We start from the raw sequence: 144,179 nt of genomic DNA, 5'->3' as shown, positions 1-144,179 counted from the left end.
CGCCCTACAACTGTAACGTGTGCACCCAACCTTAACCTTTACAGTTAGATTTATGGGCAACTTCAGCTATAAACTCCTTTAATGTCTTAGAAGTGTTGAAAGCTACTGGTGTAAACGTTACAATTATAAGACGGTTGGCATACACCCAGAGCCTTCTGTGTGGCAGGGCACAAGTAATAAACGTTGTGCCAGTGCTATAGTCATAAGTACATCCTTAGTAGACAGGAAAAACAAAGGAAATGACCCGGCACCTGCAGGACTAGGGCACTCAATTCCCAGGGTGCGGAGGGACGTAACAGGATCGCCCGATACGTGGTTGATGCCGGTGGTGCAATGTCCACAAAGAAGTAACGTAACTGTTTGGAGACAGAAGACAGGACAGCACTCACCATCCAACATAACTTTATTCAAGCTTCCCGAAGGTGGAGACAGGGGACCGGACCGAGACAGACTGTTTCACGCTCTCTAGTGCTTCCTCAAGCAGATGTACACCAGCTTGAGGAAGAGCTAAAGAGCGTGAAACAGTCTGTCCCTTTCCTGTCCCCTGCCTCCACCGTTCCATCTGCCTGTCACCTTTGGGATGCTTCAATAAAGTTATGTTGGATGGTGAGTGCTGTCTTGTCTTCTGTCTCCATCCAGTTTCATCATTAGTAGATTCTGAAATAAACTGCTCTGTAGATGTTGTATTTCTACAAAAAATAGTATTAAAGACCATGAAATTCGAGTTTCCACCCTAATATGGGTATTGTATGATATGATGTGCCTACATTTACCGGCTGTTCTATGATGGTGAACTATGAGGGCTGCATCTAAACCAGAATATTGATATGGAAGGGGTTAATGGTATAGAAGTAGACATCAGAGGAAAGGTGGGGTGAAGCCATGCGGTGGTGGGGGGGAGGGATTTTATGTGTGCGCTGTATGTGCATGTGGAGACCTGCTGCTTGTGAGCAGGGGGGGGGGGGGGGTGAATAATACCAGAAGGGGTCATGAACTAGCAGGCAGAGCGCTCAATGTGTTGTGTGTGTGTGAGAGGGTAGTGAGTGCACGTTCTAATGAAAGTAAGACCGCAACCGCTTGTGAGAGGGGAGAAAGTCGGCTGGGATGGGACAGTGGTGAACACCCCTAGGCCAAGTCCACACACAGCAGAAGTTTTGATGCAAACGTACGGACTTTGCTGCACAGTTCACCCCGAAGCGGGGAAATCCGCGATGAATATCTACGACTAATATGCAACAGGAAAAGCATGCGGCTGATATTACAGTAGATGAGATCTGGCATTTCTGACAAGTGTGAGTTTAGGTGGAAATTGTTTCCTGATAACCACTCACTAAATCTTCTTAAAGGGGTACTCCGCCCCTAGACATCTTATCCCCTATCCAAAGGATAGGGGATAAGGTGTCTGATTGTGGGGGACCCCCGCGATCTCTGTGCTGCCCCTGGAATTCGTTTAGAATGCTGGGTGCGGGGGGGGGGTCGTGATGTCACGGCCATGCCCCCTTGTGGCGTCACACCATGTCCCCTCAATGCAAGTCTATGGGAGGGGGCGTGGCGGCCGCCACGCCCCCTCCCATAGACTTGCATTGAGGGGGGCATGATGTGACGCCACTAGGGGGCGGGGCACTGACTTCACAACCCCCGTTCACAACCTCTATAAGTCTACTTATAGAATGGTCTCCAAACACTGATTCTGATGCTACGGTGGTCTCATCTGGGTGGTCCCCAATGGCTTTTGCCAACCTCGATTGATAAGTATATCCATCAGGGACCACCCATGCCATGGACAGTGTGTAAGCCATGGCGTTCGGAACATTTTGTTTCGAACGCTTGGGGTGGGCGACGGGGGTCGTGAAGTCACTGCCACGTCCCCTAGTGGCGTCACATCATGCCCCCTCAATGCAAGTCTATGGGAGGGGGCGTGGCGGCCGCCACGCCCCCTCCCATAGACTTGCATTGAGGGGACATGGTGTGACGCCACAAGGGGCGTCCCTTTAAGGACCACTCTTCTCTGGAGGCCAATCTACAGGTAGCTATACATCTTCAATCCTGTCGATCCCTCCATACACTTGAGACACAAGGGATGAACTGTCTCTCTGAAAACAATAGTTTCGGGCAATTGATATCCAACATGGCCAACCCTTAGGAGAGTTGAAAGGCCATCATACACATTAGTCAGTTGGCTGGTTCTGCTAAAGTTGGAGGGTTTGGCCATAGTTTTACTAAAGTGTATTGGGACCTTAAAGGGGTACTCCACTGGAAAACTTTTTTTTTTTTTTTAATGAACTGGTGCCAGAAATTTAAACAGATTTGTAAATGACTTCTATTAAAAAATCTTAATCTTAAGTACTTATCAGCTGTTTTATGTTCCAGAGGAAGTTCTTTTCTTTTTGAATTTCCTTTCTGGAAACTTAACCTTATATATATTACTTATCCAATTATTTTTCTTTAATCCTCACTTTTTCCTATTTTTGGATGACATTTTGTTGGCTTCAGAACCTATTACCACGTTTCTATACAGTTATGGTCTCAACATACAATGGTTTCATCATACAATGGTCGTCCTGGAACCAATTAAAGGGGTACTCCGGCGCTTAGACATCTTATCCCCTATCCAAAGGATAATGGATAAGATGCCTGATCGCGGGGGTCCCGCCGCTGGGGACCCACGTGATCTTACACGCCGCACCCCGTTAAAATCAGTCCCCGGAGCTTGTTCACTCTGGGTCTGATTACTGTCGATCACGGGGGCCGGAGCATTGTCACATCACGGCTCCGCCCCGTGTGACGTCATGCTCCGCCTCCTCAATGCAAGCCTATGGGAGGGGGCGTGGCAGCATTGTGACATCACGGCTCCACCCCTGTGTGACGTCATGCTCCGCCCCCCTCAATGTAAGCCTTTGGGAGGGGGCGTGACAGCATTGTGACATCACGGCTCCACCCCCGTGTGACGTCATGCTCCGCCCCCTCAATGCAAGCCTATGGGAGGGGACGTGACAGCATTGTGACATCACGGCTCCACCCCCGTGTGACGTCATTCTCCGCCTCCTCAATGCAAGCCTATGGGAGGGGGGCGTGACAGCTGTCACGCCCCCTCCCATAGGCTTGCATTGAGGGGGCGGAGCCGTGACATCACAATGCTCCGGCCCCGTGATAGTAATCGGACCTGGAGCGAACATGTTTCGGGGACTGATGGGGTGCTGCGTGCAAGATCGCGGGTATCCCCAGTGGCGGGACCCCCGCGATCAGGCATCTTATGCCCTATCCTTTGGTAAGGGGATAAGATGTCTAAGCGCCGGAGTACCCCTTTAATATTGTAACTTGAGGGACCTCTGTAGTTGCTGAGCTAGCTTTAGTTATGCCTGGTTTCTAAGAGGTCAGTCTAGTCTTTCAAAACGTCGAGGCCTGGTTTGCAGGCCTGGAGATACATTGCTCTGGAAAAATCTAGCACCTACTTACCTTCAGCATGTATGTGAGCGTGTAATACTGCTGTAGGGAATTGATTTGGATAAGATTCTTGTACTTTACAGGCCTGCAGATACATGGTTCTGGAACAATCTAGCACAGTGGTCTTCAACCTGCGGACCTCCAGATGTTGCAAAACTACAACTCCCAGTATGCCCGGACAGCCAACGGCTGTCCGGGCATGCTGGGAGTTGTAGTTTTGCAACATCTGGAGGTCCGCAGGCTGGAGCCCACTGATCTAGCATCTACACACCTTCTGGTACTTACGTACATGAGCATATAATACTGCTGAAGAAACTTGGTTTGGATATAATTCGCGTGCACTTGTTGGACAGGTTTCTGAATCTGTTAAAGGGGTACTCCCCTGGAAAAACTTTTTTTTTTAAATCACCTGGTACCAGAAAGTTAAACAGATTTGTAAATTACTTCTATTAAAAAATCTTAATCCTTTCAGTATTTATCAGCTGCTGTATGCTCCACAGGAAATTATTTTCTTTTTGAATTTCTTTTCTGTCTGACCACAGTGCTCTCTGCTGCCACCTCTGTCCATGTCAGGAACTGTCCAGAGTAGGAGCAAATCCCCATAGCAACATGCTTCATCTCTTTTGTTCTAGTTTCTAGTTAAAGGGGTACTCCGTGGAAAACTTTTTTTTTTATTTAAATTTTTTTTTTTTAAATCAACTGGTGCCAGAAAGTTAAACAGATTTGTAAATGACTTCTATTTAAAAAAAAATCTTAATACTTCCAGTACTTTATTAGCTGCTGAATACTACAGAGGAAATTCTTTTATTTTTGGAACACAGAGCTCTCTGCTGACCTCTGCTGTCCATTTTAGGAACTGTCCAGAGCAGCAGATGTTTGCTATGGGGATTTTCTCCTACCTCTGGACAGTTCTTAAAATGAACAGAGATGTCAGCAGAGAGCACTGTGCTCGTGATTCAGCAGAGAGCTCTGTGTTCCAAAAAGAAAAGAATTTCCTCTATAGTATTCAGCAGCTAATAAGTACTGGAAGGATTAAGATTTTTTTTTTAATAGAAGTAATTTACAAATCTGTTTAACTTTCTGGCACCAGTTGATTTAAAGTACCCCTTTAAAGAACTCACTCTCTCTTTTTCTGCATTTTTAGAAGCCAACGTTTCTCTATATTTAGAACCCCAATTTATAATCCCCACCCCCACCCCCCAACCTACATCGTTTTCAGAGAGACCCAGAAATTTGATCCGTAAAAGTGTTCATCACTAAAGTAGACGAGTGCGTGAAGAGGTGTGTACAGTGCAATTACGCTAAATGCTTCTTTCCTATAATCCCTTGGGGTCATGTGCCTGGATCCCCCCCCACTCCTGCAGATGTATTCACTCCCAGTACAGATAACATTGTCGTCTCCTTTGTTCCACGTACTGATACAGCTCTGTGTACGTTTCTTAGTACTGTGTCCTTACACATGCCACTAAGTGCTCAGTGCTTCTACATTTCTCCAAGAGAGCCAAATCCTACAGACATCAATGTTTTTGTTATGGCGGAGGCGAGTAATTCTATAACCGGAGTGATTCCTATTCGGAATTCTCTTACTTGGTGGGAAGAAGGAGGGGGTGGTAATTTAAAAATGAGCAACTATAAAAGGGGTACTCTGCTGGAAAAAAAACATATTTTTTTTAATCAACTGGTGCCAGAAAGTTAAAGGGGTACACCAGTGCTTAGACATCTTATCCCCTATCCAAAAGGATAGGGGATAAGATGCCTGATCGCGGGAGTCCCGCTGTTGGGGACCCCCGTGATCTTGCACACGGCACCCCGTTTGTAATCAGTCCCCGGAGCGTGTTCGCTCCGGGTCTGATTACCTGCGACCACAGGGACGACGGCGTGTGACGTCACGCTCCGCCCCTCAATGCAAGCCTACGGGAGGGGGCGTGACAGCAATGACTCCCCCTCCCATAGGCTTGCATTGAGGGGCGGAGATGGATAGGGGATAAGATGTCTAAGCACCGGAGTACCCCTTTAAACAGATTTGTAAATTACTTCTATTAAAAAATCTTAATCCTTCCAGTAATTATCAGCTGCTGTATGCTCCATAGGAAGTTTTTTTCTTTTTGAATTTCCTTTCTGTCTGACCACAGTGCTCTCTGCTGACTATTAAAAAATCTTAATCCTTCCAGTAATTATCAGCTGCTGTATGCTCCATAGGAAGTTTTTTTCTTTTTGAATTTCCTTTCTGTCTGACCACAGTGCTCTCTGCTGAGACCTCGGTCCATTTTAGGAACTGTCCAGAGAAGGAGCAATTCCCCATAGTAAACCTCTCCTGCTCTGGACAGTCCCTGACATAGACAGAGGTGTCAGCAGAGAGCATTGTGGTCAGACAGAAAGGAAATTCAAAAAGAAAAGAACTTCCTGTGGCGTATACAGCAGCTGATAAGTACTGGGAGGGTTAAGATTTTAAAATAGAAGTCATTAACAAATCTGTTTAACTTTCTGGCACCAGTTGATTTAAAAAAAAAAAAAAAAAATGTTTTCCAGCGGAGTACCCCTAACAGTTGCTGAATGATCTTCCGGTAAGCGAATGTTTTGCTGAACCCTCCACATGCATTTTAGGCAGAATTCACACCTCGCTTTTACGTTATGGGTGCCGGATCCGGCTGGGGGAGGGGCAAACCGGGATCTCCTGTACCCCAGCCGGACCAGCGCTGAAATCCATTTACTTTAATGAGCCGACCGGAGTCAAACGGTGACTCCAATTGAATCATTTTTGACCCGTATGCAATTTCCTGACTGGTATACTACGGTTTTAGGTCCGGTCAAAAAACAGGATTCGGGTAAAAAATGAGCCGACTGGAGTCACGTTTGACTCCTGTTGGCTCATTAAAGTAAATGGATTTCAGCGCTGGTCCGGCTGGGGTACGGGAGAGCCGGGCACCCGTAACGTAAAAACAATGTGTGAATACAGCCTTAGTCCTCATTGGCTGCTGTGGTTTAGACTGGCCATACATAAAGGGGTATGCCGGTGGAAAGCAAATGTTTTTAAATAAACTAGTTCCATGAAGTTAAACAGATTTGTAAATTACTTCCAATAAAAAATCTTAAAAGAGTACTCCGGATATAAAAACATAAGTGTCAGATCCCGGGGGTCCGACTGCTGGGATTTATAGATTATCCTTTGTTATCTAACTTTTATACCACTTTACACTATCTGATAGTTGAATTAGGGTTAGGGTGCAATTATCGCCGCTATTAAGTGATACTAATCCTATTGCCAGACACAAGGATCAGGACTTCTCACCCATCAGGATTTCTTAGACATTTTTAGGTTGGGTATATACGCTCTATTTTAGATTTTTTTTTGGTATATGGTTAACATGTATCTTTCTGTCTCTTTTGCTTGTTTGTTGGTTTATCCCTCACCTTATTTTAGGTAAGGGAACGTCATCGTGGTTGAGGCCACCCTGTTAACGAGGTGGGTCCCTCTAAAGGCACAGCAGGGAGGAAGGTGTCATATCATCCCTTCTTCCTCTCATTGCATCAGCCTAAAGGGGTACTCCACTGGAAAACATTTTTTTAATCAGCTGGTGCCAGAAAGTTAAACATATTTGTAAATTACTTCTATTAAAAAAATCTTAATCCTTCCAGTACTTATCAGCCACTGCATGTTCCAGAGGAAGTTCTTTTCTTTTTTGAATTTCTTTGCTCTCTGACCACAGTGCTCTCTGCTGACACCTCTGTCCATTTAAGGAACTGTCCAGAGTAAGAGCAAATTCCCCATAGCAAACCTATACTGCTCTGGACAGTTCCTGACATGGTCAGAGGTGTCAGCAGAGAGCACTGTTGTCAGAAATTCAAAAAGAAAATAACTTCTTGTGGAACCTACAGCAGCTGATAAGTACTAGAAGGATTAAGATTTTTAAATTGTAATTTACAAATCTGTTTAACGTTCTGGCACCTGTTGATAAAAAAAAAAATCACCAATTCTAGCACTCTATAAATGGTGTATAGGTTGTTGACCTGACACTCCTTGATCTAGCTATCTACTTATAAAAGTTACGTTTTGTTTGCCCTCTCAATTCTTTAGAACTGAGGTTGATTTTTCGGTGACTCTCTGTTGTTGGCACCCTCAGACATAAGCATCTGGGGAGTTAACAACCCTGTAGAGTGGACCCTCAAGTTACAATGTTAATCGGTTCCAGGACGACCATTGTATGTTGAAACCATTGTATGTTGAGACCATAACTCTATGGAAACCTGGTAATTGGTTCTGAAGCCCCCAAAATGTCATCAAAAATAGGAAAAAGTGAGGATTAAAGAAAAATAAATTGATAATTAATATAGATAATGCAAATCCTTACATATAAAAGTAATAAAGATCTGCTGGGAGCTGTAAATCACTGTCTATGTCAGTGTTTTCCAACCAGGGTGCCTCCAGCTGTTGCAAAACTACAACTCCCAGCATGCCCGGACAGCCTTCGGCTGTCCGGGCATGCTGGGAGTTGTAGTTTTGCAACACTGGGAAACACTGGTCTAGGTAGCGGACAGGAGCTTCTTCAGGGTCCTGTGCAGAACACGCAATGTCCTAAAAAAAAAAAAAGTAAAATGGAGCCGCCCTCACCTGGTGTCCAAAGGAGCAGCTAACCGTGGCACAGGTAAAGAGTACAGAACATGTAATACCTCCCTGTACTGTAGGGGGCGCTATCAGACACCAGTCAGTGCATACACTTCAGTAATACAGGTAAAGAGTACAGAACATGTAATACCTCCCTGTACTGTAGGGGGCGCTATCAGACACCAGTCAGTGCATACACTTCAGTAATACAGGTAAAGAGTACAGAACATGTAATACCTCCCTGTACTGTAGGGGGCGCTACCAGACACCAGTCAGTGCATACGCTTCAGTAATACAGGTAAAGAGAACAGAACATGTAATACCTCCCTGTACTGTAGGGGGCGCTACCAGACACCAGTCAGTGCATACACTTCAGTAATACAGGTAAAGAGTACAGAACATGTAATACCTCCCTGTACTGTAGGGGGCGCTACCAGACACCAGTCAGTGCCTACACTTCAGTAATACAGGTAAAGAGTACAGAACATGTAATACCTCCCTGTATTGTAGGGGGCGCTACCAGACACCAGTCAGTGCATACACTTCAGTAATACAGGTAAAGAGTACAGAACATGTAATACCTCCCTGTACTGTAGGGGGCGCTACCAGACACCAGTCAGTGCATACACTTCAGTAATATAGGTAAAGAGTACAGAACATGTAATACCTCCCTGTACTGTAGGGGGCGCTACCAGACACCAGTCAGTGCATGCTCTTCAGTAATACAGGTAAAGAGTACAGAACATGTAATACCTCCCTGTACTGTAGGGGGCGCTACCAGACACCAGTCAGTGCATACACTTCAGTAATACAGGTAAAGAGTACAGAACATGTAATACCTCCCTGTACTGTAGGGGGCGCTACCAGACACCAGTCAGTGCATACACTTCAGTAATACAGGTAAAGAGTACAGAACATGTAATACCTCCCTGTACTGTAGGGGGCGCTACCAGACACCAGTCAGTGCATACACTTCAGTAATACAGGTAAAGAGTACAGAACATGTAATACCTCCCTGTACTGTAGGGGGCGCTACCAGACACCAGTCAGTGCATACACTTCAGTAATACAGGTAAAGAGTACAGAACATGTAATACCTCCCTGTACTGTAGGGGGCGCTACCAGACACCAGTCAGTGCGTACACTTCATTAATACAGGGGTTTTACCAGTGAAATATCCATTCTGATTGGTCGGTTCTTCCAGCCATTGACACGTTTCGCAGATTCCATAACATATGTTGAATCTGTTTTCAAGTTACAATGGTCCAGAAAAGACCATTGTATGTTGAAACTATTGTATGTTGAGGCCATTGTAAGTTGAGAGGTCACTATAAAATAATTTTAGTTTTTGTATTATTTGAGTGTTCTTATTCCAGTGCTGCTTTTATCTTGTCACTACACCTACCTACCTCTTCCTAAAAAATCAGGTATTTCATATTTAGAACACTTTTTTCTGAATAGTCAGGCGGGCGTGAACTAGAACAATGTGTGTGAATGGTAGGCTCTGAAATTGGGGTGAATATGTGGCCAAGGGGGCGTAAAACAGGTGAGAATATAAAGAAAATGAATTTGATTTAAAGGGGTGGAAATAAAATTCAGGCTCCGCCTTTCCCCTCCCCTCGCTGTATGTTTGGAAATCTCCGCACAGTTGAGGGGAGGGGCCAACGCAAAATTGCATGGGGCGTAGTTTTGCACAGAATGCCGGGGGCTGCACCGAGATTGCGGGGGTTCCCAGAATAACCCTTTAATTTTATTCTGTCTTAGTCCAATAACTGTCGTCTTCCGGTCCTTATGCGCCACTAAGTCTCTTTTGAGATCTTAATTTAATAATACCTTTCTTAAAATTCACCCTGTGGTTTCCTCTAACTTCTCTGTCATCTGGGGAGATGATTTACATAGATTTTAAGTGAGATGCATAAAGTATAAACTGCCTTTCGGGTTCTCTCCTTCCTGTAGCGACAGATCAGTGCTATAGATCAACCACGTTATAAATACCTGCACACGTAGACCGCGGCTGATTTATGACCATTGCACAACTGTCACCTGTCTGAATACAAATGTTTAAAGGGTTTTCCTGGATTTTCAAAAAAATTGAGAGACAAAAAAAAAAAAAGTCCTCTGCTATTCCAGCATTGCAGTAGCGCCAGGATTGCTGTCATGATGTCATAGCGAATGGCGGCATCACAAGTATGATTTTTGTCTCCAGCCCAGTGGTTTCCAACCGGGGTGCCTCCAGCTGTTGCAAGAGTACAACTCCCATGTTGGATGCAACAGCTGGATGCACCTTGGTTGGGAAACACTGCTCCAGCCTCTAGTAAATATTTAGAATATCCTGGAAACTCAAATCTTAAAGGGTACCTCTCATCAAAAAAACTTTTGATATATTATAGATTAATGTATGCAGAATAACTTTACAATTGCTTGTTATTAAAAAATATGCTTCTTTCTATTTAATTTTCCACTTTGAAGAAATGACCACTAGGGGTCTCCCTACCAGTCCTGGCAGCAAGCATTTCAGACTCATGCTGGAGTCCTAAACACTACGAGCTGCTAGTCTGCTTTGTTCACAAAGGAGAACACTCAGAGCTGCCAGCCTGCTTTGTTCACAGCCTGTTAGGCTGTGAACAAAGCAGGCTGGCAGCTCTGAGTGTTTAGGACTCCAGCATGAGTCAGAAATGCTTGCTGACAGGACTGATCGGGAAAAATACAATAGAAAGAAGCATATTTTTCATTAACATGCTATTGGAAAGTTATTCAACATTCATTCATCTAAAATATATCAAAAAGTTTATTTGATGAGAGGTACCCTTTAAAACCTCTCTTCTAGGATACGGTAACTAAAAGACACCTTACAACTTTGGTGTGAGGTAATAGAGATTTTACCCGTTTGTTTGGTTTATTTTTACACAATTTCTCAAAATTTACCAAAATGGTTCACAGACTTGATCAGTTCTGCGCAATTGTGGAAACCGGCGAGCTGCAGAGATTGGTTTAAAGGGGTACTCCGGCGCTTAGACATCTTATCCCCTATCCAAAGGATAGGGGATAAGATGCCTGATCGCGGGGGTCCCGCATTCAGGCTGTCACGCCCCCTCCCATAGGATTGCATTGAGGGGGCGGAGTGTGACATCACACAGGGCGGAGCCTTGACGTCACAACGCTCCGTCCCCGTGATCGACAGTAATCAGACCGGAGCGAACACGCTTCGGGGACTGATTATAAATGGGGTGCCGTGTGCAAGATCACGGTGGTCCCCAGCAGCAGGACCCCAGCGATCAGGCATCTTATCCCCTATCCTTTGAATAGGGAATAAGATGTCTAAGTGCCAGAGTACCCCTTTAATCTATGTGCTCTGGCATATGACACATTTGTATGTGTCCTATTAGGTGGTGTAGGTTTGTGCAATAATACATTACCAGCTATACTGAATACTTAAAAAAAAAAAAAAGATTGGACTAAATTTCCAATGGAACGGGTTTAAAGGGGTACTCCGCTGGAAAAATTTCCTCTATAGTATTCAGCAGCTAAAAAGTACTGGAAGGATTAAGATTTTTAAATAGAAGTAATTTACAAATCTGTTTAACTTTCTGGCACCAGTTGAAAAAAAAAAAATGTTTTCCAGCAGAGTACCCCTTTAAGATTCACACACACACAGTAGCCACATTGTGAGGTTAGATCCTGTAGCAGTGTATAGAGCCGTAATACATCTAGATTTATTTATTTATTTATATAGCGCCTACAGATTCAGCAGCGCTTACAATTATGGGGTACAAACAACGACAAGTATCAGACATCAAATTACACAATAACTATTCAAACAAAAGGTGTGAGGATATGTTGGGGATATGTTGGGGATATGTTGGGGATATGTTGGGGATATCTTGAGGATATGTTGGGGATATCTTGAGGATATGTTGGGGATATGTTGGGGATATGTTGAGGATATGTTGGGGATATCTTGAGGATATGTTGAGGATATGTTGGGGATATCTTGAGGATATGTTGGGGATATGTTGGGGATATGTTGGGGATATGTTGAGGATATGTTGGGGATATGTTGGGGATATGTTGGGGATATGTTGGGGATATGTTGGGGATATGTTAGGGATATTTTGAGGATATGTTGGGGATATGTTGAGGATATGTTGAGGATATGTTGGGGATATGTTGGGGATATGTTGGGGATATATTGAAGATATGTTGAGGATATGTTGGGGATATGTTGGGGATATGTTGAGGATATGTTGGGGATATGTTGGGGATATGTTGGGGATATCTTGGGGATATCTTGGGGATATGTTGGGGATATGTTGGGGATATGTTGAGGATATGTTGGGGATATGTTGGGGAAATGTTGAGGATATGTTGAGGAAATGTTGAGGATATGTTGGGGATATGTTGGGGATATGTTGGGGATATGTTGGGGATATGTTGAGGATATGTTGAGGATATGTTGGGGATATGTTGGGGATATGTTGGGGATATGTTGAGGATATGTTGAGGATATGTTGGGGATATGTTGAGGATATCTTGGGGATATGTTGAGGATATCTTGGGGATATGTTGAGGATATCTTGGGGATATGTTGGGGATATGTTGAGGATATCTTGGGGATATGTTGGGGATATGTTGGGGATATGTTGGGGATATGTTGAGGCCAATTAGAGACTGTTATAGGCCTGTCTGAATCTAGATCACATAAGGCGGCTAAAGAACATGACCTTCAGGGCCGCATGGATACACTTTATATCTATGGTAAGGAGTTTGGATGAGCAGATCCTTACAGCATATTCTATACGGCTTATTTCCATGTATTCATCTGTGTGCAATGAGCATTAGCAACATTGTAAGGCTCAATATATGCCATGATAATGTACAGGCCGAGGCTAAGAGGTTCACCTATAGCGACACGTGCAGACAATGGGGGACATTTATCAATGTTTGCTTATATTTTCTTTTTTTTTTGTTCTTTTTTTCTTACTATGTTTTTGCTTATGTGCTGTTGATGGCTTTTTCTGCTCCATGTCTGAGCTGGAGTAAATTTTAGTAGTTTTTTTCATGCGATGCGACTTTTTTGCGACTTTCGCACTTGATAAATCTCTGACCACTGAAGGTCAAAAATCACTTTTTGCTTTGGTAAGCAAGTTTATTTATTTATTTTCTTAGGGCACTGCACAGTAAAAAAGTCGCACAAAAAATAGAGTAGTCGCGACTTTTTTGCGTAAATTTTAAGCAAAAAGAAACCTAATAAATGCTTTGATAAATGTCCCCCAATGTGATCGGCAGACATGATTCCATGGTTATCTGGTGTTTTTTCATCCTATGAGTTACTTTTTTGATGTATGTGAAGATATATATATATATATATATATATATATATATATTAGGTATCGCCCAATATCGATTTTTTAGAGCCGATACCGATAATCTATCACCTTTCAGGCCGATAACTTATACCGATATTCCAGTATAAGTTATCGGCTATTTCGACGCAACCACTCGCCCCTGCGCTGTCACTGTGCGCACTGACGGTGACGTTGCATTGGGGACGTCACTCGTCATTACGCAGAGCACAGCAACAGCGCAGGAGCCAGAAGGATCACGGACCCCGGGAACAGGTAATTATAACACCGGGGATGGGGGGAGGCGATGGGGCGGCGGCGGTATGTGGGCAGAGGATGGGGGGGGGGGAGGTAATGGGGTGGCGGCGGTATGTTGGCAGAGGATGGGGGGGCGATGGGGCGGCAGCATGTGGGCAGAGGATGGGGGGAGGCAATGGGGCAGCGGTGGCGGTATGTGGGCAGAGGATGAGGGGAGGCAATGGGGCAGCGGCGGCGGTATGTGGGCAGAGGATGGGGGGAGGCAATGGGGCAGCGGCGGCGGTATGTGGGCAGAGGATGGGGGGAGGCAATGGGGCAGCGGCGGCGGTATGTAGGCAGAGGATGAGGGGAGGCAATGGGGCAGCGGCGGCGGTATTTGGGCAGAGGATGAGGGGAGGCAATGCGGCGGCGGTATTTGGGCAGAGGATGAGGGGAGGCAATGGGGCAGCGGCGGCGGTATGTGGGCAGAGGATGGGGGGAGGCAATGGGGCAGCGGCGGCGGTATGTGGGCAGAGGATGGGGGAGGCAATGGGGCAGCGGCGGCGGTATGAGGGCAGAGGATGAGGGGAGGAAATGGGGCAGTGGCGGCGGTATGTGGGCAGAGGATGGGGGGAGGCAATGGGGCAGCGGCGGCGACGGTCGTCTCTGGCTGGGGGGTGGGGCATTATCGGCATATCGGCCAAACCGATAATCGGTCGATCCCTTATATATATATATATATGTCTAGACCAGTGTTTCCCAACTATCGTGTCTCCAACTGTTGCAAAACTACAACTCCCAGCATGGCCGGACAGCCGGAGGCTGTCCGGCCATGCTGGGAGTTGTAGTTTTGCAACAGCTGGAGGCATGCTGGATTAGGAAACACTGGTCTAGACCCATTCAGATTGCCGCTTGTGCCTTTGTTATGTTGTTGCCTTCAATCTGCGGATGTATTTTCCTCTTTAGGTCTTACAGCTATGATCTGTGGATTTGCATATACTTAGGCTATTTTTACGTACAATCCAACATAAGAGGTCTAAGAAGTATCGCGAAATGTTGTGAGTGGTTTATATATTTCACAGACTAGAAATAATTTCTTTGACCATTGTTTAGGTCATAAGTGCCTTATTGAGTCTTCTTTTATGGCTCATTGTTTTGTTGGATAAATCTAGATAAATACGTCAGGGTTCCTAGTCCTGTAAGGTTAAAGTTCACACTGCCATTGGGCTCCGCTAAAGGGTGGGGGGCTCCTTCGTTCAAGCTAAAGGGGGGGGGGCTCCTTCGTTCAAGCCGCAGAGAGGACAGGAATTGAGTGGAGAATAAAATACAGTACGTCCTCCGATATATTGTCTCTCCGTTCAACACCCCTAAAATAACGGTCACCCGACGGACCCCCTTCAGGTCAATGGGATCTGTAAGGAGCCTGCGGTGTCGGTTATCTAAAGGCTCCGTTCGGCTTCATTGTTTGGCCCCGGACAGTCCCTGATGAGGATTGGTGCTCTGCGTTGGTGTGCACGTAGCCTAAGGGTACGTTCAGACAAGTGGATTCACAGCGCATTTTACGCTGCGGATCCGCTCCACCGAAGGAACCCTACAGGGTGCCTTTAGATGTGCCTGCTCGGAGCGGCACTACGCTGCTATGAGCAGACACACTGCTGCAATGTGTGAGTCGCCGCGCAGGCGCGGTGTACTCGCGCACATTGCGGCTGCTCCCCCTGCTAGGCCGAGAGCAGCAGCGATGTGTGAGTATACTGCGCATGCCTGCGGCACCTCGCACCTCGCAGTGTGTCTGCTCGTAGTAGCCTATTGTCGCTCCGAGCAGGCACATCTAAAGGCACCCTGTAGCGGTCCTTCGTCGGCAGATCCACAGCGTAAAAAATGGTGTTGATCCGCTCGTCTGAACGTACCCTTATAGATCAGGACAGTGTAGAGTCCCCAAAAGTTGCTGAGCACATCTGCAGATGGTGCTGTTTTAGGGCAGGCTGTATGTATTCAGTAGAAGGAGCCGGCCAGACCCCCTGTGGTTACATGTTGTCTATAAGATGGCCGCCATTACAGACAACATAAGATGCTATTTCAAGGAATTCCCTACTTCCTGTTGGAGGGACGGGGAGTCTATGGCCTCGTTCACATTGCTGTCGGACTCCGCTATTCGGAGTTCCGTCGGCAATCCAGCCAGAAGGACGGGAGTTCAGCAGAGAAATAAATTGTAGCCGTTCGCATCCGACCCGTTTTAGGGTCCGATTGGATAAAATAAAAATGAGCTTATCAGATCCATAATGGGTCGGATGCGAACAGCAATATGGACAAGGCCTAAACAAGTAGATTACATACTTGTGCAACTACCTGGAGTTGTTTCTCACCAGAGTACCCCCTTAGGCATTTCCATGTCAAAGGGGTGTCCCCCTGCACAGCTTGGCACTGTTACCACTGATTGGACAGTATTGTACAGACATCTTGGCCACACCCAGTTGTCAATTCATTCATAAACTTAAGAGCAATAGCAGAGTTTCAGCACTATGAAGTGTTCTAAGAAAACATGTTCCAGAATTATTATGTCACAGGGAAGACAATTATTTTGGAAGACAGATCGAGGTGGTGACAGGTTCCCTAACAGTTGACCCCCAAATATTATGTATTATTTTTAGCTATTCTTTGGGAATATTGGGCCTCAATAGGCAACAAGGTCCAACCTCTGCTTCTTTTATGGTTGTGCCAGTAGTTGCACTGAATTCAGGTGTTATTGGTTGAACACATGAACATTGTGGATCCAGAACCCTTAAAGGGGTACTCCATTGGCTAGCGTTAGGAAGTAAATGTTCTGAAAGCTGTTTTCGTGCTGCGGGGGTCAGCCACGCCCCTCGTGATATCAAGGCCAGGCCTGCTCAATGCAAGTCTATGGGAGGGGGCATGACGGCCGTCATGCCCCCTTCCATAGACTTGCATTGAGGGGGCGAAGCTGTGATGTCACGAGGGGTGTGGCCGACCCCGCGGCTGTCAAGCCCCCTCCCATAGACTTGCATTGAGGGGGCGCGGCCGTGATGTCACAGGGGCTTAGTCAACCCCTGCAGCTGTCACACCACCTCCCATAGACTTGCATTGAGGGGGCATAACTGTGATGTCACAGGGGCTTGGCCAACCCCCACGTCTGCCACGCCCCCTCCCATAGGCTTTCATTGAGGGGGCGGAGCGTGACATCATACGGGGGCAGGGCCGTGACGTCACAATGCTCCGGCCCCTGTGATCACCAGTAATCAGACCCTGAGCGAACATGCTCCGGGTACTGATTGTAACGGGGTGCTGCGTGCAAGATCACGGGGCCCCAGCGGCGGGACCCCCGCGATCAGGCATCTTATCCCCTATCCATAAGATGTCTTAGCGCCGGAGTACCCCTTTAATACATCCATACCACCACCAAATACTTGTCTCTGTATATTCATAGATTCCTTGTTCTTTCTCTCCATGTTTCTATTCTTTCCCGTCTATCCTGGTTGACGTCTATTCTCTTTATAGCTCCTCCTCCAATACTTCTGTATGCGCATAGCCACCTCTTTTAGGCTTTTTATTCGGTTACCTCCATTTATACCAGTACTTCTTCTCCGACCTCAGCGTCTTATTTCCCGGATCTGGTCACCCTTGGCTTTCTATTGCTGTAAAGAATGGACATACACACTGTACCTCAGTGATGCCCCCACCTCTATCGGGATTGAGTTAGTAAGCAGATTAAGGATGTGGATTTGCATGTGATTGAAGTGAGACGCTGCAGTTCACTGATTCCCACGCTGAACCATGCAGCACGGGCAACCTCCCCGCATACCACTACTGCCCTTACACAACCCTGCAAATTCCAGGACAGCTGGCATGTATCTTAAAGGGGTACTCCACTGGAAAGCATTTTTTTTTTTTTTTTTAAATCAACTGTTGCCAGAAAGTTAAACAGATTTGTAAATTACTTCTATTAAAAAATCTTAATCCTTCCAGTACTTATTAGCTGCTGAATACTACAAAGGAAATTATTTTCTTTTTGGAACAGTGCTCTATGCTGACATGACGAGCACAGTGCTCTCTGCTGACATCTCTGTCCATTTTAGGAACTGTCCAGAGTACATGGAAATCCCCATAGAAAACCTATCCTGCTCTGGACAGTTCCTTACATGGACAGTGGTGTCAGCGGAGAGCACTGTGGTCAAAACGGAAAGGAAATTCAAAAAGACAAGAACTTCTTGTGCAGCATACAGCAGCTGATAAGTACTGGAAGGATTAAGATTTTTTTTTAATAGAAGTAATTTACAAATCTATTTAACTTTCTGGCACCAGTGTCAGCAGAGAGCCATGTGGTCAAGACAGAAAGGAAATTCAAAAAGACAAGAACTTCCTGTGGAGCATACAGCAGCTAATAAGTACTGGAAGGATTAAGATTTTTTAATAGAAGTAATTTACAAATCTATTTAACTTTCTGGCACCAGTGTCAGCAGATAGCCATGTAGTCAAGACAGAAAGGAAATTCAAAAAGACAAGAACTTCCTGTGGAGCATACAGCAGCTAATAAGTACTGGAAGGATTAAGATTTTTTTAATAGAAGTAATTTACAAATCTATTTAACTTTCTGGCACCAGTGTCAGCAGATAGCCATGTGGTCAAGACAGAAAGGAAATTCAAAAAGACAAAAACTTCCTGTGGAGCATACAGCAGCTAAGAAGTACTGGAAGGATTAAGATTTTTTAATAGAAGTCATTTACAAATCTATTTAACTTTCTGGCACCAGTGTCAGCAGATAGCCATGTGGTCAAGACAGAAAGGAAATTCAAAAAGACAAGAACTTCCTGTGGAGCATACAGCAGCTAATAAGTACTGGAAGGATTAAGATTTTTTAATAGAAGTAATTTACAAATCTGTTAAACTTTCTGGCCCCAGTTGATTTAAAAAATAAATAAATAATGTTTACCTCTGCTGTATGGAATTGCGCAGTAGACTACATTATTCCATTCAGAGGCGTCAAATATAGAGACCAATACCACACATTACAGCACAACATAAGAACCAATGGAAAATTGATGCCTATCCAGTGGCATGCATCTTAGGCAGCAGGCTCAAACTGTGGCCCTCCAGATGTTGCAAAACTTCAACTCCCAGCATGCCCGGACAGCCGTTGGCTGTCCGGGCATGCTGGGAGTTGAAGTTTTGCCACATCTGGAGGGCCACAGTTTGAGACCACTGAACTTAAAGGGGTTATATCAACTGGCTCCAGAAAGTAAAACAGATTTGTAAATTACTTCTATTAAAAAATCTTCATCCTTTCAGTACTTATGAGCTTCTGAAGTTGAGTTGTTCTTTTCTGTCTAAGTTCTCTCCGATGACAGTTTAGAAGCAAATCCCCATAGCAAACCTCTTCTACTCTGTGCAGTTCCCGAGACAAGCAGAGATGTCAGCAGAGAGCACTGTTGCCAGACAGGAAACAACAACTCAACTTCAGCAGCTGATAATTTTTGAAAGGATTAAGATTTTTTTAATAGAAGTAATTTACAAATCTGTTTAACTTTCTGGAGCCAGTTGATAAAAAAAAAAAATAAAATAAAATAAACATTTTTTTTCCCCTGGAATACCCCTTTAAGTATATGTTGGGAAATCCTTAGGGATATTTTGAGTCACCAAAATCCATCGGCGCTAGGACCGCGTGGACCTGCTCCGTCACCATTGACAGCAATGCAGTCCATCAATAATTCCAACGAAAGAATAAACGTGTTTGGCAGGTCTGGTATCCACTGTGTTAAAGGGGTACTCCGGTGGAAAACAATTTTTTTTATTAACTGGTGCCAGGAAGTTAAACAGATTTGTAAATGACTGCTATTAAAAAATCTTAATTCTTCCAGTACTTATCAGCTGCTGTATGCTGCAGAAGAAATTAAGTGGTCCCTTTTCAGTCTGACCACAGTACTCTCTGCTGACACCTCTGTCCTGGTCAGGAACTGTCCAGAACAGGAGAAAATCCCCATAGCAAACCTATTCTGCTCTGGACAGTTCCTGACATGGACAGAGGTGTCAGCAGAGAGCACTGTGGTCAGACTGAAAAGAACCACTCCATTTCTTCTGCATCATACAGAAGCTGATAAGTACTGGAAGGATTAAGATTTTTAAATAGAAGTAATTTACAAATCTGTTTAACTTTCTGGCACCAGTTGATTTAAAAATAATAATTCCAGCGGAGTACCCCTTTAATGGGTCAATGAAAGCCGATTGACACCAATACTAGGTCCATGCAGCGGAATCTTTCAGTGGAAATCTATAAGAATATTCCATAGAGCAGAAAAAGTTTTCTATTGTATAGTAGCATATTGTATTCCAGTGGTATTACCTATTGGAAGCATATGACCATTTAGGAAGCGATGGAACATATTGACATTATCTACCCAAAAATAGAGGTAATGGGTAGTTAAAATCCAATAGGACATGTGTAAGGTAGTTGACAATCAGCGGTATACATAGTGAAACCTCTTTAAAGGGGTACTCCGGTGGAAAACTTTTTTTTTAAATCAACTGGTGCCAGAAAGTTAAACAGATTTGTAAATTACTTCTATTAAAAAATCTTAATCCTTCCAGTACTTATTAGCTGCTGAATACTACAGAGGAAATTATTTTCTTTTTGGAACACAGAGTTCTCTGCTGAATCACGAGCACTGTGCTCTCTGCTGACATCTCTGTCCTTTTTAGGAACTGTCCAGAGCAGTATATGTTTGTTATGGGGATTTTCTCCTACTCTGAACAGTTCCTAAAATGGACAGAGATGTCAGCAGAGAACACTGTGCTCGTGATGTCAGCAGAGAGCTCTGTGTTCAAAAAAGAAAACAATTTCCTCTGTAGTATTCAGCAGCTAATAAGTACTGGAAGGATTAAGATTTTTTTAATATAAGTAATTTACAAATATGTTTAACTTTCTGGCACCAGTTGATTTAAAAAAAAAAAAGTTTTCCACCGGAGTACCCCTTGAAGATGACCACCAAGTGCACAAAAAAGGTAGTCGTCTCAAAGAAGATGGCCGGTATGCACAATATATGGTGGAAATAAAATATGGCAACAAAAAATCTGGGAAGCAGCAGAAGCTCTGTATGGCAGTATATCTGAAAAAAAACCTCATTCTACAGTAGAAGTAAGAAGGGTCCACATGCCAGCTGCCAGAAGTGGAAGGAGACGGATTCTGCTCACAGCCATCCCCCAACAGCAGCAGAACTATGAATGCATGAAAGCAAAAGTGATTTAAAAGGTGTTGGGTTTTTGTTTTGCTATTTTGGCTAAAAACATTATTAGCATACCTGTTGTATCTCACAAATCCTGATCATGTGCATATAATTTTAATGTGTCTTGCACCTATATTTCTCTCACAAATACCTTCTATCTGTGGCTCACTTGGTTTTTCCTCCTTTGCTCTGGAGGGGGCGTGTCCCCACTCTTCATGACTTCACTTCATCCCTGAGTCTTCTGTGCTGTGCTGGGTGTCTTCATCCAACCACTGCAGGCTGTTCTGTATCCCCTTCTCTCTGTTTTCATGCTGCAGTCTGACAGGACAGGAGTGAGCACAGAGGAGTGCCCCCACCTCCTGGACTTTGTCCATGTCTGTCCTTCAGCTGGGACAAAGCTGATGCTGCAGTCGGATAGGATTATGTTTTGGATGATATGGAGTGGTCTTTTTTTATAAGCAATGACTTTTTATACATAACATTTTCTTATAAAGTATATAAGAAAGGTTTATGTTTTGCCAAGATGTACAACATATAACAAGATTTTGAATCTGACGGTGCCCCCTTTAAAGTAGCTCTTACCAGCATTCATGACTTTTGGAATAAAATGGACTGGCTGGTTAATCCCTTTAAAGTGCCTCCTCATTTACATAAATGCTAATTTAGTTTAGGGAATGCGCAGCTATGTAGTGGCCCATCTGTTTTATGTTTAACCATTAGCTGGCCCCTTCATACTCCATCAGGTCCGTCCTTCACAAATTTGGTAGCTGTATAGTTTTCCACTCCTGAAGATTGGTGCCCCCCCCCCCTCCCATTTGTCTAAACCTGTTCAGAGGAAAAGTGGAGCCCATAGCGACCAGATCACTTCTTTTATTTTTCAGAGGCCTTTGTAAGGAAAATAAAAATCTATCTGGTTGCTATGGGTAACTGCTCCACTTTTCCACTGCACTTGTATTGATAAATCCCCCCCCCCCCCCATAGGTCTCTCGCCAGAGTGCAAGTCCCCCAACCAGCCATTGAGACTGATAGGATAGGATTCCAGAGACACCCAGATCAAGGTACTTGGCATTCATAGTATAAAGCTGGGTTCACATCGTGTGAAACAAATACAGAACAGGCAGTAAAATAGATAGAAAAAAAAAAAAACACTGTGCTTTTTTTTAAATCTAACTTTCTATTGAAGTCTATGGAGCCATCTATTTATCTTTTTACCTCTTTATCTCTCTCTTATCAGTTAAAGGAGTTTCTCAATGGAAAAATGCTGCTTCTTTTTTTTTTTTTTTTGCAAAAACAGCACCACTCCTGCCCACAGGTTGTGTATAGTACTGCAGCTCAGTCTCATTTGCTTCTGTAGAGCTGAGCTGCAATACCAGACACAACCTGTGGACAGAAGTAGTGTTTTTATCTATCGATCTATCTCTCATATTTATCTGTCTGTCTATTTATCTTTCTTTCTTTCTCATATTTCTTTCTCAGATCTATTATCTATCTATCTATCTCATATCATCTATCTCCTATCTATCTATTTATTTATCTATCTATCTAACATCTATCCATCCATCCATCCATCCATCTATCTATTTATCTATATCTATCTATCTATCTATCTAGATCAAGGAAGAAAGCAGCCCTCCCGGGTTGTGAATGGGTGCCTCCCAGCCAGGGTCCCGTTCCAGGATCCTCTGTAAGTACTTTAAGGAAAAGGCAGTGGCACTCCAGATTGTGAAAAAGTGAGATTATTTATTCATCTCTATGTGCAGCGACGTTTCGATGGTCTCACACCATCTTTCTCAAGCTTGAGAGAAAAGGTGCGAGACCATCGAAACGTCACTGCACATAGAGATGAATAAATAATCTCACTTTTTCACAATCTGAAGTGCCACTGCCTTTTCCTTAAAGTATCTATCTATCTCATATCTATCTATCTATCTATCTCACATCTTTATCATATCCATCTATCTATCTCATATCTATCTATCTCATATCTATCCATCTCTCTATCCATCTCATATCTATCTTTCTATCCATCTATCTCATATCTATCCATCTCATATCTATCTCTCTCATATCTATCTCTCATATCTATCTATCTATCTATCTATCTCATATCTATCTATCTCATATCTATCTATCTATCTCTCATATCTATCCATCTCATATCTATCTATCCATCTCATATCTATCTTTCTATACATCTATCTCATATCTATCCATCTCATATCTATCTATCCATCTCATATCTATCTATCCATCTCATATCTATCTTTCTATCCATCTATCTCATATCCATCTATCTCATATCTATCTATCCATCTCATATCTATCCATCTCATATCTATCCATCTCATATCTATCTTTCTATCCATCTATCTCATATCTATCTTTCTATCCATCTATCTCATATCCATCTATCTCATATCTATCAATCCATCTCATATCTATCCATCTCATATCTATCCATCTCATATCTATCTTTCTATCCATCTATCTCTCATATCTATCTATCTATAATATCTATCCATCTCATATCTATCTATCTATCTATCTCATATCTATCTATCTATCTCATATCTATCTATCCATCTCATATCTATCCATCTCATATCTATCTTTCTATCCATCTATCTCATATCTATCTATCTATAATATCTACCCACCCATCTCATATCTATCTCTCATACACACTCAGCAGTTAGTCGCAGACTTGTCTCATTTTAATGCAGCAAACACAAAGCAGCTGTTGATTCCAAGAATTCTCCATAATGAACCACGTGGAGGCCGGGGCTGGAAGGTAAGGCTCCAGCTGTTAACCCGCTCCGATCCGCAGAATGTTGGCACATCTCTATCCGCCTTCTCCGCCCGTTCCCATGTACTGCGGCAGTGCCAGGGTTAACCCCCGCTCTGCCAGCTCTGCAGCTGCTTCATATCCCGCACATACTAATGTATTTATCAATAGTGCAGAAAGCAGGGGAGGGGAGGGGTCCGTCCTGCGGCTCTGTTACTGTGGGGGAGCAGGGAGGAGAGTAAGGGGAACACTGCCATATATCTTATCCTTTCTGGCTCGCGTTCACACTCCATCAATATGGATGTCTCTCTTTCTCCCATTATCTCTGGTACCATCACTCTTGTGCGCTAATCCAATCCTGTCACCCCTCTTTTTTTCCACATTTTTCTTTGTCTTCTCGCCACTTCCCTTTTTTTTTTCTCTTCCCAGCGGCTCCGTCTCTTCTCGGTAGTCCCATGCGCCTTTTTTCTTTCTTTCTTTTGCTCCTGTTCTACTCTTGTCATCTTACTGCTTCTTCCCTGATGTACTTGTCTTTGTTTCCTTCTTTTTACGATCTTCTCGCCCGCCTTGTTTCTCTCCCCTCTTGGCCTCGTCCTCTCTTCCTTCTCATGGTTGGGTCCATGCACATTCCCTCCCTGTTTGCCCCTTACGCCTCAGCTCCGTCTCCCTCACTTTTTGTGACCATTTCTCTTCTCTCTTTTTTTACTTTCCATCTCTGCCGCCCCTCGCTCTTCTCCTTCCCCACCATCCCTGGTGATACCCTGTACTATCTCACATCTCCATCCCTCCCTCCATCATGCTCTGCTATCCTGCACCTTCTGGGTTACATTATAGACAGACATTACTGTAAACCAGATTGACACTTGCAGGGTCTGTGGCTGTCCAGCTGTCTCATTCCTTCCCGTCTGTCTCTTTTATTTCCTCCTCCATTACATTCTCCCTTCATCATCTTTGGGTTAGTAAAGTTAATTCACGCGCCCTCCATTCTTCCCTCTCCGTGTTCTCCGGCCTTTCACGCCTCTTCTCTCTCCGGAGCTCCTCTCCTCTCTCCGGAGCTCCTCTCCTCCCCACTATCCTATCTCTTATTTTCCGTCTTCGACCATCTTTTCCAGCTCTTGCTATATTAGCGGTAGTTACACAGTCCGCGGTAATGTCTGTGTAAACACACACTGTGCAGCTGCCAGCCTCAAGCCTCAATATGCTTCCAGAGACGGAGTGTCACATTTCCAATATAAAACTAGTGCCAGCCTTACCCTCACATGCCGATACACCATTCAGAGCACAAACATTGGCGTCGCCAGCCACCTTATCTGTCCATCAGAGCCTCATAAGGTATGTGCCAACGTCCACCATTACCTTCGGACATACCCTATTGAACACTATGCTCCCACCATTACAAGATTTCACCTCCTTACCATCCATATGGCCCCGTAGAACCTATACAAGCCCCATTCTGTATAGAAGGAAGTCCGAAATCGTATACACACACTGTTACATGTATACATACTTTCAGATGGACCCCCGAAATATACAGCAACATTACATGTGATCATACTCTCCCAATATACAACATACTAAGGCAGTGTTTCCCAACCAGGGCGCCTCCAGCTGTTGCAAAACTACAACTCCCAGCATGCCCGGACAGCCTACGGCTGTCTGGGCATGCAGGGAGTTGTAGTTTTGCAACAGCTGGAGGCACCCTGGTTTGGAAACACTGTACTAAGGACTGGGGTGGGGACCACTGCAGTACACCATTGGGTATATTCATGGCACAGACTATGGTATGCCTACTAATAAATGTACAATACTGAGCAATAGCTTTAAAACGGATTATCCAGGATTAGAAAAAAATTGTTGTTTTCTTCTAAAAAATTACACTCGCCTGTCGTCAGGTTGTGTAGAACTGAGCTGCAATACCACACACAACCTGAGGACAGGGGTGGCACTGTTTCTGTAAGAATGCAACTTTGTTTTTCTAATCCTGGGTAATCCCTTTAAAAAGAAACTGTCAGGCTCCCCTAAAGGGGTACTCCCGTGGAAAACTTAAAAAAAAAAAATCAACTGATGCCAGAAAGTTAAACAGATTTGTAAATTACTTCTATTAAAAAATCTTAATCTTTCCAGTACTTTTTAAGGGTCTGTATACTACAGAGGAAATGGTTTTCTTTTTGGAACACAGAGCTCTCTGCTGACATCATGACCACAGTGCTCTCTGCTGACATCTCTGTCCAGAAGCTAAGAACTGTCCAGAGTAGGAGAAAATCCCCATAGCAAACATATGCTGCTCTGGACAGTTTCTAAAATGGACAGAGATGTCAGCAGAGAGCACTGTGGTCATGATGTCAGCAGAGAGCTCTGTGTTCCAAAAAGAAAACCATTTCCTGTGTAGTATACAGACCCTTAAAAGTACTGAAAGGATTAAGATTTTTTAATAGAAGTAATTTACAAATCTGTTTAACTTTCTGGCACCAGTTGAATAAAAAAAAAAAGTTTTCCACGGGAGTACCCCTTTAACTTCAAATCCTAGGGCGGTCCCTGAGGGCTTATTCCCATCCCACCATTCTCGATTGATAGATCTCACCCTGTTTGAGTATAGGAGGAGATCTACTAATCAAGGCTGGTGTTGGGGGGGGGGGGGAGAACTCGCTGGGGACCACACACACTGTGTCCAGGAAGGTGGAGGTGGAATTTTGCGGATGCTGGGGAGCGGAGTAACCCTTTAACTTTTCATTCCATTATGAATAAAGTTTCACTTGTTTGATTTTGAGTTTGAAAAAAACTGTGCAAAGTCACAAACCTGGTTTCTCACACAGCATTTTGGTTAGTATAGAAAACTATTCTGAAAAAAATCTGAATGTTTTCCTTTGTTTTGGACCCACTTCTGCTATTGGCTAAAAAGACTTATATGCTATGGGGGAGATTTATCAAAACTTGTGTAGAGGAAAAGCGGTGCAGTTGCCCATAGCAACCTGTCAGATCTCTTTCATTTTTCACAGGCCTCATTAAAAATGAAAGAAGCGATCTGATTGGTTGCTATGGACAACTGGTCAACTTTGTCACTACACAGGTTTTGATAAATCTCCCCTATATGTATATAAACCCAGCTTTATAAGTATTGTTAGCGGATGGAGGTGCGCCCTTTCCCCTTAGTTTACAACTACTTAAAGGGGTATTCCTATGTCAATTATTCTTTGGATAGGGATAACATGCTAATCGGTGGGTGATAACCTCTATTGCAAGAACGAAGGGTAAATTCACCCTGAAAAGAGTGGAGTGCACCACGCGGAGGGCTTCTGAACATTGTTGAGGCATTTTGTCACGCGGAGGGCTTCTGAACATTGCTGAGGCATTTTGTCACGCGGAGGGCTTCTGAACATTGCTGAGGCATTTTGCCACACGGAGGGCTTCTGAACATTGCTGAGGCATTTTGCCACGCGGAGGGCTTCTGAACATTGCTGAGGCATTTTGCCACGCGGAGGGCTTCTGAACATTGCTGAGGCATTTTGCCACGCGGAGGGCTTCTCAACATTGCTGAAGCATTTTGCCACGCGGAGGGCTTCTGAACATTGTTGAGGCATTTTGTCACGCGGAGGGCTTCTTAACATTGTTGAGGCATTTTGCCACGCGGAGGGCTTCTGAACATTGTTGAGACATTTTGACACGCGGAGGGCTTCTGAACATTGTTGAGGCATTTTGCCACGCTGAGGGCTTCTGAACATTGCTGAGGCATTTTGCCACACGGAGGGCTTCTGAACATTTCTGAGGCATTTTGCCACGCGGAGGGCTTCTGAACATTGCTGAGGCATTTTGCCACGCGGAGGGCTTCTGAACATTGTTGAGGTATTTTGCCACGCGGAGGGCTTCTGAACATTGCTGAGGCATTTTGCCACGCGGACGGCTTCTGAACATTGCTGAGACATTTTGCCACGCGGAGGGCTTCTGAACATTGTTGAGGCATTTTGCCACGCGGAGGGCTTCTGAACATTGTTGAGGCATTTTGTCACGCGGAGGGCTTCTTAACATTGTTGAGGCATTTTGCCACGCGGAGGGCTTCTGAACATTGTTGAGACATTTTGACACGCGGAGGGCTTCTGAACATTGTTGAGGCATTTTGCCACGCGGAGGGCTTCTGAACATTGCTGAGGCATTTTGCCACGCGGAGGGCTTCTGAACATTTCTGAGGCATTTTGCCGCGCGGAGGGCTTCTGAACATTGTTGAGGTATTTTGCCACGCGGAGGGCTTCTGAACATTGCTGAGGTATTTTGCCACGCGGAGGGCTTCTGAACATTGTTGAGGCATTTTGCCATGCAGAGGGCTTCTGAACATTGCTGAGGCATTTTGCCACGCGGAGGGCTTCTGAACATTGTTGAGGCATTTTGCCACGCGGAGGGCTTCTGAACATTGCTGAGGCATTTTGCCTTCTTTCTCCTCATAGGTGGGGGCTCCTGCACTCGGGCCCCAAATGTTCAGCATGTTGTCCCCTATCCTGTGGATTGAGGATAACTATTTGTAATGGTTATCAGAGGTATCGCCATCCTAACCTTCAGAACACTAAAGCACAGTAATATTCATTGTATGACATACCCTGCTATACCATCATAATATAAAGCAGTGTTTCCCAACAGAGTGCCTCCAGCTGTTGCAAAACTACAACTCCCAGCATGCCTGGACAGCCGTTGGCTGTCCAGGCATGCTGGGAGTTGTAGTTTTGCAACAGCTGGAGGCACCTTGGTTGGGAAACACTGATATAAAGAGTAGACGTGGACTGTCAAATGACTCGCACATCAAGTCTATGTAGCACGCAATGCTTATAGTCATGGATCAGACACATGTAGCGCTAGCCTCCCCCTCACACTCATATGTGTATTTATAGCTCGGAGAGAAGTGCTGTCTCCCATACCAGTCACTAATGCACCAGCGTGTGCTCACAGCTCCCGTAGGAGCCCTGCCAGCCGACATCTCACACCCCAATACACCCATTCTTGTGTTCACACTTGACACTGGCACAGTAAGTGTTATGGATACGTAGAGGCGTAACATACAGCTAGGCGCTGCCAGCCCTATACCGATACACATATTGCCATCTAAGACTATGGCGTTTATTTACATCCCAGACTGGCATTATGCGAGTCTCACCCTTATATTATCCGACATTTAGGCTAACTCTACATGTTGTGCATTACAACAAAGCCAGTTACATCCTAGACTTCCCCTTCATTAGTGTTCCTCAAGCAGTAGCTCTCCAGCTTGTAGATCTATATGGGAAAAAAAAGGTCAGCAGAGTTCCACATAGTGTAATATGTCTGAAAATCATCTCATAGATAATGCAGGTTAAAATCCGCTCACCTGTTGTTGCTGTGCAGCAAAGACACAACAACATAATGGAACGGTGTTGCCACCGGGTGACGGTTAGGATCTCAGGTCCACTGGAGTAGCAAAATATCAAACAGGAAAATTAAAGAGTACCTATCATAATCTAAACTCTCCCTAATCCTTTTCATTCAAAACTCTCTCTTTCTACCTAATTTATTGTCTTCTTGGCTGCTCATTCAGCAGTCCTAGTGTGAGGGAGGAAGGGGGCGCGGCCCGGCATAGAGGCTGTGAAAACAGCAGCTGGCAGCTCTGAATCTTCTCTCTGTTTACAACTGCATGTGCAGAGAGACCAAAGATCGGAGCTCAGATAGTAAAATGAATGAGGGCATGCAGTAAGGCAGAGTTAGGAGTATGCCCTGTTGTGCTATGAGCACAGTGCTTGCTCCTGCCTGTCTGATTGACAGGCAGGAAGCAGTGCTGAGCTTGTCTGTGTCCCGGCTGCAGTCTGAGATTTAGGACTCCAGCATGAGTCTGAAATCTATAAAAAGGGCTTGCGGCCAGGACTGGTAGGGAGAACCCTAGTGGAAAATCAAATAGAAAGGAGCATATTTTTTAATTACATACAATTGGAAAGTTTTTCTGCATACATTAATCTATAATATATAAAAAGTTTTTTTTTTTTATGAAAGGGGGTCCCGGTTTTCAGGTGTATGGCCATTCGAGTAAGAATATGGTGCTACTAGGATCTTCACACCAACTTGAATTTATAAGAATTAATAAAACTTGTAAGGCCACAAACATAACCCATTTCAGGGCATGCAGCACCCCTTGCTCAGATGTGCAAAGGGAGCATGGAGCTTGTCCACGTTTGGGAACCCTATAGAGAATGAATGGAGCAGTGGTCACCATGAGGTCTGGTGCTCCATTCATTCAGAGGTAATTTGTTCTCTGCTGTCAGTATCAGTAGGACGAACCCCAACCAATCTACTAGTTATCTCCTGTGGTTAAGGGAAAACGTCTGGTGATGTGAATACCCCTTTAATTCACCTACTTAGGATTTACCAACCGCATCGGCTGGAGGTTTGTTCCTAGCATCTAGCAAAATAATATTTTCTGACATTGCTTCTGATCATCTCCAGGTTTGATTGTACCTTAGATTGGAAGCGTTTCAGGGCATGCAGCGCCCCTTACTCAGATGTGCAAATGGCATACAGTAATACAGAACAGTTTATAACCTCTCTTATTGGTGCCAAAATTCTGTCATAGGGGGCTAACCAATAGTACAAATAGTAACAACTTTATACAGCTGGTTAGCCCCCTATGACATCATTTTGGCGCCAATAAGAGGGATTATAAACGGACTCTGTTTTCCGTGCTATTGTATGTAATTTGCACACCTGAGGAACGGGTGCTGCATGCCCTGAAATGTGTTATGTTTGTGGCCTTACAAGTTTTGTTAATCCTAATACATACAAGTTGGTGTGAAGATCCGAGCACAGCCTTTGGCTGTCTGGACATGATGGGAATTGTAGTTTTGCAAAAATCGGAGGGGCCATAGATTGGGGTACACAGATGTACAGATGTAGATAAATATAGGCCGAGGTTACCCCACTTTATGAAGCTTTTGCACTGCTAGAATCTAACCCACAGATAAGACTTCCCCCCCCCCCCCCACAGTCCCATAGTGAGGTATACAGAGAGGTAATCTTGTGATTAATGTCATGCCTGCAGGATTAGCGTGTTTTTCTTTCGAAGTAATGACAGTGCTATGCATTTGCTGTATTGCATGTTCTTATTCATGTATGTCCACCTATAAAAAGTGTTAAAATAGTGATTGCCTGCATGTCGTAGCCTGCGCTTTCCATGATAATGAGGAATTAGTGCAGGAAAGAGGATAGGGAGAGCAGCTGCAGTCCTAAATCCAGCTGACCCCTTCTTGTCCCGCAGGACATTACTGCTGCTGTTGTATTGTCCTTCCACATACTATCTCTACACTGCCGCCATCTTTATTGTAATTCTATTAAACTCAGGAAAGGCCAATAAATATAGACAATGGACTGAGTTGGACTGTTGTCAGACTACCTAGTCCATCTTGTCTACCCATATATCTCCTTTTTTTTTTACTTTTATCTTAGAATATATCTATGTTTACCCCAGACATGCATAAAGGTGTGTTCTCATCATGAAAAAGTTGGGGTCGGACCACTAGGACTGCCACCAATTCTTAGAACGGAGGACAAAATGTCCTCTGGATAAATGGAACATAGAGCTTGGCCATGTTTGGGAGCCCTATAGAGAATGAATGGAGCAGTGGTCACACATTAGGGCTGGATCTCCATTCATGCAGAGGTAGTTTTCCCTCTGCTGTTGGGATCAATGGGATGGACCCCCACCATTCTACTTGTTTTCTTTTGGTGTTAAGAATACCCCTTTAATTCACCTATTACAAGCCCCATATGCTGGAGGTTTGTTCCTAGCATCAAGCAAAATAATATTTTCAGACATTGCTCCTGATCACCTCTCGTTGTCAGGTTGGTTGTACCTTAGATATGACCTGAGTTGGCTGTGGAGGAACAACTATTATGCTGGGTTCATACTACGGAATTGCCACCCGGAAATATTACGGGCAGCCGGTGTGGGACCAAACAGACATAGACAGCAATGTATTTGGTGAAGTATTAATGTTCAGATTTACAGCAGTGAAAAGCTCTGCCACTGAAATTCTGTATTGTGCACTGTGCAGTGGAATCCCATTGATAGCATTTTAGAACTCATAACACTTTTCGCAAACTACTTTGGCTATAACTTTGCATATTTTACCCTTTCATTCTGTCCTATATGGTAGGTAAAGTGGTCTATGATGCCTGTTCTAGAGGGGTAAAAGAAGGAAAAGAAAAAGGGAATAGAAAATGGATATGGCCCCAAGAGTCCCAAAAGTTTTATGCATATATAGAATAATTTTCTTTCTATTTGATATGTAGGCCGAAACACAAACTACGTTTTCCCCGTTCTATTGGCCTTTTACATAGACAGTATACAGTGTTAAATGTCCTGGGCTCCTCCACCTTCTGCTCTTTGCTGGGTTAAGCTAGAGGGGCCTCCTTCCCTATTATCTGCTGATTTTCTTCCTCCCTTCCTCGTGGGACTCTCATTGATCCCTTAATGTCCTGCAGTTCAGACTGCGCAATGAGTTATAGGCTGTAATGCACTTCGCCTCTTCTGTCTGAACAGGGAGTTTTCATGGGCCTTAACCCTTACACTCCATTCAAAAATCCTCTCTGAACTTTAAGGATAAAGTAAAGCTTATGTTCATGACAATTGCTAAAAGCCTTTATAGACAAGCCATATATATGACATTTAACCAGGACGAATTTGCTTTGCGAATACTACCCAATAAGACTTTAGCTGGACCACATTAGGGCCACCTTTAAGTTGTCACAGGAGATCACACATAGACCTCTTTATATTTCCAGTTTTCTGCAGAGTCATATTACTGTTTTTTTTTTTTTTTTGGTACATTTTGTATTGATCCAAGAAAAAAATGAAGACTCTTCTTTTTATTATTTTCTATCATAGACAAGGTGCCCACAAAACAACCAAGTGTCAGGTGTTGGATTTCCACCTTTCACAGTAGAGATTTAGGGTACAACCTGACATTGCAGATTGTGGATGTGGAGAAAACCATACCCGCCAATTAAGCACCATTTTGCTGTTTGTGGGCATTGGCCATGGTTTTTTATGGATGCCCTAACTACACCATACCCTTACTGGGCACCAAGAACATTTAGCATTTTTCATTGACGTGTAGCTGAGAAATTTCAGTCTTGATGGTTCCGTCTTTCACCAATGAAAACTGCAAGAACTTCTTGTAGAGAACCCTGAAGAAAGAAGTCTGTTTGACCATCAGTAGCCCGATGGGTGAGATTTATAAAAAAAAAAAGGGGGTTGTCCGTATCTGGTAGTCAAGTTGCAGCTTATACCTTGCAATTGTTTTCTGTCAGCATTGTCTCGTTTTTTCCTTGATCCTAGATTTAGGAAGCTCCTCTATTTGGGGTTCCCACATCTTTGTGTTGCTCAGTGTTTGCCAACTGTGTTAATGTTGGGTTGTAGTATAAACCACTAGATGTAAATATTAGAACCATCATTATCTTGCCTTCACTCTTGTCTGATCACACTGCAATGGCTTCAATGGTGGCATCTACAAAGAAATTTAATGAAGACATCCATTATGGGGAAAGTGGTGCTTTCTTATGCCAAGTAGGGATCCTATTAGCTGTTGGTCTGATACATTTATCGCTCCTTGTAAGCCCAGCCTTTCTCTGTTAGCATGGCTCATTGTCTGTACGTAATTATACTGTTAATGTACGAGGAGAAAGCTGAATATTTCATCATTAGTTACTTTAATTTGCAGTTTTATTATTTTTTTGTGGAGGAATTGTGTTCAGCCATTGTTTCAGGGAAAGTGTCAGGTAGTATTTCAGAACATGACGGATATCTTTTACCCGAGCAATAGCTCCAATGACAGCTGTTCGAGCCGCCTTGTTGCACGGTGCTTGTCTCTTTTTCCTTTATGGTTACAAAATCACATGGGGCAGCGGGATAGAATAATTTCAGAAATAACTTTGGCACAGTAATCTTTACATAATGTGGTTTTGCGCACCACAGCTGTCTTCATATGTGGAGCAGATGCAGGCAGGACTTCGAGGACTGGGGCATCAACTTGGCTTGCTCGAGCTGATTTTCTGGAGGGGTTTTGTTACTGTTTAAGTCAAATAAATTGTTAAAGAATATTGGTTCACGTTCTTTATCATTTATAGCATGCCTTTTTTTTTTTTTTACTTTATTACATCAAATTCTTTGGTTTGGTTTGTGAATGCTAACAGACCCCATTATGGCTTTCTTTTGCATGCAAAATATTTGAAAGCACTAAAGGACCCTAGGGGGTTATGTTTCTCCTTGAGAGACTACCATGAAGGTATCTGGAGACTGGTCATTCATGTTACACTGAAAATTCTGGGAAGAAGAATATGCAAAGCATTTCTCCAGCCATGGTGGTCCTTACCAGAGGGGTTGACCATGAGGCTGCTATAGGGCCCTCAGAGGGAGATTTTGCAGAAATCTTCTCTCCAGAGAACTGCATTGTCAGCAAATTAATAAAGGGGATATTGACCAATGGGTAATGGAATACAAGGGAAAGAAACACCACAGCCTTTCTGTCCTGGTGGTCAACATCACATACCATAATAGGAAGCCAATTTTTCGATATTTGCTATGGAGCCCACTTTGTTCTATATACGCGACTGTCTCTAGCGCCACATTTTGATGCAAGAGAGCTGCTTTGTATATCCTTCTTCTAAAGCATTGGTCTCCAAACTGTGGCCCTCCAAATGTTGCAAAACTACAAATGCTAGCATGCTGTGACAGCTACTGACCCAGAAGTTCCCCATAGTCTGCAGCCAGAAAGACTGTACAGATTCAAATACTCCCTATTTGAGTAGAATCTTTCACACTCTTAAAGGAGATCTGCAGCGGTATATAACTTATCCCCTATTCGCAGAATAGGGGATAAGCTTTTGATTGCGAGGGGTCCAACTGCTAGGACCCCCCCCACGATCTCCTTTCCGGGGCCTCGGCTCTGCCGCGACTCCCTGTGCAGGAGGTGTGTCGGCCGCCCCCACCATGTGTCTCTATGGGAGGGGCTTAGATGCAGCGTTCCCTTGCTATTCTTATGTAACAAACTCAAATACCATGGGTCTTTATTTGGCTTAGAAGAAACAAATAAGGTCCAGCTATTGCGGGCATCACATGGACACTGGTAAATGACTGCCTTATGGAAAGCTGGGTTCACACTATCATAATATGGACACATATGTGCATCTTTATTTCAGCAATAAGTTATTGGCCATACTATCTAATTTACTATCTAAGAATGGCTACTGCTATGTTGTCCATAAAGCAGACATGCCTGTACTACATGGCTATCTGTTAACCCGTCTTCATACAGCTCTGTCTTTGCAGAACATATTTTGCCATCCATTTCTTTCTGCCTGCTCTCCGCTATCTTGTTTTCTGCATCTCTTGAGCATTACTAACACTTTTGATGCCGATGCCCTCTCTCGAATGCCTCGACTTGCGTCACAGCCTTTGATACAGCAAAAGGTTTCTATGCTCATTCCCCATTTCCGCCACTTATCACCTGTGTTCTGACTCACACTTACATGGCAAAACAAGGTAGTAACCATAGATACAGCCAGGAAAGCTCTGCAGAGGAATATAGAGGGACACATCTAGGGTTCAGGTGCTCTTATTTGTTTTGATGCGCCCTACCTGAAAATACCTGTTTCTTTTGCTAAACTCCATAGCTATATGCAAGTTGCCATTGAAGAGTCAACAGGACAGAGACAATATCAGAATAAGTCCAACTCCTCCCCCTCCTGGCTTGAACGACATCTTCAGCACCCTACATTGCTGCCAACCTTCTTCAAAGCTTGTGCATGCGCCTTGTACTCCCCAGGCATACGCAGCACTGTGAGGTGTGCTGGACCCGGCCTCATCACTGTACTGCGCATGCACTGGGACTGTGAGAGGAAGATATCCACATGCACAGTATAGTGATGAAGACAGACACGTTTGGCACTATGCATGCCCGGGAGCGAAAGTCAACCGCACAGGTGCAAGCTTTGGAGGAGACTGGTAGTGATATAGAACAGCCAAGGGATGTTGACCAAGCCTTGCAGGGTGGGGGTCCAGTCCGGCATGAGCGTATGTTAGGGTCCAAAAACAGGTTCCCTTTAATCAAAGTATAGGTTAGAAATGGAAAAAGAGAACAAAATACAAGCGCTCTATGTGCTGTTATTCTGGGTGTAAAATATATACCATTAGAATATATATGGTGTGTCACTCACCTGGTTGTGTCGTGCCCTGGGCACAACACCATGAATCGCGTTGACACAACTATTCTGGTGTGTTCTCAGTTTGCCCGGGTTCGCAGATCTCCGCAGATCCTTGGATAGGGTCCCATCCAGAAATACAATCGTGGTTTTTTCCAAAGGTATCACCTTCCGTAAAACCATCCTGTAAGGAAAAGGTAACAGGGTGGAGGAAATATAAAAATGATGCTGAAGTAGGAAAGGAGTTAAAAATAAAGGAGGGAAAGGAGTTAAAAATAAACTGTGTGAACAGACTGAGTAAAATAATAAAGGAGTTTTATCAGGATAAATATGGACTACGCGTTTCGAGTAAGGAAAGGAGTTAAAAATAAACCGTGGGAACGGACTGAGTAAAATAATAAAGGAGTTTATTTGGATAAATACGGACTACGCGTTTCAAGTGGTCACACTCTTCTTCGGGTCCTTAAGGAACTGGGGAAGAGTGTGACTACTCGAAACGCGTAGTCAATATTTATCTGGACAAACTCCTTTATTATTATCATGCTGAGATATCTTGTCCTCATACTCCAGCAACTGAATGTGGAAGAAAGTATGGTGGACTTATTGTATGATTCAGAGTTCTTCTGACCTTGGAGATGGATTCTGAAAAGGACAATGGGCTTTTTTATTGTCAGTCCTTCATGGTGAGGATATTCTTCTCAAACTATTCTTCGTGTTCATCTCCTTTCCTTGTCTTTTTCTGAAGATTCTTGCCTTGACCTTTCTCTTTGTGAGGAAACAGCCTGCTTCAATTCTTGCTCCTTGTACGTGGATATGCATACAGAATAAGCCACCTTATGTGTTTCTTCAAGCAAAGTGATTGGCAGGCTTCCTTAATCCATGTCCACTGCAGCCTTGTAATTCATTGTATACGTCTTACCCTTATCTTCCTTCTTTATACTGTACAATGAAGCCCAGATAATCCTTACTCCAGATCATGGTTTGTTTTATATTGGTGCCATTCAAATACCAATACTTGGCAGAACCACCTTTTTACTTCAGTTACAGCTGTCTTTTGGGGGATGTCTATACCATCTAGAGGTGGAAATGTTTGTTCATTCTTCTTGGTAAAAAGGCTGAAGCAAAGTCAGATTGGATGGAGATCAGGAGATCGTCTGTGATTCTCAAATGGATTCAGGTCTGGACTGTGACTGGGCCATTTTAAAGGGGTGCTCCGCCCCTAGACATCTTATCCCCTATCTAATAGGGGGATAAGATGTCTGATCGCGGGGGGCCCGCCACTGGAGACCCCCGCGATGTTTGCTGCGGTACCTCAGACATCCAGTGCACGGAGCGAACTTTGCTCCATGCCGGATGACTGGCGATGTGGGGCGGCGTTCGTTTAGAGTGACGGGTGCAGCGCCGGAGGCTCATGAGGTCACGGCCGTGCCCCGCTCATGACGTCACAACCATGCCCCCTCAATGCAAGTCTATTGGAGGGGGCGTGGTGCCTGTCACGCCCCCTCCCATAGACTTGCATTGAGGAGGCGTGGCTGTGACCTCATGTGCGAGGCATGGAGCCTCCGGAGCTGCACCCGACGCTCTAAAAGAATGCTGGGTTTAGCAGTGAGATCGCGGGGGTCCTTTGGATAGGGGATAAGATGTCTAGTGGCAGAGTACCCCTTTAAGACATTTACATGCTTTGATCTAAACCATTCCATTGTAGCTCTAGCTGTATGTTTAGGATCTTTGGGGTAATTCATCATTTATGGTCTATTCTCTGTGCAGGTTTAGGACACGTGTTGCGGTGATTTGCTTGCAACAAATTCGTCAAAAGTCACAAGGCAATTGATACATTTCTCGCACGGCCACTTCACTTCAGCATGCTACCAGTTTAGATGCTTTCTTTCGGATGGTGGGAGTTAGTCTAAATTACGTGTAAAAGAGGTCGTGTGTGACAAATTTGCGACTTTCTCCACAAAGTTGAACTTGATAAATCACTAACCACTGCAAAAATTCTTCTAAAACAGTCCACAATGTGGTTATATTTCTAAAATGCAGAAAAGTCGCATGGAGATCGGCTGCGACAATTAATGCTAACTACAAAAAAAAAACTAAACAATTTGATGAATTACTCCCACTGTCCTGCTAAAAATGAACCTCTGTCCCAGTCTCAAGTCTTTGGCAGACTGCATAAGATTTTCTTCAAGGATTTCCCCGTATTTGGCTCCATCTTCAGTTCTAACCAGTTTCCCTACCACTGCCATGCTTCCCTGTGTGGATGGTGTACTCAGGGTGATGGACAGTGTTGGCTTTCTGCCACCCGAGTTCAGTTTTGGTCTCATCTGACTAGGCCAGATTTGTGGAGTACATGACTAATAGTAATACTCTGGACAGATTCTTCCACCTCAGCTGTTTTCAGATTTTAGCAGCTCCACCAGTGTTACCATGGTCCTCTTAGTGGCTTCTTTGATTAATTTTCTCCTTGCCCGGCTTGTCAGTTTGGGTGGACAGCCTTGTCTTGGTAGGTTTACTGTTGTGCTATATTCATTCCATTCTCTAATGATGAAGTCTGCTTTGTACTACTAACTTTATCCCTGACCTGTTTGGTGAGCCCCTTGGTCTTCATGCTGCTGTTTGTTCAGTAATGCTCTCTAACAAACTCTGAGGCCTTTACAGAACAGGTGTATTTGTACTGAGGAATTTCACAGTAAAGCTTTCAACACCTTTCAGATTTGTATTTGTAAATAATTTTGAAATCCATGTAATATTCCGCTCACTTCCAAATAGTGGACTATTTTGTGTTGGACTCCTAAACATAAAATCGCAATATTTAAAATAAATGTGAATTTGTGGTTATAACATGACAAAATGTAGAAAAATCCTTTTTATTATATTAATACTTTATTTTTAGCACAACAACTGAATCATAGAACTGGCTTCATAAAGGGACAAGCTGAAAGGCCACACTTTGCACTAGGACTGTCTAGTGCCATGGCTTTTCTTTCTACCGCTACCACACAAGGGGGATTATTTTCTCAGACTCAGGGTTTATGGGCTGCTTTAGAAGAGACCTTTTCATTAAACAACTAATTGTCCTTCATTAAGAACTTGCATGTGTGCCAGCCGGGCATCCTTGGCACAAATGACAGTAAATTTGGCAGCAATAACAAAATTAATTCACGTTCACCTAGAAAGATGTTGTTGATACTTTTGAAAGCTAATTCAATGAGGGTAAAAATAGAAAAAAAACTAAGGCTACAAATTAGGTTGCTGCCATGTTCCATTGCCCACTCCTGATTCCCATTGGCAGGCTTGTTCAGACACCGAGAGCACATGGAGGGGGTGCGGGAGAACTGATGGGATCTGATTATTCTTTTTGTCTTCTTTCCTTTTAAAGAAAAGAAAGTTCTTCTCTGTGTTGATTCCACTTTTGATTTTGGCTAAAAATACTGAGTAAAATACTGTGTGATCCCAGCGTTAAAGAAAAACTATCACCCTGAGATTGCTGTCCAGTCAGCAGATATAATCTTTATAGAGTAGGAGGAGCTGTTTTGTGGGGAAAGATTCCTATAACTTGTATTTAATTCATTTACATCTGTGATCGTTATGGGCTTAGGAGTCCAGTGGGTGGTCCTGCTCAGTGATTGACAGCTTTCCCTGTGAGTGTATATACACTGATTGTTGTCCATTACTGATTAGCTGACACAGACCACTGGACACTGAAAGGGATACTCCACCACTAGACATCTTAGCCCCCTATTCAAAGGATAGGGGATAAGATGTCTGATCGCGGGGCTTCCAGCGGTGGGATATTCACGATCAGACATCTTATCCCCTATTCTTTGGACAGGGGATGAGATTCTAGGGGCAGAGTACCCATTTAAGCCCAAAATGAGCTGAGATGTGAATGAATAAAATACAAGTTATAAGAATACCCCCCCCCCCTCCCCCCCAAAAAAAATAATAATAATAAAGAAAAAATTATATATATATATATATATATATATATATATATATGTATATATTCATATGCTCAGCTTATTTTGTTCTAAGGTGTTCTGACCACAGACTGGACTGCATTTTCAACATGACACTAAGCCTACAAATAAGTGATAGAGAACCATCTTTGCCTATGGAGAATGTAGAAGATAGGGCTTAGCTAAATGATGTGTGACCTTACCAGGTTAGCTGACCATAGGCATGTAGTAGCTTCCTTTATTCCCCATTAAAAAAAAAAATTCAGCTCTAGATCATTTTTAGAGCTCAAGAGGGAAGGTGGTGGTGCCAAGCCACAACATGCATGCCTCCTCCCTCCCCTACCCTTCCCTGTCTTTACTGATTGACATACAGGGCTAAATGCTAAAAGCCAATCAGGGAGGGGTGGGGAAGGAGGAGACATCCTTGCTGTGAGTTGGCACAACCTCCTTGACCTGTGGGCCATCAGGAGCAAGGTCTGTAGTTCTGTGATACCGGCAGTGGCGCGGGAGAGAGCAAAGTAAGTGTATGTTTCTTTTTTCTTAATTTATCACCTCCCTGACCCTAATTATAAAAAATATTTATGCCCTGATTAACACTTTAAATATAGGGGATAAGTGGCTTTTAGTTACCTCAGGCAACACTTGCAGATGCAAAGCTACTGACCCTTATAGCAACCCTAAGTTAATAGAATTTTCATCACAAAGAAGACATCTTACGATAAATCTAGGACTCAAAGATGCAGGATATAATTGTGCTTGTTGTATTTATGGTCATGTAAATGGCGGCCTCACTTTTCACATAGAAGATGGCGTGGTATAGGGCAGCTCTTGCAGTCATTTGCTTTCCATCCTCACACTGTTCCATACAAAGCGTTGGCTCCAAGATCTTACAGACTGGAGTCTCTATGTGGGGTTCTGTGCCTTTCGTTCCTCTCCTCTATAATTCTGCAAATCCTCTATCCCACATGTGGGATTCCTACCCCCCTTTCCAATGTCTTTACAAAGAGGCCAGATTGTTCAGTAGCCCAGTGGGTCTGGCAGAGGGAAGCCGCTTGGCTCCTGCACTGTCTGTGCCTCCTCCTGCCCGTCTTTTAAATTTCACATGGGTTAATTCTATAAGTATTTGCCAAGTCTCTGAAGAGTTTAGTAAGACGTAATGCACAGGAGGGGAAATAAATACAGGGATTATTGGTGCATTCGCTTCGGTGTAATCTATATCTAGGTTAAAGAGAACCTCTCAGGGTTTGGTTATGAGCAGCATGGGGTGGAGGTATTCTGGGCATGCTACGGGCATTGTCTGGGGGCCTACTTGTTCCAATGAAGGTTACGGAAAAAATACTACACCGGTTCTATCAGAATTTATCTCATCTGTCCGTAATGCCAGATATAGCAAATCGATGTCAATGTCATTACGGAGATTTTTTCCTGCCAGGGCTTTCTCTTTCACAGTGGCAGCATTTGAGTTAACTTCATTATGTTTGTGGTTTCACAGGGCATGGAGGGCAGAGTGCCAGAGGTACAAAAAAGGTTCACAGAGACAGATCCCCCTGGTGGCGTCCAGGCTGCTTGGTTGCCAGGCAACATGAGTAGGCCCTGGCAGCTGTGTGACACGGCTATAGGACCAGAGCTCTTAATGATTGAAAGGGTCGAAGAGGGAATTTAAGATGCATTCTTATATCTGCGCTGTAAATCTTAACACCGTGAAGCCTCTTTCCCTCTCGATCCATCATTCTAGGTCTAGAGACAACCGATATTAGGGGAGATTTATCAAAACCTGTGCAGAGGAAAATTTGCCCTGTTGCCCATAGCAACCAATCAGCTTGTTTCTTTCATTTTTAACAAGACCTCTGCAAAATGAAAGAAGCGATCTGATTGGTTGCTATGGGCAACTGGGCAAATTTTCCTTTGCACAGGTTTGATAAATCTCCCCCATTGAGAGCAAATGCACCAGAAATGTGTCTAAACGAGTGTATGTAGACTATATGGGGGGAATTCATCAAGAGTGGAGTAGGTGTACATCTTTTTACCCCTTTAATTTGTGTGGTGGAAAACTGTGTACATGCCCCAAATTTGTTAAATGGTGCGGGGCTTGTGATAAATATGGTGTGGTACACATTTTTTACTCCCCTTTGTATGGCGCCTCCTCTACAAATTTCTATGCATCAAAATGTGCGAAAAAATGTGAGACTTTTTAAACGTGCTGCCAACAGTCAGTTTTCTAAGTCAGGTCTGGGCTGATGTAGATTTGCGTCAAATTGAGGGCTTTGTGACAAACCATGCGACAGTTGCACATGATAAATTCACGACCACCGCAAAAAGTTAACCAGACTATGGAATAGCTCCGCAATATTTAAAAAAGCTTCTAAAGCAAAAGTCGTAATGAAAAGTCTCTAAATGGCATCTGAGAAAAACTGCGACAAATTTACACCACAAAAACAGGGTAAAAACAATGATAATCCATTACACACATCCCGATTTGACCACAATTTCAGACCTGAACAAAAATCGTGTGAAATACGGATGCGTATCAAATCGGATGTGTGTAATGGATCCGATTTTTTAATGGAGGTCAATGGATCCGACTTTATATACGATTTCATATGATTTTATTAAGTTGTACAATCGTGTACTCAAGTCGGATGGAGAAATCGTGATGTGAACGCAGCCTTAGAAACCCAACTGTCCCATAAGTAAATACATCTGTCCCTTTTATTTCTTTGTCCAGCTAGGCTAAGCTCACATTGAAAACCATTATAAACTCTATTTGTCAGTTCATGTATATTATGTACCCTATATACTCGAGTATAAGCCGACCCGAATATAAGCCGAGGCCCCTAATTTCACCCCAAAAATCCAGGAAAAGTTATTGGCTAGACTATAAGCCTAGGATGGTAAATACATCATCCCCCCTGTCATCATCCAGACCCCCGTCATTAACACCCCCATCATCATCACCCGATCATCCCACCTTCATCATCACCACCTGTCATCATCCCCCCCTTCATCATTACCCTGTCATCACCCCCCCCCGCCTTCATCACCGCCTGTCATCAGTCCCTCCCCCCCCCACCCCCACCCCCACCCCCCTTCATCATCACCGCCTGTCATTTACAGTGGTCTTAAACCTGCCATTGGCTGTCCGGGCATGCTGGGAGTTGTAGTTTTGAAACATCTGGAGGTCTGCAGGTTGAAGACCACTGCGGCCTTTGTCATCATCCAGACACCCCCACCCCCTTTAGTTTTGTACTCACCTCCGATCGGCGGGAAGGCCACTTCTATGCGCTTCGGGCCCGGCCCCGTAATAGTGATGTTGCCTTGACGACGACGCACAGGGACGTTCATGCGTTCACGTCCCTGTGCGTCATCGTCAAGGCAACGTCACTATTCCGGGCACGAAGCGCGGAGAAGAGGCTCCCCCGGTGAAGATGGACAGCCCAGAATGACTATCCCTCCCCACCGGACGGTCCCTGCAGCACAGATGACCTGGACCAGCTCACCCTTCCTTCCCGCCGAGCGGATGTGAGTACAAAACTGAAGGGGGGGGCGGGTCTGAATTATGACGAAGGACGCAGTGGTCTTCAACCTGCGGACCTCCAGATGTTTCAAAACTACAGCTCCCAGCATGCCTGGACAGCCGATGGCTGTCCGGGCATGCTGGGAGTTGTAGTTTTGAAACATCTGGAGGTCCGCAGGTTGAAGACCACTGAGGGCGGAGAGATCACTAGAGTATAAGCCGAGAGGGGTGTTTTCAGCACGAAAAATCGTGCTGAAAAACTCTGCTTATACTCGAGTATATATGGTAATTGGTTTAATTTCTATCTAGAGGCAAGAAGTATTCTTGCAGATATACAAATATTACAAATGGGTACCTGTATTTCTTTTCTGTCTAAGTCCTCTCTGATGACACCTGTCTCGGGAACTGTCCAGAGTAGAAGCAAATCCCCATAGCAAACCTCTTCTACTCTGTGCAGTTCCCGAGACAAGCAGAGATGTCAGCAGAGAGCGCTGTTGCCAGACAGAAAAGAACAACTCAACTTCAGCAGCTTATAATTATTGGAAGGATTAATATTTTTTTTTAATAGAAGTCATTTACAAATCTGATTTAAAAAAAATAAATAAAGTTTTCCACCGGAGTACCCCTTTTAACTGGCTGCAGCCAGTCACTGAGGAACATCATCAGGGGAACAGGGAGAATGCATGATCAGTAAACATAAAGACTGTGGTGAACTAGGGCGGGCTGGAGCGCTGACTCTGGACTGTTTGAGCTGAGCATGCTTTATTATGTGATTGACAGCTTTACCTGTACGAGTGTGCATATAGAGATAGCTGTCAATCACTAAGTAGTCCTGCCCACTGGACTCCTAAGCCAGAATGAGCTGAATCTGAAGCGATACTGATATCATCTTAGCTCTTTTTGCTTTATAACCTGATACCTGCACATTGGACTCCAAGTGCACGTGACGGGTTTGCATTTACTGTATCAGTTTAATAGTACAGGAAAATGTATATGTGCAGGCAAAAGTTGGAACAATTTTTTTGTATTCCGATCATTGAAAACCTCTTTCGATGTTTGCCATCCCTACAGCTAAAAACATAGGAAAGCTGTTTAGTTCGGGGCTAATATCCCTGTCTAAGGCGCAACCTGTGATAAATGAGACATAGCCTACTGAAGCACCTAAGCTGCTGCCGCTTTGTTAAAACAGTTGTCTAGTTTAGACAACCACTTTTCTCTTGCCGGGTCCCACGACGAGTGGCTTTTCAGCTGTTATCGAGGATAGGGTTTACTGGCACAGCCGGTATTTTATAGGCACAGCCGGTATTTTGGTCACCTTGCCGGTATTTTTATATTAAAAATACAGTCAATGCAATGGCCGATATTTATCCAAGCAATCCTCCAACTCCCGGAATGTTGCACCATCACCTATACCAGTGTTTCCCAACCAGAGTGCCTCCAGCTGTTGCAAAACTACAACTACCAGCATGCCCGGACAGCCAACGGCTGTCCGGGCATGCTGGGAGTTGAAGTTTTGCAACAGCTGGAGGCACCCCTGGTTGGAAAACACTGACCTATACTATAGACTACTATATAATCCAACATACTGGGAGTTGAAGTTTTGCAACAGCTGGAGGCACCCCTGGTTGGAAAACACTGACCTATACTATAGACTACTATATAGTCCAACATGCTGGGAGTTGTAGTTTTGCAACAGCTGAAGGCACCCCTGGTTGGAAAACACTGACCTATACTATAGACTACTATATAATCCAACATACTGGGAGTTGAAGTTTTGCAACAGCTGGAGGCACCCCTGGTTGGAAAACACTGACCTATACTATATACTACTATATAGTCCAACATGCTGGGAGTTGAAGTTTTGCAACAGCTGGAGGCACCCCTGGTTGGAAAACACTGACCTATACTATAGACTACAATATAGTCCAACATACTGGGAGTTGAAGTTTTGCAACAGCTGGAGGCACCCCTGGTTGGAAAACACTGACCTATACTATAGACTACTATATAATCCAACATACTGGGAGTTGAAGTTTTGCAACAGCTGGAGGCACCCCTGGTTGGAAAACACTGACCTATACTATAGACTACTATATAGTCCAACATGCTGGGAGTTGTAGTTTTGCAACAGCTGAAGGCACCCCTGGTTGGAAAACACTGACCTATACTATAGACTACTATATAATCCAACATACTGGGAGTTGAAGTTTTGCAACAGCTGGAGGCACCCCTGGTTGGAAAACACTGACCTATACTATAGACTACTATATAATCCAACATACTGGGAGTTGAAGTTTTGCAACAGCTGGAGGCACCCCTGGTTGGAAAACACTGACCTATACTATAGACTACTATATAGTCCAACATGCTGGGAGTTGTAGTTTTGCAACAGCTGAAGGCACCCCTGGTTGGAAAACACTGACCTATACTATAGACTACTATATAATCCAACATACTGGGAGTTGAAGTTTTGCAACAGCTGGAGGCACCCCTGGTTGGAAAACACTGACCTATACTATAGACTACGATATAGTCCAACATACTGGGAGTTGAAGTTTTGCAACAGCTGGAGGCACCCCTGGTTGGAAAACATTGACCTATACTATATACTACTATATAGTCCAACATGCTGGGATTGGTAGTTTTGCAACAGCTGGAGGCACCCCTGGTTGGAAAACACTGACCTATACTATAGACTACTATATAATCCAACATACTGGGAGTTGAAGTTTTGCAACAGCTGGAGGCACCCCTGGTTGGAAAACACTGACCTATACTATATACTACTATATAGTCCAACATGCTGGGAGTTGTAGTTTTGCAACAGCTGGAGGCACCCCTGGTTGGAAAACATTGACCTATACTATATACTACTATATAGTCCAACATGCTGGGAGTTGTAGTTTTGCAACAGCTGGAGGCACCCCTGGTTGGGAAACATTGACCTATACTATATACTACTATATAGTCCAACATGCTGGGAGTTGTAGTTTTGCAACAGCTGGAGGCACCCCTGGTTGGAAAACACTGACCTATACTATAGACTACAATATAGTCCAACATACTGGGAGTTGAAGTTTTGCAACAGCTGGAGGCACCCCTGGTTGGAAAACACTGACCTATACTATATACTACTATATAGTCCAACATGCTGGGAGTTGAAGTTTTGCAACAGCTGGAGGCACCCCTGGTTGGAAAACACTGACCTATACTATATACTACTATATAGTCCAACATGCTGGGAGTTGTAGTTTTGCAACAGCTGGAGGCACCCCTGGTTGGAAAACATTGACCTATACTATAGACTACAATATAGTCCAACATACTGGGAGTTGAAGTTTTGCAACAGCTGGAGGCACCCCTGGTTGGAAAACACTGACCTATACTATATACTACTATATAGTCCAACATGCTGGGAGTTGTAGTTTTGCAACAGCTGGAGGCACCCCTGGTTGGAAAACATTGACCTATACTATATTCTACTATATAGTCCAATATGCTGGGAGTTGTAGTTTTGCAACAGCTGGAGGCACCCCTGGTTGGAAAACATTGACCTATACTATATTCTACTATATAGTCCAGCATGTCGGGAGTTGTAGTTTTCATTTGGGGCAGCTGCTGAGCCACAGGCTGTATCAGGGCATGCTGGGAGTTGTAGTTGAATAAAAAAAAAGCAATCAAATTGAATAAAAAAAAAAAAAACAATCAAAAAGTCACATCAAAACAAGGTGAAAGGTGCATAAGGTCAAATAAAAAAGTTATAGGAGTCAGAATAGGACTAAATTTCCCCCACATGTGTATCCTGTGATGTCACGCATATATAATTAAAGCGCAACTGTCATGAACTCCGGGCTATATAACCTACGCACAGCCTTTGTACTGTGTGCAGATGGTGTGTACAGCACCTTTTTTACCTTATTTTTGCCGGCTTTTATCACCCCCAAAAAATGCTTTTGATTGCAGCCAACACAGTCGGATAGGCGTGGCCCGAGGTACGCTATGCCCCGCCGCTGCCACCACGGCCACCCCTGTATGTCAGCACTGGGACCGCTGTGTGATTGACACACAGGTCCCAGCGCATGCGCCCCTCGGCTCAGCTAACGTGCGAGCCAAAAACAAGTTTATTCAGATATGCACCTTTTATAATTTATGTACTCTGTGCTGCTGTCCTCTTGCTTCTTCTTTCTTCTCTCCTGCAAACGCGCGCAGGACAGTCCCCGTTACTAGAGGCAAAGAGGACGTGCGTTCTCTGCCTCTAGCACTGCACAGGCGCACTGAGGAGGCAGGCGGCGGGAGTGAGCGCTGGCCTGGATACCATATGCCACGGCGCTTGTTAGCTGAGCTGAGGGGCGCATGCGCTGGGACCCGTGTGTCAATCACACAGCGGTCCCAGTGCTGACGTACAGGGGTGGGCGTGGTGGTGGCGGCGGGGCATAGTGTATCTCGCGCCACGCCTATCCGACTGTGTCTGGCTGCGATCAAAAGCATTTTTTGGGTGATAAAAGCAGAAATAAGGTAAAAACGGTGCTGTACACACCCTCTGCACACAGTACAAAGGCTGTGTGTAGGTTATATAGCCCGGAGTTCATGACAGTTGCACTTTAATTATGCAAATTAGCATGGCTGGTATTTTTTGGAAAGAAAGTCGACAACCCTATCGTGGGGGAACCTGGCTGGAGAAGCATGGATGCTAAAGGGGTATTCCAGGAAAAAACTTTTGTTTATATATCAACTGGCTCCAGAAAGTTAAGCAGATTTGTAAATTACTTCTATTAAAAAAATCTTAATCCTTCCAATAATTATCAGCTGCTGAAGTTGAGTTGTTGTTTTCTGTCTGGCAACAGTACTCTCTGCTGACATCTCTGCTTGTCCTGGGAACTGCATAGAGTAGAAGAGGTTTGCTATGGGGATTTGCTTCTATTTTGGACAGTTCCCGAGACAGGTGTCATCAGAGAGCACTTAGACAGAAAAGAACAACTCAACTTCAGCAGCTCATAAGTACTGAAAGGATTAAGATTTTTTAATAGAAGTAATTTACAAATCTGTAAGTAAAAAGTAACTTTCTGGAGCCAGTTGAGATATATATATATATATATATATATATATATATATATATATATAAAAAGTTTTTTCCTGGATAACCCCTTTAATGGTTTTTCCCAACCTAGAAGGGGGAGGGGGGGGGGATTCTTCCCCCTTTCTGCCTTGACAAGGCTTTTTGTGCAGTGTGTGTGGAGCGGAGAACCCCTTTAAGAGATGCTGCGGTCTTGTACGTTTTGTGACCTCTCCCTGAGTGCTGAGGGCAATGCATTACATATTTCTCTGGCTACAGCAGAGTCTCTATACTGAAAGCAGGCGCTGCGGTTAGTCCAGACACAACCCCCCAAGTGCTCACATCTTGGACGAGGGGGGAGTCGGTGGGATATGGCCTGCAGAAAATAATACAGGGGGGCAGTCACTGAAGCATCTAGTAGACATTACGGGGAGATTTATGTCGTACTATAAAGAGCCACCATTAAACTCACTTGTGGACAAAGGATGGTAGTGAGGACTGTTCGGTCTGGAAACTGTAAGAGGCCAGAAATAGCGGTGGAGATATTTTAAAGGAAACACGTTCCTTATAGCTCATCTTGCCTCCCCCACTATACTGCTGCTTTATAAGCGCATGTTCTCACATGCAGGTTTTTTTCATGCAGTTTTTCAATCCAAAGCCTGAAATGGAATGAAAAGGTTAAAGCATCTTAGTCTTCCCTTTATACTTGCCCTCCATGATGTCCTCCCCGATGATCCATTCTTGGCTTTGATTTCAAAAACTGCATCAAAAACCGCAAAGTGGGAAGACACCCTACGGATTAAAGAGTTGACCTCATTGCTTCGTCTCTTTATCTAGTTATGAGAATATTGATACTGATATGGAAGTCCTATGTTGTTCTGATGCATTGGTCTTCTCTTATTTCTGGTATCCATTGAGATAAACATGAACCATACAGTGAAAATAGAATTTTTATATTTTATTTTTGTGCCATTGTGTGCCCTGTGATTTTTTTGCACCATTGCTTGCACTGGTTTTTTTTTTCATTGATTGCACTGTAATTTTTCCCTTTTGTTTGCATTGTGATTTTTTCCCCATTGATTGCACTGTAATTTTTTTTGCCATTACTTGCACTGTAAGTTTTTTCCCAGTAATTGCACTATTTTTCTCCATTGTTTGCCCTGTGTTTTTACCCCCTTGAGCAGCATTGTTATTTAAATCATTGTCATCTTGTAAGTGATGACCTTGTGCCGCCATTTTCAACGCATTCAAACAATATTTCTATTCTTAATCCTGTTTGTCCTCTTTACTTTTGTTTTTCAGGGGCCCTTTTGGAAGCAAGGCCCCATCTCTATGACTCCCTCTGTCTGAGGAGGGAATGGTTTGTCCGGGGAAGGTGTAGGACCTGCCTCCATGTGAACACGGCAGTGTCTCATGATCCTCGGGCAACTGGGGGCGGAGCCCACCTTGGTCTCTTCTGATTGGTTCTGGATGGAATTACGTTGAATGGACCAGAATCTTAGCGGGCTGGACTGCTTGTCAGAGCCAGATGAAAAGAGGTAAATGGCTCCGCTTTACTGCTATCCATGTTTTACTTCCCATAGGCCTAGTCGGTCAAACAGAGTTTACCGTGCCAGGAATGGGAATTAGTTTGTAGCTAAGTCGATGACTTGGACTGGAAGTGACCGTGTTTCTATGGGAAAATCCTTTTACAGACAACAGACTCTGAAATATTAATTTATCTTCATAGTTGAATGAATTACGCTTGAGTAACCACATGTATTCATCTGCCCAAAAGAGCTACATGCCAGCACATTATACTGTATACATCAACAGTATGTGTATATGTACATATATATATATAATACATGCACCTGTAGGCATACTGACCTGCTTTCATGCAAAAGTAATACCAGACTTTTACAGCACTGAATTAAATATGTAACAGTATATCTCGGAATTCCTACCTACACATGCAGGGAAAAAAGAATTACAGCAACTTGGTCGGAGAACCCCTATAGTAGCTGATATTTTTGTCTACAAAACAGTGCAGCAGTTCCCGATAATGTCCAGTGGCCATAGCTACGAAATTGCAATACTGACGGGGTGCTAAGTTGTGAAAAAACATTAGATGGGATCGCTCAGAGGCTTACAGTCGTTTTCGCATACAGCCGTGTGCTTCTTCCGGCCTCCGGCCGGAAGAAGCACACGGCTGTGTGCGAAAACGGCTATTAGCCTTTGAGCGCTCTCATCTAATGTCTCCTTGCCGCACGGAGGACCCGTGATTTCATCGACTACTCGGACGGTGAGAGCAAGTTCACTCTTTCCTACCTATTGGATGATATTGTTGTCTGCTGACTTCTTCTGTAGTAGTTGCTAAAGAGCAAGAACTCCTCCCGTGAGGTCCATATGAACTAATAGAGTTTATAGAAAGGGGTTGTTGAGATTTGAAAAACTGTCTAATGTCTCCCCGCCATGATAGTAAATTTCAATGAACGGGTTGTTCCCACAAAACACCCCTTTCACTGTCACTTCCAGATGCCATGTTATACAGCCGACCCTACACTCAGACAGCTGTCATTGGAAATAATAATAATGTATTGGACAACTAGCTGATAAGCCGAGGTCCGACCACTAGGACCCATGCCGATCCAGAGAATGAAAGACATCCTCCGAATGAATGGAGCAGTGCACATGCGCGGCCAGAACTCATTTTATTCTCTATGGGACTGCTGGACATTGCCATGCTCAATGCTTGGCCATGTTCAGAAGCCCCATAGAGAATAAATGGAGCGCTGGCCGCGCACTTACTGTCGGCTCTATCCATTCGGTGGCACAATTTTTCTGTGTCCTTGTGATAAAAAAAACACAGATAAACTAGTTGTCCCCTACCCTGTGGAGAGGGATAGCTTACTTAAATGAGGATAACCCTTTAAGTGAAAAAATAGCTCCTTTGTGTTCTGTTCTCTTTTTTTATACTGTATATGAATATTTTTGTGAATTCTCCAAGTGAAAAATTCCATATAAACAAGTTTACTAGTTGGCTGCCCTACTTTTGGGACTGACCGTAATACCATGCTGCATGCTTTTGTCGGGTAGATTACTTCTGTGGGTGTTTGTGTCGTTGGGCCAAATGCAGCAGATGTTGAGCTGCTATTTCATTCTCAGCGTTCTACGCATCTCCTTTTATGAATTTTCCATACGTTAGTGGGGTTCTATTTCTCTGTGCTGCTGGTGGGGACCTCTACTGGGCAGATTGTCTACAATTACCGAAACAGATGGATCCATCACAGAGGCACAATACTCCATGATCTTAGCATACATGCAGTCTGTATCAGTCTAATTTCCTCCTGTGCTTTAGGCCATGACCTCCCACAGATTTTGCTCTCTGATGCAGATCCTGCCCCGCAGAGGTCACAATTTATCATAAGTAGCTTCTGGAAATTGAGTACTGCACAAGGGGGCTCCGAATGGCAACCCCAGAACACACACAGAGCAGCATAGAATATGGAGAAAAGCTGTAAATTACTTAGGCTGGGTTCACACTGTGGCTGTGCTCCGACCCTTTTAGGGTTCGTTTAGCGAAACGATCCCTGATGCACAATAGACACAGTCGGGTCCCATTGACTTTGAATGGGGTCCGACGGGTTTCCATCTGGAGTCCGTTGTTTCACAGGAGTTGAGCTGAGAAAAAATTAGGACATGCAGGACTTTTTTCTCCGCTCAGCTCCCCTAACTTGAATGGACTTGGCTAGGGGGGCTCTTCTGAATGGAGCTCAACGCTGATGTGAACCTACCCTAATTATAAAGGTCAGTGGTCTCCAAACTATTTCCCCCCAGATTCTGCAAAGCTACAACTCCCAGCCTTCCTGGACAGCCAATGACAGTGATCCCAATATGTTCGCTCCGCAATTGATGGAATAGGCAACGTAGCTGTTATTTGCAAAGATCCTACAAAAAAGCAGAATAGATCTCAGCTTCTTAGATCCGTGTAAGAGTAAGGTTACACTACATTAGTGCACCTGTTAGGCGGCTTTCACACTATAAAAACACTTCCGTTAGGAAATCGGCAGTTATACGGCCAGTACAAAATCACTAACGGCCGTTAGAAAATCCCATTATAGTCTATGGGATTTTTCTAATAGCCGTTTTAACCCGTTATCGCCCATTAACGTCCGTTAATTTGTGACGGGCGATACTAACGGGAGTATTCGTTCATGCACTTTTTCTCCCATTCATTCGCCCGTCACAAAATAACGGCCATTATTAATAACGGGCGATAACGGGTTAAAGCGGTTATTAGAAAAGTTTTGTACAGGCCGTATAACTGGCGATTTCCTAACGGACGTTCATAACGGAAATGTGAAAGCGGCCTTAGTCGTATCATCCGACAACCTGAAGAAAACGGGATGTCCATGTATACCGGGAGAAAAAACGCTACATGCACAAATGTTTCTCCCGTCACAAATAACGGCCGTTATTCATAACGGGTGATAACGGATGATCAAAAAATCCCATAGACTTGCATGGGATTTTGTAACGGCTGTTTATAAGGGTTTTCTTAATGGGACATTATAATGGCTCTTTAAAACGGGGCAACATATAGTGTGAAAGGAGCCTTACTTCTATTTAAAAATCTTAATCCTTCCAGTACTTTTCAGCTGCTGTATGCTCAAGAGGAAGTTCTTTTCTTTTTTTTCTGTCTGACCACACTGCTCTCTGCTGACACTTCTGTCCATGTCAGGAACTGTCCAGAGCAGGAGAAAATCCCCATAGCAAACCGATCCTGCTCTGGACAGTTCCTGACATGGACAAAGGTGTCAGCAGAGAGCACTGTGTTCAGACAGAAAAGAAATGTGGAGCATACAACATCTGATAAGTACTGGAAGGATTAGGATTTTTAAATAGAAGTGATTTACAAATCTGTTAGTTGATTTTAAAAATATGTTTTCCACTGGAGTACCCCTATAAATAGTGCATAGGTCCTGAACTGAGTGACCAGTTGACTCCGTTCAGCCATAGAAAGCAGTGGGGTCCGCTGCTCCTGTTAAAGGGGTACTCCGGTGGAAAACTATTTTTTATTTATTTTTTTAAATCAACTGATGGCAGAAAGTTAAACAAGATTGTAAATCACTTCTATAAAAAAAAAAATCTTGATCCTTCCAGTACTTATCAGCTGCTGTATGTTCCTGATGAAGTTGTATAGTTCTTTTCTGTCTGACCACTGTGCTCTCTGCTGACACCTCTGTCCATGTCAGGAACTGTACAGAGCATGATAGGTTTGCTATGGGGATTTGCTCCTGATCTGGTCAGTTCCTGACATGGACAGAGGTGTCAGCAGAGAGCACTGTGGTCAGACTGGAAAGGAAAACTCAACTTCCTCTGTAGTATACTCACGGATAACTAATGGAAGGATTAAGATTTTATAATGGAAGTCATTTACAAATCTGTTTAACTTTCTGGAGCCAGTTAATATAAAAAAAAAAAATTTCCCTGGAGTACTCCTTTAACAGTATACATCGGCACATACACGATGTCGAAGGATACGACTTAGGCTGGGTTCACACCACATTTTTGCAATGCAGTTCGCGTATGTGAAAACCGTATGGAAACCCGTATGCATCGACTCCCACTTGAAAACCGTATGCCAAAAGATGCATCAGGTTGTGTCCGTTTTGCATCCTGTACGGTTTTGTCAGTTTTTTTCCTGTACCCAAAACCGTAGCCTACCACGGTTTTTGGTCCGGGTGAAAAAACGTATTAAACCGTATATACGTTTTTTTTTAAACATGGGAGTCAATGGGGACCGTACAGAACTGTATGTGCGTACTGTTCCAGACGGTTTGTACCATACAGCTTTTGATTTTTCACTTTTTTTTTTCTTGGAATTTGAATCAAACAAGTGAAACTTTATTCATAATTTAGCGAAAAATAAAAAATGTATACGTTTTTTTCTTCTTAAAAAACAGATGCAACCTGACATCATTTTTTAAACCATATGAGTTAAAATTTGTTCACATATTTTGATACAGTTTAGTCCGGTTTTGAGGAATCCGTTTTTCATCAAAAACCTGATGCGGGAACTGTATTGCAAAAACGTGGTGTGAACCCAGCGTAACAGGGGCACTAATGTAGTGTCAACCTACCCCTTGTATGATGTAGGATATGTTGTGCTTCACCGCATGTGAACTTATTGGCTTTCATTGGAGCTAAGCTGTAATCTCTGTTAGTGACGGTCAGGGAGGTGCCGGGTCTTCAGAACGCCATGTGGGATACATATTAAAAACAGCATGAAGCTGAAGATATCCATCTATCCCCTTTAATGGCTGCGTCCAATGGCATGGGCTTTTAAATACATCTCTGTTTTTTTCTTTTCAATAGGAGGTCATTTGGGGACAGTGCTATAGGCCAGTCATTTACACATAAAGCTTCATTAGAATGTTTACAATGTGAAGATTGTCTGCGCCTGTAACCACAGGAAGGAACTACTGTTCTGCACTTACGACTTCTCATGTCTGTATAACCAGAGACGCCGAGATGTATCTTCTACCCCCAGCTGAGATACAGCAGCAGTAAGAGTCCCTCATGTCTTCTTAGACTAAGGTTCACACTAAGGAATTTCTTGGCAGAATTTCTGCCAGAGATCGAGCCAGCGGCGCTAGGACCGAGCAGACTGCATTGCTGCCCCCCATAGACTGCAATGCTTTTCTGGGTGGATCTTTTGGAAGATCTGCTCAGGAATGCATTGCCATCTATGGGGACGGCAATGTAGTCCGCGCGGTCCTAGTGCCGCCGGCTTGATCTCCAGCAGAAATTCTGCCCAGAAATTCCACAGTGTGAACCTAGCCTAAGAGTCCCTCATGTCTTCTTAGACTAAGGTTCACACTACGGAATTTCCGCCTGCAATTCTGCTTTGAAATTACAGGCAGAAATTCCGCTTACTAAAATGTATAGTGTAGTGAATGGGTTTCCTTTCACAAATTCACACTTCGGAATTTGTGAACGGAAAATCCGCTTGAAACTTTTCCACCTGAATAATGGCGTTGCTCATTCTTCAGGCGGAAATACTCGTGGAACACATTTCAGTCTATTGGAGACTGCAGTGTACGGGCGGTCCTGGCGCCGACTGATTCAGTCAGCGCTGGCCACACTCAGAATCTCCGGGCGGAAATTTTCTGCCCGGAGATTCCGCAGTGTGAACCTAACCTTAGGGTCTACTCGCCTCAAATTAAAGTTGTTTTTTTTTTTTTTTTTTTTTTAAATCAACTGGTGCCAGAAAGTTAAACAGATTTGTAAATTACTTCGATTAAAAAAATCATAATCATTCCAGTACTTATTATCTGCTGAATACTACAGTGGAAATTCTTTTCCGTTTGAAACACAGAGCTCTCTGCTCTCTGCTGACATCTCTGTCCATTTTAGGAACTGTCCAGAGTAGGAGAAAATCCCCATAGCAATCCTATCCTGCTCTGGACAGTTCCTAAAATGGACAGAGATGTCAGCAGAGAGCGCTGTGCTCGTGATGTCAGCACAGAGCTCTGTGTTCCAAAAAGAAAAGAAATTCCTCTGTAGTATTCGGCAGCTGATAAGTACTGGTAGGATTAAGATTTTTTAATAGAAGTAATTTACAAATCTCTTTAATTTTCTGGCACCAGTTAATAAAAAAATAAAAAGTTTTCCACCGGAGTACCCCTTTAAAGCCCATAGACTTCTATGGGATTCCGCACTCCCAGTCACACTTCTGAGTTTCCGTTTGCCTTCAAAATGTGTCATTGGTCGCTGTTAGGGTTGCCACCTGGCCGATATTTTACCGCCACAACTGGCACAGTGAGCCTGCAAGTATTTTTATATTTAAAGAAAACGGCTATGCAATGGCCGGTATCTATCCAACCAATCCTCCAACTCCCGGAATGTTGCACCATATACTATACCAGTGTTTTCAAGCACATGCTTGAAAAAGACCCCATTGAGTGGGTTGAAACGTTGCACTATGGGTGAATAAAACATCACTTTGAGTTTATTACTACACTGGAGTGCCGCCTGTTCGCTTTTTCTATATATATATAGAGGAGTAATTACTCCTGTATAAGTGAGTAGGTACTGCAGATACCTAATGACCCATTGGATAATGTTAAAATCACACACTATTTTGCCACCCTCAACATGTTTCACCGCTACAATGGCGTTCTCAAGAGGCAAACAGTGGCAATGGCCTCTGTATACAGTATAAGCACAAGCCCACTATTAAAGGGGTACTCCAGTGAAAAACTTCTTTTTTTTTTTTTTAAATCAACTGGTGCCAGAAAGTTAAACAGATTTGTAAATGACTTCTATTAAATAATCTTAATCCTTCCAGTACTTATTAGCTGCTGAATACTACAGTGGAAATTCATTTTCGTTTGAAACACAGAGCTCTCTGCTGACATCATGACCACAGTGCTCTCTGCTGACATCATGACCACAGTGCTCTCTGCTGACATCTCTGTCCATTTTAAGAACTGTCCAGAGTAGGAGAAAATCTCCATAGCAAACATATGCTACTCTGGACAGTTCCTAAAATGGACAGAGATGTCAGCAGAGAGCACTGTGGTCATGACGTCAGCAGAGAGCTCTGTGTTTCAAAAAGAAAATAATTTCCGCTGTAGTATTCGGCAGCTAATAAGTACAGGGAGGATTAAGATTTTTTAATAGAAGTAATTTACAAATCTGTTTACCTTTCTGGCATCAGTTGATTTATAAAAAAAAAAAGTTTTCCACTGGAGTACCCCTTTAAGGACAGTTCATGTAGAGCTAAAATCCATTAAAACAAGGATAGAACGACTATACATTGCAGGAAGCTAAAAGCCCCAGTAAGTAAAAAGGGAAAGGTTATCTGGTGACTGCTTAACAAATAAAGCTAACATCCTGAGCATACCGGAGTTTCAAATAATAATACAAATAAGTCAGAAAGTGGTTAAGCCGTCACTGTTGTGTATCTGCAGTATAGTGCTATATGCTTCACTTATCATTGTGCGCTGGAAATGTTAAACAGGGATAAAGTCCATCAGGTTCAACCTCTTTAAGGGCACTCACATGGGCCGTGCAGGAGTGCACCCAGGAGAATTGCTAGAAGTTATTTATGCCTGCAGGAAAGGGTTAACGTGTTATCTGCAGACTCTGCCCCGGAGGGCGAACTTTAACCATTCACGTACCGGGTGACCAGAGGCAGCTGATCACTACCTGCCCGCTGCTATTTTGGTCATGGCTTTCGTGACCGCGACCGTTCCTGAAATGCAGCCCTGATTTTGTATACTTATGTAATACATGGGAGGGTGCCAGGGAAATGCAGGAACTCGTACACGTCTGTGTCATCTGCTGTATTAGGGACAAATGTCACCGCTCGCAGATGCAACCAATGTAGGCCTTTACACTGGGAAGACTTCTGCCTCTTCACGGTCTGGGATTTCCGTCACCAATGGCCAATATTCAATTCATCTTAAAGGGTACCTCTCATCAAATAAACTTTTGATATATTTTAGATTAATGAATGTTGAATAACTTTCCAATAGCATGTTAATGAAAAATATGCTTCTTTCTATTGTATTTTTCCCGATCAGTCCTGTCAGCAAGCATTTCTGACTCATGCTGGAGTCCTAAACACTCAGAGCTGTCAGCCTGCTTTGTTCACAGCCAAACAGGCTGTGAACAAAGCAGGCTGGCAGCTCTGAGTGTTCTCCTTTGTGAACAAAGCAGACTGGCAGCTCGTAGTGTTTAGGACTCCAGCATGAGTCTGAAATGCTTGCTGCCAGGACTGGTAGGGAGACCCCTAGTGGTCATTTCTTCAAAGTGGAAAATGAAATAGAAAGAAGCATATTTTTTAATAACATGCAATTGTAAAGTTATTCTGCATACATTAATCTATAATATATCAAAAGTTTTTTTGATGAGAGGTACCCTTTAAACATTGACCATTTATAGATGCTTTCCTTCCACTAATCTACAAACTGTTTTGCAAAACTTATACAAAATCTATATCCAAAACTCAAGGATTTCCCCAGTCTACCTGGTGCTTGATGACGAATTGTAAAAAAATTATTTGAATATGAGACTGCGCTTCAAATACATATCATGTTTTTTATTTAAAATAATAAAATAAATGTAAGTACACACATATATGAGAAATATCCCTACACTGGGCCCTTGTGTAGGGAAGATAAATACAAATCAATGTAAAGGGAAACTCCAGTGGAAAACTTTATTTATATATTTTTTTTTTAATCAACTGGTGCCAGAAAGTTAAACAGATTTGTAAATTACTTCTATTAAAAAATCTTAAAGGAGAACTCCAGAATAGGAAAATTATCGTCCATACTGGCGGCAGTAAAAAAAATAAACAGGTACATTCCTTCGCTCCTCCGATAACCGGCTCCGGCCTCCGCCGCGATCCTCTTCCTGGTTGCGTCATACTGCACTCAGCCAATCACCGGCCGCAGCAAAGTCCCGACTCGGCCGGCGATAGGCTGAGCGGCAGTGTGAGAACGCTTAAGGACACAAAATTCTTCACTACACCGGCACCTGCTGCCGGGGCCGAAAACATCACACTGCCGATCAGCCTATCGCCGGCCAAGCCGGGACTTCGCTGTGGCCGGTGATTGGCTGAGTGCAGTATGACTTGCCGACCACTGGCAACCAGGAAGAGGATCGCGGCGGAGGCCAGACCGGTTACCGGAGGCACCGGAGGAGCGAAGGAATGTACCTGTTTATTTTTTTTACTGCCGGCAGTATGGACGATAATTTTCCTATTCCGGAGTTCTCCTTTAATCCTTCCAGTACTTATTATCTGCTGAATACTACAGAGGAAATTATTTTCTTTTTGGAACACAGAGCTCTCTGCTGACATCATGAGCACAGTGCTCTCTGCTGACATCTCTGTCCATTTTAAGAACTTTCCAGAGTAGGAGAAAATCCCCATAGCAAACATATTCTGCCTTGGACAGTTCCTAAAATGGACAGAGATGTCAGCAGAGAGCACTGTGCTTGTGATGTCAGCAGAGAGCACTTCCTCTGTAGTATTCAGCAGCTAATAAGTGCTTTTTTTAATAGAAGTAATTTACAAATCTGTTTAACTTTCTGGCACCAGTTGATTTAAAAAAAAATTAATAAATAAAAGTTTTCCACCGGAGTACCCCTTTAAAATTGAAAAATATATAAAAACATTGACTTTTAAGTATTCTATTTTATATATTTTTCTATTTTAAACATTGAATTGTATTTATCTTCCCTACACAAGGGCCCTGTGTAAGGATATTTCTCATATATGTCTGTATATATATGTCTCATATTCAAATACATTTTTATAATTAGTCATCTTGCACCAGGTAGACTGGGGAAATCGTTGAGGTTTGGATATATATTTTGTATACATTTTGGTTGTCTAGTCCACCTAGGGTATAGGTGACTAGCCAATCTAACCTCTGATTTATTTTAGTGAGCTGCACTATACATTTATTCTTGTTTTGCAAAACTACATCTCCCAGTATCTCCTGTCAGTCACTATCTAGGGTAATGGTTGGAGTCGTAGTTGCTCGACAGCTGGAGAGCTGCACGGTGGAAATCACAGCTAGAAACCAGACGTGTGAGTGAAAGGTGGCGATACCAGCTGTCGCTAAGAAAGATGCACTAATAATGCTCGGGCGAGATAGCACAGTCCCTGCCATCATATGGTCATCCAGACCGACCACCGGCGGGCTTGAGCGTGGCTTGTCACATGTACCCATGTTCTCATGTCAGCCCTATTGAGACAGATGGATTTCAGACCAATCCACATCTGGGTCTTGGCCGTGATTTAAAAAATAAAAATAAAAAAAAATAAAAATACTTATATCCCCCATCTTTTCACATCATATCGAAATAAAATTCCTAAGATTGGTGTAATCTCCCTGCTACAGTCGCAGTGATAAAAGGGATTGCCAAACCTAACTTTTTCTAATCCACCTTCTAGCACAGTGGTCTCCAAACTGTGGCCCTCCGCACAGTGGTCTCCAAACTATAGCCCTTCACATGTTGCAAAACCACGACTCCCAGCATGCCCGGACAGCCAACGGGCCACAGTTTAGAGACCACTGTCTAGGAGGTCAGACTGTGATGCAGATCAATAGAGAGGATCAGCTGCATCGGAAACAACGATTCACCAACATGGCGCTGGCCTTGACGCCAGATCAAACACCCTGCTTTCTATGGGGCTACATTAAGTATAGCTAAAACTAGGAGAGAGAGTGCGTCTTTTCACGTTCATAAATTTCGTGTTACGTTCTCTCGGTTCTGAATGCCGAGGCTATAATTTTGCACCATCCTCCTGTATAACAAGTTTGGTGTCATTCAGAACAAGCTACTAGTGTTAAAAAAGGAGTGCGGGGGATCATTCATAGATCATATGACTCTCATTGGACATTTACATTCTCCTATTCAGTATAGAAATAGGAAAATCTTGTACACAACTCCTTTTTTTTTTTTCCCCCCCTCCACACGAACAGTAGAACATAATGTCATTGAGTTCGGTGTGTTGTGTAACATGTATACCGATGTATTTGCATGTAGACATGCCCTGGTGTGACCTGCCATACCGTGCTTATCAGGAGACAACATAACGTCTCCTTAGAGCAAGAAACCTAACACTTTGCACCTTTCTCTCCTTTAATACTTATAGCAAGGTGAGTCAGCGTCCCTCGCCAGGAAGGAATGATAGACACGGCCCTGTAGACACAACTTGGAATCCGCCTCTAGTATCACAAGTCATTTGTCCCCAAGTCCTTGGCCCAAGGTTCCCTCATTGTGTGTCTTCTATATGACAACTTTGTGCACTGGGCTATATATACGCACATGTCAGTACTTTTCCTACATTCCCGAGGCTTCCTTTATGGCGTTGTTTTCATGCTGGCGTTATTCCTCCTGGTTCTCGTCTCTCTGCCTCCCTCTAGTGTAATGCCTGCCTCAGTCTCCGGTGTGTCACCCACATGCTAGGATTGCTTTCTTCTCTTCTAGCTTTTTTTGCGGTAAGCGGCGTGCTCATGGGATAAGGTAGACGTGGATTATGGCTGCAGCCTCGGCCATCTGTATTTTATAGATAAGCCATTAACATTGTTAGGCGATGAGGAAGTAATGATGGAAGCTACATGGATGCACCAGACACCCCTGGGATCTGCATGTTCATTCAGGTTCTAGAAATGTTCGCTTTGGGGGGAGGCTGTATTTCCAGTGCACTTGTACATCAAATATGTCATTTATTTGTTACATGTACAGAGGACGCAAATCTTGCAAGAGAACATGGAGGACTAACAGGGGGCACATTATCACCCTTTTTTTTTTTTTGTTCACTCATCTAGACTCATCTAGGCCATCTAGACCAGGCCTGTTGCACTGCTCATCCAGTACTTCCTGCTTCATTGTCAGAAACCCTGACTGATATGTAAACTTGTAATAACAGCATAGCTTGTGCGACTAACATCATAGATTAATCCACCATATAGCCTGTATACATCCTTTGTGACAATCCTAAAGTACACTATGTATAATGGCCATATATATATATATAGAAGATTGCAGACAGGAGCAGCACACCTCAAGATATGGGTGCTATTGGTGCAAATCCCCGGTCACGGGATATAAGTTAAGTAGATATTCAAGAAGACCGCAGCACTCCAAGTAATGGTGAAAAAAACATGAAGAAGCGTTTATTCCATCTAGTTCAAAAAGGGCAACGTTTCAGCTGCGTACATGCAGCCTTTATCTGCCTTTGTATATAGTAGCAAAGAAAAATCAGCACTCACCGCCAAGTAAACGACTCGAGGCTCCTAGGTGGAGACGCCGGTGGACCGTGGCTGCAGGGATGCGTGGGCGCTCAGAGCGCCCACGCATCCCTGCAGCCACGGTCCACCGGCGTCTCCACCTAGGAGCCTCGAGTCGTTTACTTGGCGGTGAGTGCGGATATTTCTTTGCTACTATACATCAGACAAATCTGTCCTTTGGTTTATATCCTAGCACCATCACAGGCTCTGTTATTAATGGTCTGCATCGCTGCACTGCGATCCTGTTCCAATATTAACCCCCGAGTGGTTTGTGACTAGTAGTGCCGTCCTACGTCTCTGTTCACACATGTATGTGTGTGTATATATATATATAGATATATATGTGTGTGTATATATATATATATATATATATATATATATATATATATATATATTGTTGTGCTGTCCCCACACATAGGGTGCTCCCAGTTCATTCTGGGGACAATTTCAGTATTCTCATGATGGGTATTCCCATTTAGACCCCCCACTGATCTGCTAGTTGTGGTCGTGTAGACGTGTATGTATGAAGAGCGTTGATGTTGTCTGAGGTGGGCCTTGGCAGAACAGGGAAAATTGGGTATACCTAGCAAAAAGTAATTGAAAATGAACCTGAAAATTGGGCTGTGTGGGTACAACTTATGCACCATGAATGACGGTCATGTGAGGCAGGAGCGGAGTTTAGGTTAATTAATACAGGTTAATTAATGAATTAACCTTAAACATATCCACCATCCTGTGGTTAGGAAATAGCTGAAGGGAGAATACTTCTTAATAGTTAGCACCAGGATGCCTGCCTACTATGCGCGATTTAAAGGCTGTAGGCCCTGTGGGCTCTTTCTGGCACCAAATCCTAATTGCATATCCTATCTCCGCACCCATTATAGCTTTGCTCTCGGCTAAATTTATTAGAATATTTCTATGGCACATGCTGCTCATAGCTAGCCCTTTCACTTGCCGTCCCACTATTGGAGGTACTATAGAGCTGCTGTCAGTCTCTTACACCCTTCGTAGTGGTTTCAGTTGTTTCTTTCCTTTGTTCAGTTCTGCATTGCCTCTCATATGGTCCTCAGATGTGCGATTCAATATCCATATGTAAGTACAGCACATTGTATACAAGCAGCTGGCAATGGTGGATGGAGGTATTGGGTCTGTAGACACTTAAGGATGGCTGCACCTTTCAGTTACAGCTTTGCCGATAGAATATACAGTATGTCTAATGTACACAGATTTGTATGCTTACTATGCTCGGTTGGGCATGTAGAAACCTATCTTTCTCCACATACTAATGCACACTCCCTAAATCTGCTATTTATTGGTATGGAAATTCTTTTATGCATGTCTGTCTCTTTATCCTCCATTGATGTGGCTTGCAAGAGATGGTGCCCATCTCTATACGATCTACTCTACTCATCATGTGACTAGATAGAACAATGTGTTACCTACAGCTTTGGGATATGGAAGTGTGTCTCCTAGAGAATATGGGATTAAAAAGAGTTGTGCTATATCTGTGCCTGTCATGGATTTCAGATTTGTTCTATATAACTTAAAAGAATACAGAAGCAGGCAGCACTATTTTACAATGGGTCCTGCCGCCCCTGATATTTCAACAGTGTATGTGGGGTTCCAGCGATATCCAGCGTGTGATAGTCTTAAAGCAGGATTTCCTTTCAAAAACAAACAAACACTTTTTTAGTTTCCCTTTGCACCATTTATTGGGCTTTGACACGGGCTGACTGGAGGCAGACATGGAGCACTGATCTCACTGATCGGTGCTCGTTTGCTCAGCGTCCATAACACCCGATCAATCATTGGGCCGGGCCACAGGAACAATCACTGGTTCACTGTTGGTTGCACATCCCCTGTGCGACAGAAAATTTAAATCGCGCACAGGAGATCTGTTTGCTTGTTTGTCGGCTGAGTGAACAGTACATATAGATAAGGGAGGTGTGTGAGCCTCAGCCAATCAGGGACAATCACACATGGCACACTGAAACATGGCTCTCTGAGCTGGGGAGAAGGGAGTGTGATGTGTTGTCTACTGTAGACGCTAGTCATCATGTATGATAAGATGTAATGGACTTCCTACCTGGAGGAAAAGCTGAGAGAAACAGGGTATTACAACAAAAATTACACTTGTACATTACAAAGTTATATAACTTTAACATGTGCAGCTATGTAAATGTAATTTAATTTGGTTGGAGTTCTCCTTTAAGTGCCACTTAAACAGCATTAAAACATGACCAGAGATGATCAGCCAAACCAGGATTTCATCAGTGTTGTTCTCCTTGTGGATACCAAATTAGGGAGTTTTATAGTCCAGGCAGTGCTTCCTAAAATGATGGGTATGCAAATAAACCTTCTCATAGAATGAAGAAAACTGTCAGACTAGTGCCACCTATTAAACTTAACTTCTAGTCATATCTCAAGGCTCTATTAGGAGTCAGACCCAACAGTAGACAGCTGTTTTGGAGTCCTTGCCCCTTGTCAGTAGAGAGCTGTGGGGTGGTTGGCTGGGTAAGAAGCCTTGTTGGTAGGATTGCTGGGCATGGTATTGGATAGGATGCAGAATATGTTGAATTAAGATCCTTTGTGATGAGGATAAAGCATTGTATGTCCCCATTTATAGGAAACAAACATTCTTAGATCTTCCTGCTTTGAGTCCCCTCTTTCCTCTCTGGTCTTCTTGATATGAATTCTCGCACATATGGTATTGGAGTCCTGCTCCAGAAATAGAGAACACTGCTTCCAATTAGACTTGCTCAGAACACTATATACATTACATATTAACCACTTTGCCCCTGGCGCAGTGTACAGCAGTGCAGAGTATACATTTATAGCCATGTACGGTTTTACAGCCTCGACCGAACCTGCTCTGCATTCACTAATATAATATACTCCTGCCTGTCTATGCTGAGTCTTAAGTGTTTTAGATAGGAATGAAGTTAGGCAACTCTGGAACTAGATACCCTGACATGACCTTTTCGTGTTCGGCCCCCGCAACCCTGCCTGGTCTAGTTTGACAGTAAATATTCATAATTGTATGGACGCACAATGCAATAGTGCTAATGAATTTCTACTGATACATTAGATTTGTTTGATCTGCTTACCAGTCAGTTCTATGCCTACCATTAGCGGAAACCACAATCTCAATGGAAACCATTAGTATCATGTACTGAAGGCTGAATATTCCGTAAGCGAACAACATGGATACTTACAGTACACTGATCAATGTAGCAAGGGCTTGAATGTTCACAGGCTTAAAGGGGTACTCCGCCATTTACACATCCTTTCTACTAGGAGGATCTGCTGAACATAACCTGATCACAAGATGTCCTGCTACTGAGACCACCAGTAATCCTGGTGGCAGGACCTTACAGGAAATGCTCAATTCCGTTACAGCTCCAATCCAGGGTGAATGCAGTATTACATAGTGAACATTGAAATCAGTAGACTGTCCGTGACATACTGGGTTCTCCAGAGTGAGAGACTCTCTTTGTGGCTGCTGTTTGTTCAGGCTAATGGAGGAGGGTCCTCAGAATTCCATCATCAGGTACTAGATAATGGGTTTTCTAAACCAGACAACACCTTTAATACATAGCAGAAGCTGGGTTCTGTCTATATGTGCCATATATGCCAAGGAAGGAGGAGCCAAGAAGCTACTCTGCCTTGACCAGGGTGTTTAGATACAAAAGTAAGAACGCAAAATGGATCTTTGCTCTGTGCAAAAGAAAAGCAATGACATCAGTCAGAAGAATTCCTAAAACACCTAAGGTTCTATTCACACGCATGAGGAATTCCACGTCAAATGAAAGCCCAATTGACTTCTATGGGATTCCGCACTCCCGTTCACACCTCTGCATTTCCGCTTGCGCTTGCGCAAGCGGAAATGCAGAAGTGTGAACGGGAGTGCGGAATCCCATAGAAGTCTATTGGGCTTTCATTTGACGTGGAATTCTGCATGCGCAAATTCTGCCGTCTGAATAAACCCTAAGGCTAAATTCACGCGTTGGTAAAAATGCTGCAGATCTCGTACAGTTAAAATCTGCAGCGGTTCACAGTAGCAGGTAAGCGGATGAGATCTTACAAATCTTATCTACAGGATATGAAGGTTTCCCTAAGGAAATATAAGTCTGCTGCGGATTTTTACAAATTAGAGGAAATTTGGATAACAATGAGATAAAAAATTAGATGAAAATAATTCTGCTGTCTATTCCCACTAACACAACTTAGAGCTTGTAAAGGACAAACCAAGGAATCGAGAAGCCATCGATAATTTGATTTCCTTACTGTTTCTGCAAACAGCCAGAGCAGTTCTGCTAGAGGAATATAATATAGGAATTTAGGTAATGCAATATATATAGGTCTGTGCACCACCAGACCGGAGGTTGTCTGGTTTGGATAACCGCCTTTTAGTTCATAGGGACTGCAGTCCAGGATATCTGGTGCTATGGTGGGGGGAGATCCATTATATACACCGCTTACAACAAATGCATTGTGTCCTTTAAGGTCAGGGTCCAGCAATTGACTCTAGTAGATAGAGAATCCTGACTATAAAGCGTAACAAAGGGCCTTGTTTTTAGAATAATCCATATCCAGTTTTCTCAGCTCTATCTTGATAAAACCGAGCTTTGTATGACCATCGGAAATGAGATTTAAGATACATGAAAGAATGTTATCTATAACATCTGACATATGGCAAACTAAAACGAATGCCTGTCTACAATGCAATGTTTCCATATGGCGCACATACATGTGATTGCATTCTATGATTTTTCTAGGTTATTATGTGATGTGGCACAAACTGCAAGCAATTATTACCATTGAACTTTAACCCAACATGGCCACTTCAGGCCCACATACAGCACTAGGTTAAAGGGGTACTCCAGCTTTTAGAAAACGTATCCCCTATATACAAGACAGGGAATAAGTGTCTGATCATGGGAGGTCTGACCTTTGGTGCCCCCCTTTGCAATCTCCAGAACAGGGCCATGACTCTCCCTGCTGGATAGAGCGCAGGGTCGGCACATGGTCCATGCATTGTCGATGGGATCGCAGGAAAAACACAACCGCAAAGTCCTCCTCTTCTCTCCTGAAGGCTGTGAGCAGCACAGGGAGCGCACAATGACGTCAGACGACATTAGAGGAGAGGACCCTACCAGCATTAAGGTTAGTATATGTTAGGGAGCAGCTACTGGGGGGCAACTCTACCCGGCGAGGGGGCACTGTACCTACTGGGAGCCACTGTACCTACTGCGGAGGCAAATCTACCCCTACTGGGAGAGGGCACTCTACCTTCTGGAAGACAACTCTCTACTAAATTTAACAAGGGGCTCTATTTAATGAGGGGCTCCTATCTGCATAATGGGGGGCAACTACCTACTAAGTGTATCATTTGAAACACTATATGGGGACAAAGGTGAGGATAGCTTTGGAAAAGTGCAGAGCCTGAGATGTTTGTCCGACAGATTCTGCTGAGATGAGTGATGGCTGGAAGAACTCTTCGTGGCGGTCTAGACCGGATGGAAAAGAATAGTAAAGAAAACAACTCACCTGTGAGTCATTGGATGTAAGTGCACTGTAATCTCTATATTGTCACTGTATGAAGTTATATTGGTTTGTGTATTGTGGTTTTTTCTTCATTTGCAATATTGGTGGTATTACTCAATCATTAAGAAGTGGTTATATGTGGTCAGGATGTGGCGCTGTTGTGTCCCATGTATAGTGTTATTGGTAATGGCGTTGGTATATTGGGTTTTATTCAGTAACAGTATAGGGATAATATTCAGTCACTATGTGGTGGTAATATGTGTTCCGCGTCTGGCGGTATTATTTGGCCTATATATAATGTTAGTTTCAGTACACTGGGTATTGTTAAGTAACAGCACAATATTTTTATGTGTGTGGTGGTAATTATTTCTGTAGTAGTAGAATTATTTGGCTACTGTATGTATATATAGAGGTATACAGTCCACTTTGCTGGCACCGGTTTACGTCACAGATATTCTGCTCACAAACCTTTATTTACGATTCCATCAGGGGGTGCCATTTCAGTTTTTATTTGCCTTTTCCAGGCAGCAGAAAAGTTAGAACCGGCCCTGCACGTTTGCTTAAAATGGTTCCTATGAGAAAGGAGGGAAGAAACGGCAGATGTGATTATGCAAAATTCTGATCGGGCGCCAACTCTTACATCATGTTTGTCAATGTCCCGTATTCAGTAACTATTCAGTCTTTCCTAACTGGAGTTTTTAGAATGCCCTGCTAACTTCTACAGCTGGAGATGTATTTCCATCTCTGAGTGTTTCAGATGAAATTGGCAGTGCAAAAATATGGAGGAAGAACTCCAACTTTATACTTTTTGAAAACTTTTTTTGTTGTTTTTGTTTTTTTTATCAACTGATGCCAGAAAGTTAAACAGGTTTGTAAATTACTTCTATTAAAAAATCTTAATCCTTCCAGTACTTATTAGCTGCTGAATACTACAGAGGAAATTATTTTATTTTTGGAACACAGAGCTCTCTGCTGACATCATGACCACAGTGCTCTCTGCTAACATCTCTGTCCATTTTAGGAATTGTCCAGAGCAGCATATGTTTGCTATGGGGATTTTCTACTACTCTGGAAAGTTCTTAAAATGGACAGAGATGTCAGCAGAGAGCACTGTGGTCATGATGTCAGCAGAGAGCTCTGTGTTCCAAAAAGAAAACAATTTCCTCTGTAGTATTCAACAGCTAATAAGTACTGAAAGGATTAAGATTTTTTAATAGAAGTAATTTACAAATCTGTTTAACTTTTTGGCACCAGTTGATATAAAAAAAAAAAAGTTTTCCACAGGAGTACCCCTTTAATATGGAAATGTTCTTCCCTAGCTACACAGACATGCACAAAGCTGCTCTCAGTGCAGTGATGGTGTATGTCTTTAAAGGGGTACTCCACTGGAAAACATCTTATTTTAAATCAACTGGTGCCAGAAAGTTAAACGGATTTGTAAATGACTTCTTTTTAAAAATCTGAATCCTTCCAGTACTTATCAGCTGGTATATGGTCCACAGGAAGTTTCTTTTCTTTTTGAATTTCCTTTCTGTCTGACCACAGTGCTCTCTGCTGACACCTCTGTCCATTTTAGGAACGGTCCAGAGAAGGATTGGTTTGCTATGGGGATTTGCTTTTCTAAAATGGACAGAGGTGTCAGCAGAGAGCACTGTGGTCAGACAGAAAAGAAATTCAAAAAGAAAAGAACTTCCTGTGGTCCATATAGCAGCTGATAAGTACTGGAAGGATTAAGATTTTTAAAGAGAAGTAATTTACAAAATCTGTTTAACTTTCTGGCACCAGTTGATTTAAAAAAAAAATCTTTTCCAGTGGAGTACCCCTTTAAAGTGTACCTGTCATGTTAAAGAAACATGTCAAAGGTTTTCATAGGTTGGGGTCTCAGTGCTGAGACCGCTACTGATTTGGAGAACAAGAAGGGAGAAGTGCGCTTCACTCCCTGGGTCTCAGCTTCCTGTGGCCTAGTTATAAGTCTTTGTAGCCGTCCAGAGGACCTGTATGGAGATGGCTACAAGCTGGGGAATGAAGCGCGCTTCTCCTCACTCTTCTTCCTGATTGGGTTGCCACCTGGCCGGTATTTTGGCCACCCTGGCGGTATTTTTATATTAAAAATACCGGCAATGCAATGGCCGGTATTTATCCAACCAATCCTCCAGCTCACAGAATTTTGCACCATATGCTATACCAGTGTTCCTCAACCAGGGGTGCCTCCAGCTGTTGCAAAATTACAACTCCCAGCATGCCCGGACAGCCGTTGGCTGTCCGGGCATGCTGGGAATTGTAGTTTTGCAACAGCTGGAGGCACTCCTGGTTGGGAAACACCTATACTACACACTACTAAATAGTCCAACATGCTCGGAGTTGTAGTTTTGCAACAGCTGGAGGCACCCCTGGTTGGAAAACACTGACCTATACTATATACTACTATATAGTCCAACATGCTGGGAGTTGTAGTTTTCCTTTGGGGCAGATGCTGAGCCACAGGCTGTATCAGGGCATGCTGGGAGTTGTAGTTAGTAACTAACTGCAACTCCTGAATTGAATTTAAAAAAGCGATCAAAAAGTCCCAGATCGGGGTGCAAAAAATTAGCCCCCTTACAGGCCCGTATAAGGAGAAATAATAAAGTTATAGGGGTCAGAATAGGACAATTATGCAAATTAGCATGGCCGGTATTTTTTTTTTTGCAAGAAAGGTGGCAACCCTAATCCTGTTCGGTGGGGGTCTCAGGACTGAGACGCCAACTAATCATAACTTTTGACATATCTTTTTTTTTTTCGGGTACACTTTAAATCCCTATTGTATCTTCAGGCTTTGTCATATTTTATTATTCCAAAGCTATTTTGTATATAGTACTATTTATATCTCCTGTGGTTCCAAGGGAAGAACCTAATACCACCCTATGCAACAATGAGATTTCAGGTGCCCATACACATAAAAGTTGATGAAAATGGACAATTCCAACCAAAACGATTCTGCCAGCCGATGGCATCATCTGGAACAAAGTCATTCAGGAAAGATCTTTCATTCACAAATGATCTTACAGGAAAGAACTTTTCCTGAAAGAATGTTTGTTCTTTCCACATTGACATTGATCATGTATAATCAGGATTAAAGGGGTATTCCAGGAAAAAACTTTTTTATATATATCAACTGGCTCCAGAAAGTTAAACAGATTTGTAAATTACTTCTATTATAAAATCTTAATCCTTTCAGTACTTATGAGCTTCTGAAGTTGAGTTGTTCTTTTCTGTCTAAGTGCTCTCTAATGACACCTGTCTCGTGAACCGCCCAGTTTAGAAGAGGTTTGCTTTGGGGATTTGCTTCTAAACTGGGCGTTTCCCGAGACAGGTGTCATCAGAGAGGACTTAGACAGAAAAGAATAACCTTAACTTCAGAAGCTCATAAGTACTGAAAGGATTAAGATTTTTTAATAGAAGTAATTTACAAATCTGTTTAACTTTCTGGAGCCAGTTGATATATAAAAAAAAGTTTTTACCTGGAATACCCCTAATGCCCAGTATGACCATAAACCTACATTTATCTTGTACTTGTATCTTATGTGTTTGGCCAGCTTAAAGGGGTACTCTGCCCCTAAACATCTTATCCCTTATCTAAAGGATAGGGGATAAGATGTCTGATCACGGGGGTCCTGCCACTGGGACCCCCACGATCTCCCTGCTGCACCCTGTATTCGTTTAGAGCGTCGGGTGTAGCGCCGGAGACTCGTGACATCATGGTCACGCCCCACTCTCGACATCACGGCCATGCCCCCTCAATGCAAGTCTAAGTCATCACAACCATTCCCCCTCCCATAGACTTGCATTGAGGGGGCATGGCCGTAACGTCAAGGGCGTGACGGTGACGTCACAAGCCTCCGGCCCCCACCCACCTGTACGGCTTCCGGTGTTAGGTGACAACGCTGGAGGGTTCGGATCCCGACCACAATGGCGGAAGAGCGTGATGTCACGACTCTGCCCCGTGTGATGTCACGCCCCGCCCCCTCAATGCAAGTCTACGGGAGGTCCGTCACGCCCCCTCCCATAGACTTGCATTGAGGGGGCGGGCGTGACTTCACACAGGGCGGAGTCGTGACGTCACGCTCTTCCGCCATTGTGGTCGGGATCCGAAGCCTCCAGCGTTGCCAGAAGCCGTACAGGTGGGTGCTGCAGCCGAGATCCTGGGGGTCCCCAGCAGCGGGACCCCCGCAATCTGAAATCTTATCCCCTATCCTTTGGATAGGGGATTAGATGTCTAGGGGCGGAGTACACCTTTAATGACTGCCTTAGAACTGTAATTTCCATCTACAGAAACCTACAAATGGGATCCAGATCTTGGTACCAAAACCTTACATGAAGTTTTAGGTCTTTGTTCTATAAAGCTCAAAAGTGACTTTCCCTGATAACTTGTAGACCGCTACTAAGTGGTTACTGATGTCCACATTGCGTCCTCCTGATAATCACTTGGTTATCTAAAATGTGTCATAGAAGGAGACACACAAGGGGTTAATGAGGGCCGTTAATCCTATCTACCCCCCCCCCCCCCTTCCCACCACCACCACCTGTCTCGCCACCCTATACATTCTCTGATCTGTATACATTGATATCCATGAATCCGTCATATCTCCGCCACGCCCCCAGGATATGAGCGCCAAATGGTTTCTGTTAAACAATTAACTATTTTTTTTCTTTGGCATGAGATTATTCATTTTATATAAAGAGCCGTACAGCACAACAGGAAACAATAGACAGTACATATAGCCCTGAAAATTAACCTCTGATCGTCTGTCGGGACCAAATACTACAGAATGCATAAGAAATAGTTACACGATAACGTGTTTTTTAGGACAGTATTTGTAGCAAAAAAAAAATTTATAATAATTTCAGGTCTTTTTTTAGAATTTGATCAGAGTTCAGGAAGTGGAGTGAGGGAATGGGAACGCTGATCTAATATGGAGTTAATGAAAATGGGGGGGGGGGGGCAGGGGGTCTCGGAGATCTGATCAGACCCCCCGACGTTGCCTGTTCAGCCTCGGTGTTGTGCTCGAGTTCTGCGCTGCAACAAGTGATGTTTGTGTTACGTTTGCAAAATATCACAGAAGAGCAGCGAGTGTGTGCGAGAAGGTTGGCACCGGACCTGTCCTATAATCTGTATAAACGCCGAACTTGGCAAAGCGCTTTGTTTGTGCGAGGGGAAATCCCTTGCTCTCATAAATAGGGATCCCTTGCCAGCATAGATCCTCATCCTGTTCAGCCGGCGCTGTCATAAACGAGAGGCGGTGATTGTGTGCGGCAAACATCGCCGGAGCTGTCACCGCCCACAGCGTCAAAATTTATCGTGGGGATGAGTCAGGCAGGTTTAAAAAAATGCTGCGTTATGTTCTGTTTATCGGCCGCCTGCCCTTGTGTGTGACACAACAATACACACGTGGCGTCACTGAATTGTAGTGCTCCAAGTGTACACGGAGGCACGGAGCGTCATATGGTTTAATCCATGGGCGAGCGTTAGCGTGTGTATATATATATATATATATATATATATATATATATATATATACATACATATATATAACTCAATGGGGGAGATTTATCAAAACCTGTCCAGAGGAAAAGTTGCTGAGTTGCCCATAGCAACCAATCAGATCGCTTCTTTCACTTTTGAAAAGGCCTCAGAATTGGTTGCTATGGGCAACTCAGAGACTTTTCCTCTGGACAGGTTTTGATAAATCCAGCATCACGTCCAAACAGCTGGAGATATTTCGATAAAACTCGGTCACATGTTACTAATATGTCAACTATAAAATATGATAGTTGAATTAACCCTTACCCACCCCCATTTGCGACGGTCGGGATTTTTGTTTAAAGTCCCATGCAAGTCTATGGGAAATGTATGTTCCAGCATCACTTCCAAATGGCTGGAGATATTTTGATGAAACTTAGTACACATATTACTTTTATGTCAAATAAAAATATATGATAGTTAAATTAACCCTAACCTACCCCCTTACGTGAAAGATGGGTTTTTGTCTTTAGCCCCATGCAAGTATATAGGACTTCCAGTACCTTACTCCACAAGCTCCGCTCTGCATCTCTTGGTGAATGCGTCGGTCCGGGCACACCCCTTCCGCATGCCACACCCCATCTCACAAAGCCACACCCACCATTTAAGCCACCATTTAACCCCTTTTATTTTCTCCCCTTTTTGTGCATTGGTCCGGCTTGCAAGTCATGCCCATTTCCACAAAGCAACGCTCCTTCTATTTTCTGCCTACAATATCTTCATTACAACTCCAACCTGAGGACGGGATATGAGGTTGGGATATGAGGTTGGGATATGAGGTTGGGATATGAGGTTAGGATATGAGGTTGGGATATGAGGACGGGATATGAGGTTGGGATATGAGGTTGGGATATGAGGATGGGATATGAGGATGGGATATGAGGACGGGATATGAGGATGGGATATGAGATTGGGATATGAGGATGGGATATGAGATTGGGATATGAGATTGGGATATGAGGTTGGGATATGAGGTCGGGATATGAGGACGGGATATGAGGACGGGATATGAGGACGGGATATGAGATTGGGATATGAGGACGGGATATGAGGATGGGATATGAGGTTGGGATATGAGGTTGGGATATGAGGTTGGGATATGAGGTTGGGATATGAGGTCTGGATATGAGGTCGGGATATGAGGTCGGGATATGAGGATGTGATATGAGGACAGGATATAAGGTCCGGATATGAGGTCCGGTTATGTGGTCGGGATAGGAGGACATGATATGAGGTCAGGATATGATTACTAGTACTTCCTCCTATGTAACTTTTCCTCCCCCACAAGGATTAGGCAGGAAAAACCGGGCAACGCCCAGTACTCAGCTAGTCATATATAAAACTCAATGTATGCATGTTCCAACATCATTTTCTAATGTCAACTATAAATATAGTACAAATAAATCAACCCTAACCCACCCCTTTATGCTAGGGTGGGGTTTTGTTTGAAGTCCCATGCAAGTCTAGGGACTTCCGATACATGTATTGATTGCCTTACTCTCGGGCTGCAGGAGGGATATGAGATCAAGATATGAGAAGAGGATATGAGGTATATGAGGATGGGATATTAAGACGGCATATGAGGTTAGGGAATGAGGTCAAGATATGAGGACAGGATATGAGGACAAGATATAGGAAGAAGATATGAGGACGAGAGTGTCACTGTTGCTTTTCCTCTCCCACAAGGTCCCTTCTTAAATTACCAAGGCTGCCTTAGAGTAGAGTCACACGTAGTGTATACGCAGCATATTTCACGCTGTGCAGCGAGAAATGCGCTGCATATTCTCCTATGAGCCGACACACAGGGCTGCCCGGCACCAGCCCTGTGTGTGCAGTGGGGTTCCAAGGCTAGGCCCGCCTCCAAACATCAATGCTCACACAGGTCTGCCGCCGGGTAGCACTGTGTGTCTGCTCATAGGAGAATATGTAGCGTATTTCCTGCTGCACAGCAGATTTTGCTCGGCAGGAAATACGCACGCTACATGTGACCCTACCCATGGGCTGCATTTCCACTTTTTTGGGATATCTGCCTCTACAGTTTTTGAGCCAATGCCAGTGGATTCAAAAGCAATGGGAAATAGGGTCGAGTTGACATGCCCTAAAAGAGAGGTCTGCCACAACATTTAAATTTAGTTAAAGGGGTACTCCATTTGAAAACTTTATATATATATATTTTTTTTTTCAAATCAACTGGTGCCAGAAAGTTAAACAGATTTGTTTTTATTAAATTACTTGTTATGATCCACAGGAAATTATTTTCTTTTTAAATTTCCTTTCTACCTGACCACAGTGCTCTCTGCCGACACCTCTGTGCATTTTAGAAAATGTCCAGAGCAGGATAGGTTTTCTATGGGGATTTGCTCCTACTCTGGACACTTTCTAAAATGAACAGAGATGTCAGCAGAGAGCACTGTGGTCAGGCAGAAAGGAAATTCAAAAAGAAAAGAACTTCCTGTGGATCATAACAGCATCTGATAAATACTGGAAAGATTAAGATCTTTTAATAGAAGTAATTTACAAATCTGTTTAACTTCCTGGCACCAGTTGATTTAAAAAAAATGTTTTCTAGTGGAGTACCCCTTTAACATTGCGTTTATATGTTTCCTCACCCCCTATCCACGCTTAGTAATAGGGGGCTTTATCTTGAGGTAGGGTTATTTTAGAATAGGCACTAACCTGTACCCTTTTCCCTGTCCCTTTTGGCATCCATTGGTGCTGTTTTTCTATTTTTTGTTATAACAACATTTCTGTCTATATGATATTTTATCTTCCTTTTGAAGTAAACGGTAAGTTTTAACTATATCTTGAGCCTAATTGGTAATTTTCCTGTTATTCCTACTAATCTAAATTAGTCACCAAGGGACTTGCACCAGCTGATGGCACACTGTTTGGGAAACATTGCTCTATATTGACGACTGCTCTGGGAATGGCAGATATCCTTGAGGCTCATTTCATTAACCCTTCAACTGCTGGGAGGATGTGGTCATACAACCTTCATAGGGGTACTCCGGTGGAATTATAATTTTTTTTTTTTCTCGTTTTTTCTTTTTCAAATCAACTGGTGCTAGAAAGTTCTGCATATTTGCAAATTACTTCTATGTAAAAATAATAACCCTTCCAGTACTTTTCAGCTGCTGTATGCTCCAGAGGAAGTTGTGTAGTTCTTTCCAGTCGCTCTCTGCTGACACCTCTGTCAATATCAGGAACTGTCCAGAGCAGGAGAGGTTTGCTATGGGCATTTGCTCCTACTCTGGACAATTCCTGACACAGAGGTTTCAGCAGAGAGCACTGTGGTCAGACAGGAAAGAAATTTAAAAAGAAAAGAACTTCCTCTTGAGCATATAGCAGCAGATAAGTACTGGAAGGGGTTAAGATTTTTATATAGAAGTCATTTACAAATCTGTTTAACTTTGTGGCACCAGTTGGTTTGAAAACATTTTTTTTCCCTTCCAGAGAACCCCTTTAATAACTGTCGGATAACTGCTATTCCCTCCTCCCAGTTTCACACATAGACATGCATGCTTGACTTGGCTGAGCATGCTTGTGTTTTAATAGAAGAAGGGAGTAAGCTGCTGCCAGACCCCCTTGGCATATCTCCAGGAGGTCTAAAAGGAACCAGACATTGAAATTCAACATGGCTGATCCTTCTTTACCAGAGAGTTTGGAAGCCTCCTTACATGTTACCCAATTCCGACAAAATTGGCACATGCGGTTTCCTTTTCCCTAATGCATATATGGGGTCAAATATTGGACTTTTATTTTTTTTTTCAACAGACTTTATCTCTGAGTAGTTCTGTTTGTAACCCACAGACCTATGAGGTATCACGTGTAAGGAGTTTATCACAGTTTTATCTCGCCTCGGCACATTTGCCTGTTTTGGATAAGGGGCTTCATATGGTAACGATAAGCGGGAGACAAACAAGCCTTGTCATCCCTCGTTTTTTTTTTTTTGTTTAGTTTTTTGTTCTTTTTGTATGTTACAGCCCCTGAAAACTAGTGTTTGAATTTTGGAAGTTGGTTTGGTGGTTTTAGCCCATGCTTGCCTGCTTATAGATTCCCCCTAAGATAAGTTTAGAAGGGTTTCCCCTACATCTCATGTATCTATCTATCTCATATCCATCTATCTATCTATCTATCTCTCATATCTATCTAAAGGGGGGGGGGGGTGTACAAAAAAAAAATGCAGAGATGGCGCCTGATAGTGCGATTACCTTTATAGAGAAAGGAATTGATTTTAAAGAGAATGAATGAAATACCGCTCACCTTATAGAGTTGTGTAAAGTTACTGGCACAACTCTGGGATGCGCTGAAAGTGGTGTGCGGCGACTAGTCATTATCCACTTAACCTATTGACCTTTGGTGTCACTCAGAGTTAAAACATACACTCTCATTGTGTTCCCCCAGTCTCCCATGCAAGCCTCAGCCAGACCTAAAGCTGCTTAAAGGGGTACTCCACCCCTAGACATCTTATCCCCTATCCAAAGGATAGGGGATAAGATGTCTGATCACGGGGGTCACGCTGCTGGGGACCCCCGCAATATAGCATGTGGCACCCATCTGTTTCTGCTCCGGAAGCGCTGGAGGGTCTGGGTCCCGACCACCGGAACGGAAGTCCGTGACGTCACAACTCCGCCCCCCTCGTGTGACGTCACGCCCTGTCCCCTCAATGCAAGTCTATGGGAGGGGGCGTGACGGCCGTCACGCCCCCTCCCATAGACTTGCATTGAGGGGACGGGGCGTGACGTCACGGACTTCCGTTCCGGTGGTCGGGACCCAGACCCTTCAGCGCTTCCGTAGCAGAAACAGGTGAGTGCCGCATGCTATATTGCGGGGGTCCCCAGCGGAGGGACCACCGCGATCAGACATCTTATCCCCTATCCTTTGGATAGGGGATAAGATGTCTAGGGGTAGAGTACCCCTTTAAACATGAGCTCAGCCAGCCCTGCCATAGACCTAAACAGGCCTATTGGTTTCAATGGAGGAAATTTCTTAATGTTATAGCCAAACCCTTATAAATTCCTTAGCAATTCCACGGGGACTGACGTCACACACCAGCCCCCCCCCCCCCCGGTGACCTCAGCTACCCGCCAAAATGTGAAAAGTTTGAAGCCCCCCACACTGTATAAATACTTGCACCTTTCACTAAATAAACGGACCTGATGAAGAGAGGAATCCCCTCTAGAAACGGGTTATCCCGCACATCCCGAATCTGTGTAACTAATATTTCCCGTGTTTACTACTGTACATTGGAAATAAAAAGTCCACACAGTTCGCTCCATGCACCGAATGACAGGGGTGCCGCAGCGGAGACTGCTGGGGACCCCAGCAGCGGGACTCCCGCGATTAGACATTTTATCCCCTATCCTTTGGATAGGGGATAAGATGTTTTCAGCGGAGTACCCTTTTAAGCTTTCCAGCTGCTGTATGCTCCAAAGGAAGTTGGTTGTAGTTCTTTCCAGTCTGACCACAGTGCTGCCACCACTGTTCGTGTCAGGAACTGTCTGGAGCAATATAGGTTTGCAATGGGGATTTTTGCTCCTGCTCTGGACAGTTCCTGACATGGACAGAGGGCACTGTGGTCAGACAGAAAGGAAATTCAAACAGATAAGAACTTCCTCTGGAGGATACAGCAGCTGATAAGTACTGGAAGGATTAAGATTTTTAAATAGAAGTCATTTACAAATCTGTATAACTTTCTGACACCAGTTGATTTAAAAACACTTTTTTCCACCTCCGGAGTGCCCTTTTAGGATCAGAATAAGCAAAAATAAAAAAAGTTCTGTTTAATCTTTTCCCACAAAATAGTAGGGGTGTGAATCGCCAATAATTTGGCGATTCGAAACGCGATACCATGGTGGCGATTCGATATATCGCAATATATTGCGATACTGTCATGTTGGCGATATATCACCATATATCGCGATATTCCCTATTAAAAGCTTGGGAAAACTTATTCTAGCTGAGAAAGAACAAGATCCCGCGAGAGTTGTCCTGTGAGTGCGTACGTTCTCCTTCCTGTTTGTTCTGAGTCTGTAGTCTCGCGGTAGCAGCCTGCGAGTGGGACAGAGCTGATAACAGGTACACTGCCAACTAGTGGTCAGGAGTTTAAGTGTTATAAAAAAAATAAGACAGACAAATAGGACTGTGACTCAGTGAGTGAAATACAGTAAATGTTAATTATAATAATTTATAAAAAAAAAATCGATTCTCAGAATTTTAAAATCGATTCAGTATCGCGGAACAAAAAATCGCGATAATCGATTTTTTCTTACATCCCTACAAAATAGTATATGAAAATGCTCCGCTGCTCCTGCCCTGTTACTTGCTGCCCACAAATTATACGCCATGTTCTACGTAACAGGTTCCCTTTAAAGCATATAGGTTTTGTATGTTTCTTTATAAGAATAAGGCAGCAGTTTTTTGTCCATTTGGCTGCATTATTAGCTTACTTAAAGGGGCATTTCGACAAAAAGCTGGTAAAATATGATGTGTACCTCATACATATATGTAAAGGAGGACAAATGTGCGGTTTGTAAGACAAAATAACCTTCATCCTTGTACTGTTCTTTTCCTCCATGGGTCTGATTACTTTGTGGTTTTCTCTCCGAACTGTGGGGGAGATTTATCGAAACCTGTGCAGAGGAAGAGTGGTGCAGTTGCCCATAGCAACCAATCAGATCGCTTCTTTCATTTTCCACAGGCCTCTAAAGAGGCCTGTGGAAAATGAAAGAAGCAATCTGATTGGTTGCTATGGGCAACTGCACCACTCTTCCTCTGCACAGGTTTCGATAAATCTCCCCATGTGACCCTACTATTGTCAGGCAACAGAGCACACACTTTCCCACAATCCCCCTTGCTTGCACACAGAGTGGAGACTTAGGCTAGGTTCACATTGTGGAATTTCTGGGCAGAATTTCTGCTGGAGATCAAGCCGGCGGCACTAGGACCGCACGGACTACATTGCAGTCCCCATAGATGTCAATGCATTTCTGAGCAGACATCCCAAAATATCCACCCAGAAATGCATTGCAGTCTATGGGGGGGCAGCAATGCAGTCTGCTCGGTCCTAGCGCCGCCGGCTCGATTTCCGGCAGAAATTCTGCCCAGAAATTCTGCAGTGTGAACCCAGCCTTACAAGAAATATGCAGTTAAAGGTGTACTCCGCCCCTAGACATCTTTTGGATAGGGGATAAGATGTCTGATCACAGGGGTCCTGCCACTGGGGACCCCCGCCATCTCTGTGCAGCACCCAAAGTTATGAAAGTTATTTTCAGGTCACTGGGTTTAGAAGGCCGTGGTAGCGACATTGCGCCATGCCCCCGTGTGACGTCATGCCACACCCCCTCCATTCATGTGGAAGGGGCATCTGTTGCTGCATGAAGATCGCTGGGGGTCCCAGCAGTAGGACCCCCACAATCAGATACCTTATCCTTTATCCTTTGGATAGGGGATAAGGTGTCTAGGGGCGGAGTACCCCGTTAAACTGACCATGCCTGACTGTCTCAGTGTATGACCTAAGATAGTCGTAACCAAGGGCAACAGGTCAAAACAAAGAAGGCACATGAGGGATTAGTTACGATGTATATCGTTCAAGCAGCGCTTTTTCAGAGATACATTTACATTGGAAATATATTTTAAGTTCCCATAATGCATCAGTATAGATCTATTTCCCTTCGTGGTCAAATCCCTTTAAGCCAATACTGTAAGTCATGTATTTACTGTACATTTACCTACCAGTGACACATTTCAATACACCCACTTATTCCAGTAATAAAACTATAAAAATGTAGACAGCAGGAAATATCCCAGCAAGATAAAGAACAAATAGTAAAGAATAAAGATTAAACACAATGATATTATAGCAAAGATAGAGCAGTCACAGTATAGATAGGATCCCGCGTGATCTGGTTATACGCGGCGAAGACGTACCCTATCAGTGAGTAAACATACGCCAATTGTACCAGGCTGCGCGGGGACAGCAGTCACCTCATGGTGCAGGAAGTGTGACTGATGTGATCTTGTGATTGTGTAGAAGTTTAAAGGGGTACTCCGGTGGAAAAGCAAATTTCTTTTCAAATCAACTGGTGGCAGAAAGTTAAACAGATTTGTAAACTACTTCTATAAAAAAAAAATCTTAATCCTTCCAGTACTTATCAGCTGCTGTATGCGCCACAGGAAGTTATTTTCTTTTTGAATTTTGTGTCTGACTACAGTGCTCTCTGCTGACCCCTCTGTCCATGTCAGGAACTGTCCAGTGTAGGAACAATTCCTGTAGCAAACCTCTCCTGCTCCGGACAGTTCCTGACATGGACAGAGGTGTCAGCAGAGAGCACTGTGGTCAGACAGAAAAGAAATTCAAAAAGAAAAGAACTTCCTGTGGAGCATACAGCAGCTGATAAGTACTGGAAGGATTAAGATTTTTAAATAGATATCATTTACAAATCTGTTTAACTTTCTGGCACCAGTTGATTAAAAAAATAATAATAAAAAAAAAAGAGAGAACCCCTTTAATGCAAAATTGACAGTGGGTTCACCCACACTCAAACCCAATACACAGGGTTATAGTGTGGGTGATTTGGATTAAAATGATGCATACCTACCCAGATTTTTGGTCCGGTTCTGGAGATAGACCCAGTATTAACTAACATGTTAAAGGGGTATTCCAGGCAAATCCTTTTTTAATATATATATCAACTGGCTCCGGAAAGTTAAACAGATTTGTAAATTACTTCTATTAAAAATCTTAATCCTTCCAATAGTTATTAGCTTCGGAAGTTTTCTGTCCCGGGAGCTGTGCATGATGGGAGAATATCCCCATAGGAACTGCACAGCTCCCGGGACGTGAGTCATCAGAGAGCAGTTAGACAGAAAACAACAACTCAACTTCAGAAGCTAATAACTATTGGAAGGATTAAAAAAAATTTTATAGAAGTAATTTACAAATCTGTTTAACTTTCTGGAGCCAGTTGATATATAAAAAAAAGTTTTGGCCTGGAATACCCCTTTAATCACCGGCTTTGCGCAGAATCCCTGCCCCCATTGCACAAAGTCGGTAATACCAGCTGATCACAGGGGGTTTCTGAAAATGGGATTGAATCAACTAGAAACAGAAACAAACTCTTTGCAGGCAGCAGGAACAAAAAATGGACTTTATTGCTCAGATTGATAGGGAAGGGGTCCTATAATAAATTGGGGTAACTTTAGCATTGGCTGAGGTCAGGGGCATTTAGCACGTAACCTACAGCTAAAGCAGCAGCTAAAAGGACTAGAGATGAGCGAACTTTCAGTAAATTCGATTCGTCACGAACTTCTCGGCTCGGCAGTTGATGACTTATCCTGCATAAATTAGTTCAGCTTTCCGGTGCTCCCGTGGGCTGGAAAAGGTGGATACAGTCCTAGGAGACTCTTTCCTAGGACTGTATCTACCTTTTCCAGCCCACCGGAGCACCTGAAAGCTGAACTAATTTATGCAGGATAAGACATCAACTGCCGAGCCGAGAAGTTCGTGACGAATCGAATTTACTGTAAGTTCGCTCATCTCTAAAAAGGACGATCAAAGCATCTCCACAGGTGGGCCGATGGAGCATTCCAATAATCAAGCATTGGAGAATACAACTGGTCCGACTGCTGGGACCCTCCATAATCTTCCGTATGGGGCCCCGGCTCTCAGTGCTCAACTTACCATACTCCTGAGCGCTTCGACCCCTACCTTCGGAGAAGATCAGGAATGACGGCCCGCTCGGCCAATCACCAGCGGAGGTGGGACCCCGTCTAAGCCAGTAATTAGCTGAGTAGGCTGTGGGAGCTGGAACACACGTAAGAGAAGCTGCTGAAGAGGTGGGCCTTAGACAGGAGATCGCGGGGGTCCCAGGGATCAGACACTTACCCAAACCTGTGGATAGAGGGTAAGTTGTGTTCCCCAGTAACCACTTTCAGACTGGGCTCGTAACACCCCCTTCATGACCAGACACATTTTTTTACTTTAGTACATAAAGTACAGTGATCCCTCAACTTACAATGGCCTCAACATACAATAGTTTCAACATACAATGGTCTTTTCTGGACCATCGTAACTTGAAACCAGACTCAACATACAATGTTACGGACAGTCCAGATCTGTAAGACATGTCACAACTGGAGGAACTGACCAATCAGAATGGGCATTTTACTGGCAAATCACCTCTATTACTGAAGTGCATGCACTGACTGGCTGTCTGGTAGCGCCCCCTACAGTACAGCGAGGAACTACAAGTTCTGTACTACTCCTTACCTGTGCCAGGGTTAGCTGCTCCTTTGGACACCAAGTAAGGGCGGCTCCATTTGGAACACTGTGTGTACTGTATAGGACCCTGAAGAAGCTCCTGTCCTCTACATAAACCATTGTTTCCCAACCAGGGCGCCTCCAGCTGTTGCAAAACTACAACTCGCAGCATGCCCGGACAGCCGAAGGCTGTCCGGACATGCTGGGAGTTGTAGTTTTGCAACAGCTGGAGGCACCCTGGTTGGGAAACACTGACATAGACAGTGATTTACAGCTCCTAGCAGATCTTTATTACTTTTATATGAAAGGATTTGCTTTATCTATATTAGTTATCTACTTATTTTTCTTTAATCCTCACTTTTTCCTATTTTTGGATGACATTTTAGTGGCTTCAGAACCAATTACCAGGTTTCCATAGAGTTATGGTCTCAACTAGAGTTGAGCGAACTTACAGTAAATTCGATTCGTCACGAACTTCTCGGCTCGGCAGTTGATAACTGCATAAATTATCCTGCATAAATGAGTTCAGCTTTCCGGTGCTCCGGTGGGCTGGAAAAGGTGGATACAGTCCTAGGAGACTCTTTCCTAGGAATGTATCCACCTTTTCCAGCCCACCGGAGCACCTGAAAGCTGAACTCATTTATGCAGGATAAGTCATCAACTGCCGAGCCGAGAAGTTCGTGACGAATCGAATTTACTGTAAGTTCGCTCATCTCTAGTCTCAACATACAATGGTTTCAACATACAATGGTCGTCCTGGAACCAATCAATATTGTAACTTGATGGACCACTGTATTTGGGTATTCAAGCTGTTTTTTTGTGCCTTTTTTCCTTCATACATCAGGCTTTATTTTTAGGTCATTTGTTTCTTTTTGTCATATCAGGGGGAAAATGTAAAAAATAAAACGGAATAGGTGTTTTGTAATTATTTTATTTATTTTATTAATAGCACGATTGATGGTAACATAATGCTTTAAGTTGCGTTTACCTACGGTCTTTACTTTATAGGGGTTGTATATAGGAGTTGTTTTATTTATTTTTTATTTTTTTTCACTTTTCACATGTTTTACATTTTGTGCCCCCCTATCTGAAAAGAGCGTAAAATACCTTTTGGGGGGTATTTCTCACAGAATTTTTTTTTTTTTTTATTATGGCTCATTTCCTGACATAGTAGCCCCCGTTACAGGGGCAATACAACCCCCCCCATCATTGTCTGCACAGTAGATCTTGGTTTTCTAAGACCCAGCATCCGGCATCTACAATATTTTGCTTCCTGCTGAGCAGTTTTGCTTCCTGCTGAGCTGTATACACAGGGCTCATTGAGTGCTCTGTATACACTGATCGGGAAGGCAGGAACGGTAATACGCAGTCCCTCCCTTTTTTCGAGAGAGTCCGGCTGTCATGCCGCTACAATACTGCCTGGACATTTATAGTCTATGGAGGGTGAGCAAGTGGCCAGAAAAATATATTCTTGTCTTAAGTTATATTTTTACTTCTAAAAGTGTCCAATCTGGCCTGAATAAATAAATAAACCAATATTTACCTTCCTTAAAGGGGTACTCCAGTGGAAAAAAAAATTTTTAATCAACTGGTGTTACAAAATATTTGTAAATTACTTCTGTTTAAAAATCGTAATCCTTCCAGTACTTATCAGCTGCTGTATGCTCCACAGGAAGTTCTTTACTTTTTGAATTTCTTTTCTGTCTGACCACAGTGCTCTCTGCTGACACCTCTGTCCATTTTAGGAACTGTCCAGAATAGGAGCAAATCCCCATATCAAACCTATCCTGCTCTGGACAGTATGTAAAATGGTGATCAGACAGAAAGGAAATTTAAAAAGAAAATAACTTCCTGTGGAGCATACAACAGCTGATTAGTACTGGAAGGATTAAGATTTTCGAATAGAAGTAATTTACAAATCTGTTTAAAGTGGACCTGTTGTCACAAAACACTTTTTATATAATGTAGATAATACCATTATATGTATATTTGTAATATGCATTGTTTATCAAATGTGTATATTTTTGACTCTGCAGCTATTGTCTGTGTGTCTCTATGAGGAGTCCAAATACAGGAAGTGAGGGCGGGACAAGCAGGGATCTGTGCAGGCTCCTGGTTTGTCAATCATCCTGATGTATGGAGCATGTTATAGAGCCTCAGTGCACACTGTCCTGCTTTTTCTTACTGTACAGAGCCCTGCTTGTCCCACCCTCACTTCCTGTATTTGGACTCCTCATAGAGACACACAGGCAATAGCTGCAGGGGCAAAAATATACAAATTTTTTAACCAATGTATATTACAAATATACATATAATGGTATTATCTACATTATATAAAAAGTTTTTGTTGACGACAGGTACACTTTAACTTTCTGACACCAGTTTTTGGAGTACCTCTTTAACCTGCTGTTGTTCTGAGGGTGCTTGGTCCCTATTGCTCGCTGCTTTCTGGTCCCGTTTCTACACCAGGAAGTTACAGTGCAACCAAACACTGGTGGGGTGTTACTCCTTCAAAGCCAAGAGGTCATCAGAGAGCGGCAAGCAGCAGGGACCAGGTACCTTCAGAGGGGTAGCAGTGGGGGATTGTAGCAGGTGAGTATAGGTTTTTATATTTATATATCCCAGCCTTGGAATTTTTAGAAATAAAAATATTTCTCTTGTCAACCCCTTTAAAGGGGTATTCCAGGAAAAAACTTTTTTTTAATATATCAACTGGCTCCAGAAGGTTAAACAGATTTGTAAATTACTTCTATTAAAAAAATCTTAATCCTTTCAGTACTTATGACCTTCTAAAGTTAAGGTTGTTCTTTTCTGTCTAAGTCCTCTCTGATGACACGTGTCTCGGGAAACGCCCAGTTTAGAAGCAAATCCCCATAGCAAACCTCTTCTAAACTGGGCGTTTCCCGAGACACGTGTCATCAAAGAGCACTTAGACAGAAAAGAACAACCTTAACCTCAGAAGCTCATAAGTACTGAAAGGATTAAGATTTTTTAATAGAAGTAATTTACAAATCTGTTTAACTTTCTGGAGCCAGTTGATATGTAAAAAAAAGTTTTTTCCTGGATAACCCATTTAAACCCATTTGATGATAGAATTGGGATCAGACTTTCTACACAGAGTTAAGGTTGTCCAGATCTACCCACTGATGGCCGCCCTTTCTAAGATCACGCAATTGTTACTCCCTCAAATAAAGTTTTATACATTTGTGGGAATTTTAAATGAAGTTCGAACTTGGACCAGCGCTACCTGTAATCCATAAGCAGACGGACATGTGACACTGACATGTTAGGTAATGGACCTTCCTTATGGGAATCAAGATGTAGCTTCCTACTCCTTTATCTCCTCCGGTCACGGAACTTTCAGGATGATTGATGACATTACACCAGACGCTCCCTTGTCCCGTCCAGTACAGGAAATCCATATAGAAAAGATTCTCTTGTCATACAATAGTATTACAGTAGTCCCTCAAGTTACAATATTAATTGGTTCCAGGGCGACCATTGTATGTTGAAACCATTGTATGTTGAGACCAGAACTCTATGGAAACCTGGTAATTGGTTCTGAAGCCCCAAAATGTCATCCAAAAATGGGAAAAAGTAAGGATTAAGTAGATAACTAATATAGATAAAGCAAATCCTGACATATAAAAGTAAGAAAGATCTGCTGGGAGCTGTAATCACTGTCTATTTCAGTGTTTTCCAACCAGGCTGCCTCCAGCTGTTGCAAAACTACAACACCCAGCATGCCCGGACAGCCAAAGGCTGTCCGGGCATGCTGGGAGTTGTAGTTTTGCAACAGCTGGAGGCATCCTCTTTGGGAAACACTGGTCTATGTAGAGGACAGGAGCTTCTTCAGGGTCCTGTACAGTACACAAAATGTCTTAAAAAAAAAAAGTTAAATGGAGCCGCCCTTATTTGGTGTCCAAAGGAGCAGCTAACCCTGGCACAGGTAAAGAGTAAAGAACATGTAATACCTCCCTGTACTGTAGGGGGCGCTACCAGACACCAGTCAGTGCATACACTTCAGTAATACAGGTAAAGAGTACAGAACATGTAATACCTCCCTGTACTGTAGGGGGCGCTGCCAGACATCAGTCAGTGCATACACTTCAGTAATACAGGTAAAGAGTACAGAACATGTAATACCTCCCTGTACTGTAGGGGGCGCTTCAAGATACCAGTGAGTGCCTACACTTCAGTAATACAGGTAAAGAGTAGAACAGAACATGTAATACTTCCCTGTACTGTAGGGGGCGCTACCAGACACCAGTGAGTGCCTACACTTCAGTAATACAGGTAAAGAGTAGAACAGAACATGTAATACCTCCCTGTACTGTAGGGGGCGCTACCAGACACCAGTCAGTGCATGCACTTCAGGAATACAGGTAAAGAGTACAGAACATGTAATACCTCCCTGTACTGTAGGGGGCGCTACCAGACACCAGTGAGTGCCTACACTTCAGTAATACAGGTAAAGAGTACAGAACATGTAATGCCTCCCTGTACTGTAGGGGGCGCTACCAGACACCAGTCAGTGCATGCACTTCAGTAATACAGGTAAAGATAAGAACAGAACATGTAATACCTCCCTGTACTGTAGGCGGCGCTACCAGACACCAGTCAGTGCATACACTTCAGTAATACAGGGGTTTTACCAGTGAAATGTCCTTTCTGATTGGTCGGTTCTTCCAGCCATTGATATGTATTGCAGATTCCATAACATTGTATGTTGAGTCTGGTTTCAAGTTACAATGGTCCAGAAAAGACCATTGTATGCTGAAACTATTGTATGTTGAGGCCATTGTAAGTTGAGGGATCACTGTATTCGCTGACAACACGGAACGTCTCCAAGAGGCGGGAGGGAGAGGCAGAGCAAAAGTTTAGCCTTAGCCCTCACACAGTCTCCACTTTCAGTTCCTCCGTGACGTCATGTCCTGTGAACCTATTGACATTTTTTTTTTTTTTTTTTTTTTTTCCATTTTTTATTTCTAGATCCTTGGGACAAAGAGCTGACAATCTAGGAACAGGTTTTTTTTTAGTCAATAGAGAGTTAAGGTAACAGTTTGCCCTCTGAGGTCAGTCAGGAGACGGATGTTTATCCACAGGCTCCCTGTCCCGTGACTGCCTCTCCTCTCATGCTCGTCCCCTCGCTGTCACCAGGGGGATATTTCAGGTGTCGGGATGCAGGCTTTGGCCCGGAGCCATGAACTGGGAAGACCTCAGGAGTTGGCAATTTGCCTAGGCCCCTGTCTGGTACAGCATGTACTTTACCAGTGGGTGGGGGTGGGGGGGAGACCTGAGGAGAGGGAGAGGCGGACTAAAGGGGGAATTTTCCAGATATTCATCTTCACTGAGGTGTCCACCGTAAAAGTAACCCCCGCAGTGCAGTCTTCATTTCTACCTGTTCGCCTTCATACGGTACAATTCAGATATAAACTATATGGTAGCTTATAGGACAGTTTACATTGAAATCTGCAGCTTCAAATCCTGCGCCTCAAATATGCGCCGGGTACTGCACGCGTGAGGACAACATGGCAGCGTGCTCATGATAGGGCATTGCCAGAGTGAAGGCGAACTGTACTTGCCCCTCCAGCAGAGGTGAATTACCTAGAGCGCGCTCCATCCTCCCACAGGCGACACAGTTCACCAATGTTATGAAATGTTTGGTAACATCCCTTTCGTCTAAGGTCGCCGGAGATCAAGGAAGCAGAAGATTTTACACAAGCATCTTAACCTTTTGACAGCTGGGTAAAATATGCTCACTCCCACCGTCAGATAGCGTGCTTCTGTGTTCGCTTGGTTTAGTGGAGGGAAGGATGTGGATGGGTCATACGGTAGCAGGTTTTCGGAGTTCAGAAATGTGATAGAGAACATTTACCCCTTTTTTAAAGGTGTGGAATACAAACCTGGGAACTGGAGGACACCTGAAAAGGAACGACTGAGGCTTCTTCTTTTTATAATGATGGCGACGGCTAGTACACAGGCGTAATGCCTCCTCCCATAGACATGAATGGAGGGGGCATGGCGTGACGAACATGGGAGATCCAAGCTATCGTGTTCAGAACGCCACTGTGCCGGCCCAGGGATCGCAAGGGGTCCCGACGGATTACACATTCGCTTAAAGGACATCTGTAGTGCAATATAACTTATCCGAAGGATAGGGTATAAGTTATAGATCGCGAGGGGGTCCGAGCGCTGGGGGCCCCCGGGATCATCTGGACGGGAACGCGGCAGTATGGTGGAAAGGGGACGTTCTGTCCCCGCATGACATGGTGGCCGACACATACCCCATAGAGATACATGGAGGGGACGCGTCTGCCGCTGCTTTCTGCTGGGGACGAAACTGCACTTCCTGCAGACTGCCGCGGCCCAGTCCAGGAGGTCCCGGGGGGCACCAGCGCTTGAAGCCCCCCCATGCGATCTATAACTTATCCCCTATCCTTTGGTTAGGGGATAAGTTATGTTGCGCTTGATTACTCCTTTAATAAGATAGATGTCTAGGGGCGGAGTACCCCTTTAAGATGGCCATACACACATTTGAACGACAGCGGGGCGGGCTCTTCTCGGCTGTCCGCAGCCGATTTTCTGCGGCGGAATGTACTCTGCGGAAAATCCGCCGCAAGCCCCATTGAAGTCAGTAGGGTCTGCGGCGGATTTTCCGCAGCGTAAATTCCGCCTCGGAAAATCTGCTGCGGACAGCTGAGAAGAGCCCGCCCACTTTCAAATACGCAGCGTAAAACCCGCTAAAAATATCCGCGCGTGTGAACGTACCCTATGGCAGAGTTTTCCAAACAGTGTGGTGCCAGCTGTTGCAAAACTACAACTCCCAGCATGCCCGGACAGCCAAAGGCTGTCCGGGCATGCTGGGAGTTGTAGTCTTGCAACAGCTGGTGGCACAATGTTCGAAAAACTTTAGTGTATGGCCACCTTAAATCTGGTAATAGATTCTCTTTAAAGTCAGAAACAAATAAGCAAATTATTGAGTCTGTCTGTACACGTTCACTTTTTTTTTCTACTTATTTATTTATCTATTTATTTTATTTTAATTGTTGAATACAAAGTGGATTTTATGTAAATAATTAAAATAAAATAAAAAGCCTAAGTAGAAGCGTTAGGCTATGTTCACACGGAAAATCTGCGGAATATTTGACTGGGAAACACAGGCATGTGCATGTTCCGCTGGCGCAAGGGCCGCTCGGTAATGCGCCATCTCAGTAGACGGCAATGCATTTCCGTGCAGAATCCACAGAACCTGTTCATTGTTTTAACAGATGCTGAAATGGGAATTTCCGCTCCAGATGTTTCTGGGGCAATGGGACGGAGAACTTTTTCGGCAGGTTCTGCTTGGAAATTCCTCCGTGTGAACATGGCCTTAGTCTTTCCTTTATAGGTGTCCTCCATTTATGATCTGTTCCTGGGTTTGTATTCGATAATTCCAATTAAAACCCTGAACGTGTGAACACACCTTTAATTTGTGCAGTTCTAGAACTCCGAAAACCTGCTGTCCTATGACAGATCCACATACTTCCCTCCACTAAACACACATGCACGCTATCTGATGGTGGGAGACAGGGGCGTAACTATAGGGGGTGCAGAGGTAGGAGTCGCATCAGGGTCATGATGGGGGCCCAAAGGGACCTCTGCCCCATAAGAAGACATCAGTATTATAAATGGCGTACAGTAGACACAGGGCCCCGTTACAGATTTTACATTGGGTCCCCGAAGTTACAAGTTATGCCTCGGGTGGGATAGAGGACATTTCTTATATATCTTTTCCTCCCAGTCTCCATATACACATAAACATTTTGCATGCAAAGCTCTGATGGCGACTTATCTCTCCTGGAACAAAAGGGTAGGGAAGTTGAAATCCCACATGCCCCACCTTTCTGATAAGTGGTCTGTTCCTGGATTCGGCCAACTTGTGACTAAAGTGTATGGGGACCTTAAAGGGGTACTCCTGTGCAAAACTTTTTTTTTTTTTTTTTTTTAAATCGACCGGTGCCAGAAAGTTAAATAGATTTGTAAATCACTTCTATTAAAAAATCTCAATCCTTCCAGTACTTTTTAGGGGCTGTATACTAAAGAGAAATCCAAAAAAGAAATGCATTTCCTCTGATGTCATGACCACAGTGCTCTCTGCTGACCTCTGCTGTCCATTTTAGGAACTTTCCAGATCAGGAGAAAATCTCCATAGCAAACATTCTGCTCTGGACAGTTCTTAAAGGGGTATTCCAGGCAAAACCTTTTTTTATATATATCCACTGGCTCCGGAAAGTTAAACAGATTTGTAAATTACTTCTATTAAAAAATCTTAATCCTTCCAATAGTTATTAGCTTCTGAAGTTTTCTGTCTAACTGCTCAATGATGATGTCTCGTCCCTGGAGCTGTGCATGATGGGAGAATATCCCCATAGGAACTGGACAGCTCCCGGGACGTGAGTCATCAGAGAGCAGTTAGACAGAAAACAGCAACTCAACTTCAGAAGCTAATAACTATTGGAAGGATTAAGATTTTTTAATAGAAGTAATTTACAAATCTGTTTAACTTTCCGGAGCCAGTTGATATATAAAAAAAAGTTTTTGCCTGGAATACCCCTTTAAAATGGTAAGCAGAGGTCAGCGGAGAGCACTGTGGTCATGACATCAGAGGAAATGTATTTCTTTTTTGGATTTCTCTTTAGTATACAGCCCCTAAAAAGTACTGGAAGGATTAAGATTTTTTTAATAGAAGTAATTTACAAATCTGTTTAACTTTCCGGCAACAGTTGATTAAAAAGTTTTCCACGGGAGTACCCCTTTAATGCGTCGCTATTTGAGGTTAGCATAAACCTGGTAACAAGGTTCCTGACTATTTTACTTATGTTTTTTCAGTGCCATAGTTTTTAGAAATACAAGGTATGTTAGGCTGCATTCACATGGCCATCTAGACCCGTCCCATACTTCTCCCGTTAAAAATAAAAATGGACTTAAAAAAAAAAAAACAGACAAAAACGGATGTTATCCGTTTGTATCCGTTATTGTTCAGTTAATAAACCAATAAAAATAATTTTTTTTGTTCTGAGCATGCTCAGGAGTAAAAACGGATCCAAAAAATTGACCTCCCCAATAACATATGTATGGTTAAAGGGGTATTCCAGGAAAAAAACTTTTTTTTTTTAATGTATATATATATCTTAACTGGCTCCAGAAAGTTAAACAGATTTGTAAATTACTTCTATAAAAAAATCTTAATCTTTCCAATAGTTATCAGCTGCTGAAGTTGAGTTGTTCTTTTCTTTCTGACCACAGTGCTCTCTGCTGACACCTCTGCTATGCAGAAGCATTAGAGGTTTGCCATGGGGATTTTCTCCCACTCTGGACAGTTCCTGAGACAAGCAGAGGCGTCAGCAGAGAGCACTGTGGTCAGACAGTAAAGAACAACTCAACTTCAGCAGCTGATAACTACTGGAAGGATTAAGATTTTTAAATAAAAGTAATTTACAAATCTGTTTGGTATTAAAGGGGGTATTCCAGGGAAAAAAACGTTTTATATATCAACTGGCTCCGGAAAGTTAAATAGATTTGTAAATTACTTTACTTTAAAAATATTAATCCTTCCGGTAGTTATCAGCTGCTGAAGTTGAGTTGTTCTTTTCTGTCTGACCACAGTGCTCTCTACTGACACCTCTGCTTCTCAGGAACTGTCCAGAGTGGGAGAAAATCCCCATAGCAAACCTCTAATGCTTTGGACAGTTCCTGAGACAAGCAGAGGTGTCAGCAGAGAGCACTGTGGTCAGGCAGAAAAGAACAACTCAACTTCAGCAGCTGATAACTACTGGAAGGATTAAGATTTTTTTAATAAAAGTAATTTACAAATCTGTTTAAAGGAGTAGTCCAGTGGTGAACAACTTATCCCCTATCCTAAGGATAGGGGATAAGTTTGAGATCGCGGGGGGTCCGACCGCTGGGGCCCCCTGCGATCTCCTGTACGGAGCCCCGACAGCCCGCAGGAAGGGGGTGTGTCGACCTCAGCACAAAGCGGCGGCCGGCACGCCCCCTCAATACAACTCTATGGCAGAGCCGAAGCGCTGCCTTCGGCAATCTCCGGCTCTGCCATAGAGATGTATTGAGGGGGCGTGTCGGCCGCCGCTTCATGCGGAGGTCGACACCCGCTATCTGTCCAGAGAGCCGTGGCCCCCGTACAGGAGATCGCAGGGGGCCCCAGCAGTTGGACCCCCCGCGATCTCAAACTTATCCCCTATCCTTAGGATAGGGGATACGTTTTTCACCACTGGACTACCCCTTTAACTTTCCAGAGCCAGGTGATATATAAAAAACATTTTTTTCCTGGAATACCCCTTTTAATACCAATGCGGCTGCCATTACAGCTTCCACAGATTTTCTGTACGGTGAAATGACATCGTGAAACAGTTGGACCAAATTAAAAAGAAATGTATTATTAATTAGGCAAGATTACAATGAAACATGCATACACGTAGCATCTGACAACTATGTTCCCGGCATAGTCAACAACGGTAACTCTTTTTTGTGTGTGTGTATATATATATATATATATATATATATATATATATTTGTGCGGCTCTTGTACTGATGCATGACTAGGCAGGTCACTTCCATGTAGTACCTGCAGCAGAGTTGTCCTTGCTTCCACTTGGTGACACACTGTAAAACCTGCCCGTATGACACAGACAAAAGAACTTGTGATCCCACCAGCTTTATCTTTATGGTAACAATAAAAGAGTCTGTCTTACCCCGTTCAACCTTTGATATATAATGTGTGAACGTGCTAACGTATATACTGTTTATCTTCACACAAAACAAGGCAATTCCAGTGAGGGCGGCCACTCCCTGCCATATAGCATGCGAGGCCTAGTTAGTTCCGCATAACTGCAAGCCTCTGTGTCCTGCCTGCACCTATGTGTCTATGTAAGAACTCTATTCACCTCCCTGCAGACTTATCTGAGCACGAATAGGAGCCATAAATACATATACACGCCGAATGATGTTTACGGGAGCAACGGCCTTTTGTAAAGCACCTGTGTGGGTGTGTGTGCGCCTAAAACTCGGGAGACCTCTATAATGGGCAGTGTAAAGTTCATTAAGTAATGTGCATTTCATTATGTGGTGAGGCGGGGAGGCCGACTGAGCGCCATGAGCTACATATAATACACTAGTACATTGGTATGCAGGGAAGGAATGAAGAGCTCACGCTTCGGTACATACATATGCATAAAATCTTCATTAAGATTGGTAATGCCTCCCACAGCGTCACCCCGAGGCCTCCGTCTCCTTACTTAGATGGATGGCATGTCTTCTGTTCCTTCACATTTCCTCCCTCGCATGTCTTTTGGTCTTAAAGGGGTACTTTAATTTAAATCAACTGGTGCCAGAAATGTATACAGATTTGTATATTACTTGTATTAAAAATTTTTTAATCCTTCCAGGACTTATCAGCTGCTGTTTACTACAGAGACAGTTCTTTTCTTTTTGAATTTCGTTCCAGTCTGACCACAGTGCTCTCTCCTGACACCTCTGTCCATTTTAGGAACTGTCCGGAGTAGGAGCAAATCCCCATAGCAAACCTATCCTGCTCTGGACAGTTCCTAAAATGAACAGAGGTGTCAGCAGAGAGCACTGTGGTCAGACAGAAAAGAAATTTAAAAAGAAAGGAACTTCCTCTGGAGCATACAGCAGCTGATAAGTACAAAAATTTATACAGATTTGTAAATTACTTCTATAAAAAAAAAAATGTAATACTTCCGGGACTTATCAGCTGCTGTTTACTACAGAGACAGTTATTTTCTTTTTGAATTTCTTTCCAATCTGACCACAGTGCTCTCTGCTGACACCTCTGTCCATTTTAGGAACTGTCCAGAGCTGGAGCAGATCCCCATAGCAAACCTCTCCTGCTCTGGACAATTCCTGACATGGATTGAGGTGTCAGCAGAGAGCACTGTGGTCAGACAGAAAGAAATTCAAAAAGAAAAGAACTTCCTCTGTAGTATACAGCAGCTGATAAGTACAGGATGGATTCAAAATTTTTAATAGAAGTAATTTACAAATCTATTTAACTTTCTGGCCCCTGTTGATTTAAAATAAATTGTTTTCCACCGGAGTACCCCTTTAAAGCAGGGGTACTCCGTTGGAGAACATTTTTTTTTTTTAAATCAACTGATGCCAGACAGTCAAACAGATTTGTAAATTACTTTTATTAAAAAATCTTAATCCTTCCAGTACTTATCAGCTGCTGTATACTACAGAGGAAGTTCTTTTCTTTTTGAATTTCTTTTCTGTCTGACCACAGTGCTCTCTGCTGACACCTCTGTCCATGTCAGAAACTGTCCAGAGTAGGAGAAAATCACCATAGCAAACCTCTCCTGCTCTGGACAGTTCCTAAAATGAACAGAGGTGTCAGCAGAGAGCACTGTGGTCAGACAGAAGGGAAATTCTAAAAGAAAAGAACTTCCTCTGGAGCATACAGTAGCTGATAAGTACTGGAAGGATTAAGATTTTTTAATAGAAGTAATTTACAAATCTGTATAACTTTCTGGCACCAGTTGTTTAAAAAAAAAAAAATAATAATGTTTTCCAGTGGAGTACCCCTTTAATGCTTTTTTCGGCCAACAGTTATCGTTCCTGATCTCCGCCATGCACGATCAGCTGAGCCGAGAATGCATGTGTTCTCAATCGGGACATGACGAAAGCTGCCGCCAGACTTCTCTATTTTTGGCATATCTATACCTGAACAATCCAACATGCCTGCTGTTACAACCCCTGCAGTTGCAACCTGTGTCTCTCCAGTTGTTGCAGAACTACAACTCCCATCTGCTCAGCTGTCTGGGCATGATGGAAGTTGTAGTTCTGCAATAGCTGGAGAGAGACTCGGGTCGGGAAATACAAGTGTAGCTGGAAATCGTAGTTCTGTACTTCCCTACAACTCTACACTGCTCTACAGCTTTGGCCGCCAAACTGCTTCCCCCCCCCCCCCTTCGGCTGTCCGGGCATGCTGGGAGTTGTAGTTTTGCAACAGCTGGAGGCACCCTGTTGGGAAGCACTGGGCTATGATTTTCTTTTTGCAGCAGTGTGTACCTAGTGCTTATATAGACATGTGGATACTGCACCATTACAGCTATATTAGCATTGACATTCTATTACATAATCATGCAGAGGTCCAGAGACAAGCAGAGGTGTCAGCAGAGAGCACTGTGGTCAGAAAGAAAAGAACAACTCAACTTCAGCAGCTGATAACTACTGGAAGGATTAAGATTTTTTTTAAATAGAAGTCATTTACAAATCTGTTTAACTTTCTGGAGCCAGTTGAGATATATATATATATATATATATATATATATATATATATATATATATAAAAGTTTTGTTTCTGCAATACCCCTTTAACCATACGTGTGTATGATGAGCCCGCATTTTGGTGGGACCGGCTGATAAGCTACAGTGGCCTCCCTGATAGGCTTGCCATGCAGACGTTATTTTGGCCACCCTGCCGGTATTTTTATATTAAAAATACCGGCAATGCAATGGCCGATATTTATCCAACCAATCCTCCAACTCCCAGAATGTTGCACCATATGCTATACCAGTGTTACCCAACCAGAGCCCCTCCAGCTGTTGCAAAACTACAACTCCCAGCATGCCCGGACAGCCGTTGGCTTTTCGGGCATGCTGGGAGTTGTAGTTTTGCAAAAGCTGGAGGAACACTGACCTATACTATATACCTCTATATAGTCCAACATGCTGGGAGTTGTAGTTTTCACTTGGGGCAGCTGCTAAGCCACAGGCTGTATCAGGGCATGCTGGGAGTTGTAGTTAGTAACTTACTGCAACTCTTGAATTTAATATAGATAAGTGATCAAAAAGTCACATCGAAACAAAAATGGTACAGTTAAAAATCACAGATGGGGGCGCAAAAATTAGCCCTCATACAGGCCCGTATAAGGGAAAATAAAAAGTTAGAGGGATCATAATTGGACAAATTTTTTCCCCGCAATATGTGTATCCTGTGATGTTACGCATATTTAATAAATTATGCAAATGAGCATGGCCGTCCAGGCATGGCTGTCCAGGTATGCTGGGAGTTGTAGTTTTGCAACAGCTGGAGGTAACCCTGGTTGAGAAACACTGACCTATACTATATACTTCTATATAGTCCAACATTCTGGGAGTTGTAGTTTTGCAACAGCTGGGGGGCCTCAGTCTGGAGGCCACTGCTCTAAAGGAATGACTTAGGGGCAGCTATGAGACACATGCATGCAGTCCACAAAGGTGTATTCTAATAATTCGCTTTCATCTTTCTATGTGCACCTACGTACACAAACAACTGTGCCGAGCTGCAGAAATGTTACTCAGGAGCTGCCATGTCACTGCTCTCAGAGGTCCTCTTCCTACGTTGCTATGGTTTAGCTGCTCCAGGCAGCAGATGGGGGATTGTGTCAGCTAGACCCACGCGTGGACCAACATCTCGCTTACACAGCAATTACACTGAGACACGGGATCTGCGAGAATCGGGAAGTCCGTGACGTGCCGGTGACCCGGCTTTGGCTTGTGCCCCATTCACACCTTCTCTGGCACAGTCTTCTGCACGTGGTATTCACTAGAGGTGCTAAGGATCTCTCAAGCAGGGAGTGACGAAATCCACCCTGGCCCATAGCTGCGTTCTTGTTTCTCTAATCGCTCTCACCTTTGCTCTGTTGAAGCAATCTTTTTAGTTGTACCGTATACCTATTATCTGCCAACATTTCCTTATCTTCCAACCTTATCGCCGATTTCTTGTATGTCCAGTCTCTTTACCTCCCTTGCCCCCGTCTTATCCTTGTCCTGTTCTATACCTTTTACGTTACACTTTTTATTCAAGTACAAAAATGAGAGTACGGCACTGCCGCGTACCTTTTAATACAGCTGGCTGCTTGGAAGAAATCCGGTTCTTACACCTTGGCACTACGAAGGTAACATAAAACGCGCTCGATCCTCGGAAACCATAGAGGTAGAAAATCCCACTTGGAGGAAAAATAGAGGAGGCACTGGATTAAAGTTACTTGGTATTTTATTCCTCAGGTCTCAGATACAAACATGGCCGACAGGCCGTTTCTCGCTCACATGCGCTTAATCATGGCCAATGATTGAGCACATGTGAGCGAGAAACGGCCCGTCGGCCATGCTTGTATCTGAGACCTGAGGAATAAAATACCAAGTAACTGCAATCCAGTGCCTCCTCTATTTTTCCTCCAAGTGGGATTACGCTTTTCATTACTGTACTTTTGTAGCCGTCTTTGGTGATTTTGTTTCTCCGGTGCGCTCCTCTGGTTTTATTCTAGGCAATACGAAAGAGGCCGAGTTTCTTGCCCCGTTGTCGGCCCTTTTCTTCCTTCTTCTCATCTGTGCAAGTTTATCTCTGGTTTGATTTTCCCCGCATCTGGTGGGAATCAAAGTTGTTTATGGCAAACCTGGCACGGATCCTCCGCAATCAGTACCCTATGTCGGCTTCCAGAAATAACATTCCTGCCTTTGAAAGTCCCGCAGAGCAGAACTAAACAGACCAGGGCTGATTAACCACTACAGTACCCCAAGGAGAGATGTAGACGGAGGGCCGCAGGGTACATGGACGCCTAGGACATACAGTTCATAGGTGTATAAAGAATGAACAATTCTAAGAGAGCAAAGAAGAAAGTCGGGAACACAGACGCCACAGTCTATCACAGGTTGAATTCCAGACAATATTCAACTTACATGTTCAAGAAAACTTGGCACTCCAAAATATGATGCAAAGAGTTTTATTTATACAGTCCTTAAATAAATTAACGTTTCGGCCCTACCAGGACCAGGAATATTACTGGACTGGTGCGGAGAATGGAAGAATCGGCCAAGAGCCGTGTGATCAGGTAGGTTGTAGCGTGGCTTGTAGCCACGCTACAACCTACCTAATCACACGGCTCTTGGCCGATTCTTCCATTCTCCGCAACAGTCCTGTAAAATTCTGATGAAGGTCCCGGTAGGTCCGAAACGTTAATTTGTTTAAGGACTGTATAAATAAAACTCTTTGCATCATATATTGGAGTGCCAAGTTTTCTTGAACAAGTATTAAAGGATCGGGATTCCCACTTGAGCACCATCTGCGAGGGAGTGACATATTTTCTTCCCCGACGGATGGTGCTCTGCTTCGCATCATAGATAGCGTATGTTCCACCTACATAAGATAGCGGCACTCACCATAGATGGTATATTCTTCTTCCTTATTGGTTCAAATACTCACATACATGATGACCGGAGGGAGATGGCAGTAAAAAGGGGTGTGCAGCTGAATAGGAGGCAACAGCCATTTTTTGCACTTTTTAGCGCTTCATCCGGCCTCAATGAAGCACTAAGAAGTGTGAAACGGCTGTTGCCCCTGTCATCATGAGTATTTGAACCAATAAAGAAGAGGAATTGACTGTCTATGGTGAGAGCCGCTATCTTATTTTCTTTACTTGGTATGAAGAATAAATGTCTTCTGTAAATACAGGGCCATTAAAGATAAACAAAAACTAGGGCCATTTTTTATGGCCAGTGAACAGGCCGAAATACATTTAAAATAAAAAATAGTAATAAGAATTATATAATATAATTTTTTGTCTACAAATTAATAAAAAAAGACGATAAATATGACGAAGAAGCGTATGCAAAATAAAAAATAAAAAAAACCTGTGGGAAAAAAATGCACAAAAAAAGGCCCAAAAGCAAAATAAAGGCTCAAAAGTAACAGCTGAAAAATGGACGTTCGTTGAGCCTCAAAATTAGGATAAAAAATAAAAACAGCGTGTGAGCTGGACAGTGTCAGTATATATGGACACACCCTCTTGACAAGGGAAGTGTAACGCCCAGTTGTCAGTTTATTCAGCTTTTCAGCTTTTTTATTCTAGAGCAGTGTTTTTGTGTTTCTCTGATATTGGTGTCTTGCGAAAATGTCCATTGTGCGCAGGGCTAGTGGTACGATATAGTTGTATATTCCATTTTGTTCTTTTTACTGCAAACTTGTACTAACGTACAGTATATATGTGTAAGCCAGGGGATACAGACATACCTCATCCCACTATTGGCGGCAAAAACAAGACACGTATCTAATCTGTGAGTTATACTCGTGTTTCCATTGTGCTGCCAATAAAATGCTACCCCCCATCCATTGTTCCATGTCGCTATATAGTGCTTTATCTAGGACAAATTTCACATGTTCCTTGTGGATAACAAGAAGGTATATCATTATTGTCCGGCACCCTCTTGGGGACATACACTGAAGGACTGAAATGCGGCACTTCTTTAAAGAGCGCAGACGGGGACAATACAGTTTATACCGCAATGGCCTTCTCCTGCAAATGACAATTGGTGAAGTCAGATTCTATATAAAAAGTAATATTGTCCATTAAAGTACAAGCTGAATAGATGTATAGAAACTTTCTTCCTCCCCCTCTCCATTGAGCCAAGCAGACTGTAGAAGGAATCCATAGAACATGTAACCTGTTACTCCCACTGCATTATGACACAGACAGAAGGAATGTATGGAGCATATTATCTGCCCCCCCACCCCACCCTCGGTAATACACGCACAAGAGGAGCGTATAGAACCTGCCGTGCTTTATACTGGCTTGTCCAGACGAGTGGGGGATAAATAGTCTGATAGGCTCATATATGGACAACCCAAACCCTATGTTGCTCCTCTCTGCTGTAGGTGGTGCATGTAATACAGATAAAACAGAGTTCCCCAATCTGTGCCTCTCCGGCAAATCCCAACACTCATCGTGGCCGGGCAGCCGAAGGCCACAGGATTGGGATTACTCTTCTACAACCTACTACTATAGTGTTTACTCAGATAGTAGGGATTCCACCTCATCCTACACATTGATAACACTATGGTAGTGATCATAGTATCGCCCAGTCTCACCATCCCACCACCTTCCCACCAGGGGGTTATCCAGGATTTATAGGAAACATAGCTGCTCTCTTCTAAAAAAAAAAAAAACAGCACCGCCCATGTCTTCAGGTTGTGTGTGGTATTACAACTCTGTACCATTCACTTCATTGCAACTGAGCTACAATACCACACAAACTAAGGGAAAGAGTGGTGCTGTTTCTGGAATAAAGCCGATCTGTATTTTCCTGGATATAACATTTTAAAGGGCGGTACAGTGAACAATTGCCCAGGGCTTTTTTTTTCGAGGATTTTCTAGGACTCTCATAAGTAACCACAATTGACACATTCATTACCCTAGACCACCTGGGAAAGTACATTTTCTGTTGCAAAACTACATCACCCCTCATGCCTTGACAGCATTTAGCTGTAAGGAGATGATGAGAGTTGTAAGAGCCACAGATTGGAGGCCACTGTTCTTCAGCCTACTAAAACAGCCTTTACCCAGATAGTAAGGATGTCCTACACATTTACAACACTAATCACCCCGAACCACCCTGGGACAATCAGGGTAGTTGTACCCAGTCTACAGTCTACTTAAATAGTACGTACTTGGATATTCGGAATGCCACATTATCCTACACGTTGCTAACACTGAGGCAGTTGTCAAACTCAAACCGTTTCTCCCTGGCACCATTTTAAAAGTTGGCACAGTGGAAAGTTGCCCAGGGCTACATTTTCTGTAATCTGAATGTACTACTGACCCCACTCAGTACCCTTGACCACCAGGGAATATGCAGATAATAACCCGTTTACTACCCTAGACTACCATAAATTATGGAATTACTAGAAAAAGAAGATTGATGTATATAAAACTATTATATGTATATTTTTGTCCCTGCAGCTGTTGCCTGTGTGTCTCTGTAAGGAGACCTAATACAGGAAGTGAGGGTGGACAAGCAGGGCTCTGTGCAGTCTCCTGGCTTGTCAGTCATCCTGCTGTGTGAGCCGAAGGCATGTGTGAGGGCCTCAGTACATAGAAACCTGTTTGTCCTCCATGCACAGAGCCCTGCTTGTCCTGCCTGCACAGAGCCCCGCTTGTTCTCAGTGTACAGAGCCCTGCTTGTCCTCAGTGTACAGAGCCCTGCTTGTCCTCAGTGTACAGAGCACTGCTTGTCCTCGGTGTACAGAACCCTGCTTGTCCTCAATGCACAGAGCCCTGCTTGTCCTCAGTGTACAGAGCCCTGCTTGTCCTCAGTGTACAGAGCCCTGCTTGTCCTCAGTGTACAGAGCCCCGCTTGTCCTCAGTGTACAGGGCCCCGCTTGTCCTCAGTGTACAGGGCCCCGCTTGTCCTCAGTGTACAGAGCCCTGCTTGTCCTCAGTGTACAGAGCCCTGCTTGTCCTCAGTGTACAGAGCCCTGCTTGTCCTCAGTGTACAGAGCCCTGCTTGTCCTCAGTGTACAGAGCCCTGCTTGTCCTCAGTGTACAGAGCCCTGCTTGTCCTCAGTGCACAGAGCCCTGCTTGTCCTCAGTGTACAGAGCCCTGCTTGTCCTCAGTGTACAGAGCCCTGCTTGTCCTCAGTGTACAGAGCCCTGCTTGTCCTCAGTGTACAGAGCCCTGCTTGTCCTCAGTGCACAGAGCCCTGCTTGTCCTCAGTGTACAGAGCCCTGCTTGTCCTCGGGTACAGAGCCCCGCTTGTCCTCGGTGTACAGAGCCCCGCTTGTCCTCGGTGTACAGAACCCCGCTTGTCCTCAATGCACAGAGCCCTGCTTGTCCTCAGTGTACAGAGCCCTGCTTGTCCTCGGTGTACAGAGCCCTGCTTGTCCTCGGTGTACAGAGCCCTGCTTGTCCTCGGTGTACAGAGCCCTGCTTGTCCTCGGTGTACAGAGCCCTGCTTGTCCTCGGTGTACAGAGCCCCGCTTGTCCTCGGTGTACAGAGCCCCGCTTGTCCTCGGTGTACAGAGCCCCGCTTGTCCTCGGTGTACAGAGCCCCGCTTGTCCTCGGTGTACAGAGCCCCGCTTGTCCTCAGTGTACAGAACCCTGCTTGTCCTCGGTGTACAGAGCCCTGCTTCTCCTCAGTGTACAGAGCCCTGCTAGTCCTCAGTGTACAGAGCCCCGCTCGTCCTCAGTGTACAGAGCCCCGCTCGTCCTCAGTGTACAGAGCCCCGCTTGTCCTCAGTGTACAGAGCCCCGCTAGTCCTCAGTGTACAGAGCCCCGCTCGTCCTCAGTGTACAGAGCCCCGCTCGTCTTCAGTGTACAGAGCCCCGCTCGTCCTCAGTGTACAGAGCCCTGCTTGTCCACCCACACACCAGCAACAGCTTCAGGAACAAAAATACATATATTTTATAACTTATGTATATTTACATACATTATAAAAAAGTATTTTGCTAACAACAGGTACACTTTACTTTTGGGATTTTCTTTTTTTTTGCACAATGGCGACTTATAAATGTTGGCGCTGGGCAAGTGCTTTCCCAGCCGCCCCGACGTATGAGCGTGAGCATCTGCAGATCAGCTCTTTGACATAGTCCTCTAGTGACACACTGACACCATCTAGTAAATCCGGGGCATTTAAGTTCAAGGCGGTGAGTGTTGTCGAACGCGGGTGTGTTAGGTGGTGTCCTGTTTGGTAAGGGTTTTAATACTCGGATATTAATGACGTACAGGATTATAGGACTGTCTGCTCTATTCTGAAATTTGTGGGTACGGTACGTGGGTTGGGGCTTCAGAACTGTGTCTGAAAATCTCTACTTCCCGTTTTTTATTCATGTTCTCTCTCTGTCCGTACAGGTGGCCGGATGGGAAGCGAAAAAGAAAGAATAGCCAATGTATGGGAAAAGGCGGCATGTCAGGTATGAGGATCAGTGAGGGGGATTCTGCTTCTATTACTACGTCTATTGTGTTATCTAATCCTTCCTATATCTCCTGCCACCTCTTCTGTATCCCATCACTCCCCCAGCAGCTTCCTTTGCTTTGTACCCCATCACTGTAGCTGCTTCTTCTTATACGTATTCTACATATGTGGATGAACTAAAACAGTATTTCCTAATCAGGGTGCCTCCAGCTGTTGCAAAACTACAACTTCCAGCATGCCGGGACAGCCAAAGGCTGTCCGGGCATGCTGGGATTTGTAGTTTTGTAACAGCTGGAGGGACCCTTTTTGGGAAACACTGCTTTGGACTCGATATTAGTACTACAACTCCCACCATGCACGGACAACCTTTGGCTGGGCATTCTGGGAGTTGTAGTTATACAACAGCTGGTGGCACCCTGGTTGGGAAACACTAGACTAGAAACATCTCCAGAGGGTTGTGCCCTGGTACAGTGTGTTCCCACATTGTGGCTGCCATGTGCGGGAGTAATCAAGCCCCCATGGGGTAGCCAGTGGCCGTCTAATTTTGTTGGTGATTCTACAACGTGGTTTCATCCACATAAGACAGCTGCAGTCTGGCAGCGCACCCTAAAAGTGGTATTCCCAACTCGCAAAGTGATCCCCTGTCTACAAGATAGGGAATAACAAGCTAATTGGTGGGGGACCCACACCAATCACTTCTTCTTTTGATCAGTGGGGGTCACAATGGTTGGACACCCACCAATTAAATTGTAATTCCCTATCCAACCACTGAAACCCCAACTATCACCTCCTATTTTTGATCACTGGGGGTCACAGCAGTTTGACCCACACTGATCAGCTTGTCAGTCCCTATCCAACCACTGGGACCCACACTGATCACCTCCATACTTCTGATCAGTGGGGGTCACAGCCACACTGATCAGCTTGTTATTCCCTATCCAACCACTGGGACCCCCACCTATTATCTCCATACTTTTGATCAGTGGGGGTCAGAGTGGTAAGAACCCAACCAATTAGTTTGTAATTCCCTATCCAACCACTGGGACCTCCACTGATCACCTCCATGCTTTTGATCAGTGGAGGTCACAGCCGTTGGACCCCCACCAATTAGCTTTTCATTCCCTGTCCAACCACTCCCTATCCAATCACTTGAACCTCCACTGATCACCTCCATTCTTTTGATCAGTGGAGGTCACAGCCATAGGACCCCCACCAATTAGCTTGTCATTCCCTGTCCAACCACTCCCTATACAACCACAGGGACCTCCACTGATCACCTCCATATTTTTGTTCAGTGGAAGTCACAGCCGTTGGACCCCCACTAATTAGCTTGTCATTCCCTGTCCAACCACTGGAACCCCCACCGATCACCTCCATATTTTGATCATTGGGGGTCACAGTGGTTGGAGCCCCACAAATTAGCTTGTAATTCTCTGTCGAACCACTGGGACCCCCACCTATCTTCATACTTTTAATCAGCGGTTGTTACCACACTGATCAGCTTGTTATTTCCCACCCAACCACTGGGACCCCCACCGACCACCTCCATACTTTTGATCAGTGGCGGTCGCAATATTAGGACTCACACTGCTAAGCTTGTTATGCCCTATTCTGTGAAAAGGTTTGCGAGTTGGAAATAACCCTTTTTTTTTAATGCTTTTCTGGAGAACCGAAACACATCAAAGGGTTGAACCTTCACCATTCTGCACGCGCCTGCTCTATGCTATGGCTGCTGTGTGTACTACACTCTCAACCTCCCCTTTGCAATATTTAGGAAGGTATGCTTACTATTTTATCAGCCATTCCTATAACCGCTGCTCCCACCTAAATTCTTCTGTCACGGGAACCAGCAATCCGTGAAACATAAATCACATTTCTGTAAATCAGTGACAGAAGAAAAAAAAAAATTCTAGGGATCAATACAGATCCGTCATTAGCTTGATGTGACTAGTTTGGGCACATTTTGCTGCAAATTACAGATCATAGCCTGACATGTTTTGCTTCTGCATAGACGGTATATTAGAAGAGCTTATTAAAAAGAAATCATGTAAAAAGTCATATTGTGGATTGGGAAGCATGTGTGTTGTCAGTAGAGATGAGCGAACGTACAGTAAATTCGATTCGTCACAAACTTCTCGGCTCGGCGGTTGCTGACTTTTCCTGCATAAATTAGTTCAGCTTTCCGGCGCTCCGGTGGGCTGGAAAAGGTGGATACAGTCCTAGGAAAGAGTCTCCTAGGGCTGTATCCACCTTTTCCAGCCCAAAGGGAGCACCTGAAAGCTGATCAACTGCCGAGCCGAGAAGTTTGTGATGAATCGAATTTACTGTAAGTTCGCTCATCTCTAGTTGTCAGTCATTCTTTGTTGATATGCACCCTAGTAAAGAACAGATATAATGAATTAATAAATAAATATATATATATATATGTGTGTGTGTGTGTGTATTAAAAAATATATATTTATAAATATATATATATATATATATATATATGTATGATATATATATATATATTTCTAAAAAATATAAAATGTAAAATCATCTGGACTAATACGGCTACTCCTAACTACTCTAAAAAAAAATATATATATATATATATATAAAAAGTATATATATATATATATATATGTATATATATACACATACATATATATGTGTATCTCTCTCTCTCTCTCTCTCTCTCTCTCTCTCTCTCTCTCTCTCTCTCTCATGATAATTCAGAATTATAAGAATTAACTGTTCTGGTGCATGTACATCATAGAGCAGTGGTCTCCAAACTGTAGACTTCCACATACTGCAAAACTACAACTCCCAGCATGCCCGGACAGCCGTTGGCTGTCCGGGCATGCTGGGAATTGTAGTTTTGCAATATCTGATCCATGGGGGTCCAACTGATTGCCAGGACAGTGGCGCCCTCATACACAGTGGATGGAGCTGTGTAGTGGCCCTGCATGGACAGCTCAGCTCCCAATCACTTCAATGGGACCTGAGTGACAGTAACCCAGTATGGCCACTACATAATGTCCGGAGCTATTTGCATCCGGCTACATTCACTGCGTATGTGGGCACCATGGTTCTGACAAAGAGCTGATTGGTAGGGGTGCTGGTTGTCGGACCCCCACTGATTAGATACCCTGAAAATAGGCCATCAATGGAAAAAGTCATAAAAAAAAACCTTTAACCATCACAAGCTGAGGGAGCTTTATCAATCTCAAATTAAGAGGCCACCTATCCCTGTACACCTCAGTATTTGCTGCGTCAATTGAAGTGTTTAAAGAGTACCTGTCACCCAAAAAAACTTTTAATACAGTGTTCCTTGTGTAATTCGCAGACACTTTCCCATTCACTTACTTTTATCAACATAAATAGGACACCTAGGAAATAGTGATCATAATCTAATACATTATAACTTGTTCTTCAATAAGGGAATCTCGCGAGGGGCCACAAAAACAATGAACTTTAGGAAGTTTGGTCAACCCAGAGAAGCCCTTAACAATATAAAATGGGATAATGTCCTCAAAATCAAGAATACTGACACCAAATGGTAGACTTTAATATCTTAAATTCTCACTGTAAGATGTATATACCTGATGGGAATTAAAGGGTCAGAAATAAAAGAAAACCAATGTGGATGAATAAAAATGTTAAAGGGGCAATAAATGACAAAAATAAAGCATTTAAACTACTAAAACAGGACGGCAGTGAAGAAGCATTCAAAAGCCATAGAGAAAAATGTAAAATATGTAAAAATAAAATTAAAAAACTGATAAAAGCCGCAAAAATTGAGACAGAACGACTTACTGACAAAGATAGTAAAACTAATTCCAAAATGTTTTTTAACTATATAAATAGCAAAAAGGTTAAAAATGAAAGTGTTGGCCCTTTAAAAAATGATGAGGAAGAAATTATAAACGGGGATCAGGAAAAAGCAAATATATTAAACATATTCTTCTCCACTGTATTCACTGAGGAAAAGGAAATGCCAGATGAAATACAGCGAGATAAGGTAAACTCCCCAGTACAGGTCACCTGTCTAACCCAGGAAGAAGTACAGTGCCGCCTACAAAAAATCAAAATAGAGAAATCACCAGGTCCAGATGGCATTCACCCCAGTGTTCTAAAGGAATTAAGTTATGTAATAGACAGACCCCTATTTTTTAATATATAGGGACTCTATAGTAACAGGGACTGTTCCCCAGGACTGGTGCATGGTATATGTGGTGCCAATATTTAAAAAGGGGTGAAAAGGTGAGCCCAGGAACTATAGACCTGTTAGTTTAACCTCTGTTGTATGTAAATTGTTTGAGAGTTTTCTAAGAGATGCTATTTTGGAGTATCTTGATAAAAATAAATGTGTGACCCCGTATCAGCATGGATTTATGAGGGATCGGTCCTGTCAAACTAACCTGATCAGCTTTTATGAGGAGGTGAGCTCCAGACTGGACCAGGGGCAATCGCTGGTAGTCGTATATCTTGATTTTTCCAAAGCATTTGATACAGTGCCAAATAAAAGGTTGGTGCATAAAATGAGAAGGATTGGGCTGGGGGAAAATGTGTTTAAGTAGGTAAGTAACTGGCTCAGTGATAGGAAACAGAGGGTGATTATTAATGGTACTTATTCTGATTGACTGTTACTAGTGGGGTTGCACAGGGGTCAGTCTTGGGTCCTATTCAATTTAATATATTTATTAATGACCTTGTAGAGGGGTTGAATAGTGAAGTAGCAATCTGTGCTGATGATACAAAACTCTGTAAATAGTAAATGTAATAGAGGACAGTGCACTGTTATAAATCTGGGATGGTTGGATGTTTGGGCTGAGAAGTGGCAGATGAGGTTCAACACTGATAAATGTAAGGTAATGCACATGGGGAAGAAAAATCCGGGCTGGGATTATGTATTAAATGGGAGAATACTAGGGACGACTGACGTGGAAAAGGACTTGGGAGTCTTAGTTAACAGTAAATTTAGCTGTAGTGACCAGTGTCTGGCAGCTGCTGCCAAGGCAAATAAAATCATGGGGTGCATCAATAGGGGCATAGATGCCCACGACAAGGAAATAATTCTACCGCTGTACAAATCACTAGTCAGATCACACATAGAATACTGTGTACAGTACTGGGCACCAGTGTACAAGAAATATATAGTGGAGCTGGAGAGGGTTCAAAGACGGGCAACCAGGGTAATACGGGGAATGGGAGGACTACAGTACCCAGAAAGATTATCAGAATTAGGGTTATTTAGTTTAGAAAAAAGAAGACTTAGGGGCGCCCTAATAACTATGTATAAAGATATCAGGGGACAGTACAGAGATCTCTCCCATGAACTATTTATACCCAGGACTGTATCTATAACAAGGGGGCATCCTCTACGTCTAAAGGAAAGAAGGTTTCTACATCAGCACAGACAGGGATTCTTTACTGTAAGAGCAGTGAGACTGTGGAATTTTCTGCCTGAGGAGGTGGTTATGATTAACTCTGTAAAAGAATTTAAAAGGGGTCTGGATGCATTTTTGGAGAGTAATAACATTACTGCTTATGAATTCTAGATCTGTAGGGACAGAAGGTTGATCCAGGGATTTATTCTGATTGGCATATTTGGAGTCGAGAAGGAATTTTTACCTCTAGTATTAGGGTTTTTTGACTTCCTCTGGATCAACTCAGTAGGGACTCATTAGGGTTATAGGTTGAACTTGATGGACTCTGGTCTTTCTTCAACCTTATGAACTATGTTACTATGTTTAAAATGTATTAGAAAAAACAGCCACTAGGTGGCTCTGTTCTGTTCCCTGCTGCAATTAAAACAGTAAGTTTGTTCTCCTTCCGGCTTGGCAGGAGACCAAACTCGGGAAGTGCTTCTCTGCACTGAGCTTGATTGACAGCTGCGCTGAAATTGAAAACTTCACAAATTCTTAAAGAAAACTGCACAGACTGAAACCTGCAGGAGACCCTTACTGATAGCAACACAAACTGAAACATGCACAGAGCCTTAGGTCTTCTATTCATCACAGCACTGCAACCATGTGAGGGCGGAAGTGGTCCCCTACAGGCTTCAGTGATGTCATGCCTGCTTGGAAACGTCCACTTTCTCCTGCTGGGAAATTGCACTATGTGAGCAAGAATAAAGCTTTTTAAAGCCCTGAAGGGGTGGAGGAGTAGTTAGGAAACATAGCCTAAGTTAGTTTAGAACCTTTTATTTGGTGACAGGTACTCTTTAAAAAAAATAAAAAGCGCCACACCTGTTCGCTGGTTGTATACTGTATTGCAGGCCAGCCCAGTAAAATTGAATTTCAATGTCAGTCACAACCCAAGGACAGGCATCATTCATGGCGCTATTTCTGGTAGAGGTCAGTCATATATTTCTAACTCTGGACAACCGGTATAACACCCACTGTACGTATAGTCATGTCGTCATCATCACGACAACAATGACTATTTTGTGTCACGAAGACAGCAAGGTATCCCTTGAAAGTGTCCTATCCGATGGCGCGTTGCCTGCCGTGCAGCGTCTGCTCCTTTGTAATGTGACCGCCAAGTATCTCATAACACCAGTGTCAAGCCTCCCCTCCCACGTGTTTAGCCCCTCAGCAGCAGAAGCCGCTGGTTCACCCCACGCAGCAGGCCCCCCTCTGGCCCTGCTGCCATCTCTGCACCGTCCAGACAGGATCTCAGAGTTATAAAACATAATTACTTCCGAAATGGCGAGAGAGAGAGAGATTCAGAAGGGAATGACACTCCATAATAGCTTACAACACAATGAACAGACCCTCTTGTGTTCCTGCGTCTCCATGCCTTGGTCGGCCTTTATTGTCCTAGCTGCGTGTGTGTTCTCTGTGCTGCGTGTGTGTCTTGCCTGCTGCACTGTCTCTATAAGGTCCTTTGTGTTTCCTCTGCTCATCTTATCGTTTTTTAACACTCTGCTTGTTTCTCTTATTGACCTGTTGTTCTGGCACAGTGTGTCAGGAGTCTGTCCATATTCCGACAGCCTGTATCCGTGTTATTGACTTGAATAAGACTGTCCCCCTCCTTTCACCCGGTGACACAGGTGACAGCTCGGTATCTCTGCTCTCTGCAGGGTATATCCCTAGCTACTTGGACAAAGATGAGCCGTGCGTGGTGTGCAGCGATAAGGCCACAGGTTACCACTACCGGTGCATCACCTGTGAGGGCTGTAAGGTGAGTAAGCCGTCACTGCCATCGCCTCTGCCTGGCATCTTCATATATTGATGTCTGTCCAAATTTAGAATGCAAGGAAAGCTTCTCCCGGTCGTGTTGCCAAAGTGATAAAATACGTCAGCAAAATATCTATCTTGACAACCAAGAAAGACGATGATGTGGTCAAAACATGTTTGTTTTTTTAGATATTTAGACATTTTTTTGGTTCTTTTTGCCTTACACACGTAGTTTTTCATAGAGTCCCCTGTATAAAGAACGTATCGGGTTTCCTGCCCGCTCTAGGCTATAATCTTGTTTTAGCTTCCAGGTACAAACACAGGATTAACATTTAATACCAGGATCTCCAGCAGGTATATCAGCCTCTCTATTACAGGGTTCGCTCCTCACCTGCCATTGTCATCCTCCTCCCAAGCTGCAGTAATAGGGAGAGAAGTCTGCGCTCCTGGATGCAGGGTCATTTTGTTGTCTGCCTCTTGCAGTTGGCGCAAGGAATTAGGCAGGAAATGGCAACAGGAAACGGCCAAAGTGCATTAAAAATGGATTAAAAACAATAAATATATATATATAGTAATCTGGAAAGAAAGCAACAAGTATGAAGGGACTAGATAGATAGATAGATATGAGATAGATAGATATGAGATAGATAGATATTAGATAGATAGTTAGGAGATAGATATGAGATAGATAGACAGATAGATAGATAGATAGATATGAGATAGATAGATAGATAGATAGATAGATAGATATGAGATAGATAGATATGCGACAGATAGATAGATAGGTAGATAGATATGAGATAGATATATATGAGATACATATGAGAGATAGATAGATAGATATGAGATAGATAGATAGATATGAGATAGATAGATAGATAGATATGAGATAGATAGATAGATATGCGACAGATAGATAGATAGGTAGATAGATATGAGATAGATATATATGAGATACATATGAGAGATAGATAGATAGATATGAGATAGATAGATATGTGATAGATAGATATGAGATAGATAGATAGATAGATAGATAGATATGAGATAGATAGATAGATAGATATGAGATAGATAGATATGAGATACATATGAGAGATAGATAGATAGATAGATAGACATGAGATAGATAGATATGAGATAGATAGATAGATAGATAGATATGCGACAGATAGATAGATAGGTAGATAGATATGAGATAGATATATATGAGATACATATGAGAGATAGATAGATATGAGATAGATATATATGAGATAGATAGATAGATATGTGATAGATAGATATGAGATAGATAGATAGATATGAAATAGATAGATAGATAGATATGAGATAGATAGATATGAGATACATATGAGAGATAGATAGATAGATAGATAGACAGATAGATATGAGATAGATAGATAGATAGATATGAGATAGATAGATATGAGAGAGATAGATATGAGAGAGATAGATAGATAGATATGAGATAGATAGATATGAGATATATATGAGATAGATAGATATGAGATAGATAGACAGATAGATATGAGATAGATAGATACATAGATATGAGATAGATAGATAGATAGATACATAGATATGAGATAGATAGACAGATAGATATGAGAGATACACAAAGCAGAAGGAGAGCAGCACATCCCCAAATAAAGTGCACGGGTTCCGTCAGCATAGAGCCCAGATTTAGGCATCCCTTGTATAGCAGCAAATAGGCAGCAGCAACTCCATTAAGGTGCAAAAATTATTCACACAACATGAGGCGACGTTTCGGTTTGCTCACCAAACCATTCTTAAGCCGGCTTGGTCGCCTCATGTTGTGTGAATAAAAGAACACTTTTTTGCACCTTAATGGAGTTGCTGCTGCCTGTTTGCTGCTAGATATGAGAGATAGATAGATATGAGATAGATAGATAGATAGATAGATAGATAGATAGATATGAGATAGAAAGATAGATATTAGATAGAAAGATAGATAGATATGAGATATAGATAGATATGAGATAGATAGATAGATAGATAGATATGAGATAGAAAGATAGATAGATATGAGATATAGATAGATATGAGATAGATAGATAGATAGATAGATAGATATGAGATATAGATAGATAGATATGAGATATAGATAGATAGATATGAGATATAGATAGATAGATAGATATGAGAGATAGATAGATAGATAGATATGAGAGAGAGATAGATAGATAGATAGATAGATAGATATGAGATATAGATAGATATAAGATATAGATAGATAGATAGATAGATATGAGATATAGATAGATATAAGATATAGATAGATAGATAGATAGATATGAGATATAGATAGATAGATATGAGATATAGATAGATAGATAGATAGATAGATATGAGAGATAGATAGATAGATTGATGATAGATAAATATGAGAATGAGAGATAGATAGATGATAGATAAATATGAGAAAGAGAGATAGATAGATATGAGATAGATAGATATATATGAGATAGATAGATATATATTGATAAATCTACTAAATAGATACTAGATAGATAAAGAGATTATATGTGTTTGTATATATATATTAGATAAATGGGCATGAAACGATAGATAGATAGAGTAGTACTGCATTGAACGTTTTGTGCTTCCTATCTATAGGGATTTTGAGGACCTTATCCCTATTGTCTCTACTTGCAGCCAAGCTGTAAAGTCTTTGGAAGAACTCCACCTGTTGCTGCCCTGTGTAGTAGAAAGACACATAGATAGTCCAAGAAGTTCCCAATTGCCTCTGATACCATGCGGGTTATGGTTATATCTGAATGTATTAGTCAGTCAGGGGTATACTGACAATATGTGACCCATGACTGATCCCAGTATATAAGGATGTTTTTAAGAGATCCCCCACACTGTCCATTTCTTAAATGAATTGTTACATTGGACTAAAAAAAAAAGGGAGCGTGCATGAACAGGGCAGATGTCTGATGTCTTTTCTACTATAGGGGATGGTGTGAGGGAGAACTGAATAGAGCTGTTTATGTCCCTTTTGTGCACTGGTCATTACTATACTACAGCGTTTCCCATCCAGGGTGCCTTCAGCTGTTGCAAAACTACGACTTCCAGCATGCCCGGACAGCCAACGGCTGTCCGGGCATGCTAGGAGTTGTAGTTTTGCAACAGCTGGAGGCACCCTGGTTGGGAAATACCGCTATACAGTGTTTTGGTGTATCTCTTTTATGTGTTTAGCTATTAATATAGAACACATGAAGGAAGTAGGTTTTGTTTTCTGTACCTTGGGTTAGTTTTTTGTAGAAATTATAGTAGTTGACAAATGTATTTTGTTATTCCGCAGGGCTTCTTTCGCCGCACCATCCAAAAGAATTTGCACCCCTCGTATTCTTGCAAGTACGATGGCTGCTGCATCATCGACAAGATCACCCGGAATCAGTGCCAGCTCTGTCGCTTTAAGAAATGTATCGCTGTGGGCATGGCAATGGACCGTAAGTATGATGACCGCGATTAGAGTGGAGGAGTCTAAGCCTTTCTTAAATCCTTGGTTCTGTTTATTACATTTAGAGATGAACGAACTTACAGTAAATTCGATTCGTCACGAACTTCTCGGCTCGGCAGTCGATGACTTTTCCTGCATAAATTAGTTCAGCCTTCAGGTGCTCCCGTGGGCTGGAAAAGGTGGATACAGTCCTAGAAGACTCTTTCCTAGGAATGTATCCACCTTTTCCAGCCCACCGGAGCACCGGAAAGCTGAACTAATTTACGCAGGAAAAGACATCAACTGCCGAGCCGAGAAGTTCGTGACGAATCGAATTTACTGTAAGTTCGCTCATCTCTAACTACATTGACTGTATTAAAGGGGTACTCAGGTGGAAAGCTTTTTATTTTATTTTATTTTTTTTTTTTAATCAACTGGTGCCAGAAAGTTAAAAAGATTTGTGAATTACTTCTATTAAAAAATCTTAATCCTTCCAGTACTTATTAGCTGCTGAATACTACATAGTAAATTCTTTTCATTTTTGAACACAGTGCTCTCTGCTGACATCATAACCACAGTGCTCTCTGCTGACCTCTCTGTCCATTTTAGGAACTGTCTAGAGCAGCATATGTTTGCTATGGGGATTTTCTCCTACTCTGGACAGTTCTTAAAATGGACAGCAGAGGTCAGCAGAGAGCACTGTGCTCGTGATGTCAGCAGAGAGCTCTGTGTTCCAAAAAGAAAAGAATTTCCTCTATAGTATTCAGCAGCTAATGAGTACTGGAAGGATTAAGATTTTTTTTTTTATAGAAGTAATTTACAAATTTGTTTAACTTTCTGGCACCAGTTGATTCAAAAAATATAAAGTTTTCCACCGGAGTACCCCTTTAACATGTTTATGTCACAGAAATATGCCTTTTGTATACTAGTAGAGGATGCATGACTTTTTTTTTTTTATACCGTTCATTCTTCATTGATTCTCCACAGTTGTCCTGGATGATTCCAAGCGGGTAGCCAAGCGTAAGCTGATTGAAGAAAATCGGGAACGGCGTCGGAAGGAGGAGATGATCAAGACTCTGCAGCAGCGGCCCGAGCCGAGCGGCGAAGAATGGGAGCTGATTCGTATCGTGACAGAAGCGCACCGAAGTACCAACGCACAGGGCAGCCATTGGAAGCAGCGCAGGAAGTTCTTGGTGAGCCAGGGGACGGTTCACAACAGTGGCTTCTGGAGTTATGTGTTTTGCCTGTACATAGAATCCATTCTTTTCCGGAGACTTTCCAAACAAATCTGCAAGGATATCTAACCCTGCTTTTTGTAAACACCCCAAGTTTAGTCTTTGATTGTGAGAAACAGAAAATGACTCTTAAAGGGGTACTCCGCCCCTAGACAGGTTATCCTCTATCCAAACGATAAGGGGATAAGATGTCTGATCGCGGGGGTCCTGTCGATTGGGACCCCGCGATCTCCCTGCTGCACCCAGCATTTGTTCAGAGCGTTGGGTGCAGCGCAAGGAGGCTTGTGACATCACGGCCACGCCCCCTCAATGCAAGTCTATCGGAGGGGGCGTGACGGCCGTCACGCCCCCTCCCATAGACTTGCATTGAGGGGGCTTGGCCGTGACGTTACGAGCGTGGCGTGGCCATGAAGTCACAAGCCTCCGGCGCTGCACCCGACGCTCTGAACGAACGCCGGGTGCAGCAGGGAGATCGCGAGGGTCCCCATCGACGGGACCCCCGCGATCAGAAATCTTATCCCCTATCCTTTGTATAGGCGATAAGATGACTAGGGGCGGAGTACCCCTTTAAAGGGGTACTCCGGTGAAAACCTTTTTTCTTTTAAATCAACTGGTGGCAGAAAGTTAAACATATTTGTAAATTACTTCTATTAAAAAATCTTAATCCTTCCAGTATTTATTAGCTGCTGAATGCTACAGAGGAAATTCCTTTCTTTTTGGAACACTGATGACATCACGAGCACAGTGCTCTCTGCTGACATCTCTGTCCATTTTAGCAACCATGCATAGCAGATGTATGCTAAGGGCAGCATGGTGGCTCAGTGGTTGGCACTGCTGCCTTGCAGTGCTGGGGACTTGGGTTCAAATCCCACTAAGGACAACAATAAATAAAGCGTTATTATTATTATAATAATGTCAGCAGAGAGAACTGTGGTCGTGATGTCATCAGAGAGCATTCCAAAAAGAAAATAATTTCCTCTGTAGTATTCAGCAGCTAATAAGTACAGGAAGGATTAAGATTTTTTAATAGAAGTAATTTACAAATATGTTTAACTTTCTGGCACCAGTTGATTTAAAAGAAAAAAGGTTTTCACGGGAGTACCCCTTTAAGAGATCCCAAACTCATTCAGCAGTTCTATAAAGATTTTCTCCCAACATAACAGGGTAGTGGATATCTAGCTAAATGGTGAGGGTCCAAACACTGAGACCTCCACTGATCTTAAGGAATGGCGGTCAAATGTTCTGTAATAAATAGTGCACACCGACGCTCAATTTGCTCGGCAGACATTTGACCCTCATTCTTGACATTGGTGAGGGTCATAGCACTTGTTATTCTGATGTTGGGATAACCCCCTTTAAGACCTGGTTGTAGTCGCATCCCCTGCAAATTAGCTCATTGCACCCCAGACTACATGTTGAATAACAGCTTTTATGGGAAACGAGAGAAACTTAAAGGGGTACTCCGGTGGGAAACAATTTATTTTAAATCAACTGGTGTCAGAAAGTTAAACAGATTTGTGAATCACTTCTATAAAAAAAAAAATCTTAATCCTTCCAGTACTTATCAGATGTTGTATACTACAGAGGAAGTTCTTTTGTTTTTGAATTTTCTTTCTGTCTGACCACAGTGCTCTCTGTTGACACCTCTGTCCATGTCAGGAACTGTCCACAGCAGGAGAGGTTTGCTATGGGGATTTTCTCCTGCTCTGGACAGTTCCTGACATGGACAGAGGTGTCAGCAGAGAGCACTGTGGACAGACAGAAAAGAAATTCAAAAAGAAAAGAACTTCCTGTGGAGCATACAGCAGCTGATAAGTACTGGAAGGATTAAGATTTTTTAATAGAAGTCATTTACAAATCTGTATAACTTTCTGGCAGCAGTTGATTTAAAATACATCGTTGTCCACCGGAGTACCCCTTTAAAGGTTGTCTCTGATATTTGCACAGATCCATTTCTTGGTGCCCAGTCACTAAAAAGGGATCAACTATAAATGGATGCGTTGTGCAATATGAAGTGGTGTAAATTCTGTCCTTCCACATGGAGGAAAAGAAGCGAGGGGCTGTCTTGTGTCATTGTTATCCCGGCATTCATTGTTTGTAGACAGCCCTAACCACATAGAAATATGTACATGTAAATGTATATATCCTCCCAACTGGAGAGATTGAAAGACCACTTTATCCACCATAGAGCGCAACATAGACCTGTTAGACATCTGCCACCCAAACCCGCGAACTCTTCATTAACCCTGTACTTTCATTGCCCAGTTTAGAGGACGCACATAAGGCTGGTATTATGATGAGGTACATGGGGAAGCACAGATTTTGATATGTGTGCATGTCAGGATACAGCCGGGAATCTCTTGATTTCCTTAAGCAAACATCCTGTGCAGATGGAGAGCCTGTGACCTCTCGAAGAGAGCAAGCGGCATCTGTTGAGCCCCTCCATGCTTTCACCCATTGGCAAAGCAGCACAGCTTGCTGAAAAGCGAGCGAATGGACGACAAGGATGTATAGGTCATCATCATATCTAGAGATGAGCGAATTTACAGTAAATTCGATTCGTCACGAACTTCTCGGCTCGGGAGTTGATGACTTATCCTGCATAAATTAGTTCAGCTTTCCGGTGCTCCGGTGGGCTGGAAAAGGTGGATCCAGTCCTAGGAAAGAGTCTCCTAGGACTGTATCCACCTTTTCCAGCCCACGGGAGCACCTGAAAGCTGAACTAATTTATGCAGGATAAGTCATCAACTGCCGAGCCGAGAAGTTCGTGACAAATCGAATTTACTGTAAATTCGCTCATCTCTAATCATATCACTGGATGTGGTGAGGAAAAAATTACCTTAAAGCAGGCGCTCAGAAGTCCAGAGAATTTCACAGCCAAGTCATGGAAGTGAGTTGAATTCAGGCTTTATTAGTTCATAGCATCAATAACGCGTTTCGGGGTGAACATACCCCTTCTTCAGATTTTTTTTAAATTAATTTTTATAGATTTTTCTCAATGAAACAACAAGTACAATTAAGAAAACCATTCCAGCAGACCACTCCACTCCACTCCATATCCCAACAGGAGCATAACAGAGAAACCGTCATAAAAGCTGACGCACATAAATTAGTCGGGGACAGGCAGGCCCGCTGAAAACAGCCGCACATAACCACCACACGACAGACAAATCCATTCACCCACACACACACACACACATTCTTGGAGCTCCCATGGTAGCTAACCAGTCTAGGACTGCGAGGCTCCCCTAACTGGGGGGGGGGGGGTCAGCAGAGACATCCAGCAACAACCAGGGCACCCAAACCTTTAGGGCATTTCCTACTGACATATAGTGCGTGATACAAAGGGACATACTTATTGACTAGAGCTATCCACCTGGTCAGAGGGGGGGGGGAGATACATCCTTCCACACCCCTTCTTCAGATTGACAGATCACAAATCTGTCAATCTGAAGAAGGGGTATGTTCACCCCGAAACGCGTTATTGATGCTATGAACTAAAAAAGCCTGAATTCAACTCACTTCCATAACTTGGCTGTGAAATTCTCTGGACTTCTCAGCGCCTGCTTTAAGGTCATTTTTTCCTCACCACATCCAGTCCATTAACAGGATTTCCCTTCAGTTCCATCCTGAGACCTGCGGGCCTGCACAGAATCCTCTTTCCACCTCAGATAGAGGTTACATGCGTTTATAATATACGCTCCAGGTGAGCGGCCATCCATCAGACCCCCTACCGACCCAACTTTCTTGTGGGGACTCCATCATCTCCCAGGGTAATGCACTAGGTACCTTTGTGGGCCTTTCCCTTTTGTCTTCTCTACAGATCATCATATCACTGACACCCAAAGTATCCTGAGAGTTGTAGTTCTTGTATTCTAAGAGCTGACAGCATTGCAAGGGTTCATTAGGCTTTGGCACTGTTTCCCAACCAGGGTGCCTCCAGCTGTTGCAAAACTACAACTCCCAACATGCCCGGACAGCCTCCGGCTGTCCGGGCATGCTGGGAGTTGTAGTTTTGCAACAGCTGGAGGCACCCTGGTTGGGAAACACTGGGCTATGATTTTCTTTTTGCAGCAGTGTGTACCTAGTGCTTATATAGACATGTGGATACTGCGCCATTACAGCTATATTAGCATTGACATTCTTTTACAGAATCATACGAGCTTATATGGAGTTGGGCCCTCTTTTTTGGGGGTTATATCAGCCTCCACTATTTGGCCAAGCTTTCCACAAGATTTTTGGAGTTTTTTTTTTTTGTGAAGGTGTGCAGTTGTGAGGTCAGGTGCTGATGTTGGATGAGAAGGTCCAAATCAAAATGGACCTTCCAATTCATCTCAATGATTGGGTGGTTTTGACCACATGCATTTATTTGTGGGTTTATGTTTCGAATGGGCACTGTCACTTTAAGAGGGGTACTCCAGTGGAAAACTTTTTTTTTTTTTTTTAAATCAACTGGTGCCAGAAAGTTAAACAGATTTGTAAATTACTTCTTTTAAAAAATCTTAATCCTTCCAGTACTTATTAGCTGCTGAATACGACCGATCGAAAGTGACAGGTATACTGTAAGGATTTTACTTTACTTCTCTGGATGCTATGACTAAGAGCTACCAGCTTAAAGAGTACCTGTCACCAAATAAAATGTTTAATATAGTGTTCCTTGTGTAATTAGCAGACACTTTCCCATTCACTTGCTTTTAAAATTATCAACATAAATATGTTTAAAATGTAATAGAAAATACGGCCACTAGGTGGCTCTGTTCTGTTCCCTGCTGCAATTAGTACAGTGAGTTTGGTCTCCTCCCGGCCTGGCAGGAGACCAAACATAGGAAGTGCTTCTCTGCACTGAGCTTGATTGACAGCTGCACAGAGGCTGACTGAAAGCTGCACAGAGCCTCACTGAAAGCTGCGCAGAGCTTGAGGTTTGCTATTTATCACAGCACTGCAAAGATGTGAGGGCGGAAGTGATCCCCAGCAGGCTTCAATGATGTCAAGCCTGCTGGGAAATGCCCACTTTCGCCTGCTTTTGAGAAAGAATAAAGGTAAGATACACAGCTTTTTAAAGCTCTGAACTTTTTTTTATGGGTGGGAGGACTGTTAGGAGTAGTTAGGGAACATAGCCTGAGTTAGTTTAGATTCGGTGCTTGACCCAGTAAACTGTATGCCCAAGGTGGCATCAGTGCATGGGCATTTCCTTGGCAGGACCGGTGTCCATACTACTGCGGTGAGCTGTACGCAACCCTTTGTTACTAGTGTTCTCTAGTCATCCTCCAAACCTAGATCCATCCATTAGACTGTTAGATAGTGAAAACGTGATTCATCACCCCACACATTTCCACTGCTCCAACATTAAAGGGGTACTCCCGTGGAAAACTTTTTTTTTAAATCAACTGGTTCCAGAAAGTTAAATAGATTTGTAAATGACTTCTATTAAAAAATCTTAATCCTTCCAGTACTTATTAGCTGCTGAATACTACAGAGGAAATGGTTTTCCCTTTCGGAACACAGTGCTCTCTGCTGACATCACGAGCACAGTGCTCTCTGCTGACATCTCTGTCCATTTTAGGAACTGTCCAGAGTAGGAGAAAATCCCCATAGCAAACATATGCTGCTCTGGACAGTTCCTAAAATGGACAGAGATGTCAGCAGAGAGCACTGTAGTCATGATGTCAGCAGAGAGCTCTGTGTTCCAAAAAGAAAACCATTTCCTCTGTAGTATTCAGCAGCTAATAAGTACTGGAAGGATTGAGATTTTTTTCATAGAAGTCATTTACAAATCTGTTTAACTTTCTGGCACCAGTTGATTTAAAAAAAAGTTTTCCACGGGAGTACCCCTTTAATGTTGGAGCAGTGGAAATGTGTGGGGTGATGAATCACGTTTTCACTATCTGACAGTCTAATGGATGGATCTAGGTTTGGAGGATGACTAGAGAATACTAGTAACAAAGGGTTGCGTACAGCTCAACGCAGTAGTATGCCACCGGAGTACCCCTTTAATCGTCGGGGGGCTTTGCAACCCTTGACATTGCACATGGTGATCTCAGGCTTCTGTGCAGCAGACCCACCATGAAAACCCATTTCTTGCGGTGGTATCACTTCCAGAAGCAGTTTGGCTCTCGCTAGTGCAGTGTTTCCCAACCAGGGCGCCTCCAGCTGTTGCAAAACTACAACTTCCAGCATGCCCGGACAGCCTCCGGCTGTCCGGGCATGCTGGAAGTTGTAGTTTTGCAACAGCTGGAGGCACCCTGGTTGGGAAACACTGCTGTAGTGAGTGGTGCAAGAGTACATTTCCCAGTCTGACTTCAGCTCTTCACTACGACCCATACTACTACCAGTGTTCATCTCTGGAGACCGCATTTCTGTGTGCTTGATCTTATGCCTCTGTGCACATGCAGACTCAAAGGCATATGGGGATCACAATGCAATGCTATACATAGTTGCACAAGCGCCGGGATGCTGCACCACATGCAGACACACCACGGTGGGTAATTTATATCACAAACCACAGCTGTCAATGCTCCATTGAGCATACATACACAATAGAGGTGTCATGCTGCGTCAGCACTCGGATAGCAGTGACTGTGCATGATATGCTGCAAAACATAGGAGCGTACAGCCTTGGGGGGGGTCATTTAGATAGAAGTGCTAGAATATAAAAGCTGCCACTTTGTGCCTGTGGGTCATGACAGCCCGCATCCCTACAGAGGTGTCTTTACAATGTGCAGGTATCCGTCATTTTAGGTGTTCAGTGCCATCCTCGTGCGCCGGGGGTCGTCCGACCTTTCTCCTCCTCGCGTCGTCTTTCATCCTTTCGCAAACTTTCCCCACCAAATGTGAACGGAGCAGGTCCTGCCTGATTCTCCCCGCAGCAGTGTTAGGTTTCTGCCAGCACCGCCTCCTTTTACTTAGATGATGCAGTGCATTTTACTATAACTCCCCATATGGCTGTGCTGCGGAACGTTCTAGAAATTCACGCAAGTGCATGCTCACCGCAGCAGCACGATCTCTGGGCCTTGCACGTCTATCCTGGCACAGTTCTCTTTCTGTACCGTATAGATTTTTTTTCCCACATACTCTCGTCCATTGAAATGTCTCCATTCATGCAGCTATAACTTGGAATTTTCTTCTTGATGCCCGGACGGCATAGATTTGATCATGGATTTCTGCACATTTATGATCGGTATACTTCTGGCAGGCCTCTGCGTGACGCACGCATGTATATTTTGATATATCCGAGAAGGATAGAAGCAGCTGGGAGCTGCGCCTCCTTCACTCCCTCCCTCCTTCCCATGGTGTCTCCCCACTCCCTCCTCTCTGTGTCACATGGATGGTCCACGCTCACTTTCCTTTACTGTTGTCCAGCCTTGATGAACAGCTCCCTCTGCTGGTTAGACGTAGGCAAGCAAGACAATCTGCATCTCCGTCATTTTATTATTATTTTTATTTATTTTTCACATATAAATTGCTAAATTTTGTTTCTTTGTCATATTCAAATGTTTATATATGTATTTTTTTTTAATCTAATTTATGGCATCTTTTATGTCTCTTTCTTTCTCTTTTCTTTTCATCCCGACATGAAAGCCTGAAGACATAGGACAGTCTCCCATGGCATCAATGCCAGACGGTGATAAAGTTGATCTGGAAGCTTTCAGTGAGTTCACCAAAATAATCACCCCTGCGATTACTCGGGTGGTGGACTTTGCCAAGAAACTGCCTATGTTCTCTGAGGTGAGTGATGGGCAAAAGAAGGGTTAATCTAGGGGTAAAAACCTGTGGACCTATGCAACTCTATAAACTATGAAAGAAGTCTCCAACACATACAGGTGGGTATAAAATTCCAGCTTCATTCAAAGCATTAAAGGGGTTATCCAGGAAAAAACTTTTATATATACATATATATATATATATATATATATATATCAACTGGCTCCAGAAAGTTTAACAGATTTGTAAATTACTTCTATTAAGAAAAATCTTAATCCTTTCAGTACTTATGAGCTGCTGAAGTTGAGTTGTTCTTTTCTGTCTAAATGCTCTCTGATGACACGTGTCTCGGGAACCGCCTGGTTTAGAAGAGGTTTGCTATGGGGATTTTCTTCTAAACTGGGCGGTTCCCAAGATACGTGTCATCAGAGAGCACTTAGACAGAAAAGAACAACTCCACTTCAGAAGCTCATAAGTACTGAAAGGATTAAGATTTTTTTATAGAAGTAATTTACAAATCTGTTTAACTTTCTGGAGCCAGTTGATATATAAAAAAAAAGTTTTTCCCTGGAATACCCCTTTAAAGGGCTACTCCACCCCTAGACATCTTAGGCTGCATTGACATCTCGTTTTTGCATTACGGTTCCCGTATCAGTTTTTTTGTAAAAAAAAGCGTATGTCTCAAAACCAGACTGAACCGTGTACAGCCGTATAGACCTCTGTACGGTTTTAAACCATATACGGTTTGAAAACAGATGTCCGGTTGCATATAGTTTAATACGTTTTTTTGAAGAAGAAAAAACGGATACGGTTTTATGTTTGTCCTTATTTAAATAAAGTTGTTTTTGTGGGAAGAACTTTCGGCGTGCACTGCGCATGTGCAAACTGCTAAACCGTATTGTGCAAACCGGATGGAACCGTACGCACATACAGTTCAGTACGGTTCCCATAGATCACCATTTAAAAAAAAAAAAAAAATGTATACGGTTTGTATCCGTTTTTTCACCCGGACATAAAACTGTAGAAGACTACGGTTTTGTGTACGGGGGAAAAAAACAGATAAAACCGTAAATGATGCAAAGCGTACACAACCGGATGCTACGGTTGGCATCCGTTTTTCTATGAAATGTCTATACATATGGTTTGCAATATGGTTCCATACGTTTTTTTCACTGAAACAGGATACGGGAACCGTATTGCAAAAACGAGATGTGAATTCCGCCTTATCCCCTATCCAAAGGATAGGGGATAAGATGTCAGATCGCGGGGGTCCCTCCGCTGGGGACCCCCTTGATCTCGGCTGCCGCACCCCAGACATCCCACGCACAAAGTGAACTTGGCATCTTGCCGGATTACTGGCGATGCGTGGCGGAGGCTCGTGACGTCACATTCACGCCCCGCTGGTGACGTCACGGCAACGCCCCCTCAATGCAAGTCTATGGGAGGGGGCGTGACTGCCGTCACGCCCCCTCCCATAGACTTGCATTGAGGGGGCGTTGCCGTGACGTCACCAGCGGGGCGTGAATGTGACATCACAAGCCTCTGGCACTGCACCTGATGCTCTAAACGAATGCCGGGTCCAGCAGGGAGATTGCGGCGTAAGGGTACATTCCCACACAGCGTATTTGCTGCGTATTTGCTGCTGCGTATTTTATTTTCTCTGTTGAAGTCAATGGGTAGGAAAATACGCAGCACCAAATACGCAGCAAATACGCAGCAAAATACGCCGTGTGGGAACGTACCCTAATAGTCCAATATTCCATAGGCAGCGCGCTATGGAACATGGATAAGATTTTTTTCTCTTGCATAAAAATCCATAAGAAAAAAGACCTTTGAGTTCTTTGATAGAAACTTGTAGGCATACCAAGATACCAAATGGATCCCCAGCAGAATATCATTATTGCATTATGGATCTGTTAATAGAGGCTGATAGGGCAAAATGACAACTCCCAGCAAGCCTTGACAACCTGTGGTTGTATACGATTTTAAAGGAATTAGCTGTCAACTTTTCCCCAATTATATGTTTAAATGAAGTGAAATAAACCCTTTTGATTTTAACTGGAGCTGATAAGTGCCGCACCTTTGCTCTTTCTCAAATTTGGCGTAAGATTTGGAAGGGGTTTTCGCATGAAGGACACTCATCACCTATCTGTAGGATAGATGATGAGTGCCTTTATTGGGGACCCATTCTTATCCTGAGAACAGCGGTCCCCCCCCCTTATTTCAGTGGAGCATTCCATTCAAACTGGAGCATCAGCAGATATGTCTAACTGAAGCTTGATTCATACGGGGGAGACAGGGCTCCCATTCCTGTGATTGGTGGCGGTGCGCACAGTTAAATCCTCAGGGTTCAGACACTCAGATAGGGCATGAAGGCTCTTCCTTTAAATGGGCTCTCTCATTAAAACAAATGTTTGCTATTGCACTCCTTATGGTAAATAAAAAAGATTTCTAATATACTTTGGTTAAAAAAAATTCAATTTTATTTGTGCTTAAAAAAAGCTCAAGAGCACATAACCCCCCCCCCCCCCCACCATCTTATACACAGACTTAGGACCGAAGCTCAAACACAGGAAGTGCAGCCTGGAGTGCTGAGGGGGGGTGTGTCCAACAAAGTGTGAGAGGAGCTATGATTGGATGAGGCTGGACACACACCCCTTAGCACTCCAGGCTGCACTTTCTGTGTTTGGACCTCTGTTGTAAGTCTGTGTATAAGATGGGGGGAAATGTGCTCTTGAGCTTTTTTAAGCACAAATAAAACATAGAAAACTTAATTTTTTTAAAACAAAGTATATTAGAGATATTTTTTTTTACCATAAGGAGTGCAATAGCAAAAAAATGAGTTACCCTTTAAAGCGTTACTCCGCCTCTAGACATCTTATCCCCTATCCAAAGGATAGGGGGATAAGATGTCTGATCGTGGGGGTCCCGCAGCTGAGACCACCAGGATCTATGTGCAGCACCCGGCGTTCGTTTAGAGCACTGGGTGCAGGCGGCAGGGGTCGTGATGTAATGGCCACACCCCTAGTGACACCACGCCCCCTCAATGCAAAATGTTCCGAACACCGGGGCAGCAGAGTACCCCTTTAATGACTTGTTTTGTGCTTATATATAAATGATATCATGTCTGTATCACTGATTTTGACCCTTGCTTATATTTGCAGCTACCTTGCGAAGACCAGATCATCCTGTTGAAAGGATGCTGTATGGAGATCATGTCTCTCCGGGCTGCCGTGCGTTACGATCCAGAAAGTGAGACCCTAACACTGAGTGGTGAGATGGCAGTGAAGCGAGAACAACTAAAGAACGGAGGGCTAGGGGTGGTATCTGATGCCATATTCGACTTAGGACGATCCTTGTCTGCATTTAATCTCGATGACACTGAAGTGGCTCTGCTGCAAGCTGTCTTGCTCATGTCCTCAGGTGATCACAGTTTCTTTTTTATATGCAATTGGGGCACTTATCCTGGCATGAGAGGTTAAAGAGGTTTTCAAGGAGTAGAAAAAAGCTGCTTGCTCTTCATATACAGGGCCATACATGCCTGTGGGTTTGTGACTTGTACTGCAGTTCATTTTGATTAAGGTGTAGGAACTGAGCTGCAATACCAAAGGCTGCCTATCGACAGGTGTGGCAGTGTTTGCAGGAAAGCAACCATGTTTCTCTGTCACCCTTCATTGGGGGACACCTATACTTGCCACTAGGAGGCGCTGACACTAAGAAAAAAGTCGGCTCCTCCCTGGCAGGATATACCCGCCCACTGGAAGTGAGGTAATCAGTTTTAGCTAGTGTCAGTAGGAGGCAAGACACAGGTCTGGGAGCTCCCCAGACCTGGTCTTTTTTTTTAATTATTTTTAGTAAGGGCTGTTTAGTTTTGTTTCTCATTTTCAGGTGGGGGTTCAGGAGCATGGCACTACCTGTTCCCCCATATGCGACAAAGGGGCACAGACATAGAGTATGTACTGTTAACCCCTTCTCACCAACGGCCAGTGCCTGGAGGTTGTACCCTCGGTTCAAGTCCCCCACTGCCCCTGCTCTCCCCGCTATCTTATCTCCCCGCCTGGTATGATGCAGCGTGGCCATAAGCTGGTTGAAGACGCCTGGGTGAGTATGAGAAGATGGAGTCGGTTGGTGAGTATGTCTAACATCCTCCCCTTCTGTACTTCGCTAGGCTTTCTCCATCCTAGGGTCCCTTTTCCCTACGCCGGCTCCTCGGCCGTCATTACGCGTAGCTGTGCTGGGTCAACCTTGTGGCCTCCGGTCATGCTACCGGCAGCACCATGCCTGCAGCAATCCTCCCTGTCACAATCATCGCCCCACCGCCTGCTTTTACCCTGACATGGGTTAATCCTAAGGATTATTGGGGGTGTTGTCATTGGAGGATATCCCTGACATTTTTTATTGAGGCTCTCGGGTATGGAGGCCCGGTGGGCTGTGCGGCGGCTCATTCTCTCACCGCACAGTGGTACTGTACATATATAGACAGCCGGCTGTGCTCTCCTGGCCGCCTTATTTCGCTGCCGCACTTTCACTTTCCTTTGATCGGCGCAATTATGCGCCTCTCATGCTCCGCCCCTCACATTGTTCCCGGGGCAACGGGAGGCCAAGCGCCTGGACAACGTGGCCCGCCATTCTGCTCTGGCATCTCCCCGCAGCGCGCGTGATTCCGCTGCTCCCTGCTTGGCAGTGACTGGGCACGGTTCAGGGGTCGGGAGCGTTCCTTCGGCAATTCTCGGCCCTTCTGTCCCAGGGCGCGTTCCGGCCTCGGGGTCCCTGTGCAGTGCACTGCTTCCTGCACGCTTTTTATTTACAAAAAAAAAAAAAGATCTTTTGTTTCTCAGTCCATGTTCTTACCCCCCTCTTGTGGCCATTAGTAGATTGCAGCCCCTACTTTCTGGTCCCTTGTTTTGCTTCCACTTGTGGTGGCAGACAGCTATTGCAGCCCTTTGTTGTAATGTCTGTTTTTAACGGTTTAATCTTGCTGGATTTCCGGTCTGGGGACCATATATTAAATTAGATTTTTGGGGTCCGCTTTACTATTTGCATCCGCCACCCTGTTTTATTACCTGAAGAGGCAATGGTCTCTTCGCCACTTCAGGGATATTGTGCGCATTCCAGCCCCTTCCCCAAGGTGAGACACCGGTGGTATGCCGCCTCCCATAGACTTGCATTGAGGGGGCGGAGCGTGATGTCACACGGGGGCGGAGCCGTGATGTCACAACGCTCCGTCCGCGTGATCGCCAGTAATCAGACCCAGAGCGAACACGCTCCGTGGACTGATTCTAACGGGGTGCTGCGTGCAAGATCACGGGGGTCCCCAGTGGCGGGACCCCCGCGATCAGGCATCTTATCCCCTATCCTTTGGATAGGGGATAAGATGTCTTAGCACCGGAGTACCCCTTTAAGCACGTGTTCCTACGTGGACATGGACTGGATCCAATACCACAGACAGTGGTCTGCTTGGTATCTAATGATAAACCGGACTGTTGTCTGCACGTTTTTTGACGCCACCGGTCTCCCATCATGGGGCTACCGCGTGCTTGTCTGGAGTTCCTGTACCCCTCTTCTAATGGGAGGAGTCCAGAAGGGTGTCGCTATAGGTACAAGGGGACCCTGTGCCAGTAAGCTAGACAGTGATCTTAATGATCTCCTACACCTCTAGGTCGCCCTTCAGGAGTTACGGTCCCGTTGCTAGGGCGCGGTGTCTGAAGAAGTGGCCCGACCTTTCCCATCGACCCTTTTCATGGTGACAGGGATGGAATCCAGGGCTCCTCTGCCTCCCCTGATCTCCTACGGTGACGTGGATTCCATCAACTGGGCTACCACGTGCTTGGCTGTGTTTTCCCGTACCTTTCTGCATGGGAGGATTCTGGACGAGGGTTCCTGCAAAGTGCACAGGGATGATGCCAGTCAGCCAGACGTTCGTCTGCATGGTCTCCGGCACCACCAGGTCGCCCATCAGATCGGCCGCACTCCGGTACCCCACTTTTTGTGGTGTGGTTCCGAATGCTGGACCCAGTGTGGCCATGGCCCCCAAGCCATATAGCCAGACTGTGTCTGCATGGTTTCTAATCCACCAGGTCACCAGTTTTGTGTCTGCAGTCTTGCTTCCTCACTACTGTCGTGAGGTATCCATATCTGTGTCGGCACGTGTAGAGCCCACCTTCCCTTCTATTGGTGGGGAATGCCCCAAGGTGAGACACCGGTGGTATGCCGCCTCCCATAGACTTGCATTGAGGGGGCGGAGCGTGATGTCACACGGGGGCGGAGCCGTGATGTCACAACGCTCCGTCCGCGTGATCGCCAGTAATCAGACCCAGAGCGAACACGCTCCGTGGACTGATTCTAACGGGGTGCTGCGTGCAAGATCACGGGGGTCCCCAGTGGCGGGACCCCCGCGATCAGGCATCTTATCCCCTATCCTTTGGATAGGGGATAAGATGTCTTAGCACCGGAGTACCCCTTTAAGCACGTGTTCCTACGTGGACATGGACTGGATCCAATACCACAGACAGTGGTCTGCTTGGTTTCCTCTGCCGTCATTCACTCATCACATGGCTTCCGCATCCACGGCTGGAATTACGGTTCCCCACTGCTAAAAAGTGGTGTCCGAAGGAGTGACCCAGCGTATTCAATGGATTTTGTGCAGGGTGACGGAGATACAATCCACGGCTCCTTAGCCTCCCCCGATCTCCCAGGATGGCGGGGATACTATCCATGGCCCCAGGCCTCCACGCCCCTCCATATGCGACAATAGGGCATAGTGTTATTTCATCTGGGCCGTTGTCCCCTTATCACCATTGGCCAGAGCCTGGGGGTGTACTCTAATGATAAACCGGACTGTTGTCTGCACGTTTTTTGACGCCACCGGTCTCCCATCATGGGGCTACCGCGTGCTTGTCTGGAGTTCCTGTACCCCTCTTCTAATGGGAGGAGTCCAGAAGGGTGTCGCTATAGGTACAAGGGGACCCTGTGCCAGTAAGCTAGACAGTGATCTTAATGATCTCCTACACCTCTAGGTCGCCCTTCAGGAGTTACGGTCCCGTTGCTAGGGCGCGGTGTCTGAAGAAGTGGCCCGACCTTTCCTATCGACCCTTTTCATGGTGACAGGGATGGAATCCAGGGCTCCTCTGCCTCCCCTGATCTCCTACGGTGACGTGGATTCCATCAACTGGGCTACCACGTGCTTGGCTGTGTTTTCCCGTACCTTTCTGCATGGGAGGATTCTGGACGAGGGTTCCTGCAAAGTGCACAGGGATGATGCCAGTCAGCCAGACGTTCGTCTGCATGGTCTCCGGCACCACCAGGTCGCCCATCAGATCGGCCGCACTCCGGTACCCCACTTTTTGTGGTGTGGTTCCGAATGCTGGACCCAGTGTGGCCATGGCCCCTATGCCATATAGCCAGACTGTGTCTGCATGGTTTCTAATCCACCAGGTCACCAGTTTTGTGTCTGCAGTCTTGCTTCCTCACTACTGTCGTGAGGTATCCATATCTGTGTCGGCACGTGTAGAGCCCACCTTCCCTTCTATTGGTGGGGAATGCCTCGGACTTTCCTGTTATCTTATTTCCACAGGTCTGCGGCGGTTGATGCCCCTGGTGGGGCATCACAGACAGTTCAGCGCCCCCCCCCCCCTATGCCTTCAGGTATCTTCCTGGATTCCTGTGCAGGGTGGCTCAGGCACCTGTTCGGTTAGCTTACACACGACCAGACTGGCTCCGTTGGCGCCCATCTGGTCCAGGGTTTCACCCCAATGTGGTGTTCCTCTCAACGCTGTTGGTTGCTGTGTGTGTGCTTCTTCCTTGCATTTGTAGTCATGTCTTTGCATCTTTGGCCAGCTCCAGTGTCCAGGATTCCGACCCCTCTGGGTACACAATTTGGCTCCTTGATATGTTCTCGCAGTGTTCCCGGGGGCTACGTCCACCCAGTACTTTGTCCATTGTTGCAGGGCGGCATGTCCCTGCTCCTTCATTGCCTGGTGCACTTTGACAATCCCCCTTCTACAGGGATCGGGGCTTGGCATGGTCAGTGCCTGAGTTTCATCTCGACCACCCCTTGTTTTCCCCTCCACTAGGGGGACTATTTGGCTGGTCGCTTTCTACTACCGAGATGGAGCAATCTCTCTCTTTTCCCACCTTATAGGTAAGATGTCTGGCTGGGCATTTGTTTTTCGCTGAGACCATTCAGAAGAGCCTTTCGGTGTCTCTACCTATGTGCTTACTGCCCAATATTGCAGCCTGGCTCTCTTCCTGTTTCTTGGTTATCTACTGCTGCTTAGGCAGCCTTGGCACTCTCCTCTGTTGGAGGGGTTTCTGCTATTATGTGTGGCTTGGCGACAGCTGGTCTAGCCACCGTCAGTCGTTTGTGCCTAGAGCCTGGGAGTCCCAGCTGGGTTCCCTTTTGTTCCCTATTGTTGCTTCGGAGTGCTCTGGTCTGCTTGCACTGCTGGGCCCCAGGACTGGTTGGTTTCCTTATCTTGGACACTATGCTAGGATCCTGTGGAGTACCTTCTTTTCTAGGTCGGCCCTCCTGGTTCTTTGGACCTTAGTGAGGGTTGAGGTCTCTGGCATGTGTAGCAGTCCTGCCCAGACTTCTCCGCGATCCCATTTATGGGGCGGTCTTTCTGTACCGCACTTCTGTCTCGGCATGGATGTTTGTCACCTGGAGCGTTTCGCGGATGTTGGGTTTCCTTACCCTTTGGTTGTAAGTCTTCCAGGAGACTTGGGAACCTCAAATTCCCATGTCGGCCGCTCCGATGTTCCGGGATGCCCCTTTTCTGGACATTCTGCTCCTTCTTGGCCATTGTTCCCTTCCATCTTCTCCTTCGGGGTCCATGTTCTCTCAAGATGAAGGGCATTCTGGTCGTCTCGATTACACCAGTTGAGCTATGTCCTCCCAGGTGCTCGCGTCGGGCTCCTGGATAGGGGTTTTGGGCCTGCAGATGTTCAGATCTTCGATCTTCCGCACCAGGCCTCTCTTGAGCCGGTTTCCGTCTTTCTTTTTTAAGGTGATTTTTAGGCCTCCACCTCCAGTGCTCGCCTTCTGCTCAGGCATACATTGCTCTCCCGCGCTTCTTCCGCTATGTTCTCTTTTATCGGTTTACTCTGGATGGGTTTCTTTTGTGCCATTTTACTATTTTTTTTTTCCCAGCTGGGCTAGCCCTCTGTCTGGTTCTGTGTTCCTTAGAGTTGATTCCTACCTCCTTCCAGGATGGTTCTGCCCCTCTGGTTTCCTAGTCGACCTTTTCTTGTCTCTCTATAAGGACCATAGGTTTAGAGTCTCTGTGAAGGACAGTCCCTTCCTTTGGCGTCCCAGTCCATCTCCATGGACGAGGGATCTTCCAGGAGCTATGTTTCTAGGCCTCAGTTTTCTCTGGCCTGGGGCCAGGCCTTACGGGTGAGTGGGTTCGGTCTTGGGACTGATTCCCTTTCTCTGGTGATTGTTATTCCCACCCTAGGGGACTGCTTTGGTACATCTCATCAATATAGATGTCCTCCAATGAAGAGCAACCAAGAAAAGGAGATTTTTGTACTCACCGTAAAATCTCTTTCCCGTAACCTTCATTGGGGGACATGCATCCACCCGTTTCTTCATTTTTTGTCCGGATACTCTTTTCCAGTTCTTGTTTTTTTTATCCGGGATTCTTTTCTAGGGTCCTTCGGACATATTTCTCTGTTGGATTCTCCTACTGCTTCATGACAAAACTGATTACCTCACTTCCAGTGGGCGGGTATATCCTGCCAGGGAGGAGCCGACTTTTTTTTCCCAGTGTCAGCGCCTTCTAGTGGCAAGAGCATATACCCATCAGTATAGGTGTCCCCCCAATAAAGGCTACGAGAAAGATTTTACGGTGAGTACAAAAATCTCCTTTTTGCTAATCATGGAAACCCCTTTTAACTGCATGAAGATGCATGAAGGTTTGATGCTAATAAATCCACCAGCCTTGTTTCAGCAATTGAAAACAGTAAAAGACAACTTAGGGTCTATTCACAAATGTGAATTTTGTTGCTTTTTTTGTCATGATTTGCACAAAATTGTGGCAAAATATACATAGTGTTCCATAAACTGCAATGTACTGAAGAGGCCAAGAATGATCACTGCAAAATGTCGTTCTCTACATTATGAAACTCAGTAAGGGTGCATTCACACTACGATTTCTTCATACGGCAGAGAAATTTCAAAACCGTCCGCTGCTGAGTCCCCGCCGGACCCGCGCAGCATCACATATAGTGACTCCGGTCGGCTCATTTTTGCACCACATCAGTTTTATTGCTGGACATAAAACCACAGCATACCACGGTTTTCAGTCCGGCAACAAAACCAGATACGGTGCATAAAAATAAGCCGACCGGAGTCTTTATCTGACTCCAGTCAGCTTATTAAATGAATGAGATGTGGAGCAAATCTGGCAGGGATACGGCAGCGGCCGGTTTTGAAATTTCCCGCCGTATAAAGAAATCATAGTGTGAATGTAGCCTTATACGTGGCCTTCTATAGTAATATTTTTTTTTAAGTATGGGCTTTACATGCTCTTTTATTGCACAGTTTGCTGCTTCTTAGCTATAATTGTTATAACTAGAGATGAGCGAACTTACAGTAAATTTGATTTGTCACGAACTTCTCGGCTCGGCAGTTGCTGACTTTTCCTGCATAAATTAGTTCAGCTTTCAGGTGCTCCCGTGGGCTGGAAAAGGTGGATACAGTCCTAGGAAACTCTTCCCTAGGACTGTATCCACCTTTTCCAGCCCACCGGAGCACCTGAAAGCTGAACTAATTTATGCTGGATAAGTCATCGACTGCCAAGCCGAGAAGTTTGTGACGAATCGAATTTACTGTAAGTTCGCTCATCTCTAGTTATAACATTGCACAAGTTAATATATTAAAATAGAATTCAGTCTTGTTCCTGTCATGATCTCTAAGTTTTCTCTCCTTTCCTAGACCGAACCGGTCTGATCTGCACAGACAAGATAGAGAAATGTCAGGAGACGTACCTTCTCGCCTTCGAACACTACATCAACCACCGCAAACACAACATTCCCCACTTCTGGCCTAAGCTCCTGATGAAAGTGACTGACTTACGCATGATCGGAGCTTGCCATGCCAGTCGCTTCCTACATATGAAAGTTGAGTGCCCCACGGAGCTCTTCCCACCACTCTTTCTTGAGGTGTTTGAGGACCAGGAAGTCTGAGTCGCTGTGGACTGGGGTAGAGAGGAAAGGGAATCGCTTGGCTTTATTCCAACCTGCCAACCCTGTTAGGCTCTTGTGTCCTGAGGATAGAGATGAATGGCTCGTACAGCTCTTCTAATGAAAACTGCCATCGAAATCTGGCACTAACCAGGAATGGATGCTCCCAGGTTGGCGTCATTCTGCTGCAGATCACCATACTGGCATATGCTAAGGAATGCGAATTTAAGGCTTCGTCTTTTCTACCATCCAGCAATCATAAGATGCAAGCAGTCACCTCTTTAACGGATGTTTCGGAAATCGTTTTGGTACACTAAGACCCGAGAATTCTTCATCATCATTGTTATGATCATCATCACCCACTGAATGTTGCCTGGGTGACATAAATGTGCATATGGGAAGGGTAAAAGTTATGAGCAAGGCTAAATGATCTGTTGCCTCCCATATAAAATGTCCAAGTGTTTATTTGTGTGTATATATATATATATATATATATATATATACACAATATGTTTCAAACAAAACATTTAATATGTAAGACTGAGAAGACAAAGGCTTCAACTTAAGTAGAGCTTGGCCATATTATGCTGAGACATTTGCAGACTCAGGACCACCAAATGGCTATAGAGTCAGCTCCTTCCTTGGCCAGAGCTGCCTTGTACACATTGTGCATGTCAACCAACGAAGAAGTGGGGGTCCTCCTCACCTCTGCGTAACATGCAAATTGTCCACCTTGTCCCATTTCTGTGAGCCGAGGATTTGTTACAGAACAGAGCACTTAGACACTGGTTCTTAGGCGTGGAATGTATCTGATTATGCTGTATATCTATATATACATTAGATGCCATCTGAAACAACATGCGCTCAACATCAGTATAATACTGGATGATCTTAGCCAAGGGTTCAATATGTTAAAGGGAAGCTGGTGACAGGTGAAGTCCGCGTCTTTATGAGACATAGATTCATCATGGTCCAGCGTAGCAGGTAGCAGCAGGAAAACCATGGGCTATTTTACTAATGGGCTCCAAAAACAAGGGTTATGTATTTGTCATATTCTATGTAGAAAGTAGCTAGCAGAACAAAAATTGTTGCATATTTGCAAATCGGTACTTTGTGTACATATGTAGATATATTGCAAAATCAGATATATCTCATCCTTCACCTATACACAGTGAGTTGGGTTGAATATTAGACCTTCCTCATTGAACACTGAGGAAGCTGGGGGTTGTAGTGATTTCTACACCCGTACACAGAATTCCCTTGATGGCACCCTCGATTTACTAAAATCACCCCCAACACACCCTCTTAGGTTAAAAAATTGCACCAAAGTCTCCCCTTTTTTCTCCTTACTGTCCCCATAACACTGCCATGCGGAAAAAGCAGGAACCCACTGCAGCTATACAAACCAAAAATGATTCTGAGAAGCACTTTTAATGCCATTCATGCAGATCTTAACCCTTCTTTGCTGCTCTTGCACCCTACAATGAAGGATCTTTTAGCGATCGGATCCTACATGGCTTTATGAAGTTTCAGGCCTTACTGTATAGCCAGCAATGTCTACGTACAAACCCTTTTTTTGAGGGTTGCTTTGCCAATATTTCTACAAGATGGGGAAAGCCTGTTTATATTGTAAACTTTTAACTATGCCCAATCCCTATCTTCTTGCACTTTGCAGAAAGCACTTCTTACCAATGATGGTTTCCCATTTATGTTGAAATGTTTTCATTTCCTAATAAGCTCAATGAAAAGAAGCACTTAAGTTTTTTTTTTTTTGTTTTTTTTTCTTTGTAGATTTGATATTATTCATTTTTTGGACACCTTTTTAATGAGATCACACATGTGTTCTCAAAATAGCACTTAAATAAAAACAGTCTCTGGTGTGTACCTACCAGATGATCTGTGGTATCACTGATGAGGGCAAAACAAACAATGAAATCTTCTAAGGCGCACTTCTGAGCTGTATATGGTGGAGTCAGCCTATTTGTGGCCTTAAACAGTATTGAGGGGACTATAATTCTCAATATCCTTGAGTCATTTTACATAGAGTTCCTATACACCAACAATTCTAGTTGTCCTTGGCTCAGAATGTCTGTCTCCACCATTTGGCAACAAAGGTGCAAAAAAATAAGTGTAGTGCAACCATGTGGGCATTACTTACACTATCCAGAGTCCAGTGGGCGGAGTGACTCAGCTGTCAGTCACTGAGTAGGACCTCCCACTTGGGCAATCATCATTGTCAGCATAGATTTCAATTTATAAAATACAACTAAAACTATATCTCATTCTTCAAAGCTATACAGTGATCCCTCAACTTACAATGGCCTCAACATACAATAGTTTCAGCATACAATGCTCTTTTCTGGACCACCGTAAGTTGAAACCAGACTCAATATACAATGTACAGACAGTCCAGATCTGTGAAACGTGTCAATGGCCGGAAGAACCGACCAATCAGAATGGGCATTCACTGGTAAAACCCCTGTATTACTGAAATTCATTCACGGACTGGCTGTCTGGTAGCGCCCCCTACAGCACAGGGAGGAACTACAAGTTCTGTACTACTCCTTACCTGTGCCAGGGTTAGTTACCCCTTTGGACACCAAGTAAGGGTGGCTCCATTTCGGACACTGTGTGTACTGTATAGGACCCTGAAGAAGCTTCTGTCCTCTACATAAACCATTGTTTCCCAACCAGGGTGTCTCCAGCTGTTGCAAAACTACAACTCCCAGCATGCCCGGACAGCCGTTGGCTGTCCGGGCATGCTGGGAGTTGTAGTTTTGCAATAGCTGGAGGCACCCTGGTTGGGAAACACTGACATAGACAGTGATTACAGCTCCCAGCAGATCTTTCTTACTTTTATATGTAAGGATTTGCTTTATCTATATTAGTTATCTACTTATTTTTCTTTAATCCTCACTTTTTCCTATTTTTTGGATGACATTTTGGGGCTTCAGAACCAATTACCAGGTTTCCATAGAGTTCTAGTCTCAACATACAATGGTTTCAACATACAATGGTCGTCCTGGAACCAATTAATATTGTAACTTGAGGGATCACTGTATATTAATGGCTGCCGCCCCAGACCAGACAACAAATTCAACATGTCAGGTTCCCTTCAATTACAGTATATAGGTCAGATGTCACATGTGCGTCCATGGGACTTTACAAAATCACATTCGCACAATGTGGCATTGACACCTAAGTATTGTAGGGTCTTCTGCATTTCATTTTTAAAATTGCAGCATGGCCAATATTGTTTTTGGCAGTATTTGTTCCCCTTTAACTGCAATGGGGAAAAATTGGCGTAACGTTAATGTTCGCATGTTCCAGCACAGATCAGATCTTAAATCCAATTCGTTTTGCCTTAACTCTTCCTGTGACTATGATTACAACCAACGCCAAAATCGGTAGATTTTGGCCATTAAAATAAAGCACTTATTTCTCCCATCCCCAACTTTGACCCTCACCTTTATATTTTTTATCCTTTTTATGATTTAATATTTTAGGGTTCGACATTTTCCGCAGGCAGATTTTTTTCCCTTTTATTCCCAAAAGCCGAATTAATCAAGCACTTAATTGATGATGCATGTTTAGATGCTTTTTTTTTTTTCTTTTAAAATTCCTGAATATTCAGCCATTTTCTTGTTGGATTTGTAACACTTGGAAGCGAGGATGGTTCTGCAAAGGGAATTCTGTGCCATAAAGATGGGGAGAACAATGTTGCATTTGATTCTATGCTGTCACGCAGATGGTAACTAAGCACAGGTTACATTTATTGTACCGATAGGTGCAATAAACCAACACTATGGGGGGGGGGGGGGGGAGAATAATGGTGGTAACCAGTGCTTAGTTAACTTCTTCTGTTGTAATACGGGGAATCGGTCTTCAAGTCATTCCACTACCAGAGAGAATTATGAGCATTGATCTATGAATCAAGGATAAATCTGTTACTTTTACGATAAAGCTTGATCATTAATCCGCTAAACAATGGGAAAGTCAATTATATGGTGCAGATTTTTTCTTATGGGGGAAAGTGTGGGGGGGGGGGGTGATCAATGATTAGATGTACTTAGCAATGGCTATGGCCAGGGGTGTATTCTTTAAGCTTAGCATTTTGAAAGGTGCTTTCTTCTCTCTGGTTCTGGGTGGTGCTAAATTTCCTTGCAACATGGGAAAAAAAAGAAAACGCTCTGCGACTGTCTTACCTCAGCTGCTGAGTGGATGAAGAGAGTTGGTTTTGTTTGTTTTCTTTTTGTTTTTTGTTTTTAAACATGGTGTTTTTCTTTGTTCTGGACTGGGTTGACAGTCAGCCTTTTGCACTGCCGACTGCCAATGTGGCCCCGAGCACAGAGCTATCTCTCTTAGCTTAACGTCTGCGGACTGACGTTAAAAAGAAATATGGTCCGGTCCACTCAGTGGACATTAAAAATTCCAGGCGTTCGAGACCTGGCTAAATTTATCCAGAATCCCTTCTGCCTCTACCCCTTCTGTCTGTCTCTTTGTCTTTGCAACCTTGTGTGCTTAGCACACTCTAAATAAGAAAACAAAATCTGTATATATTTGTAGATATGTGCTTCTGTGTATACACCTATAAGGTGGCTACAAAGTGTTTGTTTGTCTCCCTCAGCCCCCTTCAACCTTGTTACTTAAATTCAGTCCCTTTGCTGCCCATATGCCCGCTCTACCAACCAAGGTGGGGGGCAGACTTGCTCTTTTCTTCTGTAACGTGGCTCGAGGGGAGGTCAAATGGAGGATAGCTCAACCATAGGCCCGGTTGAAGCTCATTTTTGCATCAGGTAGCAATACTGGAGAATTTCGGTAGCCATGCATCTTACTTGTCTGCTTAGGAGGCTTACGAGAACATATCTTGACAGAAGGACTTGGAGATGACTTGGATAATTCACACAATGGGGTCACTGCACCCTTTTTGCTGCCAGGTGGCTTTATAAATATGGCCGATGAGGGAACTACAGAGCTATTGCTTTTATTTTAATTTTTTTCTTGGAAATGTTTTTTTACCAGGACTACACGATTGATGCTTATTCCATTCAGTGACATGTAGAATTTACATACCTACCAGCTTCTCATTGGGACATATCCTTACTGGTTTGTATAGGGTGTCAACTCTATAAAGCTTGGACTAATACAGATGTTTTTTTTTTATCTGGTGTGGTGGCAATGCCCACAACTAACTATAACCACCTGTATTTTCTTCCTTTTTTGTTGCCCGGATCACCAGTCACACTGGAACGGAGAGCCACATGGATGACCCGTTCCTTCCAAGACTACAACACCCGCCCCAAGAGCTTACAGCCTGCTTCCTCTCTTCTGAAGATTGTATGCCATCAGCTGATACAGGAAAATGGTCCTCTTCTTACGCCAGTTTCTCTACACTACATGTAATTCTCTCTGGGATATTTCTTTTTTTTAATCTTTTTTCTTTTCCGTTCATTCAGTATCTTAAGCAGAGGAATACCTTTTAACTGACAGTAAATATAGGCGGAGTTTTCCGGCCCGCCAAGAAGGGAGAAGTGAGTACGAAAGTACAACACTCGCTCTCACCTCGCACATATACACTTTACTCACTCTGCCGAGATTATCCAGGAAGATGTTTGTTGATATATATATATATATTTTTTTTTTTCTTCATACACTTCATACCTCAACCACCACAACCCTTCTCTGTCTCTCCCGCCGACTTCACTGTCCTGACTCGGTGAGAAATATGGACTCATAACTTTGTATATGGATATTCATTTCTCACCAGCTGGTATAGTAAAAGGATCATCATGGACAAAAGACCCATGCTACAGAGTGGACTGACGGGAGAATATCTAATCTTTAAGAAACAAACAAAACAAAAAAAAACTGAAAAAAAAAAAAAATTTGAATTTTGGGGGACAACTAATTTGCCCCTTCATAGTTACGTCTACAGCATTAAGATAAACCCACGGACTGTCTCAGTCACAGACGATCATACAGACCTCAAACGTGTGCCTCCTCCAGCCGCCCTATGTGACTCAAAAGCAAGGATTGAACACAACTTTTGTTTCAGCGTTTTTAGAAAAGCCCTTTAATGTAATTTGATTTCTTTTTGTCCCAGTTTGTCAGTTTCCTTTTTTTTTTTTTTTTTTTATGAACCCAAATGTTTGTGGGAGGGTTACATGAGGGGTTATACAGATGTTAGCCATAATTTACAAGACATCAAATGCTACAGGAGAGTGAAAGAATTGTTTAATTTTTTTTTTTAATTCATTTTAGGTAAAGGGGTATATGAGGCACCCCTCTTACCACCAACTCTTCATAGTATTTGTAAAGTATAATGGTGGGTACCATGGGGAGGGGGTATTCTCACTTTCTATAACCTCTTTGCTTTCAGGAGACCTCTGGCAGTGTAGTGGTTTTATGTCCCCCCCCCCCCCCCACCCCCTCAGAGACCCCCTTTTCCTGCTGGACATGAATGGACATAGAAAAGCGCATGGTATTAATTGGTAATGCAGGGCAGGGGTGAGTCGGTACCCATCTCGGGCCTGCAGATGGTTTATTCAAGATATATATTGAAATATAACTATATATAGTTTTGTTTTATTATTATTTTTTTTATGTGAGATTAACTTCTTCACTGCTGGAAAATTCTGCTGTGGCACGGAAGGGGTTAGCAGATGCCGTGCCGTGCTCAGTGAGGCAGAAGTGCCGGAATCGGGGAAAAAAACGGCAACTTCTCTTTGTTGCCCATAGCAACCGATCACAACACAGCTTTCATTTTACCACAGCTTGTTAACATATGAATGCTGAGCTGTGATTGGTTGCTACAGGCAACAAAGACAATGGGAGGAAAAAGATCTAGGAAACTGAAGAGGAAAATGGTCTTTGTTGCCCATAGTGACCAATGAGAGCTTAGCTTTCATATCTTTATTAGCTCTGGCAAAATGAAATCCGTGTTGTGATTGGTTGCTATGGGCAACAAAGCACGTTTCTTTCAGTTATCCGTCCTAGTTTTTCCTCTTAAGCCGAATTCACACTAACATAATACAGATGGATTTTTGTGTGTCCCACAGTCAGGCCGTGACTTGCTTTTGTAATATGGACACAAGTCCTTGCCTGACTATGGAACCCCACGGTTGGGTTGGGACTTGTGGCCAAAAGACTGTGATTCCACTTGGCTTTTAATTTGGGGGAATAATGTCCATAGAAAAGCCAGACTTGCTGTATGGCATTTTTGTAGGCCAAAAGCGCTGCGGCCAGATGTAAGAAGTTCCAAGTGGAAAAGAAACTCCACACAAAAGTTACACGGAATCGCAGAATAAATCAGATGCAAAAATTATATTTGTATTACGCTAGTTTGAAACCGTCCCGAGGCAATGAGGCCCCACTCTATCGCTGGGACGCTCCTCTGTCTTAAGCGCTCCCAGGTTCTATATGTTTCAAGGCATTGGACCGTCATTATGCAAAAGGAGACCTATTAGCCATGCTGAAACCTATAGGAGCTGCGAGTTAAAGAGGTACTCCGGTGGAAAAAATTTAAAGCAACTGGTGCCAGAAAATTAAACAGATTTGTAAATGACTTCTATTAAAAAAATCTTAATCCTTCCAGTACTTATTAGCTGCTGAATACTACAGAAGAAACTCTTTTCTTTTTGGAACACAGAGCTCTCTGCTGACATCATGACCACAGTGCTCTCTGCTGACATCTCTGTCCATTTTAAGAACTGTCCAGAGTAGGAGAAAATCCCCATAGCAAACATATGCTGCTCTGGTCAGTTCCTAAAATGGACAGAGATGTCAGCAGAGAGCACTGTGCTCGTGATTCAGCAGAGAGCTCTGTGTTCCAAAAGGAAAATAATTTCCTCTGTAGTATTCAGCAGCTAATAAGTACTGGAATAGAAGTAATTTACAAATCTGTTTAACTTTCTGGCACCAGTTGATTTAAAAAAAAAAAGTTTTCCACCGGAGTACCCCTTCAGTCATAACCCCCTGTTGCTCTTTATCGTTCTGTAGAATCAAAAGGTCACATGACTTTGTCTACGCATTACAAAAAACTGCAAAATGGACAGTCTTCACTTGGGCTCCCCTTCCTAATTTTGTGCACAAGTTGTTATTCACCAGTGAAGAAGCGATTGCTTTAGTCGTACATATATATATATATATATAAATATATATTCACAGATGTGCATTCTGGCCATGGGGTCATTGTGTTGCTATATTATGACCTTTTCCTATCATTTTGTTTCTCCTTCAGAATGTAGAAAAGCCACCCTTCCTAGGTTATTCAAAGTACTATCTACAGCCGCAGAAGGGTTAAGGCGTAGAGGCAATTTAAAACACAAAAACAAAAGAAAAAGTAAAACACACACACAAAAAGCTGTGTCAGCAATCACAGGGTTAAAACAAAAAACAAAAAAAACTTTAACGTTCAATCTCAAGCATTTTCTTGTGTATGTTCATTTCTGGTGGGAGGATCTGTATATTTAAGTATATAAATATGGAACACAAAACACACAAAAAATATATATATAAAAAAAAAATCTAAAAAAAAAAATCTAAAAAATAAGCTTTTTTACGGGTTTTCAAGCAGGTCTATTCATCAAGTGAACCCATTCGTTGCTGCGCTAGGCCACACAAGGCGGTACAGATAGTTCTTATGACGGAAAATATGTGTAGTAAGACTTTTATCTTTCTTTGTGAGACTTGGAGCTAATGTTCAGTGTCTATTCAGCACATCCCATTTAGTTGCTGGTATATTCATAGATATATAAATATAGGTATATATTACTATCAAGGGCCTAAATTTTTTTACCAGCCTGACGGCCCTTATCACAGGTGACAGCCTGAATGTTTTACACAGTTACCCCCCCCCATCCGCCCTCACTCAGGTTAGAGACAGTTCAGCATTAGGGATGGCTTTCGCCTTGGAAATACTATATCCATGGTCCGGGGCCTAACATCAGAGAATTGCTGCACCAGCAATATTTTTAGGATTTCCTCACATGAGCACTGGGGTCGCTATTTTCAGACACATACATATATATATAAATATATATATACATATATATATATATATATATATATATATATATATGTGTGTATATATGTATATATATATATATATATATATATATATATATTTATATAT

General features: G+C 43.7%; 1 protein-coding gene and 1 long non-coding RNA gene across 9 annotated transcripts; one reads left to right on the top strand and one right to left on the bottom strand.

The window, feature by feature from the left end:
- The first annotated feature begins 26,444 nt into the window (after positions 1 to 26,444).
- THRA (thyroid hormone receptor alpha) lies at positions 26,445 to 137,743 on the top strand. Of its 6 annotated transcripts, none has more exons than XM_056549057.1 (9): positions 26,445 to 26,463; positions 49,676 to 49,911; positions 104,228 to 104,289; positions 111,331 to 111,461; positions 114,789 to 114,936; positions 115,914 to 116,119; positions 123,740 to 123,886; positions 127,027 to 127,285; positions 134,799 to 137,743. In XM_056549057.1, exons 2-9 carry the CDS (start codon positions 49,859 to 49,861, stop codon positions 135,047 to 135,049), a joined length of 1,257 nt encoding a protein of 418 aa, XP_056405032.1. In that variant the 5' UTR covers positions 26,445 to 26,463; positions 49,676 to 49,858; the 3' UTR covers positions 135,050 to 137,743. The 6 variants fall into 6 exon arrangements, with proteins under 6 accessions (XP_056405032.1, XP_056405033.1, XP_056405031.1 ...); XM_056549058.1 differs by lacking the exon at positions 26,445 to 26,463 and adding an exon at positions 40,641 to 41,322 and having other exon boundaries at positions 111,361 to 111,461; XM_056549056.1 differs by lacking the exon at positions 26,445 to 26,463 and adding an exon at positions 40,641 to 41,322.
- LOC130296964 (uncharacterized) lies at positions 29,043 to 73,856 on the bottom strand. 3 transcript variants are annotated; one of them, XR_008849351.1, is made up of 4 exons: positions 73,783 to 73,856; positions 68,191 to 68,294; positions 35,863 to 36,031; positions 29,043 to 29,070 (listed from the first exon to the last, which is right to left on the bottom strand). It is a non-coding gene; the product is annotated as an uncharacterized LOC130296964 (long non-coding RNA). The 3 variants fall into 3 exon arrangements; XR_008849349.1 differs by lacking the exon at positions 29,043 to 29,070 and adding an exon at positions 33,010 to 33,716; XR_008849350.1 differs by lacking the exon at positions 29,043 to 29,070 and adding an exon at positions 33,010 to 33,716 and having other exon boundaries at positions 73,720 to 73,845.
- Positions 137,744 to 144,179: the final 6,436 nt, after the last annotated feature.

Source organism: Hyla sarda, chromosome 12 (genome assembly GCF_029499605.1).
Source record: "Hyla sarda isolate aHylSar1 chromosome 12, aHylSar1.hap1, whole genome shotgun sequence".
Lineage (NCBI taxonomy): Eukaryota > Metazoa > Chordata > Amphibia > Anura > Hylidae > Hyla > Hyla sarda.
Note: the sequence above shows the minus strand (reverse complement) of the source record. Positions and strands in the feature narration are given on the sequence as shown.

Bases quoted from the DNA above. Each gene is read 5' to 3' on its own strand.
- THRA (XM_056549057.1), top strand. From the start codon at position 49,859: ATGGACCAGAATCTTAGCGGGCTGGACTGCTTGTCAGAGCCAGATGAA. The intron at 116,120-123,739 runs GTGAGCCAGGGG...CCGACATGAAAG, and splicing joins AGCAGCGCAGGAAGTTCTTG to CCTGAAGACATAGGACAGTC. The intron at 127,286-134,798 runs GTGATCACAGTT...CTCCTTTCCTAG, and splicing joins TGTCTTGCTCATGTCCTCAG to ACCGAACCGGTCTGATCTGC.